The sequence below is a fragment of the Cornus florida genome, unplaced genomic scaffold, assembly GCF_030987335.1.
Source record: "Cornus florida cultivar Cherokee Brave unplaced genomic scaffold, ASM3098733v1 CherokeeBrave_3.0.0_Hap2_Chr08, whole genome shotgun sequence".
NCBI lineage: Eukaryota > Viridiplantae > Streptophyta > Magnoliopsida > Cornales > Cornaceae > Cornus > Cornus florida.
In genome coordinates, this window is record NW_026775578.1 from 31347840 (window position 1) to 31479990 (window position 132151).

A 132151-nucleotide genomic window follows, 5' to 3' on the forward strand; every position below is an offset into this window, starting at 1 on the left:
TTTGGACAACATTTTCAACACGCATGAGTGTTATTCACAGGAGATGATGGAACAATAATGACCCTCACAACTTTTATTTTCATATTAAAATCAAGTCTTTGTATTCACACTCACATAATCACATTCATAATCTTTTCACAGTCTACGACTATAATTGAACACGGATAAGTCTAGCAATTGATTGTTCAAGTTCAGAGTTGGATTGGTCAAAATAACTACCGTTCATAAGGGGCAAAATAACTAAGTAAGTCAAGTTGTGAGTTGCTTTAGTGTCATGAATCCTCGTCCCACGTCTGATTTTAATGATGAGAAGGGTTTTATACATATAAGATGGGGTGTTAACACAATTTAATAGTTGAATCATGAAATACCTAACTCGTATCAGATGTATTAGAGCAGACCCAATTCTTGATAGCTTAAGCTTTTGGGTCAGACTGTAAATCACTCAGTCTCGATAGTAGGGATGGCAATGGGACGGGTATGGAGCTGGTTTACCTAAATCTGTACTCGCCTGTTTAATTATGGTTGCCCTATAGCTATGACGGTTTTTAATTTTACAATTCATACCCGCTCCGTTAGAAGATAAATGTATCCGTGCCTGTCCTGCCCAACCCCGTTTACGTTTTTTATTTTATTTATTATTATCTATATAAATAAATTGATAAAATTTATAAATTCTACAAAATGTAAATATATATATATATGGTGCGACCGAGCGTGTGTACAAAATAATGCACAACATTTTAAGTTTAGAAATAATGTCAAGTGGGCACCATATTTTAAAATTTATAAAACCACTAAACACTTATACTATGAAGTATGAAGTAAGCAGGGATCGTGCCAAGAGATCTAAACAATTATAGGTATTCCAGAATTGAATTCTTCTTTAGTGCTTATGTGATTACTAAAAAGGTTTGGTTTTGTGATTAGTCTAATTTTAAACTAAATGATGCAAATAAATAGTAGAGTTTAAAAGATTGAAAAGAGACTTAGGGTGTAGGATTCACCATTAAGTACATTCCCTAACTCACTCACTTTCAACTAATCGGGAAAATAATAATGTGTAATCTAAATGTGGCTAACAACTGCAATGAAAAGTGTAAACCATCAATTTCAAGCATGAATCAACTACTTAACGACAATTAAACTAAGTGTAGTGCAATTCACCAATTCAAAGTATGATTTATCAATTCAAGTTGCAATTTCAACACACATTAATCTAAAAAATAATGCAATTGTGACAATAAGCATGGATTTCAAACACAGGCATGGATGATTTGTTGGGTTTTAATTAAATTAATCGATGTAAAAATCAAGAATACTTTAAAGAGTAATTTAGATATCGTACCTGATTGATAATTAAACCACATAGTACCTTTAGAATATCCATGTAATCCTCTGTGAGTTCCTACAAAACATTAGAGCGCTTTACCCCCTTCTGAGAGTTATCGATACGATAGGATTGAATAAGGGTTTTAAAACCCTTATATATAACAACAATAGGGGGGAACGACTTCTCTACAAACAAGCATATCTAAGTCTCCCTTCCTATCATGAAAACTTAGATATCAATGGTTAGAATTAAATCACACCAAATAAGTTGGAAAACCACAATCCAACGGTATAAAACCATACTCCCAATTAGACCACCAAATTAGAAAGTACAACCCAATCCATCAAGTATCAATAATTACATTGCAATCCTATTTTAGAAAACATAGTACATAGGACCATAAAATAATTTTTATTATTTAAATATATATATAAAAATTCCAACATAATTTACTTACCTAGGAATTAAATTGCAATTTAACTAATTAACCTTAAATTAAACTAACTAAAAATGAAATTAACTAATTAAACAAGAAATTAATCTAATTGTGTAGAGCAATCCATCTATTATAAGCAATATCCATCAAATTGATTCACAACTACAACTAAATATCACCAGGTATAGTCATCACAAGAATCAATTTACAAAGAATTCAACTGTAAAGCTTGTTTATTCATCAACCACACATAAGACAACACATGATTAACACAAATAAACATTTGAAAGAATTGATTCATATATTTCAAGCTTATACAATAACTACATACTAAATCCCCAAAAAGTATGAAAAGAGAGAGAATAGGTTACATGCTTAGGGTTTATCCAACCCTAAGTAGAAAAATCAGCCACTCATGATTGATGGAGTTGAAGACAGGACAATCTCCATCCTTGGATTCATCATCTCTGAGTTTTCTCTTCCTAACCCTAGCATGTTCTTCCTTTCTCCTCTTTTGCGTTTTCCAGAGAGAAAAATATATCGATACAGAATATAAAACTTCTTAATAAAAAAATAAAATAAAATTCTCTCCAAACTAATGAAAAACTAACTTTAAAAATAATGGGCTTGTTTCCCTTAAATAACAAATATTATTAAAGCTCATAAGTTGCAAACAAATAAGCCTAAAAGACAAAATCCCGTAATGCTGCCAGAGCCTGGGGGATTGATCCCACAGCCTTGGGGGTCGATCCCCAAGGGGCATTTTTAGTTCTGTGAATAGTGGGGGATCGATCCCCTACCCTGGGGGATCGATCCTCCAGAGTTGAAAATTTCCTTTAAGCCTTATTTAGCTCCGGGCTAATTGGTTTGCTTCTTCATCTTTGGGAACATCATCAAAGGCCCGAGATTGACCGCTTTTGAAGAATAAACACACTATACGAGCAATGGGCTGCGACCTCTTTTTGCCATTTTCTGAACTTTTTCTAAATGTCTTTGCTTGACTCCAAAAAGGCCTTAGTGAACCAAAATTAGTCCATTTGAACCTTATTGACCTGAAATTGACAAAAACATAAATTAGAACTAAAACATAAAAATAAGATAGATACAATGACTAAAATACCCTAGTTTAGGTGCTGAAATGTGTAACATTTAAGCACTTATCAATATATATATATATATATATATATATATATATATATATATATATATTATTAATAAAGTATAAAGAGAGGGGCGGATGCTTCTCAAAACCCGTACCCGCCCCGTTATACACAGCGGATTTAAAATCTAAATTCATACCCGTCCGTACTGTATATAAACGATTTCCATACCCGTGCCATTAGGGGTAGAACGGGGCAAATCTCCATCGGGGTGGTTCAAATTGCGATCCATATCCGAGAGTATTGATGTGATTCGAATGAAGAGTGTCTAATAACTTAAACTCTTGGGTCGGACCGCAAATCACACAGTCGGTGACATTAGAGTCGGGGTCATTAAGTCCAACCCTAATCCAAACTTTATTTTAGCAATTTGGTTTCTTTACCGTCACAATGTCTGTCAAGAAACTCATATTTGAACATCCGCACCTAACATAATTAGCATCGGTTCAATACCACATTAAAAAAATGTTTTAAAAATTTGCAACCTAACTAACCATTGGAATTAGGCACAATCTCTTTCAACATCCCCAAATAAGATGGGTATGTCTTGACATTAAACTGCTAAGAGAGAGATCTCAACAAACAGAGGCAAATAAAATCAAATACAGAATGTCAAAACTATTTATCACTATATTTAATCTAATAACAATAGCTTACATTTTGCTGGCACTCTGACCACACACACACACACACACACATATTGTGACATTTTGACCACATATATGTAATATGTATCTGTAGTATGTACAAGTTGTATCTATAGATGAATGCCTTTTCGATTAAACTACCCAACCAACGCTATTCTAATGGGTCGGCCTGACATTCGTGTGTGTGTGTTCGAATGTCTATACTTTGTTTTAAATTTACACATAATTGTTCACTTCTTTGTGCAGGAAAATGTATGTACATATTTTATTAGGCAGTTTAAAAAGTACTTTATGTTTTATAAGATTTAATTCATGCATAAATTTTTTATACATTAGTGAGAAAGTGAACAGTCATATATATATATATATTAAAAAATGAAAATATGTGTATAAATAATGATATCTAAACCGAAGAAACTTGCTAATTTCATCCCAAGTGTCCTTGGTGCATTGCGAAGTACCGTGTATTGCAGAGAATTTTGGTTCTAAATTATTCTGAGGCCTTTTTTAATATATAAGTTCTAATAGCTTAGATTTGAAAATATTTGCATTAAGTAATAATAAAAATAGCAGACGTCTCGATAGTCCAGTGAATTAGTATCTCCTATGAATCTTAGAGTGTCAGGCTTTTTAACCTTATTTATTTACTCATCAACTTCTAACACTTCTTGTCTTGAAAAAAAAAAATGGTATCTTGTAAAAATAACAAGGTAAAGTGTAAATAAAAAAATAAAAAAACTTACTTCTTATATATATATATAAAATGCAAATAAATAAACACTTTTGCTATTTAGCATGCGCATATAAATTCCTAACTTTTGAAAAAGTTTGCAACAAATTGCTCCCTCTAACCAATTTTGATGAAAAAGTTCTCTTAAAATCCCAAAATACCCTTTTAAATCATGGACTTTTTGCTTTTTCTTTTATTTTGTTGTAAGGGCATTTTAGATATTTCAATTACTAAATTGTAAATTGTACTTATTTGCTCAATTTGAAAAAATGCAGGAAGTTTTTTGAACACTAAAAGATATATTTGCACATAGGTATATAGAAGGTTTTTTGTTTTTTTTTTTGCAATTTACCCAAATAACAAAAGTACTAAAATCTAAGGCATTTTGACACAACTCTGGCATGACTATTAATCCTCTTCTGTGTGTGCCAAGTTCTATAGCATTGAAAAGCTTGGTGCTCTTGGGCATTGATTCAAGGAACATTGCTTCTAATGTCTGCTAAACATTTTTCCTAGTAACATTTCTTTTCTAAAGAGTTTTTAAGTTTTTTTTTTTTTTAAAATAAAAATAAAACTAAAAAAAGAAAAGAAATTGTCCCAACAAAGTATGAATGTCATTATCATGCTTGTGTTAAAACTAACTATAAATTAACTTTATTCAACCATTTAAAAAAAACCATAGTTACACCTCTTTGGATCTGTAGTCGCAGATGTGGTTTCACTATATTTCTTTGTGTGCAACTGTAATATTTAGACATAAATAAAGGCGGTTAATTCAGTTTACTCTTATTGATGAAGAACTTAGCTCCCTCTGTTTCCTTCTAAATCTCCAAAACATGAAAAATTCATTTAGCATTCTCTATGGTTACAGAACCTTTGCCATAGGTACTCCTAGTGCCTGCTTGACGATAAATAATTGGCTCTCTTTTAATATCCTGTCAACCCATAAAAGATAAGACCAGTTAGGGAGGGTAAATATAGCTTAACAAAATCCAAATAAATGCAGGATATTCAAAAAATAAAAGGGAAATTATTTGTGATTCGAGCACAAGCTCTATCGGAAAAGTTTGGACTATGTTCAACAGTTTAATGCTTATATCAATTTGAGTTTTTGAGCAATAACTTTGTGAAACTTCAAAAGTTGAGCTGATAGTACAACACCACATTGGACGGTATTTTTAAGGTCTGTTCAAGTTTGTGAAACATCAAAAGTTGAGTTGGCATCTTCAGGAGCACAGTGCTACAATGGACGACTAAGATTAATTCACAATACTAGCGTATGCTCAAGTTTTAGTGATTTTTTTGTGTTGAATTAACATTCTTTGTAGTACTACAACACTACATTAAACGGCTAAAATCAATTCACAATACTTTGAATCGATTTCAGTCGTCCAAGACAGTATAACACCTGCGTTGTATAGCTTGTACTATAGAGGAGTTGGGTTCTCAAGTTAAGTATGTCCCAAGTCCTCCCTCATTTTGTGAAACATCAAAAGTTGAGTTGATATCCTATGCAGTACAACACTATATTGGACGGTTATGATCAATTCACAATACTTTAAATCGATATCAGCCGTTCAAGACAGTACAACACTTGTGTTGTATAGCTTGTACTATATAATGTAAGGTTTTCAAAAGTTAGATCTGTCCTAGGCCCTCCCTCCTCGGACTTTACAACAGCCGACCACAATTGAATAATGTCCCTTTTATATATCTATCATTTTTTAAGAATATATATATCAAAAATTTTAAAAATGCAAAGAAGGAAGAAGCATACCATATGCTTGAGAGCCATATCCAAGGAACTCTTTGACATCATCCTTCCAAAACCAGAGCTCTCATTCACAGAACCATTCAACTTTGGCTTTGTTTCTCTATCTTCAGCACTCAACTTCCTAGCATTCATGAACTTGTCCAACATTCTACTGCCCAAAACTTGTGTTCCACTCCCTGCAGCTTGGACTCTACTTTCTTTTTGTGCACTCACATTTCCTTCACTCTCTTGCTTTTGTTCCACTCTGCGTCCCCTAGTCACACTTGGTGAGCATGACTGCCTCCTAGGGTTAGTAATCGGCTCGGGTTTCCAGACAATCGGCATAGCTTGGTTCCCTGGTCGACCCCTTGTGGCAGAAGATGCTCTATCTGTCCTTAAATTCGTCGGTGTTTGATCCGAAAATCCTGGAATTTGAGCTGGGATTGTTGATCTCACTAGGGGTGACACCCCTCTGCTTTTAGGTTTGGATTTTGAGTCTGTGCCAATGCTTTTTGAAAGGTTTGAAGTGAGAAAATTTGGATTGCTTTCTCTCTGCTTTGTGGGTTTTGGAGTAGTAGTTAGTATTACATTTGGTTTTTTCATGAGGTCAGTGGTGGATTGGTTCATTTTTTGGTTTGGTAATGGTTTGAATTTAGTGTTTTGTGATGAAATATTGGTAGGTCTCCCACTTGGGGTTACAGATTTGGGAGGGACTTTAGGCTTCGGCTTTGGATTTGGATTTGGATTAGGAGATTTGGGCCTTCCACTGCTTGCCATTGTTGCCTCTGAATTTCCTGAAAACTGAGTTTAAAGAATTCCTAATCAACTATTATGGAACATTTTAATGAATGGATCTGAAATGACTGGAATTTCAAATTTACACAGTGAGCTGTTATTCGTGTTCCATATATACCCTTTTAAATTTTACCTTTATTATCAGTTATTTTAAAAGAAATGTAAACTTGATGACACCTGACTAGTCGAATGTTTCACAATGATGTAATCCCTATCTATAAGTGTCTCACAATGATGTGGCCCTTATTTACAACTTCTGTAATGGGGCCCACAGCATTGTGAGACACACACAGTCAAATGTCATCAAGTGTACCATACTTCTTATTTTTAAGGTACACAAACACCCTTTTCTTTTTCAAAATTATTACTAATAAGTTCATAACTAATTATTCCAAATCCATATATAAAGTTTTCAAATCTCAACCTCTTCGAAAATTTATGCATAAGGTTATCAAATCAAACTATCATTTTATTGAAATTTAAATCTAAATTATTTAATTCGAGTAATATTCAAAAGATTAAATCTATATTAATCTCTTTAAAACCCCTCAATTCAAGTGTGTGTTCGTGTGTGACCATGCCTCCAATTCTTTAAATAAAAAGAGTGTAAGATAAAAGGTATACCCTTGAGAGAGGCTGCATGATTGGTATCTCCCTTTGAGCCACAAATTCCGGGGCATTTGCTTCCATTTCTAAAGATGGAAATAGAGGAGTCGCTGGTGGGGTTTTTAACCTATATATACATACATATATATATATATATATATATATATATCACAAATGTTACTATTCTTAGGATTGAGACTAGCATATAATTAAACATAATATATATATATTAATTGAATTTGATTAATTGTAACTTATAAGACTTTGGAGCAATTACAAATTTACAAAACTGAAATCATTAATTTTGAACAGTAGCAGGAGCTCTAGGAACTTTAAACAGTTGTTTGAACAACAATTTGAGTAATGAATGAGAGTCGGACAGCCAAACACATCCGACTAATTTTTTCATTATCCAACATTCAAACTCCAAGTTATTACCGTTTATACCATCATTGTTAATATATTGGAGGAGTGTTTGGGACTTTTTTTTTTTCGGGCTTTCAAACAAGACATAAGAGAAGTAGATAGGTTATGGGTAGGTTAATACCAGTCATAGTCATTTTTTTCAGCCTCACCCAGAAATTCATATCCTAATCCTTTTTTTGCAGATGGCACTGTGTAGAGTGGATAATTTCCTGTACATATATTGAGCTCAAACAAAATTAATGATATATATATATATATATATATATATATATATATAGAAGATGATGATACATGATTATTTTTTTAATGATGAATGATGAACATAAATGGGAAATATTGCATGAGGTGCATGGCCATACCATTTGACTCAAAGTCATCGGAGACAGGCTGAAGGAGGCTGACGACGCGATCTTTTTCGCGTTTATGCATCTCCCGGAATAGAAGAAGATCTTCATCTCTGTCTTTCCGGCCATTTGATGTCGGAATTTTCCTCCGTCCACCTCCACCACCACTCATACTTCTCTCTCTCTACTCCTTAATCTTATCTTCTGGTTTGATTGGGTCGGAGAAAACTATGATTGATTGCAAATGACTGAGCACTTGCAAGATTGTAGTGAGAAGGAGTGTGTGTGTGTGTGTGTGTGTATATATATATATGTTTGTCTAGTGTCCCAGAAAACATAGGCCGGCTGATTAATAATGTTAAGGTCTAAGCCAACAACAGGATCAAAGAAATATTCAAATGGAGATGGTATGAGACAAAAAAACAGATTCTTCTTTAAAGGATTACATTTGGCAATATTTGCATTGCATTGCATTGCACTTGCTCTATGTATATTATTATATGCCTTATAAACTAATGTATGTAAAAACATTAATACTATTGAAAAATAAATACATTATTAACAATTCTATGGTAGAGCTATTGAACGCATATGTTGGGTAAAGACACCAAAAAATAATTATTGGCAATTTTTAATATATTTTTATTACTCAAAACAACCCAAAAACAAATATTACCAAAAGAAATAGAAGAGCTCCCAATAACATAATAAATGCCTTTTTAATGCCTTAACATAATATTGTACATGCGTTGCGTTTACTATTGACAAACAAATATTTAGATTATCCAAAATGGTCGAAGCTTTGGTAAATTTATTAAAGACGAAAATGAAATCACCATTGATTTCATGATGGATCACTATGATTATACGCTATAGCCCTTTATAAATTTATCGAAGACGAAAAAAATTCATTTGATATTATGGATGACTGTTTATTTGAAATTGTGAATGACTGGTTGAGGAGAGACCGTTTTGTTTTTGTAAGTTGGTCCGGTTCATTGATCGAACATATATTTAGATTATCCCCAAAACTTTTTCTTTTGTTTGTCTCTAAATATTTTCATACCGATCATCTCATGATTATGAACAAGTCACGTCATCAATTTTATTTTAATTTACTTATTTATAAAAATCATAACACGGTGACTAGTTTAAATGTAGCTTATGCAAAACAATGGAAGAGAATCCAAATTTCTCCACTTGAAAGTACCACGTAGATGGAACGAGTAGAACAAAGTCTTACTTTGAAAATTCGTACATTAATATTTAATGAATAACTATACTTTATTTATTCATTTTATTTTTAAAAAGTTCAAACAAACATGAGCACACTCACTTAGGGCCCGTTTGGCATGCATTTTACTTTAGGCGTTTTGTGTTTGGCTAAAACAGAAATAGCGTTTTTACTATTGGAGTGTTTTGGCAAAAATCGGAAGCACGTTTGGGAACGATCTTTTACTATAGAAATGTCGGAAACAAAAACATGCAAAACATGTTTGGTAAGTCATGCGTTTCAAGAATTTTAAAAACAAAACATGTTTGATAGCTCCAACTGTTGTAAACAAAATAAAACAGAAACAAAAAACATGTTTGGTTATCATTGTTTTTTATTTATTTTTATAAATTTTAAATTTATTTATAAATTTATTTCTATATATATAGTCTATATATTTTTAATAAATATATTAAAATTTGAACACACAAACACACACACACACACACACACAGCATGTTGTCTTGATCTGAAACTACACTTTAAGTTATTTGAAATTTCCTGGTATAGTTTGTTCATTTGGTAATGATTGTCCATAGGTTTGTGTTTCATTCATTTTGCTCATTTTTCGCATTAGCGAAAGAAGAAAAAAAAAATACTACACAGCTCTGATAATAATTTTCGACTCTTCTAAGTCTGCATTGGTGGGAATTTAACTCCAAAATACAGATTCTTGCCTTCTCTTTTGTAAAAAAATGTAAACCCCCACCAAATTATATATATATTAATTTTTGTAATAACCTATTTACAAGTTATTTGTAATAACCTACTTCAATTTTATTATCATTATACATGTATAGTCCAACTCAATATTAAAAATAAATAATCTCTAGTCACATTTTACTATACTACATGAGAGTCAACATTTGTAAAAAAATTTGCAATAACCTATTTAAAAGTTCTTTACAATAACCTGCTTCAATTTTATTATGATTATACCTGTATAGTCCAACTCAACATTAAAAATAAATAATCTCTAGTCACATTTTACAATACTACATGAGAGTTAATATTTGTAAAAAAAATTTGCAATAACCTATTTACAAGTTCTTTGCAATAACCTATTTCAATTTTATTATCCTGATACCTGTATAGTCCAACACAACATTAAAATAAAAACAAACTCAATTGAAAGCATAATTGAAATAGAGTGTATAACATTTACAAGTCCTTAAATATTCAACCAACAAATTAAACAAGTTTAAGTTGTACATAAAATGTTTGGAACAAAGCATTAACAATACATAGTTGTCACTAAAAATTGATAGGAAGTTCATAAAGTGGATGACAATGGCAACGACACATCATCTTCATAACAACATATGTGGCCTTCAAGAGAGCATCAACACACTTCATATCTGCAATAATAGCATTTAAGTTGAATTATATATCTGTAAAAAAGATTTATATTACATATATATATTGCAAGCTCACAATAGCAACAAATATATTACATATAAAAGAAAAAATATACCATCACTTTCAGAAGGATCAAGAGTGCTGAAGAGAATTCCAAATTTGATCAGCAATAGTATTACGCAACTGATCCATTTCTCGAAGCTGAGCCGAAGGCACATGCTCAACAATCTCATCATCTTCACCATCACTTTGAGGAGGATCATTACCATCAAATATGTCATCAGGCTGATGCTGATTTTTGATGAAATTATGTAATGTGCAATAAGCCATTACAATCAATACTTGTGTTGAAAACTTATAAGGAGGCATTGCCCTCAAAATAGCGAATCTCATCTTCAATAACCCAAAGCATCACTCAATTATATTTCTCAAAGATGAATGCCTATGATTGAACACTTCCTCCTGACCACGAGGTTGTCTAGTCCTACGGTATTCCTGAAAGTGGTAAGTATGACCTCGAAATGGGGCCAAATAACCAGGCTTATTGGCATACCCTGAGTTCACCAAATAATACTTACCTGCCATGTTTAGAATACATAAAGATATATACAGTATGATAAACTAACCATATATTAAGTGAATTTGTAAAATAATATTACCTGCTGGTGGAGCTGGAAAGTTCATTGCCTCATTTTCAGTACACTCATTTAGGATTCTTGAATCATTAGCTGAGCCTTCCCACCCAGCTAGCACATATGTGAACCTCATGTCAAAGTCACATACAGCCATTACATTTTGTGTAGTATAACCCTTTCTACCACGAAATGGAAGTTGTGTACTTGCTGGCAGAGTTGCAGGAATGTGGGTTCCATCTATAGCTCCCACACAATGCTTGAAGTAAGGGTAAAACCTAGAAGACTCTCTAATCTTATTCGGAATCATAGAAAAATTAGAAGGGGCAATGATATGGGTGCCCAACTGACATACTGCATGCAACACAGCATGGAAGTGTCTAGAAATGGTTTCAGTGAAGTGTTGAAATCTCTCTGCTACAACACGATTCCTTTGATTATGAGATAAAGTGAGCAAAAAGATTGCCACTTGTTCATAAACAGTTAAAAATTTAGAATCCTTCAGCCCTATACCTTTCAGGGTACTACACAATGTTCTGAAAACTTCAGGGTACATCCTAAAATTTTCATAACATCTTTCTCTATGGTCGTTTAAAATCTCCATAACATATGTTTCCCCTTGTAAAATGGAATCCCTACAACGCCTCTTTTGATAGAAGTTCTACTCTTCTAAAAGAGCAGCAAATATTAAGACACTCTCATTGTCCTCCTCATCGTCATATAATTGAATTATTCTTCTTATATTATTCCACATATCCATTACCTTATTTAAAGATTTAATACAAGCAAAACATTTAAGTTAATAAGCAAATCAATTAAATAATAAACAAAACATTTAAATAATAAAACAAACATTTAAATAATGGTATTAAAGTATTTGAGTACTAACAGGCATCCAAGAAATAAAATTATTTAAGTTATTATAGCCATCCAAATGTGAGATAATAAAAGTATTTAAGTTATTACAGCAATCCAGATGTGAGATAATAAAAATATTTAAGTTATTACAGTAATCCAAATGTGAGATAATAAAAGTATTTAAGTTATTACAGTCATCCAGATGTGAGATAGTAAAAATATTTAAGTTATTACAGTCATCCAAATGTGAGATAATAAAAGTATTTAAGTTATTACAGTCATCCAAATGTGAGATAGTAATAAGTTAAACGATGACACAAAACACAATCATCCATAAAGAAAAACTCAAACATTCAATGCCCAACCAATTCTTACATCCTCAGGTGCCGAAAGAAAAAATTTCTGCCACTTCTCAGAATCATGTAATAACTTCGATACCTTAGCGAATTGGGCCATCTCAATTCCAGGTATTTTTTGTAAAAGGAGCATGGAGGCATCAAACATTTCATAATCTCTATCATTTTTTGAGGGAGAGAGAGCTTCATCATCTCCTTTCTCACATGAAGATACACGAGTAGAAGTAGAAGATGCTTTAGCTGCTTTCTCTATTGCAGCTTCCATTCTCTCAGCTCTCCTCTCAGAATTCTCATTCATGTTTAACAAGAGTGTAGCTATACCAGGAGATAAAGCATCTCTTTTGGCTTTCTTACCTTTACGTAAAGGTGGGGGACTGACCTCACAACCCTCTTCCTCATCATCGTCATCATTGGGAGTGGGCAAAATGATTGTGGGTGGTGTAATACCCCCTAATTTCGGAACACGGGTTGATCAAGTCCGCGCACAAAATCAGGGGATATCAAACCAATTAAAGTATTTAAACAAGCACGGATTACAAAATGAAATAAAGAATAAAATAAAACGCTGAAGAAATCCAATTAATAGTAAATCCATTAATAACTTCCAAATGGTTACAATTCGGGAATCCCGTAACTCAAGGACCCCTTAACCAAAAGTTACTATTTAGAATTTTCAACCAATTAAGTACTAATATCAACTGAAACAAAACTAATATCCTACTTTTAAGTAAATAGAAGGAATGGATAAGTCCTCCAGCTGCGGATCCTCAACCTTGAGACTTGACCTTCTACAACCTGAAAAATAAATCGCGGGTTAAACCCTACGAGCAAGTTCTCTCTACCAAGCCTCTGAAAACCAATAAACAGATCATCTTTACCAAAACCATCCCTAATTAAGCTTTAACTTTAATATATGATGCTACAAATATATATAAATACTTATATATATAGTACAAGAATCCTATTTGTTAATAGGGCATTAAATTGTCAAAACCCCACTTTTTATAATTTTCTCATAAAGTAACTGTGATACCCCCTAATTTTGGAACACGGATTGATCAAGTCCGCGCACAAAATCAAGGGATATCAAAACAATTTAAGTATTTAACAAGCACAGAATACAAAGATGAATAATAAAGAATAAATAAACCGCTGAAGAAAACTAATAAATAAATATTACTTAATGATTCTCCAACAATTACAATTCGGAAATCCCATAACTCAAGGACCCCTTAAAACATTATCCAATAATCCAATACTATTTAAAAGTACACAAGATGAATAGACGAGTGACAGTCTCCCAGCTGCGGATCCTCAACCTCGAGACTGGAACCTCTAATAACCTGAAAAATAAATCGTGGGTTAAACCCTACGAGCAAGTTCACTCTACCAGGCCTCTGAAAACCAATAAGCAGATCATCTCTGATCAAAACCAAACCTAATAAAGTTTTAACTTTAATAAAGCACGATATACATGTCTATATATAATTATATATACTATACTAATCACATCCATTAATAGGTTTATTAAATTTCCATACCTATTAAATAATTATTAAAATAATATTCATACCTAGACCAATCTACCATTTCATTTTATAAAAACTCCTTTGACCTTAATCCCATCCTAGTCAGTTGTCTAATCATTTAAACAACAAATTATAATAAAAGAAATACTCTATTTAATCCCAACCCGATAATGATTTTAATTGTTTAAATCACATATCCAAAATCCAAGTTTTGACAAATCATCCACGTCTTCCCCAATATTATTTTATTAATGGAAAATAATACACTAACCAGTAAGTACTAAACTATTCTCATTTAAGAATATCTAACCCTAATCCAATCCATACATACAACAACCATAGATGATATTTTAATCATCTAACACATAACAACGTAATTATGCTTTGGCAAATCAACCATGCCATTGTAAATATTTTTATTTATATATTGGCAATTTAACCATGCCTCCATAAGTATATTTATTTATACATTGGCAATTCAACCATGCCTCCGTGTATGTATATTTATACATTGGCAATTCAACCATGCCTCCACAGGTATATTTATTCATACATGTAATTAGCAATTCATCCATGCTTTCCATATATGTATTCTATTCATACAAATATTTAGGTAATATATTTAATCATTTGACAATTCATCCATGCCCACACTTTAACCATGAATTAACTTTAAAATTAACAATACGCTAAATCATACATAGCCATCACATGCATATTATACGCATATCATTAATTTAACAACCAGCCTATTAAGATATGCCAAATAAGAATGATAATATTAATCATCTTAAATGATTTATATATATATATACCTACACATATGTTATTTAATGTATATATGTGTTTAACACATTCTTTAATAATCCTTGATTATTTAAAATCAATATACATACATACATACATATATATATATATATATATATATATATATATATATATATATTCATCCTTCCATACAACTCATAGACAAATTAAACTATATATACACATATATAAATAATTATATATATATATATATATATATACACACTTCCTTCCATAACAAATTATTAATTTATTATATTTACCCAAATTAGTGCAACTAAATATGTCAGAAATAGTTTCCTTTAAATACTCCATACCGGTTTAAATAGTTTTCCGACACCGTCTCACTAAAACGTAAATATCTCTTATTAGGATAAGAATCTGATAATGAAATTGGTACCATTGGAAAGAGGACGAAAAATCCTTAAATTTGAGCTCAAGAATGACCCAATTTCGATTTAAGATGACTAAGTTATGACCGTTTTAATTTTATGTCACAAACAGACAAAATAATTGGCTAAGCTCAAACACTACTGTGAGCGCGCCCACACTTAATTAGCTCACTTGAGCTCACACAAACGCACCCACACCAGATTAGCTCACTTGAGCTCACATGTATGCACCCACACCAGATAAATCTTCTGTTGACCAAACTTAATCCATGGTCCAGATTCACATGCGCACTCTTTTATGTACACCGTAATGCACCGAATCATTCCACTTATATTTAAACTATTCCAATGGCCTAGATCAGTGAGGTAACCTTTTACTATGCATTCTACCACACTAGATCATACCTCGAATCACCCATCTCCTGATTTATGCGCCGATTCACACAGAGTGCATAGAATTAATCCAAACTTAATCCAGCACTCAATAAAATAAAATAAATCATTGAAAAATAAAATAAAATAATTAATCCTAATTAATAAATCTTTTAAAATTATCGGGGTATTACAGTAAACCCCACTCAACTTAACTCCATCCTAAACAGTAATTTAGTCATTTAAACAATAACTTACAATTTAAGGAAAAATTCCATAAATCCAAAACCCAATAATACTTTTGATCATTTAAATCACATATCTAGCATTTAAGCTTTGACAAATCATCCATGTCTCCACCATTATTATTTTATTATCATATATAAAATAATACACCAACCTGTATGTACTAGATTATTCTAGTCATAATCCAACCTATACAAACAATAACCTTAGATGAAAGTTTAGTCATCTAAGCACATAACAGTTTAATTATGCACTGACAAATCAACCATGCCATTTATAAATATATCTATTTATATATACTAGCAATTCAACCATGCTTTCTTAAGTATATTGACTTACACCATTACTTAGCAACTCAACCATGCTTCCCATATATGAAAATTTATTCATATTTAATAAGGTAGTATATTGAAGCCTTTGGCAACTCATCCATGCGTACAATTCAACCATGTACCAACCTTAAACGTAACAAGAAGTTAATTCATACGTAGATATCTTATGCATCTTACACGCATAACCTTAATTTAGTAATCAATCAATCCAGATACTCTTAAATAATATATATATATATATATATGTGTGTGTGTGTGTGTGTATATATAATCATATATTAATTAATCCATACGTTACATATATATATCAAATATATATGTACACCCTCAAACATATATATAACAAATATATCCAACCAAATTATTAATTAATTATAATCACGCCAAATAGATGCAATTAAATAGCGTAGTAGCATCCGACAACCCTCAAACATCTAAAATACATCATCTAATGATTAATTTCAAAATTAACCAGCTTGAAATCAATCCTGGAACATTACCGGACCCCACTGGAACCTTCCGGAACATCACACGCATCCCCACGCGCCCTCACGTGCCGCCCCAAGCACCTTCACTTGCTGCACGCGCCCCCACGCGCAAGAACCCACTGGCAGGCGCGTCCACGCGCCTGCACGCGCCCTCACGCGCCCTCCACACTCTCGGCGCGTGTTGGCAGCCCCTCATTGGCTGTCCTCCGTGTTTTGGTGAGCCGCGATGCACTGGATCAGCTCCCTTGGTTAAAGCCCCATCCATGGTGCTGATTCGCGGTACACCTTAATATAATGGACCGCGCCGCATTGGATCCTACCCCTTAGTACGCCAATTTACTGCTACCCTTCCAGTGTGTTTGATTGTTATTTTTATTTTCTTTTTTTCCTTTTCTTTTCCAAAATAATTCTAAACAATAATTAAAAAATAAAATAAACAAATTCACGAAATTCTAGAAAAAATCCTAAAAGCTTAATTTATCAATGTTGGGCATAAATGAACATATACAATTAAATTAAAATCCATTTAATTTAATTAATCGTGCTACACAAGGTTAACGCAAAATATAAAAATTTTAAAAAAATAAAAGTTAATTAACCTAACCTCATCTACAAGATCTAAATTATCAGAACAATACATACATATATTCACATGTTTAATTCTATAGTTTTGTAAAGAATAAATATGCTCCTCCAATCTGAATAATAATTTAATTTAATAAAATAAAATTATAATTTCGATAATCAAGGTGATAAGTTTATGAATTCTAAGAGGAGAAGTAGAGAAGAACTCGCCTTTTCTTTTCCAAATCCGGTCTCCTCTTACGTTCTTTGATCCGGCCTCCTCTTCGTTAGCCCTTCTTCTTCTCTCTCTAATTCTCTTATTTTTCTAACGTGGAAAAACTCCTAACCCTAGAGTCTTATGTGTCTATTTATATACATACAAAAACTAAATCCTTTTCCCATTAGGATTATCATATAAAATAAATAATATTTATCCTTTAAATAATATATGTACATACATATATTTTACTATAAACATATATATATTACCTTCCATATATAAATCCTTTTCCCATTAGGATTATCATATAAAATAAATAATATTTATCCTTTAAGTAATATATATACATACATATATTTTACTATAAACATATATATATTACCTTCCATATATAACCATTAGTTAAATAAATTATATATACCTATGTATATCAATATATAATTATATTGACATATATACCCCTCCACATGATTTAATAATGAATTAATATACACATGTAATTATATAGGTATAATTATGCAAAGATAATTATTAAATATCCTCACAACCACGGGCCTTTACCAATTAACCCAACAAGGCTTCCTTCAAGCCCAATACCACATCCGTTGGTCCAACTTCCTTTAATCCCAATACAAATAACTTAAATACCTAAAATAATGAAATTAAATAAAGTTACACCAACATAAAATCACGCAAATCAAATAAACAATTCACTAACTAGCATTCCACAAATCAAACACCGTATAAATTTAACAAATAAAATTACAAAATATAATTTAATTAAAACAATACAATTTACCTACACACTTAATTAAATAAAACAAATCACAACTATCAAGCACCTAAGTAAATAAAACAAATCATTTAAAAATAATAATAATAATAATATAATATAAATTAATTTAATTAATAAATCCTTTTTAATCCTTTTTAAAATATCGGGGTATTACATTCTTCCCCCCTAACAAAAGGAATTTCGTCCTCGGAATTCACGAATCCATGAAATGAAATTTCGATTATTTGTCCCAAATTTTCATTTTGCCCTTATTCCACTATTTGCCATGTAAGATATCTAATATGTAAATATCTATAATAACATGCTCACAATTGTGTAAATTACTTAAACACCTAGTGGTGTAATATACTAACAGTCAATGATTTGTATATATATGTATAAATATATATCACCATCATAAGCCAAAACCATCCAGATACTAATGAACATGATGCATTTATATCTACTAAGTCATTTCTACATCTACCTTAAAATAAAAAACATACCCTCAATTCTTCTGAGGTACCCATGCATTGCAGGGTGTGGCATTGTACACCATACCCTGATGCAACTGCTGTATAGGCTGTCCCTGCGGTGGCGGTGGTGCTGGTAAGGCTGGAAATGTCTGAGCCTGCACACGTGGAATCTGTGGAGTAGGTAATGGTTGCCACTGTCCCTGTTGCCCATGCTGTTTCTGAGCCAACCCAGGACACCGTTTGGCTGAATGCCCATAATCTCCACACTTATAGCAATGACCCCTAAATATACTTGACTGCCCCTCCTGGTGATTACCCTGTAGCTGTCCCAGTCCAGTCTGAGGTGCTTCAGTCTGCTGAGTGGAAACTCCCTCTCTCTGAACTTCTGAATTACCCTTGTGCTTCTTCCAAGGCTGCTGGCCCTGGAATCTGCCCTTGTCATTCTGTCGGTTCCCATTATCATTCACTTTCGCAGCTGGCTGATTAGCAAAGTCTTTGCCACCCCGCTTCTCAGCCCTAGTCTGTCTGAAATCCTCATTTAGCTGATAAAGCTGCAAAGCTGCGTCCACCACTTGAGCATAAGTAGTGTAGGCTGGACTACCAGTAATAGCTCTCTTGATAGACCACATCAGTCCTTTGACGAAACTGTTGCGCTTCTTCTCCTCTGTATCCACCTCCTCCGGTGCAAAGAGAGATAAGCGTGTGAACTGCTGTTCATACTCCGCCACTGTCATGGTCCCCTGCTGCAGATTAAGAAACTCAGTCTTCATGGCTGCCCTAACTGCATAAGGGAAATACTTTTCTTCAAAGCGTGCACTGAACTCATCATAAGTCAATGCCATCCTCTCCTCTATGGTGGTAACTGACTCCCACCACTGCAGTGCATCCCCAACTAGCTTGAAGGTAGCAAGCATCTGCTTCTGAACCTCCGTGCACTGAACCAAGCGAAGATGTCGCTCAATGTCCTGTTTCCACTGGTGAGCTGCTCTCGCATCGGTGGAGCCCGTGAACTCAGGTGGACTCCCTTTTGTGAAAGAACTCCTGGCCTTCTCCCAGGTATCAGTCTGAACAACCGGTGCTGGTAACGGTGCCGGCTGTACCTGAGGCTGATTCCGAAGTACAGCTGCTACCCCAGCTTCTATAACCCGAGCAATGAGGTCATTGATGTGAGGAGGATACTCTGGATCCCTGCCCTGAGCCGGAGCCTGAACTTCCTCTTGCTCCTCCTGAAGCTGACCCTCATCCTGAAACTCAAGTCGTTGCTGCTCTTCCTCCATTTGCCGACGTTGCAGGTGTTCTTGCTGCCTACGTGCAGCTCTCCTCTGTCGGCGGTTCAGATTCTGTCCTCTTCCAGTGTTAACCATGCTGTTAACATAGAACGACAGACATCAGTACGATTTTAACGGACCGTAAAGGAATACAATGTATCCTAAACTTAAGCTCTAAAGAAACGAGTACACAACGCGGAAGTCACATAACGAAAGACACCCTAAGTACACTTGAACCTGGAGTGCTCTGATACCAACTGTAATACCCCCTAATTTCGGAACACGGGTTGATCAAGTCCGCGCACAAAATCAGGGGATATCAAACCAATTAAAGTATTTAAACAAGCACGGATTACAAAATGAAATAAAGAATAAAATAAAACGCTGAAGAAATCCAATTAATAGTAAATCCATTAATAACTTCCAAATGGTTACAACTCGGGAATCCCGTAACTCAAGGACCCCTTAACCAAAAGTTACTATTTAGAATTTTCAACCAATTAAGTACTAATATCAACTGAAACAAAACTAATATCCTACTTTTAAGTAAATAGAAGGAATGGATAAGTCCTCCAGCTGCGGATCCTCAACCTTGAGACTTGACCTTCTACAACCTGAAAAATAAATCGCGGGTTAAACCCTACGAGCAAGTTCTCTCTACCAAGCCTCTGAAAACCAATAAACAGATCATCTTTACCAAAACCATCCCTAATTAAGCTTTAACTTTAATATATGATGCTACAAATATATATAAATACTTATATATATAGTACAAGAATCCTATCTGTTAATAGGGCATTAAATTGTCAAAACCCCACTTTTTATAATTTTCTCATAAAGTAAACCCCACTCAACTTAACTCCATCCTAAACAGTAATTTAGTCATTTAAACAATAACTTACAATTTAAGGAAAAATTCCATAAATCCAAAACCCAATAATACTTTTGATCATTTAAATCACATATCTAGCATTTAAGCTTTGACAAATCATCCATGTCTCCACCATTATTATTTTATTATCATATATAAAATAATACACCAACCTGTATGTACTAGATTATTCTAGTCATAATCCAACCTATACAAACAATAACCTTAGATGAAAGTTTAGTCATCTAAGCACATAACAGTTTAATTATGCACTGACAAATCAACCATGCCATTTATAAATATATCTATTTATATATACTAGCAATTCAACCATGCTTTCTTAAGTATATTGACTTACACCATTACTTAGCAACTCAACCATGCTTCCCATATATGAAAATTTATTCATATTTAATAAGGTAGTATATTGAAGCCTTTGGCAACTCATCCATGCGTACAATTCAACCATGTACCAACCTTAAACGTAACAAGAAGTTAATTCATACGTAGATATCTTATGCATCTTACACGCATAACCTTAATTTAGTAATCAATCAATCCAGATACTCTTAAATAATATATATATATATATATATGTGTGTGTGTGTGTGTGTATATATAATCATATATTAATTAATCCATACGTTACATATATATATCAAGTATATATGTACACCCTCAAACATATATATAACAAATATATCCAACCAAATTATTAATTAATTATAATCACGCCAAATAGATGCAATTAAATAGCGTAGTAGCATCCGACAACCCTCAAACATCTAAAATACATCATCTAATGATTAATTTCAAAATTAACCAGCTTGAAATCAATCCTGGAACATTACCGGACCCCACTGGAACCTTCCGGAACATCACACGCATCCCCACGCGCCCTCACGCGCCGCCCCAAGCACCTTCACTTGCTGCACGCGCCCCCACGCGCAAGAACCCACTGGCAGGCGCGTCCACGCGCCTGCACGCGCCCTCACGCGCCCTCCACACTCTCGGCGCGTGTTGGCAGCCCCTCATTGGCTGTCCTCCGTGTTTTGGTGAGCCGCGATGCACTGGATCAGCTCCCTTGGTTAAAGCCCCATCCATGGTGCTGATTCGCGGTACACCTTAATATAATGGACCGCGCCGCATTGGATCCTACCCCTTAGTACGCCGATTTACTGCTACCCTTCCAGTGTGTTTGATTGTTATTTTTATTTTCTTTTTTTCCTTTGTGATGACCCTGTGGGCGGGTGTGCCGTGGGCGGGTGCGAGAGACACTGTCAGGCTACCACACTGGCGAGCTACGGGTGCACAGTCCCACATCGCCTGGGTAGAGGAAAGGTGAAGTACTTATATGTAAGTGTGTCACCTCCAATTGGTATGAGGCCTTTTGGGGTGAAGCCCAAGAGCAAAACCGTGCGGGCTCAGGCAAAGCGGACAATATCATACCATGTGGTGGAGTGGGTCGTTACAAATGGTATCAGAGCCTGACCCAGCCGGAAGTGTGGCCAACGAGGACGTTGGGCCCCAAAGGGGGGGTGATTGTGATGACCCTGTGGGCGGGTGTGCCGTGGGCGGGTGCGAGAGACACTGTCAGGCTACCACACTGGCGAGCTACGGGTGCACAGTCCCACATCGCCTGGGTAGAGGAAAGGTGAAGTACTTATATGTAAGTGTGTCACCTCCAATTGGTATGAGGCCTTTTGGGGTGAAGCCCAAGAGCAAAACCGTGCGGGCTCAGGCAAAGCGGACAATATCATACCATGTGGTGGAGTGGGTCGTTACAGGTGGTGCTGTAGTGGATGGGTGGGCATGCATCCCTTTTGCATATGTGTCCCCAAATATAGTCGACATCTTGTCAAAATGCTTACATCCATACTTTTTATACTTATTTGCATTCCTAACAACCTACAAATTTTGTTATAATATTAACCACATAACCAATAATATACAAGATTTTATTATTTATTTAGGACTAATAATTAAATTACTAATCTTGCACAACCTGTCCCATCTCTCTTCCTCAACTATAACCATGCCTGTCTCATGGTATCCCACGCCAGTCTCCGATAATAATTTCTTAAACTCAGTATAAATTTTCCTCAAACCATTAAACTTATTCCGAAGTTGGGCTAAACCAAATTTTCTCCCCGTTTGAACATTCATTTGTTTGACTAAATTACTCCAACCACTTTTACTAAATGTTGTGCCACTACGATTATTAGCTTTAACTTCTTCCACCATAATATTCATGAATTTTTCAATGAGTGACTCATCCCATAACAATTTTCCATCGTTCGTAACTTCGACCACTTCTTCAATTGTGAGAGAATCACCGCATTGTTCCACATTCTCAACATTCATATCCATCTAACATATTAATAACAACACTATAATTAATAACAAAAAAATAATAATAATATTAAACTAGGAAAAACTATTGATGGTATTAAAGTTACTCTATCACAACTACTGATTCATGAATTTAATAAAGAATACTGAATGAAAATATAAAAAATAAAAAACAAGAAGAGAAAGGAGAAATTGGTGATAAATGTTACAATATTAGGTATTTTACTAAAGGGAAATATGGTCATTTCATTGTAATAGCAATTGTATATATATACACATACGTGAGAGGAGAAGGGAAGCACTCTTAGTCACAAAATTTCACTAATAATTGTGTTTTCTTATTCTAGAAATCCTAAATTCAATAAGAGTAAAAGATGCAGATATTCTTCTGAACTTATGCATATTTTACTTAAAAGTGCTCAATTCTTGATTAAATATGCCACAAACTTTACAAGAAAATGATTTGGAGAGTTTTGAGAAACTTTTGCTTCTAGATAAACTTTTAATTAAAAATCCATATCAATAACAGTATATTTTCGATTGTATGGAATATTTATCATTTAATATTGTAGCATACTTACATGTTATGCATCCACTTAATTATTCATATTTTTCTTATCCTTTTATAGATTTGTATAACCTTGAACCTAGTCATTTTATATTTGCGTATCGCCTAATCTAATTGGAAACTCTGTAACCATGTCACTCCCAAGCTCCCAAGCCAATTTTCTATACTACAACTGTGCAGCATGCCGTGGAGTCTCATTTTTTGATAAGTCATGCCACGGAGCCTCCTGTTGAAGAGAGTTTGAGTTTGCATACATGTCACATTTCCTGCAGACCAAAAGAATAAAAAATAGAAATAGCAGAACTTGGAACTTTCCAAAAGTTCCACACATATTTTCCATGGTTAAGAGGAAAATTAAGAGTCGACCTAAATGAATAAATATCTTCTGAAGGTCCAACTATGATCACCCAGTAAGGACAAGCCTAACTCACAAGGGCAGAATGGCTGTTCAGTAAACGGGTGTTAGATCTTTGGTTCTGACTGGCTCTACCTAAATCAACCACGCATGACATTCGTCAAGACTTTGCTGACCCAAAAGGTACCCAGAATCATATGTTAAAAGTAAAAGTTCAAAATATTTCCTAGAAGTTTAGTCACACATTCTACAGCATCTACCTCTTTCAAGCACGCTACACTTTACTATTAGTCTACAAGCTCCCAAGTAGGCGATTCCCATCTAATACTATTGCCACTGTCTCTTTTTAAGGACGATATTTATTTCAATAATTTCAGATAGCAAAGTCACTGTACAATAGAGCTACTTGCGCAAGGCAGTGATTTAAATGCTTGTGACAGTGTGACGTTCTATACATTCACATCCATCTTCCTGACTCTTTGCTGAAACTAGAATATGCTTACTTTAGTTGATTCTATGCTTCACAGATTGAATTAGAGATCTCATAATTCTACTTGCTACTTGTAAGCTACCAACAGCCGTCAAAGTTAGACGACGTCCATATATGAATAAACAATCATACCACCAGGTAAATTGATAGAAAGAAACTTAGAGAGCAAACATATATGCATATTGGGATGGATAATCTGATTGTATGGGACTAGCTAGGAAGAAAGGTGTAAGACCAAAATGATCCCGTAATTCATAAAATGCATACAATAAACAACTTTAAGCCTTTGATTGAGTGGATAAAGCATCTACTTAAAATTTCCAAACAATAATATCACCATTTGGGATTTGCTTATAAAAGAGTACATCTCAATTCATTAAGTTCTCTATATATCTGAATTTTGACAATCTTTTTGATAAGTCAAATTTAAATTTCAATATGCACTTATCTCTCTTCATCAACCAATTAAGTCTCCTATTGTGACAATCACACCTACTCACCTGGTAATCAATTACTTCTCAAGACCATTATCATACTTCTTTTCTGTTGGTATGTCAGAATCATAACCACATTAAGGAACCCTCAAGTCTTATATCTAAATTATTTGAGTTCATTATTAACTATATTTTGTATTAGGAGTTCAATATTTACTATATTTTGCATATCAGACCATTTAATTATAAACTAACAAGACACAACAAATTCCTCATCGCCATTGTCGATTTCTTGGAAAAATAAAAAAAGAAATTGAAAAGCTAGAGACTTTAACTGCATTAGATCAGAGAATTTTCCATAATACCATTTCTGAATTCAAAATCCAAATAATTGAACAGAGAGAAATAAAAATATGAAATTACTACTTTTATCTTTTTCTAAAATACTCCGTATAAAAGAAAAGAGAGCTCAACAAACCTAATTCATATGATTATTAGAATGGCTGTTGGGCTCACGAAAAGAGCTAAAACAGTTGAATTAGCAGTGGTAAATGCAGCCAGAGTACTAGCATTCCCAGTTGCTGTTGTCAACCAGTCCACGGCAAGCTTGAATAGAAACACCACAAACTTGCTCAGTAATCAATAGTCAATCACTACATTTACTTCCTCAGCAACAATTAATTACTGAAAATCACACTCTTGGTAGATGTAACCCAATAGCAATTACAGAGACTAGAGATACAAACTACCACCCACCTTAGCTTCAATCAGAAAAACACAAGGCAATAACCACCCACAAAAGAATACAAGACATAAGGAGCCCCAATTTATATATATACATACATGTATCAGCAAACACGCACATGTGAGTGTTTGTGTGTGTGGTGTAGAATTCGACATACAGGTTGTTGTGAAAGAAATCACCGGATTTGAAGAGAGGACAGCGGAGGAGAACAGGCTGCGAGAGGGAAGATCGGAGAGAAATATAAAGGCTCCGCCGTCCGGTTGGTTTGAAATCGATGGCGGAGCAGAAGAGCCTTCCATGGCGCCCAAAAGCACAAACCCTCGACAATTTTTATACTAGAGAGAGAAAGAGAGAGAGAGTCGAAAGAAATTCGTCTTTGTGACTATATGAGAGTATACGTATAGATTTTCTTTACAGATTTGGACTTCGTGCTTGCAGATTTGGAAACAACATCAAAGGAAACAACAAAGAAAGGGAAATAGAAGACAGTACTCACAGTATATCGCGATTCCTTTTTGTCGCCTCCCAAATCGCCTCCCAAATTGCTTCTCTAGGGTTTCAGAGGAGAGAGAAAACATCGGGCCAAAATGTTGCAAATCCGTTTTAAGGCTACTTCATCCGCTACAGTATTGGACCAACTTACTTCATCCGCTACAGTGTTTTTTATTGGGTTACAGTACTGAAACAACCAAAAACACCATTTTGGTGTTTCACTTTTGGACCCAAATTCAGCACTGTTTGAAACGATATTTTTGTACTGTTTAAAACAAAATAAGTGTCACCAAACATGTTTTTGGGCCTAAAATGAAGCCCTGCAACAAAAACACCAAAGTAAAACACATAACAAACAGGCCCTTATATTACATTACCGCTAAAAGAGCACTCCTTTTCATTTGGAAAGGAGAGATTATACAACCATCATTTATTATCTAAAATATAAAAGAAAAAGTATTGCCTACAAATATTGAGAATAAAGAGAAATACATGTCTTTCTCATTCCTTCCCTCTTCTTTTAAGTCAAGAATCTGAAAACAAAAATAAATGTTGATGTAAAACCATTTACATTTCTTGCTATATCTTTGGTCTTTGGTTCTCCCTTCCCAGTTACTGGCTTTCGATTTCTGTGAACTCAGCTCATGTCATATTCAAGCAGATTTCTGCCTGTAGTTGAAGTCAAAAGATTGTACACAAGATAAAATAGAAACATCTTGATGATGCACCCATTCAACTTAAAAGTACACACCCTATACAACACTTGTATGTGACAATTGGTAAGAGCAGTAGCATTTTATTTGTTAAAGAACAAACCTCTCTTCTTCCCTTTCCTTCACTCACCAGCCTGCAAGATGAGAGTTAAAATCTCGGTAAATAAATCTTTACCCGGTATGCTACATGGAATAATCTTTAACTGACACTTTTCGAAAATAAAAAATAGAAACTCTTTCAACTGGCATGCTAGACGTAAATAAATCTCCAACTGACATACTATATGTAGTAATCTTTAACTGGCATGAGTTTTCGTTTCATATATAAAGACTTTCCTTTAGTTGATGATGCAAGAGCTTTGTGTTTTATGCGAACTTCCACACTAATCCAAGCATCTTGATGGTTAGAATAATGCTTAAAGAAATAATTGGTAGAAATGCACAAATTAAATCTCACATGTCCAAACTCCGGATTACAGATGCTTTTCGTTTAAGCAGATAAATTGAGACGTATACAAATGGTTACCACAATAAATGGAAGCTTGGACTACCAAGTGTGAAAATACCGGTTCAAGTACAAGGAAATACTGACATTCTAACCCAACCTACCCTTCCCAGCAATTAGCATTGATAAGCCTTCTACAAATAGCGCATCCTAGACAACAATCGACGCCAAAACCTTGCATCCAGACTTCAAAACAATCCATGCCCCATCACCACTTTCATCATAGTTGTTCACCTTCACAGAATCCGGTTCAGGTTACTTATGGCATGAAACAGAGTAGTTCATTTCTCCTTCACATGATACCCAGACACCAACCCTACACGACTTAACAAAACATTTTTCCTAGCTACTTGGGGTCAGCTACATGAATTATATTTTTCCAATCTGTTCTATCCAATGCCACAATCTCAGTCAATCCACATGTTACCATATCCTTTGGTCTTCCCCTTCTCCTAGATTTACCCTCAATGTGGACCATGTCATTTATCCAAACTCATGCACTTTGTGGTCTTCTTTGTACATGTTCAAACCATAGCAATTGATTCTCTAACTTTATCTCCAATTAGTGCTACTTCCAACCATTACAAGAATTTGTTCAATTCTAATTCTATCATTTCTTGTCTTACCATACATCCATCTCACATTTGCATAAATTTGCATTTCCGTCACTCACTTTATGCATATGTTGTACACATTTTGTTATATAAAGAACAATTGGTGCACTTTGAGGTCCTCTTTGTACATGTTCAAACCATCGCAATTAATTCTTACTTTATCTCCAATCAGTGCTACTTCCAACCATTTTAAGAATTTGTTCATTTCTAATTCTATCCTTTTTTGTCTTACCACATCCACCTCACATTTGCATACATTTGCATTTCCATCACACTCATTTATGCAAATGTTGTTTCTCAGTTGCCCACATTTTGTAATTGTTAGCATATATGATACCATGATTTATGGAATGATTTACCGTATTAGAAGATATTTGATTATGTTATAGAATATGCCATAGAATATTCTGTGATTTGATTTAGATCTGATTTAATTTCCTTTCTTGTAATATGAGAGTGTGCTCTTTTTATCTATAAATACTAAAGTTATGAATGAGTGATTTATCTCATTCAAGCCTTTACATAATTCTCTCATTTTTTTTTTATATTTCTTCTTGGTATCAGAGCCAACACCTTTCCACACCTTTCAGCAACCTTGCTACTCGTGCGACAACCACCTTAGGCTGTTTGTGACATCGTGTGACGTTGCCAACGTATGCTTTTGTGTTCATGGTTTGTGATCGAAAATAGGTATTTTTAAATTTTACAATTTCTTTTTTACTCTTCTAGGGTTGGGTAAATTGGATTAATTGCTCTCCAACACCTAGAAGGGATTGGGTAAAAAAAATTTGAGTCTACATAGAGGTTCCGGATATTAAGGAGGAGGTTGTCTAGATATATGTAAGTAGGCAGCGCTCCTTAAAGAAGTATAAATTTGGATTTTTTGGGAATGGTCTGAGGAGACGTTGTTATTGTTTATGGTCTGAGGAGAACATTTGATTTACTAACAGAATTTGTGGTGTTTTTGAAGTTTTTTATTGTCGTGTGATAGATTATGGTAGATTCAGGGTCCTTGACTGTTACTTATATTGGCTCAAGTTCTGTTGGTGGCAGTGCCATTTTTCCCACCAACTCATCAAAAAATCCAAGACTTCAAATCATCACAGTGAAGTTGGATGGCTCCAACTATTTGATTTGGTCACAGTCTTGCCAAGAAATTCATTGGTGGCAAGGGCAAGATTGGCTATATTATTGGTTCTGAGAAGGCATATCCACAATGGTTTGTAGAGATAACGCTATGGTTATGCCTTGGCTAGTCAAGTCAATGCGATTAACATAGTCGTTGGCTATATATTTATGAAGACTGCTAAGTAGATTTGGGATTTAGTTTAACGCATTTATTCTCAGAGGCAGAGTAATGCACGGATTTTCCAGTAGGGGCGAGATATCACCAGGATTTCTCAGGGTGACTTGACAATTTCAGGTTATATCGCCAAGCTTTGTGCTATTTAGGAGGAGATGTCATATTATGATTCCTATCACCCTTGGAAGGATCCAGATGATGCAGTTTTATATGCAGGGATTATGGAGAAGAATCGAGTGTTTTAGTTTCTTGCCGGGTTAAATGATGAGTTTGAGTATGCTCGTGTTCATTTATTGGCCTTATCTTCATTCCCTACTCTTGAAGATGCATACTCCTATGTGTTGTCAGATGAGAGCCATCAGACTCATCTATTAGGTGTTACTTCTGCTGATCGTTCTGCTATAGCAGTTCGGGTTCCCAACCTTTTAGGAACTATACTATCCCATTCAGTTTAGAGTTCTACCACTGGTCCTCCTCTGGGACGACAACGTAAGCGGTGTGACCATTGCAAAAAATTTGGTCACATCAAATCTTATTGTTATGCTTTACATGGACGCCTACTACAATAGCCTCAATCCTCTGCACATCCTGTTACACAACCAATCTCGTTGTCAGCTCCTGACAACTCCGTCTTTACATCTTCCACCACTATTACCTTGACTCAAGCTGATTTAAACAAGTTCAAACAATTCTTCAACCAAATGGAGGCATCATCTCAGCCAACTTCCATTTATATCCACCTAGGTACTATTGCGTCTGCACATAGTGTATCTACATCTTCGACACCATGGATCATTGATTCTAGTGCTTCAGACAATATGACGGGTATATCCTCATTCTTCTAATATTACAGTATCTGTTCTGGCCATCATAAGCTACGCTTTGCAGATGGCTCTCCATCTTCCATTGCTAGGAAGGGTCACATCATGTTCCACAGTTGACTGTAAATCTTATTTATGTTAGTAGGGTTACTAAATAATTAAATTACAGTGTAACGTTCTTTCCCTCTCATTGTATTTTTCAGGATCTAGTGTCGAAACAAACGATTGGCAGTGGGTGTGAAGTAGACGGTCTATACCTATTGGATGTTCCTTTATCACCTCAAGCATATTCAGTTTCATTTTCTAATTCTGTTTCATCTAATAAAGCCCAGCTTATGCGTTGGCACATGCGTTTAGGACATATTTCTTTTAGTTATTTAAAACATTTATTTCCTTCCTTATTTTGTAACGTGATCCTGTGAGACGTGTCACCTAGCTAAACATGTTCGTTCCAATTATCCTACTAGTAGTAATAAATGTGCTTTAACATCTTTTGATCTTGTTCATTAAGATGTGTAATGTCTAATGTTAAAACCCCTCAACAGAATGGTCGTTCTGAGAGAAAGTGTGATACCCCTTGGATCCAAGACACGGGTTGATCAGGCCCAGGCCCAACCCGAGGGAATATCAAATAATTAATACTTTAATGAACACAAAATACAAATTGAACTAAGAAATAAAATTTAAGCTGAATGAAACTAAATATAAATCCTTTAAAAATAAATACCTAAATCCCAATAATATAATTGTTAGAATCCGATAGTCCAAACTCTATAAGTTTAACAACTCGGGAATCCATCTCTAGTGGACCCTTAATAAAAATTCAAACTAAATTAAAACAACTGAAAGAACATCCTGATAAGCTATGGAGAGAAATCCTACATCGTCGGTAGAGTGAGTAGAAACCTCTGCTCAGCATGAACACATCTAAGTCTGGATAGGACTGTCGTATACCTGAAAAATAGAAGTGGGTCAGGCCCACGCGCAAGTTCTATACTACTACAATCCAAACAGAGGCCCGATACGCATGTACACCCTAAACAATTCAATAATAACTAATAGTCCGTAATTATATATATTGTGATACCCCCGAATTCCCGAATGCGGGTTGGCCAGGCCCACGCCCGAATACCCGAGGATATCAAAAATAAATCGATAATAAAAGAACACAGAGTACAAAAGAATAAAGAAGAATAAATAAAATGCTGACAAGAAACTAAAATGATAATCTACTAATAAACCTCAAAATATATTTCCATTAATTAATAAACTCTTCTGATACAACTGATCCTCCAAAATATAACTCAGGAATCCATACTGTGTGGACCCCTAGAAAATCCAAACTAAACAAATGACAGCAATAACTACCTAAATAAGGAAACTGAATCATAAAGGAACTCCTATGTAACATTGGAAGAGTGAAGTAGATTGATCCCCGCTCAGCACGAACAACCTCTACTCCTGACGAACACCTGAAAAATAATGGTGGGTCAGGCTCACAAACAAGTTCTACCATACTACAGTCCAAGCAGAGATCCGATACACGTACACATCCTAGTCAATCCAAACAGTAACTAGTAATACGTATATATATATATATATATATATATATATATACACACACACTAAAGGAACCTCACTAGACTATAGGGTTGTCTCAACCTGAATAATAGGCAACATGCAAAACGCACATAGAGTGAGCATGAATACCTAGACCTACCAGGGTACACAACTGCACTATATCTAGCTACACATCCCTGGCGATATACGCGCTCTAACCACTGATCCTGAGACTCAAGCTCATATCATGGCATCATACTTATATATATATAATTTAGTAACCATCCTATCCAGTATAAATTAATCCTCCATAAGTCATTCAACTTGTTCAGCTGACCTGACTTAAATATAAGTAGGACTTAACATTTTAGTTAATTCATTCCCTTATATAATAAATTAATCCTCCATAAGTCATTCAACTTGTTCAGCTGACCTGACTTGAATATAAGTAGGACTTAACATTTTAGTTAATCCATTCACTTATATAAAATAGGTAGGACTTAACTGATAAGTTAATCCGTCCTTAGAATGCCACCGTCCCATACTGGTGCATTAAACCACACAATCCAATAATTGATGTAACGATTAAGGAAATACATCAAACAATCCAGAAATAACTATAATGATATGATATCAAGTTATCACAAAATAAGAATGACTTATTATTTATTTAAGCTTCCTATATCATATGTCCTACACAAACTGAATCTTATACATGATGATATTTTATTATACCGTCAAATAAACATTCTCCACATCCAATTCATCCTACACATTTAATCTCAATTGCTAAAACATTTTAAAAGATTAAATCCATTCGTTTGTTTAAAACATTCAAATAGCAAGCATCATTATGATTGAGTCTATTTAAATTTATTTAAACCCAAACCTAGTTCCTATTTAATGTTCAGGAATCCTAAGCATGTTTCTACGTTCCATCATTCCACATATATGAAAAATATATAATTTAAACATATAAAAATTCACACCAGAAATCAAATCAAAATCATGCATTTATCAATTCATAACACAAGAATAGATATGAACCAATTTCATAAAACCTATATTCTAATCCAATTAAACATACATAATTATTTAATTTTATGTGTTTAATAAATCTTGGAATTTCCTAGGCATGTACAGAAACACGAATCAAAGGGAAAGAGAGAAGAAGAACTTGCCTTAAACTTTCGGATCGAAAGTTAAACTTCTTCTTCCTTGATTTTCTCTCTACAGGGTTTTTCTCCTCCTTCTTTCCTTTTCCTCCTTCCCTCTCTAACTCTCTCTCTAGAATATATCACGTGAATATTTCTAACCCCCTTTTTTAACCTATAGCTATATATTTATAGGCTAAATAAAATAATCCTAACCCTTTTCCTAATCCAAATCAACTTAAAAAAATATAAATATAAATATAAAAAAGGTAAGTAAAATATGTTACGTTTATAATTTATGTGCATTTTTATTAAATAAATAAATTATACACATCCCATTATTTATTAATGGATTATCCAATAATACTTAAGTTACCATAATATTATAAAGTAACTTAAAACATAACACGTATCAAATCTATGTATATTTTTATTATTTAAATATAAAATATATACATCAGATTGAATATTACTATCCAAGTTACCATAAAAGTAATTAATAAATTACTTTCCCTTTTATATATATATTAAAAAGGTAAGTAAAATATGTTATGTATATACTTTATGTATATCTTTATTAAATAAATAAATTATACACATTCCATTATTTATTAATAGATTATCCAATAATACTTAAGTTACCATAATATTATAAAGTAACTTAAAACATAACACGTATCAAATCTATGTATATTTTTATTATTTAAATATAAAACATATACATCAGATTAAATATTACTACCCAAGTTACCATAAAAGTAATTAATAAATTATTTTCCCTTTTATATAAATTAAAAAGATAAGTAAAATATGTTACGTATATAATTTATGTATATCATTATTAAATAAATAAATTATACACATTCTATTATTTTTTAATGGATATCCAATAATACTTAAATTACCATAATGTTATAAAGTAACTTAAAACATAACACGTATCAAATCTGTGTATATTTTTATTATTTAAATATAAAACATATACATCAGATTAAATATTACTACCCAAGTTACTATAAAAGTAATTAATAAATTACTTTCCCTTTTATATATGTATATAATATATATTTATATATACATGCATAACTATCTATGGGTAATAATCCATACACATCCAACCTCCTATCCAAGTAATTCATGGGACTCAATTGGTTGGCCTATTACTACTAACTATAACCATAAAAGAAAAATAAAATAAAATAATAAAAGAAAAGAAAACATTTAATTTACAATTAATCAAAACACCATTTAAGCACATAATCTAATTAAATAATTAATATATAGACAAATACAAATAATACATAGACACATAATCAAATAATCAAGTAATACCTAATTCAATTAAACACATAAGCAATTAGTCAAATAATCAATTAAATAATTAAAAATACAATTAAAACAAATAAATAAATAACGAGACTATCCTTTTGAAATTAGGGGTATTACATATATAGTCACACTAAAGGACTCTCACTGGACTACAGGCTGGCCTCAACCTGAACAGAGGTAACATGCTAAAACGCATACGAAGTGGGTATGTGTACCTAAACCTAAATAGGGTATACCTCCAACCATCGTATCTAGCTATGCATCCCTATGCATATACGCTCCCTAACCGTCGATTTTGAGACTCAAGCTCATATCGAGGTACCATAACAATATATTTAAAAATCCATCCTGTATCCTAGTAGTGCCGCTCAACTAGTCATTGCCATGACACTACAATCAATAGGACTTAACTTTTAGTTAATCCAATTCTTAATCCAGAGTAGATAGGTTTTGGTATTTTGAAACCAAACCGTCCCTAGTATACCACCGTCCCATATCGGTGTATACTATCCAATCATCCAACAGTTGATAATACAGACGACTACAATAAATATCAACTAAATCCATATTTGCATTTATGATACTAACAGTCATATTGTAAGCATCACTAAACACAGTTAACCTTATACAACACTTAGCAATTGATTCTAACAGTAATAATGCAAACATCAAGACGGAATTACAATATTACAGACATTTAGAATAAATATCAACAAAGTCCATTCCTCCAGCAGTTGATACTAACAGTAATAGTGCAAGCATCAAGACAGAATTATAGTATGTATCTATATATGCTTAGTTTTGGTTGATTCACAAAATCCAGTTAGTGTTAAATCTAAAACTTAATATTGTTCAACACTAACACATCCTACACTTGTATAATTCAGATATATGATCATGGTGTATGGTGAAACATGTTCTAATTCAATTGTTCATCTCAGAAAAATGTTATTGCAGGGAACTAAAACACTGCAAGACTATCAACTCTAAACACAATGTAATTATTTGATCAAGTCCTCTACTGTCCAAGCTATTCCAAGTGGATAGATTAATTAACACACCTTCTGGAACCTTAACCCAGACATGGGCCTCTTCTAAACCTTCCACATTCAGTCCTAAACTCACCTGAAAAAAATTCCAAAACCATCCACTGCATGAAAAACTAACTGGAAACGAAGAAAAAAATAAAATAAAAAAAAATGCATCAAGGAGACGTCTCCAAATTGTGGAGCCTGCTCCCACACTTGGGAGCCACCTCCACATCAAAGGGAGCCAGCTCTCTCCCTCTCTGCCTCATCTTTTTGCCTTCCCTCTTCTTCAGACGTCTTCTGCAACTCCTCTACCCTACGCTATGGTTTCTAGAGGTTGTAACTCAATCCCAGTAGGTTCCCAGTCCATGTTTAAGTCATTAACACATTCCATATATAGGTTTAAACAGAGAATTAAGCAAGCAAGTAACATGTTTTAACAGGTTTTTTTTAAGCATTCAACACATATTGATATGTTTCAGTTTTAAGCACGAACAGAGAAAATTTATAATTGATTCAATTAATCCTAGAACTGTTTAAGAATGCAAAGAACACAAAGCCTAAGGGAGAGAGTAAGGATAAAACTTGCCTTACACCGACGTTCATTTCAAATTTCCGACGAATCCTCTGTTTGCTCTCTGTTCTTTCCCAGCCATCTCCAAAACTTCTCTCAACCTTACAATGTTGTAAGTTTATTCTAAAACCCTAGGTAGACATCCTAGGTGAGTATAGAGAAATCTAGGTTAATCAATGTCGGCTACTTATGACTGTGCATACCTAAGGGAACTATATAGCAGTCACGTGAAAACTAACTAAATTTAATTAAATAAATTCATACCATTAATCAATAATTAAAACAACTAATTAAAACAAAAATAATTAAATAATAATTAAGTAATTAATACAATTAAAGCAATAAATAAGACAATTAAATAAATTAACTACAATTAAATCAATAAAATAAACATATAACACTTAAATAATTTAAAATTAAAATTTAAACAATAAAATAAATACCAGGACTATCCTTTTGAAATTAGGAATATTACAGAAAGAATCGCCAAATCCTTGACTTAGCCAGAGCAATCTGCATTGGCATGAATGTTCCCCAGTCATTTTGGGGAGATATAGTTCTTATAGCTGTTTACATCATTAATAGGACTCCTTCTAGAGTTCTTAACTTTGTTGCCCTACTCTCAATCTTACATCCCAATTCATCTCTTTTTTTTATTCCTCCGCGAGTCTTCAAGTGTATGTGCTTTGTTCAGCAATTGGGGCAAACTCGTACAAATCTTGACCCCAAGGCTTTGAAGTGTGTGTTTTTGGGTTAGCCTCACTCTCAAAAAGGTTATAGGTGTTAACCATCCTCCTAGTCATCGACGGTTTATATCCATGGATGTTTCTTTCTTCGAGCATACACCATACTATAGTGGTTCAGTTAGTTCTCAAAGTGAATGGTTCCTATTGAATATAATTGATGATCACCTCCTTTTGTCTTCAACTCCTCTACCTTTACCTGTTTTGTCTTTTATGATTCCTCCTCGTGATACCCCTCCAGCAGGAGGAATTGTTCATTTTCCACAGGTTTATAGTCTTTTTTTTTTTTTTTGCATTTTACCAAAATTACAATTCGTCCCCATTAATTCTTCTTTTTTTTTCTCTTTTTTTTGGATTTTTACACATAAATGGGCTCAGTGGCCCATATTTACCCATACATTGAGTCAAAGCACCATAGTTTTTCTAAAATGGGTTTAACCCAAAAGCTGAGGTGGTAAATGAAAAATCACTGTTTATAATTTGTGTTATCTAAAATGTCATTCTTCCTATTTTATGTGTTGCCTAAAATACCCTTTTCTACAATGACCTAATTGTAAGCCTTAATGCCTCTTTCATATTCCATTCGTGCAGCCCTCTCTCTCCCCCCTTCTCTGTAAAACAGCGATCAACAAACCCCTAACCCTAACATTCCATTCATGCAAGCCCTCACCCTCAGCCCTCTCTCTCTCCCCCTCTCTATAAAACAGCGATCAGGCGATTCAAACCCTAGCCAGCAGTGATTCTGTGAAGCTCCCATGTTTGTTGGCCACCACTGATCGGCCATTTTTTTTCCCTGTTTCCTCCCTATCTCCCTCTCCCAATTATTTCCAGGTAACTTCATATTATAATTTATTTTTCGTATATGCATGTCTTTATGTCAAACTTCTTGAGTGTCATTGTTCTTTACCCAAAAATCTAATAAATTTATCAAATTGCATAGGTATCCAAACACTAGCAATTTTTTTTTGGTTATTTTTTTTTTGTTTTTTTTTTTATTATTTTTAAATCAGCTATTTATTCTGTTTTTTTTTTTTCTAAATTGAAACATATTATGGAATTTTTTATAATGGTTATATATGCACTAAAGATCTTTCTCTCAACCAGGAAAGATAAAATCTAGAAATAAAGAAACCACTGCCTCAAAATACACAGATAATATATGCAATTATATATGATAAAAACAAGAATAAATAGAAATAGAAAATATTAATATTAATAATATTAAAACACCTAGTATGATCTTATATTAAAATTCAATTAGAACCCACAAATATTCATTAAAATTGGAGAGAAAGGAAGAATCAATGAACCAGAATTAGATTAGCAGAGAGAGGAGAGAGTCCCAGAAGAGGTAGGAGAAAAGAGAGTGAAAAATTGACCCAGATCATTAAAAATCCAGCCCGACCCAAATGATTTGGTCCCAGATCATTAATAGTTGTATTTACCAACTATTTTATATATATATATATATATATACATACACATACATACATATATAAAGCCCAACCCACGTTGAAAAAAACCCAGCCCAACCCAAATGATTTGGTCCCTTATGTGTGTGCCTTTATATAACCCTATTCGAGCTTTTAGATTGCACAGATCAGGCTATTCAAACCCTAGCCGGCAGTGATTGTGTGAACCTCCCATCTTTGTTGGTTACAAGCGATCGGCCCTTTTTTTTCTTTCGGTTTATAGGTAACTTTAGATTACAATTTATTTTTTCTTTCATTCATTCAATAACCTTATTTGGGTTTTCATTCAAAGTGATTATTGGGCGTAATGATTTGTGATTGTGTAAACCAAATTTGATGTATATAGTATGTGAATTGAGATATTAAAGAACCGCATAATCACTTTGAATGATGTGATTTTGTAAACCTGATATACAAAATTGATGTATGTGAATGATACTTTCCTTATAATAGTTTTCCCAGTATGTGAATGATAGTTTTCCTAACATGGTTAGTTTTAAACTATTATATATATATACGTGTGTATTGGGGGGGGGGGGGGGTTAATAGTTACAAAAAAGGGGTATTAGTGACTTTTCATAGTTACAAGGGCACTGTGGTCATTAATTAAAATTATAATGTATGTCGTGTGACCGTCACATGGGGTAAGATCCAACCGGAACAGTGACGGATCGGGTCATCTGCAAAAAAATGTATAGTTTAGGGGGTTAGTTGCAATTTTGATTTTACTTTATCAGTTTGAGCATTGACAGAGTTTCTGAAATGTAGAGAGAGTCCACCAATAAGAATTACCTAACTTAGGACAAAATAAGCTCTTTGAGCGTCTTGACTAATATTGGCATGAGAAACTTCTACAAATATGGACTTGTAGAGAGAAAGATATAATATCTTAACCAGTTTTTTTTTTTTTTTTTAATATATCTTACATTCACATTACCCTTCTTTTTATATTGGAAAATTTCATTGGTATTAGGGGACAAATTACGAGTTTCTGAAAACTGCGCATGCAAACGTGGTGGGTATTTCTCATTTCATCTTGCGCCTTGCTTTTGTGGCTAAGGATAAGGATGATGCTGATGGTCAGCTTGAAATTTTTCGTGCTAATGTGTTCGAGGGAAACCAGCGACCAATCTATGTGACCAAGGCTAATGAGGTAAAATTAATTTATTAGTTAGATAGCAGTTTCGAGACTGTTCCACTTTTATGGAGATTTGATTATTATGTACGTTAGATTCTGTTATTAGTTGTTTGGGGAGAGGAAATTGTGGAGATTTTATTTTTTTGTGTATCTATCTAATAGTATGATTGAATGAATTTAAGAAAAAGCATTACAAGGGTTCCAATTACTTAAAAACTACTTCAAAAAGAAGTACTACAATATAATGAGAATAGAAAAGTAATAAATAAGAAAATTGAACCCCCAGGCTTCCGTTCATTTTTATTTTCAACTTTTTAAATTAATAATTAAAAATCATGTATTAGTATAAGATCGAACCACATCCGCCATTAGTGGAGAGCAACTAGTCATGGATGAGTAGGTAATTTATAGTTAGACTGGAGTATCATGGGACACGGTAAATTTGTTTTGCTTTGGTTGAATCAGTTTCGAGCTTGGGTAATTGGACCCAATACCAACCAATTAGCCCAACAATGTCAAACTGAGCTATTGTATTAAGTTGGTCTTACAAACTTTGGGCCAATTTCTAATGCTTTGCCTGAGGCTTGAACAAAGATTTGTCATCAAACTGAGCTTGAGTTAGGAGCAAATCTCATCCTGGCCTGTTCAGGCTGTTCTTGAATAACGGTTGTCACAAATTAGTAATAACATGTGAATCAACGAATTATAAGCAAAATTGAAATAAGATATGTTTTTTTGTAGCTATTTTTATTTCTATAGCAAAATTATTAATTTATTCATTAATTATGTCAAGAATTTTGCTTACTCATATATACAAATACCACTATATATCTCGAAATAGGTTATATTTTGTTACTTTGAATAGAGCTCATTATTACGTTCTAGAACTTGCTTTAGTTTGGTCTACTTTCAGAAGTTTTTATTTCACGAAAATTGACTTTTTGAGAAAAGGCTTAAAGCTTGACAAAATATATATAAATTGAAAGCTTGACAAATATGATAAATATAACCTTTTTTTTCTTTGAGTAGATCCCCACAATCCATTGTAAATAACATTTAAAATTAATAAAGATAAAATTTAAATACTTGCAATAGACGAGAAGAAAGGAGAGAGAAGAATTTAAAATTAATAGAGATGAAATTTAAAAACTTGCAATAGAAGAGAAGAAAGGAGAGAAAAAAATAATTGATAACTAGTCGAAACGAGTGGAATCGGAAATTTTTTTTCAATAAAATCTCTTTCCAACTCACTCATTCCGACTAACTTTCAAAAACTCTTTCTTTCATTTCCCTCTTATCTTTCATTTCCCTCTTATACAAATTGCTCTGTGGCCCAAACTGGAGAACAAAAAGGGACTGATATGTCAAATTCACCTGCCCACTGATTTTATAATCAACTTCTCTTTCCCACTTTTTCCCCCTTAATCGATGTGGGACAAAGTGGTTTCATGATAAGAGACTGGTTGGGCGCCTACTGGTGATCGATGCTACCCACCCTACCTGATACGATACGATACTCCTCCCTCCTTTTTCTACTGGAGCTGGCTCACTCTGGCCCCCAAGGCCTAGTGAAAATCATTCAAATAAGAATGCCACAAAAGCTTAGACAACTAAGAAAGATAAGAAGCGCTGTAGATAAATTACAGGCTTACAGAAAGAACGGCCGTAGGAGCAGCTGTTATAGTGGATGCGGAAGAAGAAGAAGCCTAAATCATAGACCCACTTCTATATATGCATTTTCCCTGTCGGCGGCACCAAAGCCGGGAAGGGGAACAACCCCACACAGAGCTGCTCAACCTAACAAAGACAGCAAACTCAAAACCAAAATCATGCTACACTAATCTTTTACGGCAATGGTTTACCACATATGGCAGGACCGTAACTCTCGGATCTTTAGGAGCAAGTGATCATCGCAGAATACAGTCCTCCACAAAATCTTCAAGGTAATCCGAGGAAATCTCCAATCAAAATCATTTTGAACATATATGGAAGGCTTTCCTTGCGTTGAAAGAGTGAGATGATAGATATGATTAAATGATATGATTAAATGGTTTGAGAATAATAAGAAAAATGGATTAATTATACTTAATCCATTTTTCTTATTATTTTTTTAATTGTTAAGGAAAGGAAAAAGCCCAAATGGAAATTTGGTTAGAGAATCAAAATTGAATTAACATAAAATTCTGATTCAGATTACCCAACAGGAAATTTAGAGAGAGATTTCATTTGAATCAGAAATTTCAGTTTCAAATGGAAATATTAAGGGCGCCCTAATGAAAAACAGAGATAGAATCAAGCACATAAAGATTTAGTTCAAACATCATTGCCATTATTGTCAATCCCAATCTTCTTGATCATCTTCATCATATTAATATATTTTGCACCCCATGCTTTCATATTAATATATGGTGAAGTCACTTAGTCCCACGTCGATTAAAAAAAAAAAAAAAAAAAAGTGAAAAATTGAAGTAAGCTATAAAAATAGTGTTAGGTGAATTTATTTAGCGTGTCTTTTTTTTAGTCTATAGTTTGGGCCGTAGCCCAATTTTATAAAAGAGAGACTTATTGAAAGTTAGTTGAACGAGTATAGTTGGAAAAAAATTCATTAAATTGTTTTTTTTCCGGAAACTACACATTTCATTAGTTTTTATTCACTCCTTTTTTTCCTTTCTTCTCTTTTAGAATTTAAATGTTATCAATCCTGATCTATAGTTAAATTGTACTTACCTTATCTAAGGTTTGTCAATTTCTACATATCATAATCTCATTTACCTTCCTCATCAGATGTATAAAAGGTCACTTTTGCCCTTTTAAAGCTTGAAAGAACAATAACATTTCATGGACAAAACGGTAAAATAATATACTAAGGGGAGATTAATGGAATTATGAAACGTAAATGGGGTCGGTCGGATATTGATAAACCTTAATGGAAGTAATTGAAATTTACCCTAAATGATGTTTACAATGGCTTGTGCGGCCTTGCAATATATACGCAAGTATGTATGTATGTATGTATTTACTCGTTTATGTTTATTGTAAAGAAAGAATTGGATTTGGAAGAAATAAAAAAAGAATGGAACCCTGTGCAATGTGTGTTCATTAATCAAGAATTCTAGAGAGAGATCATGGATGGAGATGGAGTTGGGAGATCCAATTGGAGCTTCGAATGAAATGAAAAGTGATTCAAGATTAATAGAGACACATGGTCAATTTGTTTGGTTCCATCGGAATTATTTGTATTTTTATACCCTATCATTCAAATTAATATATCATGGAGTCACTTAGACCCACATCAATTAAGGGTAAAAAGTAGAAAAGAGATTTTTTTATTTTAAGGTTAAGCAAGTAATATATATGAGTAAAATATTTATTGAGAGTTTGTGCTTGGGTTGGAATACAAGGCTCAAAGGTACAAAAGAAATGAAAATTACATGTTCAAGGCCCCAAAGCAACAAAAGAAGTCAAAAGAGAACTGGGCTAAATATTTCCTAAGTGTAAGAGTGCTGACTCTTGACTTGGGATTTTAGGCCATTCACCATAATTAGTGGATACCTTTGTCTGGCAACCATACACCATCAAGAATTTGACGGTTTTGGAGGGGAACGAAAGACAGAATATCCATCATTTCACCCTTTCAACGCAAGGAAAGCTTTCCATATGTGTTCAAAATAATTTTGATTGGAGATTTCCTCGGATTACCTTGAAGATTTGTGGAGGACTGTATTCTGCGATGATCACTTGCTCCTAAAGATTCGAGAAATATAGTCTTGCCATATGTGGTAAACCATTGCCGTAAAAGATTAGTGTAGCACGATTTTGGTTTTGAGTTTGCTTTCTTTGTTGGGTTGAGCAGGCTCTGTGTGGGGTTGTTCCCCTTCCCGGCTTTGGTGCCGCCGACAGGGAAAATGCATATATAGAATTGGGTCTATGATTTAGGCTTCTTCTTCTTCCGCATCCATTATAACAGCTATTCCCTACGGCCGTTCTTTCTGTAAGTTCCAACCCTGCAATTTATCCATAGCGCTTCTTATCTTTCTTAGTTGTCTAAGCTTTTGTCGCATTCTTATTTGAATGATTTTCACTAGGCCTTGGGACCAGAATGAGCCAGCTCCAATAGAAAAGGAAGAAGGAGTATCGTATCGGGTAAAGTAGGTAGAAGGATTGTGGGGATGTACTCAAAGAAAAAAAAGGTCATATTTATCATATTTGTCAAGCTTTCAATTTATTATCATATTTGTCAAGCTTTCAATTTATATATATTTTGTCAAGCTTTTAGTCTTTTCTCAAAAAGTCAATTTGCATGAAATAAAAACTTCTGAAACTAGACCAAACTAAAGCAAGTTCTAGAACGCAATAATGAGCTCTCTTCAAAGTAACAAAATCAGACATATTTTGAAGTATATAGTGGTATTTGTATATATGAGTAAGCAAAATTCTTGGCATAATTAATGAATAAATTAATAATTTTGCTAAAGAAATAAAAATAGCTACAAAAAAAACATACCTTATTTTAATTTTGCTTATAATTCATCGATTCACATGTTATTACTAATTTGTGAAAACCATTATTCAAGAACAGCCTGAACAATTCAGGATGAGATTTGCTCCTAACTCAAGCTCAGTTTGATGACAAATCTTTGTTCAAGCCTCAAGCAAAGTCTGATATTGCCAAGATATGGATTCTAAATTATATTAGGAATAATGTAACTATTATAATAGAATGTTCTGAAATCTAGGTATTTCCTCGAGGCGGTTACATGTTCTTTTATATAACTTTTCATTTTTATCTTTGTTGTTTTGGAGATTATTAGTGCCTAACATCCGTATGGCACTTCCTTAACCTTATAGGTGAAATCGGCATGATCTATTCATCTGTTCTTTGGAATTTTCCGTCTACATCTTTATTACCTGTCAGGTGAAGAAGATTGTGCAAAAACAGTTTGGTTTATTCCAAACAATGTATAAGCCATATCTAGAAGAACATGCAACCAATGACTTGTTGAGATTTTCATCATCTGGTGGTCACCAAGTAAATATATGTCAGGTCCGTTCAAATCCTTGAGTTCTCAATTCCTAGACCAGATTTAATCTTGTATCTTCTCTTTTTCTATCTTTTTCTATTGTTATGAAAGAGTCCAATATTTCCTTATCAATTATTCAGGCATTCAATTTTATTCGGGGACTTTAGTGACTCAGTGAGACCACACATATATTTGTAATTTCAGTGTTGAAACATGATACTCTTCCTACCTTTATCTAGTAGAATCATATAAAAGAAGTGTAGCTGGCATGAAAAGTTCATTATTGTACTCTTGTTTTGATATGTTCCTATTTGTCAACACCAGGATTCTAGTTTATCTGCACAGTTTCCTCCCTTGTTTCTATTCTTCCTACGACGGTCAAAAGCCAAATGAGGATGAGAGTAAGAGAAGATAAAAAAGTGGGTAAATTTGGTATGAAGTTCAACTCTGATGGTGTAGATTGATAGGAAAATGAAACCCAAATATTTCTAGCCTCCCATATGCTTCAAATCCTCTTTGTGTGGAAAAAGAAAAAGAAAAAGAAAAAAAAGTTGCTTAAATTCAATTACAGATTTCCAAATGGGTATCTAACTCAACAATTTTGTTTGGATTGCATTAACATTACATTGTCTTTGTAGGTTAAGTTATACGCGAGGTTGTGATTAATTCAAGGGAAGAGGTTGCTAAATGCATGCGGAAAGTTGTGAGGCAGGCTGTTTCTGGAATACTGACTGTTGGTGTTGTTCATGGAGTTAGATATCTTGCAAATAAGATGCACAAGGCTTAGAAAGCATGGACATGAACTTGAAATAGTGACTGTTGGTGCTGTTCAAGTGCAAGGCAGGCTGTCTCTCCTATTTCAGTTTATTTAAGGATTGACCTTTGGCGGCATTTGAGAATAGAGTGGCAAGAGGAAAAGGCGAATAAGGTATGATATGGCCACGTCTTTATTGCATCGTATTTTTATATGAATCCAGTTGTTGTTGCTGTTGCTGCTGACGGTGAAGGTGCTTCCTATCTTAGGCCTCCTGCGGTAACACGTCCCCCTGGACGACCTCATATTAAACGAATCGAATCACAATTTCAAAATGTAAGGCCGTTACACTGTTCGCGATGCGGCGAGAATGGTCATAATCGTCGAATGTGCAAGGCTCCTATACCAGGATAGAATAATTATATAATTGCTAATTCTAGTGGAGTTATTTTGTAATCATTGCTAAGGTCTTGAAAATGGAATTATTTTGTAATTACTATTAATTCCAATCTCACATGATCATGCAAAGATGTTTTAATGATGTTTTGTGATCTTGATTTTGTGTGTATTTGTTTATAATGTCTCTTATTTTTTAGTTTTTTCATTTAACTATCTTCACTTAGGGTGTATTTGGTGTTATATTTTCTTTAATTGATTTGCATGTATTTGAAATGTAGTATTTCAAAAGGGCTTTTTCTTGATGATGTGACCATACCTCTTTATTTGCCATGGTCTAACGCTGATTTACATAATTTGGCTTTTTGTTCAATCACATGGCTAGTCACAGAATAGGACTCTCTATAAAAAAAAATCAGCTCTAGCAGATACATAAAACCAACCCACTTTCTCATTATCTCTATAGACAAAATTATATGGCGAATACACAAACCAATGGAGCTGTTGAAGTAGTAGTCATTCATTAGTTCTCTTTGATGTATGGAGCGATGTATGGAGCAAAATTATTTGGCTTCCATTCATTATAGCATTATAAGTTATTCCATTTTTAACTCCTCATGACACTTCGTGAGGCCACGAGACCCCTCCGACGTAAAGGATTTTGCTACTTGCCATTGTCTTCAACCAGCAAATGTTCTTACTTCATATATAATAAAATACTAGGAAATCTCCTCACTATATATAATAAAATACTAGGAAATTTTCAAATTCTAGTGAATTGTCTTTTATAAATTCATTCCAACCCTTCTAAAAATATTTTTGTGTTATTAACCTCTCTCATTTCAACCCGCCACGATCTGCTTACATAACTCCTAATTATAGACTTGGAAGGTAAAACTCCATCAAATTGCTTAAGGAACGCTGGTGGAATATGCAGTCATTGAGAGCTCCGTTCCGAGAGAAAAACTTTGAAAAACTAAGGGCACTTATCAGGTAAAGAGAACTTTTTGCAAGGTAATATTCCATTATCAAAAACAGCTTCGTTACCTATCAAGTAGAGAATAATTGTGTTTAGGATATCTTGTAGAAATAAATAAAAAAAAAATTAGCAAAGAAACAATGTTCCAAGCGATGTTGGAGTATATTTTGTACTATTCATTCCCTCAAGTTAGCTAGATTGGAATAAAGTTTGTACTCTTTATGGCACTAATGGATTTATTTGTGGATGTAATATGCAACCTAAAGCGGTATGGGGTGTAATACTATTTTCAATTGCAAAAATAAGTCCTTTTTGCGAAGGTACCACTTTTTTTTCCAAAGGTACCACGTTTTTGAACTAAAGGTACCACTTTTTGGCGTCCAGGTACCATATTTTCTAAACACTCGCTTAGCTAGCTTGGAGAATATTTTGTATTATTTATGGCCCTAATAGAGCTGTTTATGGATGTAATGTGCAACTTAATTATCGGTGTGGGGTTTATTTTTTTTTTTCAATTACAAAATAAGTCCCTTTTTTGGCGTCCAGTTACCATATTGTCTAAACACTCGCTTAGCTAGCTTGGAGAATATTTTGTGTTATTCATAGCGCTAATGGAGCTGTTTATAGATGTAATGTGCAACTTAATTAGCGGTGTGGAGTGTGATACCATTTTCAATTGCAAAAATAAGTCCTTTTTTCGAATGTACCACTTTTTTTCCAAAGGTACCACGTTTTTAAACTAAAGGTACCACTTTTTGGCGTCCAGGTACCATATTTTCTAAACACTTGCTTAGCTAGCTTAGAGAATATTTTGTGTTATTTATGGCTCTAATGAAGCTGTTTATGGATGTAATTTGTAACTTAATTATCAGTGTGGGATTTTTTTTTTTTTTTTTCAATTGCAAAAATAAGTTCCTTTTTTGGTGTCTAGGTACTATATTTTCTAAACAGTTGCTTAGCTAGCTTGGAGAATATTTTGTATTATTCATGGCCCTAATGAAGCTGTTTATTGATCTAATGTGCTCCTTAATTAGCAATGTGGGGTGCAAAAATAAGTCCCTTTTGTGAAGGTACCACTTTTTTTTCTAAAGGTACCATGTTTTTGAACTGAAGATACTACTTTTTGGCCTCCAGGTACCATGTTATCTAAACACTCGCTTAGCTAGCTTGGAAAATATTTTGTGTTTTTCATAGCCCTAATGGACATGTTTATGGATGTAATGTGCAACCTAATTAGGGGTGTGGTGTTTAATACCATTTTCAATTGCAAAAATAAGTCCCTTTTTTTAGCGTCCAGGTACCATGTTTTTTAAACACTTGCTTAGCTAGTTTAAAGAATATTTTGTTATTCATGGCCCTAATGGAGCTGTTTATTGATCTAATGTGCAACTTATTTAGCGGTGTGGGGTTTAATACTATTTTCAATTGTAAAATAAGTCTATTTTGCAAAGGTACAACTTTTTTTCCAAAGGTACCACGTTTTTGAACTAAAGGTACAACTTTTTGGCATCCAGGTACCATATTTTCCAAACACTCGCTTAGCTACCTTGGAGAATATTTTGTATTGTTCATGGTGCTAATGGAGCTGTTTATGGATGTAATGTGCAACTTAATCATATTACACATATATATAATTAGGTTAATTCCACCCATACCCTTGACCTTTGACCATATCGCATCTGCACTCCCTCTAGGTTTCAATATTCCACGCATACCCCCTAACCTTTGACCATACGTATCAACTTACCCCCTGCCATTAAGTAACAGACGTTTAGTGCTGATGTTAGGATGGATTAATGGGTAGAAGGTCAATTTTGCCCTTTACAATGGCTGAAATGACATTTTTAACTTTATTGACTATTGCAGAGTTACAAAACTACCCTTATGTAATGTTTATTGAGAGAGTGGTATCTCTTTGACAACTATGTTTATTAAGAGTGTGTGGTATCTCTTTGACAACTATTGAGATTAAATTATCCATCTGTTCAACACCATAGAACCAAGGAAACAACAGGCCAATTTTCCATTCATTTAACTGCTTCAATTTTGGAATGAAATTTTTTTTATAGTACATTCATGTAATAGTCAAAGAAAATTCAGTAAGGCCCTAGTATAATAAGCCATACAATACTAATTCATGAAAACCGAAAAAAGCAACTTCATTTGATTTCATCCAAGGTAGATGCTAGTATAATAAGCCATACAATGATTGCAAAAACATACCAACCTAATCCACAATCAAAATTTGCAAAGCTACTCTTCTTTAAAACTTAAAAAATAGCTAACACTAACAGATTGTAAAATACCAACAAAAAAAAAAAATGACACTATTTAACATTACAAATGTCCTATATCCCACATCATTTCAAGTACTTTTTGGATTCGGAGGTCCTCCTATCCCACTTCTTCTAGCTCCCAATTGGGTAAATACCGGTATGTATTTCCTTGTTCTGTCGTAAACCAATTTGTGGCCCTTTTTTCTTTGTGTGGTCCTAGTGAGAGTCCTCTTATTTGTGTATTTGAAGGACATGCATTCTTTCTGTCTCTGTGTGTAATTAGAACAAAAGAACCACTTTGTCTCTGTGACTATCACACGCAATAAAAATTAAGGTATTAAGGCATTGTATAATAATAATAAGGAACAAAAGCAATATAAAAACAGACAATTCGAAACTTTAAATAATAATAATTTTAAAAAGAATCATCAAAATTAAAAAAGAATTTATAATTTGCCTAACACCTTGCAGGTGACCTTATTATCCAACTTAGCAGTACTATTATTTAAAACATGTTTGAACAATTACATAATACTTTTGAGTTTACTTAAGAGGTTGAATATTTCCATTGGAGCTCTTGAAAAATGCAATCTATTACTACATCAGAAAGGCACTTGGGAGTACTCATAACTTAAATTTACTAATTTGCATTTCTACACATTATATGTTGAAACTATTCAATCTCAAATCTGCTAGCTTACAAAGGCACTTGGGAGTACTCATATATTCCTAATTCATTAATTCAATACACATTCTTCGGAATTAATCCAAATAAGCACGTTAATGATAGGTAAAACACACTTATAAGAAGCATATATAAAGCATCACTTAACCCAATCGAACAAAATAAAAGGAAAAAAAACACTTAAAGTTTTTATTTTTATTTCTTTTATTGAAATTGTTCTAAAGTTCTTTTCCTTTGATGTTGATGGTCATAGGGTTTACCCAATAAGGGAAGGAGGAAGGATCCAATGTCCTTATACCATTTGTTATGGGAATGGAGGTTCTACCTGGTATTTTGAATTAGAGAATAACTCTAGGGGGTTTCAATTACCATTGGAAATGCTCAGCTCAGAGGATAAGTAATGGAGCTTCTTGTTGATGATCTTATGTTAATCACAACTGGGATGTTGAATCTGTTAAAATACTGACTGAATCAATAACTCAATTTAGTTCTAACTTCTATTTCTAGTTTGATTCCAAATAATGCAAAGAGGTGTCATATTATGATCTGGTATAGAGACTGCTACTCAAAACCTAATTCTCAGAAAGCTTAATTTCTCTAATAGGACCCTCCCAATTAGATATTTAGGAGTTTTATTATTGTCTAATAGACTGAATAAGGAGCACTGTGATCCTCTAATTGAGGAAATTGCTACAAAGGTCCAATTTTGGACTACCAACTATTCATCTTGTGCTGGAAGGTTACAACTTGTAAAGTCTATCCCATTCTCAGTGCAAGTTTATTTGGCTTCCACCTTTGAATCTAGGGCATTCAAAGTTCAAACACACAATCAATTACCAATTAAGCGCCTAAATTGAACTGGCCCACAAATATTAATAATATCAGTTTCTCGAGTCAAATAAATAAGTTAAGAATTATCCTTTTTCAAATAAAGTTTTATGACAACACCATGACAATGATGATTTTTATTTTTGGGAAGCACCGGAAGTGTTTTTATTGCTTCTACAACTAAATAACTACACAAATCTTCCAACCTTCAAACACAAAAACACACACACAAAAAATATATATATATAAATAAATAAAATGAAAATTTTGTTGTTTATATATTAATAAATTTTGTTACTTTATGTTATACTTTGTTTCATATACAATTGGGTGTCTGTCTTAATTGACAGATTTATGCTTCATGCAGTTAACATTTAATTTATTATTAGCATGAAAAAAACTGGAATAAAATATATATATATATATATATATATATATATATATATATATATTGAATAATTGAATATATGACTTACCAGTATGAAGTGATGAAAGCACTCTAAAATATGGTAGGACCGTAGGATGCTGTAATTGTAAAAATTATAATCCACAATAAGGGCCTTCAGCTTGTTCAAGACTCAAGTTCAACTCAAATTTACCAATTAGTCTTTCAAATCCAGCAAAGGGAGATCTTGTTTCAGTCATTATCTTCACAAATATTTATAACTAAAATTCATAAAATAAAATAAAAAATAAGTATATAAAAGAGATCATAAAAATTTTCACCAAATAAGATTTAGTTTGCAAAACAAGAATTACAGGTACAAATCCCAGAACAAGATAACCATAAACACGATAAGTTAGAATGAACACGAACAATCTTCTTAAGACACATACACCAACTTATTAACTATTAATAGAAAATCGAACATGACATAGATATTCAAATTTATATGTCAAGTTTTCATTTAAGCTGAGTCTTATGCAGTAGTTATGCTTCAAAATAGGAACTACATGCTTTAGCTTTTACGTTACTATAATTATAAATTAAGGAAGGCTATTCTAAGTATAAAGAAATAAGAAAGTGTGCATCAGAAACAAAGAATTAAAGAAAGAAAATGGAGTTAGCATGCTTAGGAATGCAAAGCTCTCTTCAAACTGGCAACTGTATGCTAAACTGAAAACTACTTCAACCCTTGTTTTCTTTGGATATACTCTTGTTGAAACTCAGAATTTATAATTTGGTGGTTTGACAAATCTCGCACATACATGTTACTTTCACAAAAATAAGTGTACATGAGTCCAGTTAACTGATGAGAGATATTCTAATGACGTTTTCGTGAGTCTCCATTCAAGTTTCAAGCTTAAATAATTTATCTTATCATGAATTTATAAATAGGGTCACATCAAATCCAACTTCTAAATATTAATTTTTTTGTCTTTCTTAAAGGGCGATAAGAAAATTGAAGACCCAATCAGGGTTATCTCTCCTTTCTGCATTTCGATCAGCAAAAGGAGAAAAGGTTCTTGAAGTGGAAGGGACAATCACCAGCCAGATGGTTCTTCAACACGTGGGAATTTCTACGTGGCCTGGTATATTTTTGTGATAGTTCAACTCTTTAGTATTCAAAATGCTACTTTATATATATATATATATATATAATTTGATGAAAAAAAGGGGTCAGGTGACATGGTGAAAGCTTAGACTGCTCACTGTAAGGAGACTTTTTTAAGTATGAGATCAGCCATTTCGTAGGCTGTAAACAAGCTGAGTCAAGCCAACTTTATAGAGCTTATACTCAGCTTGGCTGGTTATAAGCAGTGTCTGAGTTTAGTTTGAGCTTGGTTAATTTTTGAACAGTTATGATCAGACTTGACTCACTCAAATAAACCAATTACTCAGCTCGGCTTGCATAAATCAATTGAGTTCTTAAGAAGTTCTCAAGCATGGGAAATTTCGAGCCTTGTTATCATAATTGTTGGTCAAAATAAAATACACGCGTCATGCTTTGCAACTTCTCACTGTTGGAGCAAAAGATAGAAAAAGTGTGTCTGTGTGACTGTAGATTCTTAGTTTTAATTGTTGATTAATTTTGGACCATTGACTTCTTTTTCTGTAAACAAATGAATATCAAATCTAAAAGATAGGTGAAACGCATGAAAAACTTAAATTAATATGATAATCAGCCAAGGAATGCTCTACGATGTCTCTAAATGCTAGTTTAAAGTTTCAAATTATGTATCCACATAAGGTATGAAGGAAAAAACAGTCATGAGACTTGCTACATCAATAATATTCAAACATATATACAATAATAACAACGAAATAGTAAAAAAGGTTCAATAATTGCTGGTACTACTTTCACAAGTGATTGAAATTTGCAATAAACTGTACATTATGCATAAAAATGCTTCTTAATAGCTGTTGGAAAATCTGAAAATTTGGATACAAGTCCATTCAACCAATCTTTTCCTAAGTCCTTATACTTTATCCCATGTTTGGTTGCCAAGAAATTGGGAAAACAAGAAGAAATTAGGAAACATGGAATCTTGTAACAATTCTACTCCTTTATAGAAACAAAAACCTTAAAGTTTCTCTTCTTTCCTTATTTTCTCTACTACCAAACAATGGACTGGTCAAAATTGCTATGTTCTAGCCTACTTTAAGCTACATCTTAACTTAAAAAGTCCAAGCAATGACTTGAACTTTTACAAAAGATTAGGATGATCAATACCAAAGTCAATCCCTTCTAGCAAACAAATTTAATGACATAGCTAACCCTTTGTCCTACATTGTTAATTCTCAACATACACAAAAAAACATCATCCACATACTACAAAATGAAATTTTGCATATATTGCATTATTAGTAAGACAAATGCAACAAAATGAGATTAATAAATGAACAATAATCTACTAATTCTAAATTATTTTTTCAGTTAACTTGTTCATTCTATAGAGAAAAGGGCATCACCCAGTAGCTTAATTGATAGAGCGGCCAGCTTTCTGTGTTCGAGTCTTTTCTCTATCTAGTTTGCCAAGGAAAAAAAAAATAGAGAGAAAATACCATTTTCATGGTTGGGAAGAACATGCACTTTTACTGTTACGTTATTGGAAATAATTGTACTTTAGCTTGATGGAATGTCTGGAACAAAATTTTAGCAACTTGAGGTATAAAGCTCGAATAGCCAGATCCGTGCAATCTAAAAGCTCGAATAGGGTTATATATAGGCACACACACGAGGGACCAAATCATTTGGGTTGGGCTAGGTTTTTTCAACGTGGGTTGGGCTTCATATATGTATGTATGTATGTATGTATGTATGTATGTATATACATATATATATAATAGTTGGTAAATACAACTATTAATGATCTGGGACCAAATCATTTGGGTCGGGCTGGATTTTTAATGATCTGGGTCAATTTTTCACTCTCTCTTCTCCTACCTCTTCGGGGACTCTCTCCTCTCTCTGCTAATCTAATTCTGGTTCATTGGTTTTTCCTTTCTCTCCATTTTCATGAATATTTGTGGGTTCTAATTGAATTTTAATATAAGATCATAATAGGTGTTTTAATATTATTAATATTAATATTTTCTATATCTATTTCTATTTATTCTTGTTTTTATTATATATAATTGCATATATTATCCGTATATCTTGAGGCAGTGGTTTCTGTATTTCTAGATTTTACCTTTCCTGGTTGAGAGAAAGATCTCTAGTGCACATATAACCATTATAAAACATTCCATAATACGTTTCAATTTAAATTAAATAAAAAAATAAAAAAAAAAACAGAACAAATAGCTGTTTTTGCTAGTGTTTGGATACTATGCAATTTGATAAATTTATTAGATTTTTGGGTAAAGAACAATGACACTCGAGAAGTTTGACATAAAGACATGCATATACGAAAAATAAATTGTAATATGAAGTTACCTGGAAATAATTGGGAGAGGGAGATGGAGAGGAAACCGAAAAAAAAAAATGGCCGATCAGTGGTGGCCAACAAAGATGGGAGCTTCACAGAATCACCGCTGGCTAGGGTTTGAATCGCCTGATCGCTGTTTTACATAGAGGGGGAGAGAGAGGGCTGAGGGTGAGGGCGAGGGCTTGCACGAATGGAATGTTAGGGTTAGGGGTTTGTTGATCGCTGTTTTACAGAGAAGGGGGGAAAGAGAGGGCTGCAGGAATGGAATATGAAAGAGGCATTAGGGCTTGCAATTAGGTCAGTGTAGAAAAGGGCATTTTAGGCAACACATAAAATAGGAAGAAGGGCATTTTAGGTAACACAAATTATAAACAGTGATTTTTCATGTGCGGCCTCAGCTTTTGAGTCAAACCAATTTTAGAGAAACTATGGTGCTTTGACTCAATGTATGGGTAAATATGGAATGTAATAAAGCAGTAACTAAGCCCATTTATATGTAAAAATCTCTTCTTTTTTTTGCATTTTATACTTTAAATTTTTGAAAATTTGTGAAGCAAATTCATTAAAATTATAAAAATTGAGCCACCATATAAGTTTGCCTCTACAAATTAAAAGATCGTCCCCTCACAAAATTTTCTGAGTCCATCACAGTCCATAATATCTAAATATCTTGCTCATTGCTCACAAAGATGTTACCATTAATGATAGAGCATAAGAATATATTTGTATATATATATACTATATACATATTTTTTGAAGGGTAATAACGTGAATAATCTTTGGTTACTGCTTTTATAGTTAAAGGTGAAGAGAATTGCAGAAATTCTGTGAATAAAAATGCTTCAACTTTTCCGTACCATGGCATATTACTAATACCCTTGCCATACATGTGAACTTGTGAAGTAGACTTTTTAACTTATGCACTGCAACATTAATTTTTAATTTTCTATTCGACCTCTTCATTGACTTCCGTCCCTATGTGTCTCCTTTCCACTTCATTTTTTGTATTCTAGCCCTCATGAGAGTTTTTTTTTTTTTTTATTTTTTTTTTTTTTAAGATTTGTTAACAACAGTGGCCTAATCAATCTGGTGATTTAATTGGTCAAACTTTGAGCCCATTATTACACCTTAATTATTTTAGTCACTCACTTTCTTAGTTTTAGAAAACTAATTTAGAAATCTAAAATGTGGTTTATTTATATTGTAATTATATTATTTTAAGGAACATAAGTTTAAAAGAGTCTTTTCAGTTACCTTGTGACCAGTTCCATCGAGTTGGCTTTTCTTCTTTTTTTTTTCTCTCTATTCTATCTAGACGTCTCTCTCTTGCTAGTTTCTAACTTGTACAAAAAAAACTTGGCTAACTTGCGCTTTTTTTTTTTTTTTTTTTTGTTTACTTATCCTGATAGACTTTTTTTTCTTTTCTATACTAACATCCTTCCACATGAGGAAAAAAAATATATATCATCCAAGTTTTAACAGATTTATACTATTGAAACATGTTGACAGCAAATAAAAATTTCAACGGCCTTGCCATGATTCCTTGACATCAACTCACATCAAGTTTGTCTACATCTATGGTTAAAAGTCAAATGTAAATAAACCTGTTTCTTCTCAAATGCCCATCACATCCCAAAAGATTACTACCTATAGCAAAATAAACATGCTTCGTCATGGATGAAGCATAGCTCTTCCTCAACAAAAATAAAGTTTGTTTAATCAAACCTGAACATTTTCAAATTATTAAAAATCAAACACCATTTTCCATCCCTCTTATTAATATAAGCCACTATTTTTATTCTACACAAATAAGAAGAAAAGTACAATTAATAAATTAATATTGTACCTCAAAAATCTTGTGTAGGAGGTGGTGTTAACTCAGAGCTCCAATCTTGTTCGTTGGAAACAAACACACAATGATGATTTTCTTCCTATTACACATATCAAATATAAATACAAGTTTAAGATGCATCTTGTGTATTTCAAAAAGAAATTATAACATTTAAGACATAACAAACCTGAATTTCCAAAGGCTTTCTCCTCTTACCATTGGGTACTTCCATAGGCTTTTGAACCTAATATAATGCAAGTATTAATAATTAATAACTAAGAAATACATCATTAAATGAAATACACATGCAAAGTAACTAAAATTCTAACCTGTTTTGGTTTGCTTTTGCATCTTTTTTTACTAACATTCTCGATCCCATTTTTAATCCTTTTAGGAGCTCCTTTTGTAGTTGACACTTGTGGGTCGAATCCTAAGATATCAAACGTCACATTATTATCAACATTCTCTTTATCAGGATCATGAAAATTATAAGGACCTTCTAAGCCCATAAGAGAATTATGAACCATTGCACATTTTTTCATAGCTTCCTTTAGTGCATCATATGTAATGTTATAACTCTCAATGTATGTTGACCCCTCCTCACTCAATTTGGTGGCTTCTTGAAGCAGCTCATTAAAATGTTCCTTCTTCAAATGAACATCTTTTGGAATGTGTCTCGTGGTATTAACACATTTTGCATCTTTAGTCCATCTCTTTAAGATGTATTGAGCTGGGATGTTAAAAACACCAAATGATTGTAATACCGCCAACGCATGTCTACAAAGATACCCATTGTACTCAAATAGACAGCATAAACAAAAAATCTCTTCCTTACTTGCATCCCATTCTACCAAGAAGTTTTCCTTTTTTTCAAAATCTTGAACTTTTAAACTCTTAAATGTACCATATTCCGATGTTTTTTGAGGCCGGATAACATCCAAATGCTCCCAAAACCTCAACTTGAAATTTCTTAAAGACTTTTGGTGTGTAAACTTTTGACATTTGTTTCTCCCAATGTGAAGAAGACTTTAAAACGGGTTCTTGGTATATTGTACCAAAATTAGCATATGCCTCATTTTCTTCTCTATCTTGTAAAGTTACCATATATATTTCAACAAACTCCTTCAATGAAGTTTTCTTGTTCACATATTTATCAAAAAATGAGTCTATACTTTCAGATCTTTCAGTTGTAGACATTCCAGCAAAAAAAAGTACCTCGCATGTATATTGGAACCCAATGTTTACGATCCTCAAATAAAGTTTCAAGCCATTCATTCTCTATAAATTCAAATCTTTCAATCATATTCCTCTATTTCATCTCAAAGTCCCTTTAGTCCAAGAATTATAAATACATCTATTGAACATTCCCGTAAAGTTTTTCATATTTTCTTATAACATGACCAAGTTTTCCAGGAATCTTTCTCAATAGATGCCACAAACAAAACCGATGTCGTGTACTGGGGAATACCTTTGAAATAGTTGCAAGTAATGCACATCCAAGAAGTGTGGACTGAAAGTGATTATTCACACCAACAAATGGAGCAAACGGCATTTTGTATTTGTTTGTGATGTATGTTATATCAAAAGAAACATCTCCAAACGGCATTTTGTATTTGTTTGTGATATATGTTATATCAAAAGAAACAACATCTCCAAAAATCTTATAATCTTCTCGTCCTCTTGCACCAACTCAAAAAACATTTCTTAAACGTTGTTCTTCATCTAAATCCAAAACATAAAATAAAAAAAAAAATTAACATTATCTTCTTGTATATGCATAAAATGTTCTAACCTCACTTGAGCATCTCCTGATGCTAAATCCAAACGTTTTTCCTTATCAAAATGGTTTCAAATGTCTTTTTCTAAAAATCCCACATTCTCATATCCACCATTTTCTTTGGCCACTGCAGCAAAAATCTTACTTGTTTTCACCCCAACTGCATGTAAAGTATCAATGTTATGCTTGATGGAAGGAGATATGCTCCTATGACACGACAAATAATGTGTATGGTTAGAAAAAAGTTCATGATTATGTTCCTTGATGAACTCGTGAACAAACCATTTTCCATCTCGCCTTCTATTTACAAGTAAAATTGCCTTACAATCAATCTTCAAACAAGATCGTGGATTAAGTGCATTGGATTCTTGTTTAAACCAATACCTTGAACAAGCAAACTTTACATCAATAAATTCTCCATTTGCCTATTTTGACTTTGACCGCCAACTAGCTTTTATCGAGGCACCAAACCCCACAAACTTTGCATACTCTAGATAAAATGAAAATGCCTCGTCATGTGAATCAAATTCCATCCCATTGTAAAGTTCTAATTCTTTTCCCCTCCCCCAGTGTCTTTCACCATCCATCATATTTTTAGTTCCACATGAAACATTCTAGTTGTCACATTCCTCGTAGGCTAAATTCAAATCAATATTTAGACCCATGATTACCTAATATAAGAGAAACATTTAGAGATGTCTTCAACCATTATCTCCTAAGAAATTCTGCCGGCAATAAATTAAAAACTGATGCACTATTTTGCTTGCTAATAAAATTTTATATATAAAAAATTAACTAAACAGATTCTTCATTCTTTGCAAACTAATAAATCAACAACTGATGCACTGTATGATTTTTTTTCCTTTACAATAAATTTCTTAGCGTGTTGCACTTTATATAAAAAATTAAATTTTAAAAACTATATATAAATTATTTCTCTTTACCATAAATTTATTATATATATATATTATTTATGGAAAAATTATATTTGCGTCCCATTCTGTAGTATGCATTTCACTTTGTTTTATTTTCCCTATTTGGTCCAGTTTTTTCAAATAGCTTTGAGTAGAAATTCTTTTTTATTGAAGATATGTATTTATAGATTTAAAAATTTTACAAGGGAGTTCCTCCTCCGCACATGAATTACTATTTTGACATAAATTATTACATGAATTATTTTTACATAAATTTTTACCAAAACAACATTTAGACTCCGTGAAATGCAAACTGTTGATGTCAAAAATCTACATGCTCCGGAGTCTGTGACAATACCTGCAAGACAAGAGAAGTGATGACCGGCGTGGTGCCGGCCGGGTGCACTCCGACGGTCAAGTTAGTACTTGACGATTAAATATCCGATAAGGATTCAATATGAAATTTATGGCGTACCTTTTTAGGTTGACTGATCGTTTCTTTTATAGAAGCATTAATGGTAGTAGTTTTTCAAGCGAGATTCTCCCTGATCCAAGATGATATCGTTCCCTTCTTACAGGAATAGTAACTCTGGTTACATGTGGTATTATGATTCCATGGAGATTTTGGGTAAGATAAATCCCTTACCCTTATCTTATTTCTCTTTTGACTTTGAGCTGCCTATTATTTTTATCCTTATCACAAACAAACGACGCACAAAAATATTTTGACAAATACAGAGATGATAAGAAAAACAAAGAAGAAAAAAAAAAATGTACAGAACAAAAAAGAATACATACCTCTGAACAAAGCCGTTGAGTGAGGCATCGACGGATAAAATTAGCAAGTTTTTTCTAGTACAAGTTAGAAGCTAGCAAAAGAGAGAGACGTCTAGATAGAATAGACCCAAAAAAAAAAAAGGCAACATGATAGAACCCGTCACAAGGTAACTGACAAGACTCTTTTGAAAGTATGTTCCATAAAATAATATGATTAAAATATAATTAAGGAGACAATATCCGCACTCTACTTTTCTCCAATTGCACTACATTTATCTTTTTCTTTAAAAGAAATGACAAGAAGGCCTTGAATTCATTAATGCACTATCCCTTTTTCTTTTTTTTTCATAATTGTACTATCCCTTAATTTATAATGTCATAATTACCCTTTATACAACTTTAATATTTTTTTTACTTCTTTACTTTTTTTACTTTTTTTTTTCCTTTCTAATTTATTTTTTCAAAGGTCCTCTCAAAGAAAATAATTTATTCCATACTAATAATTTAATTTTTGACAATCAAAAGAAATAATTTATTCCAGAATGACTTTTATATATATATATATATATATATATATATATATACACACACACACACACAATTGAAAGGGATATTATTCAAATAAGTTAACTTTTTTTCTGTCAAAATATGTAATTTTTTTTTTTTTTTTTGATAAATTTTTATGAGTCATGTCAAAAGAAATAATTTATTAGATAAAAATAACTTCTTCTTTTTTTTGGTTTTATCAAAAGAGATAATTTATATATATATATATATATATATATATATATATATATAATTCCCTTCTTTTCATACTTTTTTTTTTTTCTTTTGGGGATGTTGACAAAAAATATAATTTCTTCAATAAATATTTTTTTTCGGGGTACTTTTTTTCCTATCAAAAGAAATAATTTTTTTAATGATTACTTTTTATTTTTTTGGTCCGGTCAAAAGAGTCAATTTATTCAACATAAATTTTTATTTCTTGGTCCCGTAAAAAAAAAAAAAAAAAAAAAAATTAAAAAATTATTCAATTTATTTTTGGATTAATTACACTGACACCTTCTCAGTTTTGGTTAAATATTACATTGAAATATCTTTTAAAAATTACTATCACTTAAATTCAATTTTACTTTTCCGTTACTAACACCGTTAAAATTATGCAAAAAGATAATTTTGCACCTAACCTTTTTAATACTTCATATTCCTAAATATCGACAATATAAAATGTCTGTTTTACCCTCATTCATTACTCTCACCCACCCAATCCCTCCTCTCTCTAACGCGCACAGCCTTTTCCTTCTTCTGCAACTTCTTCACCTCGGGTCATAATATCAACAATATAAAATGTTTATTTTACCCTCATTAATTACTCTCACGTACCCAATCCCGTCTCTCTAACGCGCACAGCCTTTTCCTTCTTCTGCAACTTCTTCACCTCGGGTCATCTTTAGCTGTCAAAGCAAGAGGTGCTGCTTTTCTAACCAGATCCACCACTCAAAAAGAAAGAAAAAGTGAGATGGAGCATTGAAGGGATTTCCTGGACAAATTCCTTGAGCACCATGTAGCTAACAGCGGTTGGATTCTTGAGAAGAGTAAGGCAGGGGCCAACTCATTGTCCTACCTCACAATGAGTTCAATGGTCCAGAGTTGAAGAAAAATACTGCAGATAGAGTTCCATTTGAGCACATCACCCGTATCTTCCCCATTCTTGGCTGACCTATTTGCTTGGAACTTGAAGCATTTTATTATATTTTCTGTGTTTCAGCATAAGGGAATATTAATAAATAAATAAATAAAAAATGATGGAGCAATACAGATCAAGAAATAACTGAAATGTGTCTCCATGTTACAACTCTCACAAATCTCACAATTATCACTCAAATGCCAATTCTTATCTTGTCTAAACTCAACCCTATTTCATGGAGTTGACAAAATGAAGGGGCATACACAAAGCATTGTATTCCTGCTCTAACATAGAATTTGTTGAAATTCACTTCAACTACAATCAATTTCTCATCAGAGTATTTCCTTAAACTAGTTTTTCAATTAAGAGTTGATGAGAATTAGGGGAATACATTCCCTAAGTTTATATAAGGAATTCAATTAATAATAAAGCAAAATTTAAAACATGTAATCCTATGTCAAAATCTTTGAATCATTTCTATAAATTGTTGTTTGAATCATTTTAAGTTTCTCCATGGTTAACTCTTTTGACATGATCCGGTTTCCTCTTGTCTCGCATAATCAATACTGGCAACAAATTCACCAACAACAACATCATGTGTTTATGGAGTTTTTGTGGCACTGGTGGTAGTGGGAGGGAGAAGAGGACAAGATATATAAGAAATAAAGATATATAATTTAATTTGTAAATTTACAAAATATTTAGGGATATTTTAGCCTTTTTTATCTAATTTTTTTTAGGTTAAAGAGTTCTTTTGACCAAGTGAAAGGGTATTTAAGTTATTTTACATCTCTGATACTATGGGCAGGTAACGGTTGGGCTGTGAGTAAAAGACAAAACAAACATTTCTAATATAAGTGATAGTAATTTTGGAAAGGTGTTTCAATGTGATATCTGACCAAACCTGAGAAGGTATCAGTGAACCTTTTATTTTTTGTGTTGTCAAAAGAGACCTAAAGTAATAATGATTAGAAATAAGAGAAGAAATTTAAAGGGATAGTTTTGTTATTTAAAAAATTATTGTTATTTACTTGTAAAGTTAGTGTTAGAATTGTCATCTCATTTAAAATTATAATGCAAACGTTGAAAAGTGAAATGTGAAAATCACCTCCTTATAAATAAACCACCAATAAAATCATGCGACTGATAGGGTGACTGTTGCTAGCAACCTCTTTCTTCTTCTTCTTCTTCCTTTTCTTTTTTTTTTTTTTTTTTTTATCTGGTCGTGAGTTGCGTGAAATTTAGGGAGAAATTCAACGAAAGAATTCGCAACATATTAATTGAAATACGACATATTTTTTATTTGGATGATAGTTAGTTCTCGTTAGTGAAGATGTATACCATTTTCATTTTTGATGTAGATCAATAAAAAATAAATATGTATTTTTTTATTTTCAAATTAGAGATAATATATGTACTTAACATTTTTTATTTAATAAATAAATATGTACTTTACCATATTTGATTTGATAATTAAAGGGGAACGTATTTACTTTTTATTAGTCCACATCAGTAATAAGATTGATGTACATCTTCACTGGTGAGGATCTAAGTATTGTACTGATTAAATTTTGCATTGTATTCTAATTATAGGGAAGTGTAGAAGTTTTTACATCAATTTATTTTGAAGTACAAATTTTTATTTTATTTTATTTTACTTCATTTGCAAGAGTTTGAATGTATATTTATTTGGGTAAACTGTATTTAATTCCCTTTAATTTATAACATTTTATAATAAACCTTCTTTTACTTCTGGCTTTTTCTCTAAAAAAAATTACCCCTCAACATTAGTTCACAATTTACTAAAAATTTCCATTAACATTCATTTAATAATTTAGCTATACATAATTTAAATTTTTTGTTTCTTTTCGAATCGTTGGATGTTTTAGAAGACATTTAAGGTTTAGATCATATTTTAGAAGAAGCCAACTAACTCATCTACTCGATATTAGTTGTCAATATTACGAATAAAATTATTGGATGTACCTAACCAAAATAAAAAATGTAAATGGTGATTATAGTTAGTTCTTAAGTTTCTCATCACTATGGTGGGAACAAATTATAATTTTAAAAATCATATTAAAAAAAAAAAAAATTAATTATGGTTTTCATCTTCTTGTAACTACAATATAACGATCTATGCTTGAAACTATAAATACCATTATTATAATAATTGTAACATTAATCTCGTCACTATAGTGGGAACAAATTATTATTTTAAATAGGTTTATCGTTTTCAGTATATTCAAAATTGCGTAATTAAATGTATTTAATTGGATAAGTGCTAAATTTATTCAGAATTAAGCACTAATTTAAATTATCAAACTATCACCTAATTGTTTCAATTTTCAAACATGAAAGAATTAATTTAAATAATTTCAAAACAATAACCATCTTAACTAAATAAAGTAAAACCACTAAAGTTCTATACAGCTATATAAATTGGTTGCAAACTTGCACAATATGCTATGTATATCATACCCACACGGTTAAAAAATTTCTCTAGGCCGGGTCTTAGGCAACGGCCTACTTACCGTAATATTACGCATAATTATGTGAAAGGTGTATGCTCAACCCTACACTTTTCACATAATTGCAACAATGTTTTAAATTTGGAAATCTGATTCTGAGATTTGAAAATAAAGTTTCTGTTAATCCTCTGATTATGGGATTTGAAAATAAAGTTTCTGTTAATCCTCTTAAATATAAATATCAAGGTAAGTGTAATGCTGAAGGTTTTTATTTATTTATTTGTTAGCGTTAAAACCATTTTTCAAAAAGCACTTTGGTAAGGTGGATTTTGAAATCCCTCTTCTGCCTCTGTTTTTTTTCTCTCCTCTTTCTCTTTCTCTTGATAAGGAATCGTCGCACACAGCGTCACCGGCATCAATCACTCCGCCAGCTAAACATATCTGCCGTTAGACACGTGATTACGTGCCGGACCCTGCAGCCATCATCACTCCCCGAGCAAGCGAATCTTCGGACCCTCATCGCTTCACTCCGGGCAGCTCTCGCCAAACAGGCAAAACGTCGCCGTTTGAATTTGCAAAACATCCTGCCGAACAGTGCCTTAAGGCACTGTTCCTGTCCGTTAAGAAATAGTAATAATAACACTTAGGCAAAACGTCGCCGTTTTTTAGAATACCGTCTCTCGATCTCTCCAAGATTTCTGCAAACTCGATCGTTCATGGCAATCGATTCAGCGACGCAGACGACATCGCTCGCTCCTGGGTTTCGGTTCCACCCAACCGATGAAGAACTGGTTCGGTACTACCTCAGGCGCAAGATATGCGGTAAATCTTTCCGGTTCGACGCCATCTCCGACACGGACATCTACAAATGCGAGCCTTGGGACCTCCCAGGTATCCCCTCTCTCTCTCTCTAACTCTAAATTTGGCATTCCCCAGGTCTCCTCTTTTCTCTTTACAACTCAATAAATTTGATTTCTTTTTTATTATTTGGTGAATCATAAGCTTCAATTCGCCTCTCTAAAACCCTAGCTCTAGCCCCTTTTGTCGTGTTGAGTTGCTTGGTCAATATGGGGTTTATGCTCATCTCTCTCTAATTTTATAAATATATATAATAACATGTGGATTGTCAGAGGTTATTACGTTAAATCACCTTCACATCAGAAGATCTGTACAGGGTGCAGATGCCTCACGATGAATGGAAACTTAGGATTCCAACCCCAATTAGTTGGCTATGAAAGAAGAAGACCAAAATTAGCATGATAGTATAGTAACATTTGATTGAGTTATGGCCTTAAATAGAGCACACAGGAAAATTAGGATTTATATAGCTGATTCCACTATGTATATATAAATAATATCTTTAGATATGTGACTAATTCGTGAATTGTGGGTTCTAGGTAAATCAAGGCTGAAGAGTAGGGATTTAGAATGGTACTTCTTCACTGTTTTGGACAAGAAACATGGCAATGGATCAAAGACGAATCGAGCAACGGACAGAGGGTATTGGAAGACTACAGGGAAGGACCGGGCAGTCCTGCATAGGTCGCGGACTGTTGGGATGAAAAAGACCCTTGTTTTTCATAGCGGTCGGGCTCCATGCGGTGAGAGGACCAACTGGGTGATGCACGAATATAGACTCACTGACGAGGAATTGGAGAAAGCTGGCATTGTCCAGGTGGGAATTGTGGTTGTATGTCAATGGTTATAAAAATCTGTTTTTGTCTTCCTTTTATATATGTTTTCAGTTTCTGACAAAAAAATATAAAAGAAATTGTTTGGTGCAATTGCATTTGTTAGCATGTGAGTTTTGCATAAGAAAATCTTACCAAAAACAAAAGTATTCTGAAAGCACAAAAAAAGTAATATGGGATTTTGATATAATATGGTTTTACTTTTGTTTTTGGTGGAGTAGGATGCATATGTGCTGTGTAGAATATTTCGAAAAAGTGGTTCAGGGCCAAAGAATGGAGAACAGTATGGAGCACCATTCATCGAGGAAGAATGGGAGAATGACAATGAGCCTGTTTTGGTACCTAGAGAAGGGGGTGCAGAAGAGCTTGTAGTTGGTGACGATGCTTTTCTTGATGAAAATGACGTTGAGCAGGTCTGTACTCCATTTCATTGTTGTATATTCATTAGTACCTCTCTCTCTCTCACTCATCCATGCTCACTACAGTGAGAATTGGAAGTAGGCTATCTGTTTTGTCAGATACTGATGCCCTATCTATGCATGATTATATGAATAAATGTTCCTGTAATATTTTATATTCAAATTCATAGGAGTGTAAATTTTTAGAGGGTATATATATATATATATATATTGCATGTGCATAGATAGATTTTGTGAACTGCTAGGAGTGAGGTACCTGTTAGGTGTGGAGTGTTGACAGGCCTAGTGTACTTGGAAAAGTATCCTACTTGTCCTTGGTTCCTCCTTCTTCTGATGGAATATATACCTAAAATTATAAGTGAAATTCTATGTTCATCAGAGGCACATATAAAATATTCACACATAATTAGTACATGTGACTTTGAGTGAAGCACACATTTTTGCGAGTTCAGCCAGCCCAAGTAGTTGACATTAAAAGTAAGCTTGGACATCTGTTAAAACCAACTGATATTGTTTATTGATTCTGTTACTTGTATCTCCTACATGATATATGTGAATTGCTTTATATTGCTTGCATGGTAGATTGGTCACAAACTTGTACAACATATATTGACTATTCCGAAATAAACTCTTCCAAATTGTTGTTGCATCATATTCTTCATCTTTCACTTCTTTTTAAGATACAATTTAGGTCAATTTAATTTTCTTACACCAGCAAATTCTTTTTTCTTCCACTTGTATTTCGGAAATGTCTTTTGCGCAATAGAGAAAGAGTTGCCAACCAAAATAGTCCCACCCTTCTCCACCTCCTCATCAGCAAGAAATATTGTTTATTATCTTATTTTCGTTTCTATTGTCGCATGTCTGTCTTTTTTTTTTTTTTTGTAAATATAAATAAATAATTGAAGCACGTCTGTCTTTGTTTGCGATGTTTTTACAAAATGCAAATTGTCGAGGCATTCCATTTCCAGACACACCCCAATATATGTAGGTTTGTGATTCTTGCAATTTAAAATGATTAGTTTTTGGCATTTTCCTAATTGTATCCTGTAGTTGTGTTGGGAACAGCATCTTTGGTCTGTCTGACTTAAAATTTAAGCCACATTACTTGTTTTTGTGATTTACCCCCTCCCCTGTTAGTTTAATTGTATGTGATGTGTTGAAACTCTGTACTTCCTTTTCCCAGATTTTAGCTGGCGTTCCATTAGAAACTGCTCCTGTTCCTTCGAATTATTATGTGGATTTTGACAACTACGTTGAGGAGTCAAAGACCGTTGTTAATGATGCTGAAAAGCTCTCAGTAGGGATAAGTGAAAATCATGGCTTAGAGCAGCTTGATGGCCAGAAGGTATTGGATTTGCCAGCACAAAACGATTTGGATGCCAAATCAGTCGAAAATGAATGTATTGGTGAATCAAGCAATCCCTGGAATCCGGAGCTTGCAGATTACTTACTTGATGAACCATTCTTTGATGCTATCAATGATCAACCATTTGATGGAGAATTCATTGAAACTGATGACCTTTCAAACACCATTGAGGCAGATCCCTCGGGCTCTGACATGCTTGAAGAGTACCTTACATTCTTTGATGCGGATGATGGCAGTTTAAAGTATATGGATTATGATTCTTCGAAGATGGTGGAAAGTGAGAATCCTGTATCTGACCAAGCTTCCTTGACTCAGATGGTAATTTTACAGTTCAAACTTAACTATATTTCCCATGTTGACTGCAATATTAAGAATTGGGATTTGTTATTTATTCAGTTCATTACTGTATACTATCAGGTGAATGGAGAAACCTACCAAGGGACTTGGGAAAGCCAACAGCTCCTAGAGGGATGTAATAATGCTTTTGTGGCTTCTTCAAATCAAGAGCCGGAAAAGTCTAAATCAGGTAACACTGAGAATTTTATTCTAGTTTGAACTAGCCCAGCTAGCATTAGAATTTCCTTTCTAGTTGCAGTATGAGTTGCATTTTACCTGCCAAATTCACCTACTTCTGTTAAACCTAATATCTTCTGATGGTGCAGCTACCAAGTATCTATTCAATCAGGCCAGTCGAATGTTGGGCAGCATCCCTGCTCCTCCTGCATATGCTTCAGAATTCCCTACGAAGAATGCAATTCTTCAGCTGAATGCTCCTTCTCAGTCTTCCAGTTCAGTCCATTTCACTGCTGGTATGATCCATTTAAGAAACTTGAATTTGAGTGGCATCGGGACAAACTTGACATTTGATAAGCTTGGGAACGTCAATGTCGTCCTCTCTCTTGGCCTGTCATACACTAATGTAAATTCAGCCAGTTTGGAACCGATGGCTAGCATATCGAACAAGGACAGATTGGCAATGTCACGGGGTTGGTTCTACCTTATTGTGTTCATGTGGGTCCTGATTCTTTTGATTAGTTTCAAAATTGGGTCCTATATTTATTCAGGTTGTGCTCATTGACTAGAACTAGCAAAAATTCGTGTCTCTGGATATTTACTCAGATACTCCCGATACACAACTTTACAGAATGTTTAGAATGTAATGAAATCATAGTGTTAATATATGACCTTGTTATTCCAATTTGACTACATTGGTGTGTTGTTTTTTACAATGATTCTTAGTGTGGACAAATAGTTAGTGTGGACATATTCATGTCTATAAAGTATAAACATGGCGGGTATATTCCCTGCAAGTATGGAGACATGATGAGTACAAAAAATCAGTAATTTTTTTTAATACCAAAGAGAACCAACAAAATGAGAGTATAAATAATTTGAGTGGCATCGGGACAAACTTGACATTTGATAAACAAATAACAATTACTATTACATGGGATCAAATAAAATATATATATATATATATATATTATACAAAGCAAATTACTTGGATTCTCCCAAAATGATACCCAGAAACACCTGAAAGAAATACTATAAATCATTGTCCCAATGTGGTCTCATGTTCTCACAAAATTCATATAATGATCAGTTTTCAGAAAATATTTCAAAATTCACTCTCAAGCATGTTCACCATATAAATACAGTGGCATCCCGCATGAGCTAAAGATTAGACCTATTGCTTGAGGCTACAATTGCGAGTAAACGTCACCTTTTTTTTCCTTCTTTTTGTTGGTAAGAATACAGCCGCCAAACTCAACAAACACATCTAAGTTCCAGTGGAAACTTGAACCATCGACCTCCCATATGGGAGGATGAGGAAATAGAACTTGACCTAGAGGCTTGGTGGTGGTCAGTTTTCCAGTGTTTAACCGTTCCAATTTTGAGGTACCGGCAACTTTAATGAGTCGCATTTACTCCTGTAATCCAGTTATCCACTTCCAAACACCACCAGAACTTTGGCTCTGAGCGGCTGTGGCAAGCTCCACCTCACGTTCCAACTCAGATTTCTGTCTCCGAAGTAGTTGAACCTCTTCCTCTATAGACTGCAGATTCTCCAGCATCTTCTGGAACTCTGTGATCTGTGCCTGGAGACACCATTATCAATGTTGATTACAAGTTTACAACCATTCTTATGAAAGAAGACAATAAATTTATGTTCGTAAAAAGTTAATATAAAAGAAAGGAAACCTCCAATTTAGTGCATCTTGATCTCTCAGCTCCCAGTTGACCTTTGAATGAACGGAATTCCTAAAGCAAATTGGTAAAAAGGATGAAAAACGATCATTGACTTATAAAACCTGTTAGCAATTTACACTAACGGGCATACCTTGAACAACTCGGCATGGGTACTTGAAGTTTCCTCAATCTTTTCCTTCAGACCAGAATTTTCTGCTTTAACTTCAGCAAGTAATGATTCCAACACCTTGTTTTCTTCTCTAATTGCGTTGATGTCAAGTGAAAGATCCTGTTGAGAGCCATTGTCCTCGACTAACTTAATGTCTGAATCTTCTGTTTTAATGAAGTCCAACTTTCCAGGTTGGTTTACGGCATATGCAGCAGTAACTGAGGCTGCCGTTGCTGCAGCTGCTGCCGACTGGAAAATCTTGGGATGTGAAGAGTCCCTTGGTTTGGGTCTCATAACAAATACCTAAAGTTTCAGGCAAGCACAGAAACCAAATAAAAAGATAAAACTGCAACGACATACCATACCAAGGCATCAGGAAAAGGAAATTGGTTCACGATGGAAAAAACTAGCATAGATTGAAGCACCGTTACCCAATAATTGGCTGAATAAATTCCAGTAATATAATGGAAACCTTAGTAAAGATGAACATCAGGAGAAACGTACATAAAAAGTGCTACATGATTTTAAGAAGATTTGGAAATGCAACAATGCCTCGAAGGGGACGAGTTATCTATTGCTTCAGTGGTAGGGCATAACATTAACATATTTCAGCAATACTATGATTGCTATTTCGAATCACTCAGATTCAGTTATGGACTGATTGTCTTGGGAAATACTTCAAAATCAAAGATAGCAAGATTGCAAAGTATATTTAAGGTGCAGAAGTTGCAAGGCTAGGAGAATTTAGAATAACCATGTAACAAGAGCCTACAAATACAACCTTGTAGGTGTAGACTGCAATTTTACGCACACGAACAACTCAGCTTGAAGAGCTGCAGTATCTCAATATTTCTCAAATCTATTCTTGGCAAAGAAGATCACACTGAGCATGACCAAAGAGAGATTCAAGCTTACTGATGCCAATAGGCATTCTTAGATACCAAAACCCTATCTAAAACAGGGTGCCTTGCTACCATTGGGAATTTGGTAGTGATCATGCCACTTCAAGTGAAAAGCAACCAACTTTTGCCATGTTCAATTACAAGGTTTCACTTTCTGGCACCGAGCATGTGAGATGCACTCAAATGTTCTACAAATAGAATCCAAGAACTTTGCTGCAACAGAAGGATTGTTACAAGCGTCACATTTTTTCTCCTCTTTTTTTTTTTCCTGGTAAAAGTGGGTGTACAAGCATCACAATATTGTTGCTGTAATAATATGGAACTGGAGCCAGAGATTGAGCCTCAAAAGAGTTTGGCATAGTTTTGTTATCATGATTAGCATGTAAGTGGGGCGCAACAAAAATCCTTATACCAATTTGTGGGGCCATGTGGTGAGCCATTTAAGCACGTTCTTTGTCCTCATCATTCCTTGGAATAAGATAAGACTTGGATTAGCATCATTTAAGCATCACTAGATGCATGCATCTTACCACCCACCATTGCTCTATCCAAGTATATTTATTTCCTCCAACGGAGATTATGGGCAGTAAGATACAACTTCTACGGTTCTACCCCCACCCCACCCACTTCTCCCAACTGCCATCACCATCTGATTTTAGGTTGGGATCAATTATTACCATGTTCAACCCACCCCGTTGTCATCCCTTGGTTGGATCCTTGTCTATGCACAGAATTGAATGAATAAGTAAAAAGTGCCAAATTCAGACACCATATAACAACAACAAAAACCAATTTTATGGTATCATTGTTCAGTCTAGTTCTTGTAAGTAAACTAAAGCATTATATGGGTTTAGGGAATACGTGAGCATACACTATTATCAATAATCTGCATTAAACAAGAGAAGAGAAGTAACAAACCAATGGGATAACTTAAGCAATGAATTTGATCAACAGGAAACTACCCAAGCCCTGTGATCGACCATGCCAGGCAGGCAATCGGCCAGATAGGTACATGCAGTCATGGAAAACATTACAAGTATTGCCACAAATAAAGGAACATAAAATTTCACTAATTTTAAATTGTCTTATGTAAAAACTACATGCTACAACCATGCCTTTGGGCAAGTTTTTTTATTTTTTTATTTTTTATTTTTATTGGTATCATGGGGTATCCCCACCCTCTTTGAAGGTGAAAAAATTGACTTGTCCCATTAATATAGGAGGTGGCTCACAAACCCAATGTATCAGATGTAGAAGGGGGTAGGAATTGAGTTTTGTACCTTTGGGTTCATGCCAGAGCCTCACACTATCTGGGTTACACCATGCTGGCAACTGCGACATGCGATATACATGGTCATACATGTAATACCACGACTTTTTCTTTCTTTTTCCCAACAAACAAAACATTTAAGTTAAATATATCAAAAAGTAACTGCTCAAGATACCTCATTATTATAATTCCCATTGTAGCCACCAAAGGCAACCAAAAGCTTCTCTCCGTTCAATACTGCCGAGGAAACACTGAGCCCCTGTTCCAATGTGCATATATAAATTATACCTATATAAAATGCATCCAAGTACACTTGTATGACATGGCAGTAATATAGAAAGCTCTTGGACAGAATCAAATAACAAAAATAAACATCTATTTTACAGTAAAATTGCACATGTACTTGCATTACTAATTCCTCACTCACCATAATAATTGAAGGTTAAAATCACACAAGAAGACATACAAAGATACACGATGCCAGAAATGAAGAAATACAGCTACTATCCTTAAAGAATAGGTAAACACACATCTCAAGATGCAATCAACGATTCAAATATTTCTGCAGAAAGTCCCTAAGATTAATTCAGATGACTTTTATATTGGGTTCAGTCAAGATGTTAAAAGATTATCAAAATTAGAATTTCAACAAAATATCAAAATTTGAACCTTTTTCCTTTTTCTGAGTCAGAATGTCAAATTTTGCAGATAGTGTGAAAATTATCAACAAATTTCTCTTATGATTTCAGAATCTCAGTGAAATTGTCCAAAATTCAAAATTTCCATCAAACTCAATGCATTCTTGCATATAGTTTAAAATTTTATAACTTTAAACCTTTCTGACTGGATCAAAGATGAGTGGGCACACACCTTGGAAGGAAATTTAATGGTGGTTTCCAGACTTTCAAACTAACAGTCACCTCACACAGTTTCTCAATAAGAAATTAAAAGCCTGCACCCAGCTCTAATAGAAATGTCAAGATACAAATGCACCAAAAATGAATTGGTGAAAGCCAAACAGTACAAAAATGGCAACAAAGCAATTATCGAAGAGGAAATGGAAAATTTTCAAGGCCACTTGCCAACATATAGAATGAGGAGCTGAATTTCTTCTTCAAGGGCACTTAATTGGTGCAATAAGAAAGTTCGGGCTATTAAGTGTGTGAATAATGGTTTGAGTATGACAGTAATTAATTTGTTCACATAGTTCCAAATGTTTTCTATGTTTATCTGAGTTCTTTTTTCTTTCTTTTTTTATTATAATTATTAGATGATGAAATTTGAACTCTGGCATCGACTTCAAAGTGCCCCAAGTTACAACTAGGCAAAGACACTAACTAAGTTTTCTATATAATTCTCTCTCTCAGGACCCCAAATTGGAGGGAAAATGTAGTGTAATGGCATTTTAGATGAATTTGTTCTTCAGAAACTACCTCTTTACAGAATGAATTCTTAGAGCCTCTCATGAAATTTAATGGAAATGTTCAAGTCTCTGGCAAAAGCAGACCACAAGGAACACACCTCTACAAGTCAAGCATGCAATGACACTTTTTATGTAGTGCAAAAGTATAATTACATGTTGTGATAATAAAGTAGCAGAGTACTAGCATATATAATACAATAATCTTTATGATACACGTAACTTCATCTTCTAAATTATGTAACTCATAGCACAAAAATAAAAAATTTATATTATTATAAATAAACACTAAAATTTATATGTAGCCATGTCCGTGTTCAATTCTTGTAGGATTCAAGATTACGTATAAGTGTCTTATCTTGTTGTGTCCTGTATCTGTGTTTGAGCTACTTAGACTAGAGGCCAATAAAATATTCAATGCCCAAAAAGGTCCATTAAGGTGTGTTAGAATGTTATATATATATATATGTGTTGGGCCATTATGTAATTACATTATATTAGTAGGCCCTTGTGTTATTAAGGAGACTTGTATCCCTTATATAAGCCTATATAGGCTTATTTGGTGCGTGTAGGTGAAATATATACAGATCTGTTCTCTCTGTTCTCTCTATCTCTCATGGTAAACAACATGGTATCAGAGCGGGTTGGAGTTGTGATTGCATCTGGGTTGGGTTGTTCTTCTACAAATCAAAATCAAGATCGAAGCCAACTCTGTTCTTCGCTGAAGATTTGTTCGTCGTTCTCAGATCTGACTCGCTGAAGATTTGTTCGTCGTTCTCAAATCTGACGCCTTTCGTTTTGCTGGTCGAGGCTTCCTTGGCTGTCGCAAGTTGCAGAAGCTCCATCATCGCGATCCCTCTCCGCTCCGTTGTTAGATCGCTGTTTTTTTTGTTGTTGTTGGGTTGTCGTCACCGCTGCAAGGGCTAGGGTGTGTACTAGCCTTGTTTTTCCATTGCGAATCTCGGGTGCTGAAATTTCTTGTCGGTGGCAGCGTTCTGGTTCTCGCCGGCGCTGATTGTGAAGGAGAAGGGTGGTGTTTGGCTGCAGGAGTGAGGCTATTCCAACCCTGGTTTACTAAACCTGGGATAGTTATTCCAACCCTGGTTTCGTAAACCCGGGATAGCCCAAATTCGGCCCGTTTGACCAGATCCGATCCGAGGTCCGATCCGTTTGTCCAGATCCGACCCGCTCGTACAGACCCGACTCGTTTGCCTAGATCCGACTTGTTCTCGGATCCGACCCGTTTGCCCAGGTTCGGCCCGAATACCAATTCTGCTTCATATTTTCTTCTCTGTTTTGCTGGGTAAGACATAGCCTCCACTTCAGATTTGTTTTCTCCCACTTCTGGTCTTCATTCTTCCATGACTTCTGTTAAACTCAATGGGAAGAACTATATACTGTGGGCTAAATCAGTTAAAATTTTTCTCAAAGGTAGAGGCCTTGGTAATCATCTGACTAAAGAGAAACTCAAGGAAACTGATGTTTCTTTTGATGCATGGGAAAAGGAAGATGCTCAGATCATTTCTGTGATGATAAACAGTATTGAACCCCAAATTAGTACAACTTTACTTTATTTAGATACTGCAAAGGAGATATGGGACAGATTGCAGCAACTGTATTCTGGGACAGGTAATATCACTCGTGTTTATGAGCTTTGTAAGCAGTATTTTCATCTTGAACAAGGTAGTCACAGTATAGAAGAGTATTATTCCAAAGTTATGGGCATTTGTGAGGAGCTGAATATGTATCAGCCCATTACTGCTGATGTTCGCAGTATGCAACAACAACGTGAGGACTTTAATGTTGTTCGTTTTCTTACTGGTTTGTCCTCAGTTTATGAGTCTTTTCGTTCACAGATTATGGGCAGTCCCACACTTCCATCTCTTGCTGATGTGTTTTCTAGACTTCAACGCGCTACACTTGTCAGTGATACCTCCACTTTGAATACTGGGCAGAGTGGTGAACGTTCAGCATTGATTGTTTCAAAGGGTGAAAATACTGTTTTCCGTGGAGGTCGTGGGGGACGCTCCACACGTGGCGGTCGTGATTCACGGGGAAGACGTGGCCATGGCAGGGAATCACGAAAATGTACTCATTGTGGTCTTTCTAATCATACTGTGAATTTTTGTTGGGACCTTCATGGAAAACCATCTAGTTATGCAAATCAAGTTTCCTCCTCTCCGAATGATGTTGCTTCTGGATCTCATAATGTAGTTGAATCAGATACAGTCCCTGTCTCACGTGATGAGTATACTCAGTTTTTGTCTTATAAGCAAGCATCTAATTCATCTTCCACGGCTACCTTTGCCCAGTCAGGTACCGCACCCACATGTCTATTGTCTTCCACTCGCAGTCCTTGGATCATAGACACTGGAGCATCCGATCATATGACTGGATGTTCTTCTCTTCTATCTGATTTTAATTCTGTACCTCCTTCTCAAAGAGTTACCCTTGCTAACGGTTCCTCCGCTAAGGTTTCAGGTTTGGGGACAACTCAACTTAGTGATTCCTTGTCTCTCTCATCTGTTTTATATGTTCCTCAGTTTCCCTTTAATTTAATGTCTGTCAGTAAGCTTACTAAATCTCTTCAGTGCTCTGTTACATTTTATCCTACTTTTTGTGTGTGTCAGGATCTCAAGACGAAGAAGACGATTGGTACGGGGAATGAAGCTAGTGGCTTATATTACTTTGATGTGGCACCTTATCCTGTGGCTCTTCAGTCTTCTCTGTCTCCATTCCAGTGGTACTGTCGTCTTGGACACCCGTCACTTCAAGTTTTGCAGCGTCAAGTTCCTAGTCTTAGTAATTTGAAATTCTTGTCATGTGAGGTTTGTCAACTTAGTAAGCACCATCGTGTGTCTTTCAAGTCTAGGGTTAATAATCGTGTCTCTAGTCCTTTTCATTTGGTTCATTCAGATGTATGGGGTCCAATAAAGCATTCTTCAATCAATAAATTTCATTATTTTGTGACATTTGTGGATGATTATTCTCGCCTGACTTGGTTGTTTTTAATGAAAGATCGTTCTGAATTATTTTTAATTTTTCAAAAATTTCGAAAAGAAATCAAAACTCAGTTTGGCTGTCCCATTCGTATTTTATGTTCCGATAATGCTAAGGAATATTCTGCAACCCCTTTTGATACCTATCTTAGTGATAAAGGAATTATTCATCAAAATTCATGTGTTTATACTCCTCAACAAAATGGAGTTGCAGAACGTAAGAATCGACACCTCTTAGAAGTAACCCGTGCTCTTTTGTTTCATATGCGCATGCCTAAACGGTTTTGGGGTGATGCTGTTCTTACTGCCTGTCATCTTATTAACCGTATGCCGTTATCTGTATTACATGGCAAATCTCCACATTCTATTTTATTTCCTGATTCTCCTTTGTTTTCTCTTACTCCTCGAGTTTTTGGCTGTGTCTGTTATGTCCACAATCTTGGTCCTGGTTTTGATAAACTTGACCCACGTGCCACAAAGTGTGTATTTCTTGGATACTCTCGTTCTCATAAAGGTTATCGTTGTTATAGTCCTGTTTCTCAACGGTACTTTATTAGCATGGATGTGACCTTTTGTGAGTCCGTCCCATATTTTTCAGATAGTGATTCAATTCTTGATATTACTTCTGAGTCGCTTCTTCCTGCGGTTCCACTTCCCTCACTTTCTCTTCAGCCTAGATCTCCTTTGCCTGCCCCGTTACAGGTGTACACTCGACGACCAAAGCCATCTGCTGTCGTGCCTCCTCCGTCGTCTTCAGAGTCTTTGGATCCAACACCTTCCACTGTGTCTGAATCCTTGCCTATTGCACTACGTAAGGCTCCTCGCTCCTGTGTTACTAAACATCCCATTGCTCAGTATGTCTCTTAGAATTCCTTATCGCCATCTTTCTCATGTTTTTCCTCTCAATTGTCTACTACATTTGTTCCTAAGACTGTGCAAGATGCTTTGTCTGATTCGGGCTGGAGGAAAGCCATGCAAGATGAAATTGATGCTTTGCATCAGAATGACACGTGGAATCTTGTTCCTTTATCTCCAGGTGTCAAACCAGTTGGTTGTCGCTGGGTCTACACCGTGAAGTATCTTCCAGATGGTTCCGTTGAGCGGTTAAAAGCTCGTCTTGTTGCCAAAGGTTATACCCAGACTTATGGTATTGACTATGATGAGACGTTTGCCCCTGTTGCTAAGATTTCTTCTATTCGTGTTTTGATTTCTCTTGCTGCTAATAGACATTGGCCTCTGTTTCAGTTAGACGTTAAAAATGCTTTTTTGCATGGTGACTTAGTCGAAGAGGTTTATATGGAGCAACCATCTGAGTTTGTTGCTCAAGGGGAGTCTCTTCACACTGTTTGTCGCCTTAAAAAGGCCCTATATGGATTGAAACAATCTCCACGGGCTTGGTTTGGAAAATTCTCTGAGGCAGCATTCAAATTTGGTCTTAACAGATGTCAGACTGACCATTCGGTATTTCACCAGCGCACTAAAGCTGGCTTCATCTTTCTTGTTGTATATGTAGATGATATTGTGATCACAGGTGATGATTCTGAAGGCATTGCTAAGTTGAAGTTGTTTCTGCAATATCGATTCCACACTAAAGACTTGGGTAAACTTAGGTATTTCTTGGGTATTGAAGTTGCTAGATCAAAGAAGGGTATAAGTTTATCACAACGAAAATATGTGTTGGATTTATTAGAAGAAACAGGTATGTTGGGTGGTCGCCCGGTTGATGCTCCTATGGATTCGAATACAAAACTTGTGTCTGATGAGGGTGATCTATTTAATGATCCGGGCAGATTTCGTCGTCTAGTTGGGAAATTAATTTATCTCACTATCACTCGACCTGATATTTCATATGCAGTTAGTGTTGTAAGTCAGTTTATGGGAGCTCCTAGAATGCCACATTGGATTGCTGTTCTTCGGATTATCCGATATCTCAAGCAAGCTCCAGGTGTTGGGTTACTATATAAATCAAATGGTCATCTCAGGGTGGAAGGTTTTACAGATGCCGATTGGGCTGGTTCTCCTTCAGATAGGAGATCTACTACAGGCTACTGCACATTTGTAGGAGGCAATCTTGTTACATGGCGAAGTAAAAAGCAAACGGTGGTAGCTCGATCTAGTGCTGAAGCTAAGTATAGGGCAATGGCTCATACTACTAGTGAGTTGACCTGGATACAATATTTTCTACAAGAACTTGGGTTGACAGTTGAAGTTCCTACTCCATTGTTCTGTGATAATCAAGCAGCAGTTCACATTGCCTCAAATCCTGTGTTTCATGAGAGGACCAAACATATTGAAGTTGATTGTCACTTCATTCGAGAAAAGATATTGCTTGGGAGCATCTCTACTCCATTCGTGAAGTCTGAAGATCAATTAGCTGATATGTTTACCAAAGCATTGGGTCATAACCGGTTAAGAACTATCTGTTCCAAGCTAGGATTATTTGATATATATTCTCCAGCTTGAGGGGGAGTGTTAGAATGTTATATATATATATATATGTTGGGCCATTATGTAATTACATTATATTAGTAGGCCCTTGTGTTATTAAGGAGACTTGTATCCCTTATATAAGCCTATATAGGCTTATTTGGTGCGTGTAGGTGAAATATATACAGATCTGTTCTCTCTGTTCTCTCTATCTCTCATGGTAAACAACGTTTATGAACAAAAATCATATATTATCCTTGTACTTTTGGAGGTTTAAAAATTATGGGGCAGGTCAAGACATATTATGTTATCTTGATGTAAATCTGACTTTTAGGATATCACTAAAGATGTTAACAGTCCACAATAATGTTAGGAGTTTATCATCTTCAGCGTGTGAATGTTGAGAAGCTGTAAAAGAACAAAAGAATAACTAAATGCTTACCAAAATATATATTTATGATTTTAAATTTATTCAAAAATAATATATGACCTAAAATTCTTACATAATTATGCCCTTAAAATTTCACTTGATGCTTCTGATATTACTTATTTAGAAACTATAGATGAAAGTCCAAAAAGACAATTCCAAATCAAGGCACGGAATATTAACCTCACTGGCCAGTGCATCTCTTTCCTTTACGCTTGTCAAAACTAACAAAACAAGCTTATGCATATTTAACTTGACAGTTTCTGGGGCACCTGTAAACAGAACCGATGGGAAATCCAAAGTCAAGAAGAATAAATAATCACATGCCAAAATAAAATTTAACCATCCAAGTTCGTACATACCATTTTTATTATCCCCACCACCAACAATATACCAGTTATCATCAATGGTGATACCTGCATGACCTGCCCTAGATGCCACCAAATCACCCTGAATTTGTGGTTGGGACCATTCCATCTGCAATACATGGGGACTTAACATACAAAAGAGTGATGTAAAAAAGCAAATAATTTAGAAATATTCCAGCATCTGTTAGAACTGGATAGTTTAGTTTCTTATACTTGTTCAGTCTACACAAGAAGAAAATTGTTCTAACATACAAAAGAGTGATTCTATTTATTTTGGTTGATAATTAGCAATCCAAGTTTGATAAAAGAATTAATACACATTAACAATTCAACATTAGGATCATATGCTCAGTTTCAATATGACTGCAAAATCAAAACAATATCCCAAAAGGACAAACACTTACAGTCTGCAAGTCCAGTACATGAAGATCGTTGAAAAAGATTGAATGAGAACAACCGCCAAAAATTAGAAGGTAGCGTTCTGCATGCACTGCAGCTGTGTGATCAAATCTGGGAGACGGAGGTGGCTGCCTGTCAAAGCACCACAAATTGACGCTAAATTCTACAAAAAGCAAGTAAGTTGCTGCCTGTAAAAGTAATGAAGATACCTACGTAGTCTCCAACACATCCCAATTCATTGTCTCTAGATTAAGAACATGGACATCATTCAGCAGCTGCCTGGTCTTGTCTTCTCCACCAAACATTATCAGTCTAGAACCAACCATTGTTACAGATTGCCCACTACGAGCTACCTGGAATATATCCCATAAGCAAACTAAGCAAAATTTCCTTTTAACTAAAAAATATAGCTTAACCTCCCGTAGCATAAATGAATCAAAGGAGAAAGAGTTGAGACACCTATTCCCTGGCTTATTTATTTCAGAAAACAGAAGACACAATAACATGAAATTCCCAAGACTAGAATATAAATTAGCAGTCACTGAAGTCAGTCAGTTACCGGAATTTTTCCAAAGGTCTCCATAACACCATAGTGATGTGATTCCAGATCAATGAACCGCACTACAAGAAGGTAGTAAATAAGAAATAAGGTTCAAAAGAAGATCAATTAGTTTCTTGCCAGTTTGAAAATTGATGTCAAGGAAAAAAAACCTGTCACACTGCCAGAATCATTCTTTGAAAGCCCACCAAGAAGAAGAAGTTTGCCCGCCCAATAAATCTGCCAACAGATGAATTCACATATACGTCAGTCAATTGATCAGTGAATACAGAGCGGAATCACCTTGTGAACGAATGAGATTCACATGAAACAGAACAGAAATTGAACAAGAAATTTCTGAATCAATATCTTACCATACTGTGACCCGAGGTAGGAGGAAGAACTTCCTGGGAGCTACTGTCTTTAGTTTTATCAGCATTTGGTTCCAATTGCAGTTTTAGAATACACCATTCTAAATTTATAAGATCAAAAACCTGCAGAAGTAGCCAATTATTTTAGGAACCAACTTCAAAAAGTAGAACTAGACGAGAATCAATACCTGAACATCAGATAGGTACCGACCGTTGCGACTTCCACCAGTAATGTACAGTTTTTCATCAATTACAGTTGCAGCATGCTACAGTGCGAGGAAAACTCACCGTGTCAAGTAAGTAACCCATAAAATACAAGTAAAAAAGATAAAGAAAATACCTTTTAAAAAAAAAAAATGACGCTAAATGGACTTGAAAACGGTTTTAGAGCATAAGCAATAAAATGACGCTGAACGAGAACTTGCTGAGCACAAAACTTAGGCTAATCTCTAGAACGAACATAACCTTGTAGCGAGCCGGTGGTCGTGGACCAGACACTGATAATGCTACCCACTGGTCATAGGTCATTGATAAGTGCCAATTACTACCATCTGTTCCCATACCAACTTTCTTGGAGGCCTCTCAAGTATTTCAATTCAGAGAGCTTAATGACTATCTGAAATAAGAATAACATAATGGATTAAATAATTATTCTTAGAACTTAAAAAGGAAAAAAAGAAAAGTGGAAACCAAAACTATACTGTAGAATGCACAAATCATGCTATGGAGAAATACATGATAGGTATAATAAACTCATCACAATTGGTAAGTAGGCATGAAAAATATATATTTGATAGATTGAGAATAATCCTTTAAATATGAATACATATGTGTATGGCATATGCATTCAAGTGTACGTGTTTGTATGCGTCTGTGGGGCCCAAGAAATGAATTATCCAATAACCAAAGATATAGAAATGAATTGAAGGTGATATCCAGAGGAGAAGATAATAGTCTAAGAAAATTGGTCATGTACAACAATAAAAAAAAAGAACCATTATGAGGTGATTTTGTTAGATTTAGAGGCTTCTCGAAATAAAATAAAAATAAAATAACGCTAAGAAAGACAAGACCTTTAATTTAACAGAAGTCTAGCTCTAAATAAAACCCAAAATGAGATAGGATTGGTGTACACAACCCAAATTATTAAGTCTTTGTTGAGTTGAGTTAAGCTGTAATATTACCATTGCCAGAACTAGGGTTTTTGGTAGGTTTAAGGTCTCTAACATCATCTAACTTATTGGAAATTGACGTAATCCAAGCATTTTTAAGTCAAGACAGAGTTGGGTCGGCAAGAAAAGGGAAGAAAGGAGAGGAAAATAAACTAATTCAACCACTACTCAGAATACTTAGAACTACGTTAATGAAAATAGTTCAATTCTTTTCTTTTCCACCATTTTCTTCACAACAAATCAAACTTAGGATTACAAGGATAGTGAAATTGTAACCCAATTCAACCATTTCAAGAATTCTTTAAAACTTCAAATAGTTCTGAATCGCACTAATACCTGTTTTGAATTCAATTGTTTTAGTTGAAATTAAACAATAGCAAGATCAAGAACATAGCATGAAATTGATCCAATTCAAATTCAGTTATTCACATGAACATCTTATATGAGTGTATGTAATGTGTATACATGTATCGATAATTCAACCATTTCTAGAAATCTTGAAAACTTCAAACAGTTCTTCTGATTTGCACTAACATCTGTTCTGGAACACTAATCACCACCATATCATCATTGAATTTAGTTGTTTAGTTGAAATTAAACAATAGCAAGATCAAGAACATAGCATGAAATTTAATCCATTTTAATTCAGTAATTGAATGAAACATATGATACGAGTTTGTGTAATGTGTATATATGCATCCCTAATTCAAATACTGGAAAAAAAAAAAAAAAAAAAAAAAAAAGCGGAGTATTGATGATACCTGAGTTGTTACAGATTTCTGGGCTGAGACTTGTAGCTGAAAGGTTGAGACTTGAGAGAGAACAATTGAAAGTGTCGGTTAAGATCAGACGGTGTGCGTTAAACGATTTCGGGGGTCAAATCGGTCTCAGTCAACGGTGATCTCTGCGTGACTGCGTGTTTGTGGGGTTGTGGAAATTCTGTAGTGCCCCCAGGTTTCGAACTTTCAACACACCATTGGCATTGGATGAATCGAGAGACCAACCTAGACAAGATTTGAAATTCACATATATATATATATATATATATCATATTTCATTTAACATGATATATAGAAAGTCTTACAACATCCACTGTGAAGATTGTTAAATTCATGTTTGATTAGCGTAATATACATAAATATGTGAAAAATAAATAAATAAAAATTGAGCCAATTGAAATTGACAACATGGATTTATTGATCACAGAGTCCGTTATTTAGTTGGCTTTAAATATTGAGTTTGTATGCCATTACTCTGCATATTTATGAAAAAATATATATAAATTAAAAACTGACTTTGACTTGAGTTCAAATAACTCTTAAGAATCTAAAAATTTATTCAATGAATCATATTTATTATGTCAATTATGATCGTAGATATTGAGAGGCCGAAGGCCCACCACAAATAAAGCTGTCAAAAAAGAGTTTGAAGCTAATCAAAAGTTCCGAATTATCAGTCCGCTTGACACAACTCTAGTAATGAATCTATAAGATCATGGAGATATTTTTAGGTGAGTTCCACCACTTTTCGTTAGAGAATTGATACAATTAAACTAAATCGACTTGTATTATTACATTTCGGGATTGATTGGTAGATGTATACAATCTTCCATCAAGAGTCGAAGTTTTCTTATTTAAAACCCGTGACCTCCAAACCATAATACAACCACCTTACCATAGCTTACCCTAAAAAAAGCAAACCTAGTACAGAGGCTTTCGCATTAATTGTTACATTGTTTTAGACAAATCTGTACTGATTTCTGTAGATCCATTTCTGTTTTCCAGCGCATAATGCTGTATGTTCTCCCATTCTTTTCCCAAACTGGAACATGGCTAAAAAATGGTACAATTTCTATCAGTGAAACAACAATTTTGTTACATATCTTGAAGTTTCTTCAACAAGATCCACATATGAGCCACTTCAATGGCTTACCTGATTTCAAAGATTGAAAATGAGAAGACTTGGTTTTATTATGGCAATCAGAGCAATCCCTTAAGTTGTATCAAAATACAAGCCATACAACATAGACCAAGTAAAAGTGAATAAATGCATAGGGATAAATCAATCCAAACATTTGCCCAAAAAGAAGCATGATATCAAAGGTGATAAACTATATCATGCACAAAAATTGTTTGATTTTGGAAAACGAATAATACGGATTCTGCCGTGATCTTGAAATCCGCAAATTCATTGCCATGCAAAATCCAGCATCTCGACGAAATAGTAAAACTCCATGCTAGTTTAGTTGAACTAAAAAAACATTTCACAGAGATGGCATCTGCTCAAGTGAGCATATTTTACATGATAGAGTTAGTGTATGCATCAAATAACCACCTACACTTCTGGAAGGGCATCCAACTGCCGAGGGTTTATAACAATAGATCCAAACAGAAACCAGAATTCTATTCAGAGGGCAATGACTAACTACTTAGTCTTGAGCAGCTTCCTCTATTTGTTCATCCTCCGGTACCCCGCGAAGATAAAGAACATTGTTACATCTGCCAATGAAAATACACAAATCAGACAAGTGCTAACCATTCATATAAAGGTAATTTATTGCTATAAAAATTCTTCTACAAAGTACATATATAATTGTGTATCAAATAGGCAGTATAGTTAATCAGCAAAATTTGGAGGTTTTTATGTGACGTTGAAGTGACACTTTGTACTCCAATGAGTACCTTGTTTCCAGTGAAATATTTTACTTACTATGTTTTACCCATGATGGAATACTATTTTTAATTTTTTCTGGAAGTTAAAGATAAACACACCAATACCCACAACATGGCCCTAATGGGGCTCGAACTCTCAATCTCCCCCTTGGGGAGGAGAGATCATACCATCCAGGTTAGAGGCCCCGTGGTGGGATAACTAATTTTAACGACAACTCTCAAAGCAACTCATTTAAAGGTTCGAGTATTTTAAGTCATGCCAGAAATATGCCTTGATCAAGAAAACATGATATTTAGTGTGGCCCTAAATTGTGCTGCTTGTCAGATCATCTTGGCAGCCAATTTGCTCTTCCTATCGGAGGATTCATCTCTGTGTGTGACTGTAAGCAGAGGGATTTAATTGCCCGTGATACTATAGTTTCAGATTCTCAGCTCAATATGTTTCATTGATGTCAAATGTTATTACGAGTAGCAACTTTTACTTCAGCTAAATGATCTGAAAGTAGAATGTCCAGTTCCATACGTAATAGATTAATTAGTTACAAGTTCCCTTAAAAGTTTCTATCCAGTACCAAGGTATCAATAATGCTCCAACAATCTGCAATTCTAAAATATTTAATCAATTGCTGAAGAAATCGGAAGCAACAAAAAGATTTAGCCACAAATAATGAGCTCAAAAGTGAAGCCAAGAAGATAGTGATTAAAGCTAAGCAAAACTCGCTAAATGACTTATATGAAAAACTAGGCAAGAAAGAGGGTGAAAAAGTTATTTTATATACTAGCAAAGAACCCAGATAGATCAACTAAAGACATGAATGAAGTAGATAATACAATTTTAGTCATAAGAAAATGAGGTATTAGTAAGAGGAAAAAATTACTTCTGAATTTATCAAGTGAGGGATACCTTAGAGAGGAAGTTGAAGTAAATAAAATTTAATATAGGAATGATAAACAAGATCACCAATAAAGAAGTAAAGGACACACTTAAGAAGATGGAGAGTAATAAAACAGTAGGTCCAGATAATATACCCAAACTTGGAGAACATTAGGGAAGGTAGGAATTGAGTGGCTAACAAAGTTGTTTAACAACATTCTAAAAGAAGGTACGGGCCCAAATGAGTGGAGGAAAAGTACAATAGTACCCAAAAAAAAGTGATATACAATAAAGTGGCAATTATAGAGGAATTAAATTAATCAGTCATACAATTAAATCAAGGATCGGTGCCAAGTCCATTCCTATTTGCAATAATTTTAGATGAAACAACAAAAGATATCCAAGAAGACATTCCATGGTGCATTATGTTTGCCGATGATATTGTGTTATAGTAGATACTTCTAAGGAAAACATAGCAATAAAATTAGAAATATGGAGAAATGCTTTTAGAATCAAAAGGATTGAGATTTAGTCGAACTAAAACGGAATATATGGAATGTAAATTTAATAAAGATTCAATTCATGATAATATAATGATAACATTCGATAACCGAAAGATTACTCAAAATAATCACTTTCACTATTTAGGATCAATAATACAAAAGGATGAAAAGATGGATAGTGATACAACTAGTAGAAATGGATCGGGGTGGACAAAATGGAGACAATCTAGTGGCATCTTACGTGATAAAAGAATAACAAATAGGTTAAAAGGAAAATTTTATAGGACCATTATTAGGCCAACTATACTTCATGGAGAGGAATGTTGGGTTTTAAAAAGGAAACAAAACAACGTCTTCATGTAGTGAAAATGAGAATTTTAAGATGGATAGTTGGAGTGACTAGAAGGTGTAGGGTCACAAATGAAAGTGTAAGAGAAAAATTAAGTGTCGCACCCATCAAAGAGAAAATAAGAGAGAGTAGACTTAGAGGGTTAGGGCACATAAACCTAAGAACTATAGATGCCCCGGTAGGTGGTAAGAAGAAGAAGTTCAATTTCCATAGAAGGTAAGAGACGGATGGGAGACCAAAAATAACATGGGATGTTGTTAGAAATACTTTAAAAAGTTAAAAATAACAGGTGATTTGGTGGGTGATAGATTGCAATGGATACAGAGAATTCATGTGGCCGACCTCATTCATATAGGAATAAAGCAAGGATGAAGATGATGATAGGCTGATCAAATCCATTGTAAGTAGCTCAGTAACAAAATTCCTTACACAATGCTTAATCAACCTCCCTCCCCCTTGACCTTCCTTTCAACTTAGCCTCAAAATTTCAGGCCACCATTGTACCCCTTCTTTTTATGAGTTTTGAGGAAAGAGGACTCATCACCACATGGCTTTACATAACCCATTTTACCATCCTAATCAATTAATAATACTGAAAAGAACTTCAATCTAATCCTATGATACAATTCAGGCCTATAATAGTGAAATCAACATGTTGAAAGTACTGTATAACATAACCCTTTCAACATCATGGTGGATTAGACACATCGCCCACGCATTTTGGAAATACCGTGTACAATACAACTTTTGTGGCACCTTCATAAACGGGAACTACAATTGATCAAAAACCTCGTCCATCAAGTTCAAACCGTTATGCTTCATTTGGCAGGAGCGAAGGATAGAAAAGAGGTGGGATGGAATAAGTCTCAATCATTTGGTAAGAGGGAGAATTGGAGGGAAGAGAAGGATGGAGGGATGAGCCATCCCTCATGGCCCACAATTTAAGGGTATATTAGTAAAACAACAACAGCATCTATTTCCATTTTACCAAATAAAAGGAGGGATGAATGCCATCCCTACCTAGAGATGTCTCATCCATCCCTCCTCCTTTCCCTTCTATCCATTTTTCCATCCCTACAACAACACATGGAGGAGAATAGAACATAAAATGACACCAAGGACTTAGCAGGAAAGACATTTCGAATTATCAACAAAGATGGTATTGGAAATTATGTGATTTACTACAAAACTGAAAACATCAATATCAATGGAGTTGGAAAACAATTAAAACACAAAATCGAGACCCAAATTTTTTCAAATTATGGTAATACAAATGGAAATTAGTCGCAGTTCAACCAGGTTTACTTGGAAAAATAAGAAAATGAAAGGAAGAAGGGGGGGCGGGGTGGAGGGGGGAGCGTCGTACCCAAATGGTTGCATAGTATGTGCAGAAACCAGTTTGATTTTTCCATATATCATTAAATCCACTTACACTCCTCTTCTTTCTCCCAAGAAGAAAAACCTCAAAAACTTTTAACATCTTATAGCTTTTGCTCTATCTGGTCATTGAAAATGTGGAGGAACTAAAAAAAAATTTCAAAATTACACAATAAAACCAGTGCAAACTACTAATATTTTCATTTTCATCTTCTTGGCAACTAGATAGAGCTTCAAGATCATTCACCTGTATGTGAAAGTTCTACAAAAATACATACGACTCAAACTTGAGAAACTTGCGTATCATGGTACTGTTAGGGTATTATGATTCAAGTGGAAAACTACAGCATTTGGGGAAGTTACCTGATTAGGATCTCTCCGAGATTTCCAGTGAATTGGCCCTCAATATATTCTTCAGTGTTAGCCAGCTGCAGATTAGATCACATAAATTATTAAAATGTATGTAATGCTGAGAAAGGTTAAAATAGCTCTAAAATACAGCAATTCCCTCACGCAACCATGGCAAAAAAATATAAATCACGTGTAAGAACATTATCATTTGGTCAGATTGCAAAGACAATCTTAAATTGCATAAGCTACTCAAAATGGTGCCTCAGGAACCACATATCAGGACTGTAACAAAAAGCATACATCATATACAAATAAGAGCAGATTCTGAAACACAGAGAGACAGAGACATGCACACACGCAAACAAGCATGCAAATACAAACATAATATCCGAATACAAATAAATTCATGATAGACTTTGTGGTGATACCTGCAAGTTCATGTACGAATCTACAGAGGCGAGATAACCTGAAAGGAAAACATATATTGTAAAAAGAAATTTAGATTGCAGGAAAATGAAGAAAAAAAAAAAAAAAAAAGACACAGAAAAAGGGGAGGGAAAAAATTGAAAGCAAGGTACCTTTGTATTCCATTCCCCATTTGAGTTTTACAATGACAGGCTTTCCAGTCAAATTGTTCAAGAACGGTTTTGGATTAACTGGTACAGTCTGCAATGTCCAGATAAATAATTAATGCAATTAAACAATCAAAGATAGCTCGTGAAGCATAAAATGTACTTTGACGAGAAGTCATAAACAATATTGCCAGCCAATGAAATGTAGCCCTTCGGTTCCGTATCACATAAACATACACCATCAATTACACATTGAAAAATTTATCCCAAAAAAAATAAAAAAGATTCACTCTAAACCAAAAATATAAACATTAGTAATTAATGTTCCATGGAAGGTAATCAACAAATCATCATTTTGGAGATGGTAAATAATTGATATGAGAAGCTTCAACCTTAGTCATGCTTAGTGAAAGTGTGATTCCCTTGTTCTTCTCTCTCTTTCTCATTTCTTCTAGTTATTGTTCTTATTTTCCTTATTATTTTTATTATTATACTTCTTTTTCTTAATTTCAAGCATTAAAAATCTACTGTCACTATGGTAGTTTTACTCGATACACACTTAACCCAATAAAACATACCTCATAAAACCTATTTTCCTTTTCAAAACCCTTTTAAGTGTAAACCGCCTGCAAGTTACTTCCTACAAAACCTAATTTAAAAAATCCAGTATCACAACCAGTCAATTAGATGAAAAAATCCAATTCACCAAGTCATATAAAAATTATAACCCTTTAAAAGGGATAAGATTAAAGAGCTAATATCTAATCTTCAAATCAGGAGAGCAAATGCCTCAGGGCTCAACCAAATGAAATGTAGATGGGCAGTTTGTGCAGGAATGAAATGCCTCAACCTAGGCCAGTTAGGTGTATATTTCTGTTCTCAAAAAAAATAAATAAATAAATAAATTTAATCATTGCTAGCATAATGAACTTACAACAACTATAACCCAAGTCGTAGTGTGTTCCCTAAGCCATTCCACAACAAACTTCAAAACCAATGAACCTCTAGCTAGATTGTTTACAGAATCCTTTTAAACTAATCCATGCAACCAAACCATTTATTCTTATTGATGACATTTCATCTCTAATTCACCTTTGAAAATTTCAAGGTTTACATGTGAAGTATAAATAACTTTATCCATACAACAAAAGCAAAAGCATCTTGCAATATATTTTGAAATTGATGTAAGATTGACAACATGAAAAACCTTCACAATTTATGACCTAAACAGGGTGGTCAAATTTGGTCCTACGAGCCTCTTGTCAACTGTTACAAGTAGAATATCTTAATAGTGCAATAGCCCCTTCCAATTCTATTAACTATCAAACTTCAAAATTATAAAATAAAAAATTACATACCAGCTAAAGAAAAAAAAAAAAAAAAATTAAACAAAGACTATAATTTTAACGTTTGAAAACTAAATTCATATATTACAACAACATATTGTTTGCATATCAGCCACGAATTAATACAGTGCATAAATTTTTATGACTTTGCAATGAGATTCAGCTCAATTGCAGTAAAGTTACTTTCCTGCGCATCACACAAACTGACACACGAACAAGTGTTTATCTGCTTTATTTTATAACTCCTTACACAAAATACATCAATTTAGACAATATCGAAAGCCTAAAATTATAAAAAATAAAGAAAGAGGAAAAAAAAAATCGGAATGCAACGCGATTTTGAACTAAAGCATAAGATCTCGGAAAATATTTTCTGGGAAAAGTAATAGAAGTATACAAAACCATATGAAAAGGTTGAAGTAAATCTTAGAATACTTACTGCCATTGAAGATGTTACGAGGATTCGGGAAGACTACTCCTCTTTGCGTCGCAGGCTAGGGTTAAGGTTAGGGTTTTGGAGTCGCAGGTTTATTTAGGATTTTACTACTCATAAAGTGTATATATATCATTATTAAAGTGCTTCAAAAATCAGACGGCTGCGTTAAACGACGTCGTGCGAGAGTTAATGTTACTATTCCCAAAAAAAGAAAAAAGAAATGAAAAAGACCCATATACCCACACAAAAAAAACATATTCCCTCCACCCTTTAAACTGCTTGAATGCCATTCTACCTCATATAGGCATGAAGTGAATGCATAGAACTAGCCTCCATATATAACCACTAACACGAATATTTTTAAGTGTAAAGATTCTAAAATTGAATTATAAAAAACATTTTTCTGCAGGCTATAGAAATACAGAGTATTTTATGCAAACCTACATAATTCCACACAAGTGTTAGATAATTTTAGAATGTCTGTCACATAAAGCATCAATATCATTATAGGTCCAGATTCTAACCATCGAACAACAACATATTTTTATATTATTTGTTTTAAAATGTTCGAACATGTAAAAAGGGAAACATAAAAGAAATTATATATTTTTCACGCATTTTTATTACGTTATTAATATAGTATATGTTAATATATAATGAATTTAATGTTTGAGAATTAAACTCTCGTAAGCAAAAAGTAACCTTCTAGTCCTTAACGTTAAAAAGTAGATGATTAATTACAATTTCTTGTAAGTTACTCTAAAAATTGTCATTGCTACAATTCACTATGCATACTAAGAAAAGCATTAAATGCATATGATTGAAGTAAAGAAATATACACTATCAGAATGGGATGAAATTCAAGTGAGAATGGAATAAAATGGTCATTCTCATTCTATTGTTTGGTTGTAAATATGAGATGTGTATGAATGGAATGATAATAACCATTACAGGGTTTGGTTAGACCAATTTAAATTTTAGAATGGAATAAATTTCTAATTGAATTCTCCAAAATATCCTCTTAGTAACAAATAAATTAAATAAAATTAACAAAATGATATTCTCTAATAATTTTTTAAAAATAAATTGTAGCAGTGGTGGTGGTAGATGGTGAAAAGCGATAATAGTGTAGGTGGTGGTGTTGGAAGGTGGCGGTGGTGGCAATGGTGGAAATTGGTGGCAGCAGTGGTAGTGGAAGGTGGCAGTGGTATTGATGGAAGGCGGTGACAGTATTGTGGTGGTTATGGTGTGACTATATTGGTGGTGGAAGGTAGTGGAAGTGGCGGTGGTGGTGAAAGGTGGTGACGATGGCGGTGGTGTTGGAAGGCGGCGGCGATGATGGAAGGTGGTGGTGATGGTGAAAGGTGGTGGCGGTGGCAGTGGTGGAAGGTAGTGGTGATGGTGGTTGTGATGGAAGGTGGTAGAAAGCGATGACAGTGGTGGAAAGTGATGGCGGTGTTGTTGGCGGTGGTGGAAGGCGGCGGCGGTGGTGATGGGCTATGGCGATGGCGGTGGTGGTGGCAGTGAAGGCAATAACAGGGGTGATGGTGGAAGGCGGTGGCAATGGTGAAAGGCGAAGGCGACGGTGGTGGTGGAATGTGGTGAAAGGCAATGGCAATGGTGGTGGTAGAAGGTGGTGAAAGGTAGCGGTCGTGAAAGGTGGCAGTGGTGGTTGTGGCAAACGGTGGCGGTAACGGTGGTGAAAGGTAGTGGCAGTAATGGTGGTGGTGGTGAAAGGTGGTGGTGGTGGTAGTGAAATGCAGTAGCAGTGGTGGTGGCGGCAGTGGTGAAAGACGATGGAGGCGGTGGTGGTGGAAAGTGATGGGCGATGGTGAAAGTTGGTGATAGTGGAAGGCAGTGGTAGTGGTGGTGGTGATGAAAGGTGGAGATGATTGTGGTGGAAGGTAATGGTGGTTTTTGGACTTGGAATATGAGGATGTTTTGAGAAGTTGATTTTTTAAAATAAATTACTTGGGAATGGAATGATCATTCTATAGGTTACTTTAAGTTGAATACCAAACAAATAAATGATTGGAATGAGCATTCCATTCCATTCCATTCCATTCCATTCCTCCGTACCAAACCGTAGTATTATGTTATTGAAAGTGTGTGCAAGGAATTAACCCGTACGACAATATGTAAGTTCAGGTATCTTGGTGCACGACCAGACTTGCTTGGACGTAAATGAATTATATCTATAGGGCAAGCCCGAGCAAGGCCGGTCATTGGATTGATCTATGTATTTCACATCTCGAATGGAATCGTGTGGCAAAACTCTAGTTCCAGAATGCAAGAGAGGTGGTGAGCCCCATCATTTCCCTCTCACTTTCAGAATTCGAGATTCTGAACGTGTGTCATTGTTCTTCAATATTTATAGTAACCGAAACTTCAACCTAACAATTTTGGAATCACTACTATCAATTCCATCAAAGAATCAAGAATATAAAAAGAAAACTAATCATTCTCAAATCAACAAAAATGGTAACAATCAACCATACAGTTCCAACAGCGACTGCCCTCCAGGAGAGCCCAACCCAATTTTTATACAAATCACTCCCTGAAGTCAAAATCCCTACCAAACAGCCCTTTATAATACCCCCATGGTTTTGACGTGAGGCATGAATGATCAAGAACAAAGAATACAACGGTCATAATGATGACTAACAACAATAAAGCTGATGATGAATATCAACTGAAGCCAATTAAGAGACCTCAGAATTGGAGGAGGGGAAAAATAATTTTTTAAAATTAATATTTCAACGAAACGATGATTCCTCAAAAAAAAAAAAAAAATTATCTCAGGCTTAGTATAACTTGCAATGCCACCTTCAACTCTCGGAAGCAGAAGCTACTTTGTGGAGTATCATGGCCTCTGCTAAATTAATTGCCTTCTGTGACCCTGTGATGGTCACTTTCCTGCCAAATAAGGTGTATTAAAATCAAATGAGTTCGAACATTCATTTTTCTGTAACTCACCGCCAATTAATCGATAGATGGCTTTAAAAAGATTATATACCTATTGGTTGTCCCGGACATGAAATCACCCCTATTTGATATTTTTATCCTAGCTCCACTATACTGCAAAATACAAAGAAAGCAGTTAGAGATGATGTAGGAAAGGAAGGAGCTAAAAGGAAACCCATTCGTGTACCTGACTGATCTCCATAAGATTTCTTCCACCACGTCCGACGACAATCCCAATATGCTCATCTGCAACACCAATAGTCACCGAGTTACCCCGAGGTTCCTGCAAAATCCCAGGAGGCTTCTGTTAATCAAACTCGATGAACTTATAAATGTTACAGAAAGAAAGTAATGCATGATAAAATCTATTACACTACTTGATGGACTACAGGAGATTTAATGCAGACTGAAGACAAATACACTTTATAATTGAATAACCCTAGAGAGAATGGAAGACATGAATGTCCACAAAATTCAAGTAGAAGGATAACACAGAGATGTTCTAAACAAGCTACAGAGCCCGTAAAAATCCACATTCGCCATTCTTAAGAAAATGTAAGCAATCATTCCCAGGAGACCACACCCGTAGTTGTGTTTTAGACATTTAAGTTGCAGTGATGACCACCAGCAGAGAAGGGTATATTACACTTTCGAACTTGAACTTAAGCTAATCCAGCATTGATCTATTATACAACATAAGAAAAAGTACCTAAACAACCACGACGGGCTTAGCCCAAGTCTAATATCCTCCTCATTCCAAATGGAAGGTAGAAGATTCGAGCACCCCCACCACCCCCCCAAAAAAATAAATAAATAAATAAATAATGTACCTAAACATCCCAACACTATTCAGGGATTTTCAGGCTAGGTTCCAATAAAGCATATAGAAGGATAGGATTCGGAAAACTCAGAGAGATACAGGATGGATACCAGTGGACCAATGTGTGTAAGAATGGGCGTCGCTTGTTCCTAGTGAAGCCCCACCTCATAGCACACCAATAAATAATTCTACATAGCCATCTTCTATGCCAAATCAAAATAGTAATATAGTCTACTGTAAATGCAATTACAAGTATTCTGAGAAAAATAAAGCATACATAGCAAAGAAAATATTTGAGGAGAATGAACCTTGCTATTCTGAGGTCTTCCTCTAGCTCCACTGGGGCCAAAGTTCATTGCATTGTATCCTGTTGTTGCAACAGTCGGAAGCATATATGGATTTGGAATACCAGGAAAACCAGCATATAGAACACCTAAAATTCAAATTTACGTAGACTAATTAGACATCATCTTTCGCTATTATACTTCCGAAATAAAACACTATCAGCAGCCACGGAGAAGCGTGTAATTCAAATCAACAGCAGTAAGTTCTTGTGTATCATAATTAACAATCAATGCTATAAAACAGAGCTGCATAATGACAAACTTTGTCAAAAAATTGTCCCCGCTATTTGTTAAACAGTAACAGGGAAAGCAGGAGGTTGAATAATAGATATCTAAAGAGCCTCTGATTTCCTATATACACAAATCTTCAAATTTCACATTGCCTGGCTTTTGCAGGGGAAGAATTCTCCCACTGGGGTTTAGGCATTTACAATTTTCACATATAAAGAAAACAAGCAGAATAATTTATGCAATGTATTCACCAAAGACCATATCAGAGTTCAAGATTCAGCAACATGCCAAGTTTCAAGGTGAAAGAAGCTCTCCAGCAACTCTTTACCAGGAGGAAGTAAAAAAAAAAAAAAAGATGAAGAACTAATCTCAGCTGGATCACTCAAATAATGAAAGATGATTACCTAATAACAAACTTAACTTATCAAGGTGAAAAAATTACATTGGTAAGGGAAGATAAATTTAAATCACAAACTTCCATTTCTAATTCCATATCATTAGAAAATTATATGAACCATTTTGCCAAAAAACATAACAAACACAGGTGGAGTTGATGTCCACTGTAAACAACATTCATTTTTTTAGACTTTTTTTGTGTGGAGAATATCAATAGAGAAATATTGTGCAAAGCTGGTATGCTTCCTATAGCACGTCATGAAAAGTGAAGCCACCCTTTTCCAGAAATATCTAGCATGAGCATGTAATATTTTGTCATTTAAATTGATAGAATCAATTGTTTTTCTCAAAAAGGATATGATACCATTGCAAAGAGATGAAGCAGATTGACCCCTAGAAAGCTTTGGGTAGATCTCACAAAGAGCATTGTTTAACCAAGTTACAAGATATACATTATCATATGACGTATAACGATGATAAGCTATATAGGATGCCCAATCCCACAGAAAAATTCCCTCTCAGATGCCCCTCCCCTCATTAACTGCCCTCACTAAATTTGATGCGTGAATAGATTGAATTGGATTTAGTAAACTAATCAAAGAAAACATACCTGCATATGTAAACGGTACACTAAAGGACTGCACATAATTAGGATCCTCCATCAATTTCAACAGAATCAATTCAATAGCCCTCATCAGTTCTTCTAGAGTACCAGTCAATGTTACTAGCCTATCATTCAACCCAATATAATTATTATTATTTGGGGATATCTTAATACGAGCTCGAGAGTCTTCGATAAATGACCTGTTCAAACAATACACAAACAAAACAGTTGTGAAAAAACACAAAACTTGTGAAAATAAAATAATAAATATTAGCTAGTCTCATGATAAACTAATTATTTACATATTGTTAGGTCAATCGGACTTAAGTTGGCATATTTTAGAGTCTGTAATTTTGTTTTTTTTTTTATTTGTTTAGCTAGAATTTTAGAAGTTAGTTAGTGCCAAGTTAGTTGCCTCTTGGTCAATGTCATTAACGAAACTCAATCTTCAATAAAGATAAAAGCATAATCTTCGAGACCAGCGGTATAAAGGTAAATTGGCATTACTATATACCCTCACCAAATTTAGGTCCGTGCATTCATGCATTAAGGTTTTGATAATTCATGATTTGATTTGGAAAAGCCTAATTGGTATGCATCAAAACTGTTTTGGAAACTTTCTTAAAATTTTATAACTTTTGGATTCCTAAGCACTTCATCGATCGAGCTATCAATCGAAGGATACTAAAGTCATGCCAATCGATTGACATGTCACTTGATCAATCAAGCCACACGGGAAAACAGGTGCTTTTTCAGATTTAAACACCAAAACCTTATTCTCTCTACAACAAGATAAATGCACAATCTCTCAAGTTTGTGTGACCAAAACAACTTAAAGCTTCCCCCCCCCCCCCCCCCCCCCCCCCCCCCCCAAACAAAAAAAAAATTATGTGAGGGTAAAAAATCAGTTTATAACATGCAAACAGCCTCTTTCTCCCAAATAATCAACCGTAGCAAACAGACGTGTTAGGAAAGACTGACAAATTAGGAGATGTTTACAGCTAAATCATTCAAGTAGAGACCGATATTTTAGGAAGTGTGGGCGATCAAAAATTTAAGGAAGCCCGAAAATGATAGATCTTGTTGTGATTGATACTTGAAGAGTGGTGCAAAATACTGGGTTTTCTAAGATGACATTTTAGGGAAAGTATTTGGTTCAGATAGGCTGATAGAATTTCCTGTGATTGGAGATACATGAAATATTTTCCCAAAATATTCGGTCTAGAATATAAGTTAATCAATAATAGGAGACTTCCAAGGAGTTCTATATCATGGATGGTCTCCTCAAAAGATGGGGAAGGGAGACGTTGTCCAACATTAGACATGGAAAAATTGTAAGGAGGATTTTTGAAGATGCACGGCTTCTTTCAAAAAGACTTTTAAGACAAGCAGCTCCTCCAAGGAATGTATGAAAGCCACTTGTCATAAGATGGTTAAAAGCAGTATTCTACTGCAAGTATAAAAGACAAAGACCACCCTTGAAGTCTCCCTACCAACATCAGCTCATTTATTATTCCACTATTCGTTTTACTAGTTCCTTATTTTGTGGTAAGATTTTTGCAAGTTTTTCATTTCGGCCTATATATTACTCATTATTTTTCAGTAACTTGGTAAAATTTGAAGTCTCTTCATTGAGGCATTATGAACTCAAGAGAAGGATCTACGCTGCCTTCTCACAGTCGCCTGGCCACTTTTCTAAACTCAGTCGAGCTGTCTACAGTCTACCCATGGGAATTCAGTTTGGCAGCGACCCCAAGTCCAGGACTATGGCACACGTGGGGGCCAGTACCAAACAAATGCTATTACATTTCCAAACCAAATCATAAAGAATACAATTGGAGGAAACAACTTTAAACATCTTCAGTGTCACCTAAAGGATCAGGTTGTTTATTATGACAGTCAAGACTAAGACTGAACTAACACTCATAAAAAAAATTATAACACAAAAAATTCAAAGTAAACAAAGGAATCATTTGCTTGATTAGAAAAAGAAAATAAAACAAATAGGAGAAACATGGCAAGCATGTAACTTTAACATCTCATGAATTACCATACTTAAGCTGACAGGTTCTTCTTCTAGTAGCATAATAAAAAATATGGTAACTAAGAAATGCTTTCAGCAATAAAAAACACAGCAAGGGGTGTTCATACTTGATGGTGGCACCTCCTTTCCCAATAATTCCACCACAAGAGCTATTTGGTGCAATTAGTCTCACTTTTGATCTTGGGTCAACATCATTACTACCGTCAACCAAAACCTAAGCAACAAATGGAAAATTCCTTTTAAAAAAATATTCAGAAGTCTATACTGATTAAAATATATGTCGATTAAATTACCTCACTTTCCAATTTAGCAAGAATTAAGTCCACTGCCATGAGTATCTCATCACCTGTTCCAGTAACCATAACAATCCTATCGGATGTTCCCGGATAAACTTCATGATTGAGTGACAACTGAATCCGTGCTCCAGTCTGAGCCTGAAAATCAGAAATTGCTGAACCGCCTTTTCCAATCACAGAGCCAGCTTTACCATTTGATACAAGGAACCTAAGGTATGTATTCTTCTTCGTATAATCTGGCAAATAGCAATTACGAAAAAAGACAAAAATTAGCAATAAGGACTAAGCTAGAATCCATTTACATGTTAGCCCACGCTTTGAGCAAGAAGAGAAAAACAGAATACAATGATTGGCAAAAACCATTAAAAAAAAAAAAAAAAAAAAATCACTTCAAATCTATAAAAGGAAAATTTCCTTTTTGGAAGTTATCTATAAAAGGAAAATTGATAGTTATCAATATCCAATTGCCAAATCAAAGCGACATCAGACCCACTGTGGATAAATTACCAAGGCTGACAATAGTAAAAAAAAATCATAGAAATGACACTCTTCCATCCATGCAATAATCCACAAACACAGTGAAGTGACTAAACTGTGAGAAGTTAACCCAAGCATCTTAACAGGTTTATAGTCAACAAGAAAACTGATGAGGGACAACTCAATTCTTAACTACCCTGATGCAGCAGAAAGTCATGAAACCGGCACAAATTTACTCTAAAAGTGAGAGCCAACTTCGCATGTGTCTCTGTACAAGCTTTGTTCAGAACAGTTGCCTCCATAAAATCATTGTATAAACATAATGATGATCAATCAACCAAAGCACTAAATAAGAAATTTTAATCAAGCAAAAAGTTTATTCGAGTTATCAATCAGGGAGCATTACAAAAATGATAAAACCAAAAGCCCCTTTCTACATACTAGGAAACTTTCAGATCACATGCGATGCTAAAATCCAATGAAAAGAAAATAATAGAGCAACAAATACATAGGGCAAACACATTTGCAACAACATTTATTTCCAAAATCTTCTATACATGCTATCAAGAAACCTAAATAATTGAATAAGTGGACCCTAATTACATGACCTTAACAAATTGAATGCAATTTATGCTATCCTACCATGATTTTCATGATTTCTTAGAAATGGCATTTGCTAAATACCAAGAATAAAACATTGTTTCAACCGAACTGAAATATGCATATATACTAAAATCTTTTTGTTCAATCTGCGGTCATCTAAGATTGAACCTCATACAGGTAATGTAAAAAATTATGGTAAGGTAAGAAACTGCTTCATAAGCTTTTAAAATTTATGTTCTTGTTATTTCAAGTAAAAATAAAACAAATTTTATTTCTAAAGCAAAAAAAAAGTATTTCCAGAATAAAATAGAATGTCAACAAATTATTCCTAAATTCTTGTGAAGTTAGTGAGCAACATTGTGGAACAAATGTCAGCTGCATTTATCAAGTAAAATGATTTTCTCAACAATCACTATCCATACACTAAACTTTCACTGGAAAAGCACAGCAAAAATAAAATTCAGAGCAGAAATAGCTCACATTTAAAATGTTGAATTTCAGAATAAAAATTGGAAAAGAATTCCGTCAAAAGGAGAAATAAAGCAAACTTCAAATAATCAACTTCATTCATCATGCAACCAATTAATTCGAGTCCAACTAATCAATTACAACAAAACACAATAATTCGACTATTTCTAGGGTTTTGATTCAGTTAAACAATTATCAAAAGCCACCAAATTCTGAAGAAGCTCACCTGTAGTCTTTCTAGAAGAAAAACAGAGTGATAAACAAATAAGAGTTCTGATATAATTTATAAGCGATAAACATTGAAGAAAATTCAAACACACGCAACGCTAAACGGAAAGCAGATTAGATACCATAGATCTCAATGTGTGTGTGAGAGAGAGAGAGACGCACTAGGAACCGATGAACTTGGAGCCGATGCACTTGGAACTGGTGATTTGAGCGGCGGAGAACGCTTTGGTGGAGCCTGAGTGGATGAAGCGTAACGAAATCCTGTTGATTCCATTTCTGATTATCTTCGTTGACGAGGGAAAGAGAGAGAGATATGTCTGTATGATGTATATGCATATAGAGAGAGAATGAGAAGAATGGCTAGAGAGAGAAAGTGAAGGTGTAGATGTGATTGAGGACGAGTTTTAGAGAGAGAGAGAGAAAGTGGTTGTGTAGGTGTCGATTGTGGCGCGAAATATGGGAATAGAGTCTGAGTTGGGAGGTTGTAATGGTCGAAGACTCGAAGCATGCGCTAAGCTGTAGGATTGTGCCAGTTTGCTCTCTGCGCTCTCTCTCTCACCTCTTTTCTGTTCGCGAACGTCAAAACCGCCTTTCATATGGTGTATTTTTTTCTCTTAATACAGAGCAACTAACTTCTTTGCCCTTTCTTTTAAAAATAATAATAATAATAATTATACTTCCCTATGCTTCATAGATTACTTAAATAATAATAACCTCTCTTATAATTTAAAAAATAAGACTGAAGGTGAAGTGTTTACGAGTTACCAAAATTTATTTATTTTATTTTTACTTTTTTTTTAGGTTATATGTACGAGTGTTTTCTTCAAATGGCATTAAACCTTTTTTTTTTTTTTTTAGTTGGGGCTCACCCGCACTGTCTCCAATGAGGTTCGAACCCCTGACCTCCCTTTAGGAGGTAGAAGCCTTGTACCGCTAGGTTACAGGCCTGTTGGTAAACCTTTTTATGTTGGTTTGGTGTGTATAAATGGAATGGGAATTCTCATTCTATTATTTGATTGTAAATATGAAATGTGTTAAAATAGAATGATAATAATCATTTTAGTGATTGATTGAATCAAATTAAAATTTAGAAAGAAATGAATTTCAAAATAAATTTTTGAAAATACCCCTAATTGACAAATAAATTAAATTAACAAAATAACATTTTTCTAATTTTTTTTTAAAAGAAATGGCGGCGATGGTGGAAAGCAGTAGTGGTGTTTGAAGGCAGCGGTAGTGGCGATAGTGGAAGGCAGCAGCAGTGGTAGTAATGTGATGGTGGTGGAAGGAAATAGTGGTGTGGGTAATGGTAGTGGAAGGTGGCGATGATGGAAGGCAGTAGAGGTAACGGTGGTGATGGTCGTGGTGGAAGGCAGTGAAGGTGGCGGTGGTGGAAAGCGGTGGCAGTGGTGAAAATCAATGGCGGCGATGGTGGTGAAATGTGGTGGTGGTGGTGGAAGTCGGTGGCATTGGTCAAAATAAATGGCAACGGTGGTGGTGGAAGGCGGTGGTGGTGGAGGAAGGCGGTTGCGGTGGTGAAAGTAGGTGGCGATGGTGGAAGGTGGTGACGGTGGAAGGCAGAGGTGGTGTTGAAGGTCTGTGGCGGTAGTGGTGGTGGAATGTGGAAGATGGTGGCGGTGGAAGTCGGAGGCACAGGCAATGTGGAAGGTTATGGTGGCGATGGCGACGATGAAAGGTTGTTGAGGCAACAACGGTGTGGTGGTGGTGGAAGGCGGTGTGGTGATGGTGGAAGGCAGCAACTATAACAACCCGAACCCATGAGTCAGGACCGTTAACCGGGCCCCTACCCAAACCCGAGGTCAACAAAGGTACAATCGTCATTTCCTATGTCCATAAGTAGTACTCAATTCATTCAAAAGTCCAAAGTATGCTCTAAACTACAACTCAGAAGAAAAAGTTAAGGTGCAGGTCGATGGGTAATGTCAGCCGGCTGATGGCCGTTCATCGGCCGGCTAAAAGTACATGGTTGGCTGGCTGGCTGAGATGGTCAGTCGACCGAAACGATTTCCAAAACTACTCACTCTCAGGACTTTAGGAAAGAGAGCTGTCGGCCAATCGATCATCCAACATCGGCCGATTAACAAAAGGGTTCGGTCAGCTGACAATGCTTATCAGGCGGCCAAAACAACATTATCACTAACACGACCTACTGGAATACCAAAAATTGCACTGTCAGCCGGCTGATGGTCCTTGTCAGCTGGCCGACAGGCCTGAAATGCTGCTATCTGTAGCTAAAACATCAGATAAACTAGGCCCATTGTGAGCTGACCTGTACAAAACCTGATATACAAACAATTTCTGAATTCACGGCAACATAAATAGCATTCCTGAGATAAATATATTAATCAACTTCCCAAATTACACATCATTTTCCATACAAAACACAATATTATACATAGTCCCGAACACATCAAAATACTATCAAAATTAAACTTACAAAATATGGTTATGCTTTACACAAAACAATTACATTCTTCCAAAGTGTTGTTTTACATAAAGGAATGGGGTCCTTTATACAAAAGAAGGTGAAATAACTTATAGTCCGCTAAACTTATGGTGGATTTTCTTCCACCACCTCCTTTCCCGAGCTTAAAAATATTGAGTTAAGGGGTGAGCATCAAACCCAGTAGAAGTCGCCTAAGACGTTAGTTTTGAACTCCCTTGAGTCACATAACACGTAAGGGAAACGAGATGAAGGAATCATGCTTTGGGGTATGTGGAACATTACAATAAGCAAAAAATATTCCCAGCATATAACACAAGTTCTACTAGTGCCGTGCATGATAATGAAATGTAATGCACTCCGTTTCCAACTTAGTCTAAATCGGTCAAACCTACAACTTTTGAAAACCCGCTAACTGACTTTACCGAGGCGAGATTGATGACTATCTTCGGTTCCAATTATGGCAATGCCTGGCAACCGTTATAGGGTCTAGTATCAACTTTTTCACGCCCAATACCGGGCCGTGCTCCCTCTAGATCAAGCTAGCCCTGAACTCGCGAAATCCGGTTTATTTAAAAAAAAAAAAAACAAAAACTTCCCTTCCATTATCAAAAACTTCGCTTTCAATATAAAGAAATTTTTTCCTTTTCAATCCATTTCCAAAACCCCTCTTTATGCCATGATATGCCATATATAACCATTCATTCTCAAAGTCATGAGTCCATCATTATACCAAGAACAACTCCATCATTGCATATTATAATAATTAAGGAAAGATTATGGCAAGATTTAGAAATCTCATACAACCAGATCAATCATCAACCAAGGTAAAACATGTGCAAATTCAACTATAAGCATGCTTATTACATAATCACATACACAATAACATAATTTATCATATCAAAGGCATTAATAAACCCTAATTTCATACTAAAGTTTAATAATTCTATAGACATGATAAAGAAAGAAGAAATTTACACAAATAGAACCAAAACTTAGGTATTAGGAGGACCCCTACTTCAATTAGAGTGCAATTCCACAAGAAGCCCCAATTTCCTTCCCCAAACCCTAGAATTTCGAATTCCCCAAAGGTGGCCAAACGGAGATTGGCTCCGATCAAATCGTAGATCTTGACAAGCTCTCCGACTTGCCGCAAACAGCACAAGCAAACTCCAAATGGTTGGAGAGAAATCAAGATTTGAAATTTTGAAGCAAAAAAGGAAAAGGAAAAGAAAAAGAAAATGAAAGAGGGAGAGAGAGAAAGAGAGAGAGAGACTTATGTAGAGAGAGAAAAAGAAAGAAAAGTAAGGCTAAAAAAAATGCCTCTAGGCCTTAAATGAAATAATAGTGGGTCTCATCTCCCAAAAGATTTTTCTTTTTCTTAAATATATAAATATACATACTGAATCACATCCACATAAATTTAAGCCACAATAATGCAAATATACAGAAATTAATTATGCATGAAATAAAATTGACCCATGACACCACTCCCGAACACAACAGTCTCAGTAGCAAGTCCTAGCCGGGACTTCCCGGTCTGAAAAACAGAAAAGTGCTGAAATGGCCACCGATACATTTCCAAGAGTTCTAAACCCAAAGAGATGTCACAAACCACTATCTGACGCATCCGGCACACCCCACGGTGTCTGGTTAGTAAAACGAGAAAAGACGAAAATACCCCCGAAAATCATAAAATTCCATAAATTGAAAAATGATAAAATTTAGGAACATTACAGCAACAATGTTGGCTGTGGCACTAACGATGGTAAATGTAGTGGAAGATCGCAATGGTGTATGTGGTGGTGGAGGAGGTAGCGGTAGTGATGACAATGGGGGCGGTAATAGTGACAGGGGTGGTGGCAATGACGGTGGTGGTGGTCGAAGGTGGTAGTGGTGGAAGGTGGTGGTGGCATTGGTAGTGGTGGTGAAAGGCAATGAAGGTGGCAGTAGTGAAATGCACAGGTGATTGTGATGGTGGTGGTGGTGGTGGAAGGAGGCGGCGGCAGTGTTTGTGGTGATGGTGGTGGTAGTTTTTAAACTTGGAACATGAGATTTTTTTGGGAAAATGATTTAAATTGCATACTAAACAAATGAATGGTTGGATTTGGCAATACAATCCGTTACATTTTATTCATGCACACCAAACGCAACATTAAGGTAAAACCAAATAACAAATTCGTGTGGGCATGAGCCCAAAACGAACAATATTATATTATGTGCTAGAGTAGGCTGTTACAGTATTAAGTTGAGAAAATGAAGTTAAAGATAATTTTAAAAAAATAATAAAATATTAATCACAAGAACCTAATTACTTAACTATAGGGAGATAATTGATTAAAATCTTTTGGATCTAAAAAAATCAGTGGGGCCAAGAGTATATAATGGAGTATTTTTCAAAAAGTTAAGTGAGGGCATTATTAAAATTTTAACAAAATATTTAGATAGTAATATAAATAAAAAATTTCCAGTGGGGGCATCTTTCCCCATTGGGCCTATGCTAGGTCTGTGGCTGTGGACAACCAAGGGATAGGGTTTCAAACACGAGAAAATGACTAATTGGTTGTAACTCGTGGTCAGACTAAATGGGCCGCAAGTTGATTTCGTTAGCACCAACTATTCCAAACACCCATGCAAAATATTTTGCACAGGTGCAACACTGGTTTATTTTTTTTCCTTTTCTTTCCCTTATTCTTTAAGGATGTGTTTCGGGACTTGCTTTGGGGTTTTAAATCAATGTTTTAGTGGTTGAATGAGAACATTTTAACTTGATTATTGAAATGGAATCTCACTTGCATTCAATATTTTATTTTTCATATCTTTTCAAACCAAAAACGGAACTTATCCAATTATTTGCATTCATTTGTCATCGCGATATGATGTTAAGGTGAGGTTAATGTTGGGTTGGCTAAAGATTGTATAAATTAGTTTTTTATTTTTATTTTTTATTTTATTTTATTTTTTTTTCATTTTGGACGACTATAATTTGTAAAAGAAATTGTGTCTCATTGTGTTTCTATTTTAGAATTGAGATTGATTTGGTAACTCTTTGTAGGCAAGTGGTATAATTCTTGTCTAACAACGAATTGAGTTTTGAAGACTTTATAAGTAGAGATGGGTTTGGGTAGAGAGGTAGAGAGAGAAAAGAAATAATTGTGGAGAGATAGAAAATGAGTTGAGTTTGTGATAAGAGAAAAACTGTGTAATAATTTTTGAAGTAAGGATAGTTATTTTTCGCTTGTAGATGTAAGCAATTTACCAAACCATATAAATCTCATTTTTATTTGTGTGCGCGCTTTTATCTAGGAATGCAATTCGAGATTCAAAATTTTATGTAATTTTTTGAATCATTATTTATTTTAATTACTATCTATACTCTCATATACATTTTGCTTTTAACCTAATCCATAGCTAAGAACCTTTCTAAACTTGAACTTTGGATCAATTTCTAGGTCAACGGTGTTTCCACATCAAATTGAAATATAGTACTTAGTTTCTCTTCTTTTTTTTTTTTTTTTTTTTTTTTTCATTTAATGCCTATTAGTGTTCCAAAAGTCCCTTTTCGAAGTCTTGGAGAGGAAGACACATCTTGGGTTGACGTATAACGCAACTTGTAACTATATATAGGCATGAGCCACCAGCTATTATATTCGCCAATTGTGAGTGTGAAATCATAACAAGTGGTATTAAAACCATGGCGGCAACTATTACAGAAAGAAAATACGTGTTCGAGAAATTTGATGGAAGAAGGAGCTTCAACCTTTGACAAGTTTGGATGCGGGATTTACTAATTCAGCAAGGTTTACTAGAAGCTTTGGGTAATTAAGAAACTGGAAAAGATAGAAGATGCAGGTTGGGAGAAGATTAATTCGAGGGCAACGAGTGCGATTTGATTGACGTTGGCGGATGATATTGTGTATGATGTGATAGAAGAAGATTCAGCAGCGGACATATGGAAGAAGTTAGAGAATTTTTATATAGGAAATAATCTCACCAATCGGTTAATCTTGAAGCAAGAATTGTATTCCTTTAGGAGAGAAAAAAAAATTAAAAAAGGGGTAAGCCTACAATATCATATTGGTAAGTTCAATAAAATTATTTGTGATTTATCTAATGTTAATGCCAAGTTAAGTAATGATAATAAAACAATTATTTTGTTAACATCAGTATACTCTACCCATAAATATTTATTCAATAATTTGCTTTATGGGAGAGATACCATCCCAGTAGAACAAGTTAAGAATGTTTTGTTTTCTACTGAAAAATTGAATAATGAGAGAGTTATGATGCTCAGGCTCAAGCTCTTATTGCTTAAGAGAATAAGAGATTTGGAGCTTCAAGAAATTTTATGCCATTGTCAGAGAAAATATGCTACAAATGTGGAAGTAAAAGGCATATTCAGTGGTATTGTTTGGAAATAAAACAAAGTGCATCCACTCATATTATGGTGTTTGAGAATACAAAAGAATGTAGTTATAATGATAAAGTACTATTAAACATTAATGACAAGGGAAAAGCTAGAGAGTGGATACTTGATTCTATTTGTTCCTTTCATGCATGTCCTTGTACAAAGTGGTTTGCTACATATAAATGTGTGAGTGGTAAGGTAATTATGGGGAATAATGCTTCTTGTATTGTTATTGGAATTGGAATAATCAAAATCAAGACAACGAATGGTTTTGCAAGAACTTTAATGAATGTGAGTCATATTACAAATGTTAGAAGGAATGTGATCTTTGTGGGAGCATTGGATTCCAAGGATTGTTGGTGCGAAGTGAATAATGGATTAATGAAGATTAGAAGAAGACCACATGTTATGCTTTTGAGAAGGAATGTCAATAATCTCTATATATTGTTGGGAAATACTATGCTAAGTGGAGCAATTGCAAAGACAGAATGGAAGCCTGTATCCAAATCTGCTAAATTGGAGGATTAAGAGAAGGAAAAAGTATTGGCAATTGCAAAAGCACCAACCTTTATTCCACAAGCAGGAAGAGTTCGATTTGGTGATGCGAAAGTAGATTCCATGTTTAATTATTTAAACTTGGAATTTGATAGGAATAGATGAGTGTGGCGGAACGACGAAAAACGACAACAAAAAATAAGATGTTAGATTCAAGATGGAGAGATCTTTAGTCAAGGTGGAGTTATGGAGGAGCATGTGAAGACGAATTTTGAGCCAGTGGAGATTGTTGGGTTTGTGGCTCAAAATTGCATAAATGAATTTATTTTTTTACTTTGGAAGACTGAAATTTGTGAAAGAAATTGTGTCTCATTGTGTTTATATTTTAGAGTTAATATTGATTTGATAACTGTTTGTAAGTAAGTGGTATAATTATTGTTCAACAAGGAATTGGGTTTTCAATACTTTATGGGTTTGGTTAGAGAGGTAGAGAGAGAAAATAGATATTGTAGAGAGAGAAAAAGTGAGTTGAGTTTGTAAGAAAAGAAAAAATGTGTGATAAAATTTTGAAATAAAAATAGTGGTTATTCGCCAATGGATGTAGGGAATTTGTCGAGTCACATAAATCTCGTTTTTACTTGTGTGTGCTTTTATTATACTATTTTGCCAATTGTGTGTGTAAAATCCAAACAATTAACATTGCATTGTTGATGTATCACTTGTGGTGTTGTTAACCGTAAGGATTAACGTGGTATCACTTTCGCATTTGGATTTCGGTTTCGGGTTAGATCTCCCTTCTTTCCTTATTTTCTTTTCATTTTCTTCTCATGGTTCGGGTCTTTAGAATTTGGGGCGAGACAATTTTGAGAATCTTTGATTGATAATTTTATGGGATAATTCCATAAAAATGGGGTTTTTGGGGAGTCAAAGGACAAAAAAATTAAGTAAAAATCAAATTTTCCAAATTAATGGAATTTTATGAAAGTCTGACATGGACATGGAAAATTATATATGTCATCTTTTTATTCCCAAAATATCCTTTTATTATTGTTATGAAATTATATGCTGCTAACCCTCTCATAGAGAGAGAAATTCATCTATGACAACCCTTCTTCTCAAACGAACAACCAACAATCCCATCTCCCATCTCTCTCTTTCACACACCTAACAAGGAAACCCATTTTTTTTATAAAAAAAAAAATAGCAAATCTTTTTTCTCCCCTTTATGTTCCCTCTAAAACATCTTTTCCTCCAAACCCGATTTAAACTCAAAATCTATATCAAGACAAAAGCAAAATCAAGATCCAAGCTAAGATTCAAAAACCCAACACGAAACATCTTGAAAAAACCAACACAATCCTTTGTAATGGTCGATCCACGACTCGACAATACAAAAGGTTGATGCAAATGCTTCTGGATCCACAAAAAATCTTCAACTGGGTCTGTGAAATCCAAAACACACCATAAAAATTGGAATATTCACAAATGAGAATTGGGCCTTTCTCCATTTTTCTTGAAGGTTTACAATATCAAAGTAACAAATATCTACCTTTCAAAAAAAAAAAGAAAAAAAAAAAGAGTAGCAAATATCTCTTAATTTCTTGGGTTTGGTTGGACATGGCGACGTTGGCGAGGGCTTGGGCGTAGCTTCCGACAGTGTTGTAGGCCATCCTGGCTTCGCTACGTCGTTTTCGGTGATTTTGACGACGTGTTTTGGGAGTTTGAGGAAACAGGAGATGCCAGAAAAGTAAAGTTTGAGAGGATTGGCAGATATGTGTTTCTCTTCTCTTTGTGTATATGAGAGGGGTAGTAACATAATTTTATAACAACAATACAAGGGTATTTTGGGAATAAAAAGGTGATAAACAGTAATTTTCCATATCTACGTCAGACTTTCATAAAATTTCATTAATTAGAAAATTTTGATTTTGACTTCATTTTTTTGTCCTTCGACCCCAAAACTTCATTTTTTATGGAATTATCCCTAATTTTATTCCTAAACTTAGATTCAAGTCAACTATCTAGTGTGTCTAGCCTTCTAGAATTAGACACTAAAAGCATGTATGGAGTTGCTTTTTACCAACTCAAATTAAAAGTGCTCATAGTTTAAAAAATATGTTTGAAATTTTGTTTTAAAACAAAATAATGACTCGTTTTGCATTGTTGTTGTAATAGTTTATCAGCAAAGTTGACATAAACTTGTTAGTAAAAATAATGTTAGGTATTTGGAATACATATCATGAAAAGTACTTTTTACAATTAAAGTACTTTTATATTTGTTTTGTAATAATTATTTTTTAAACAATTCTATAATTAATTTTACAGTATTGCACATTGAAAAAGTGTTATTGTATTTGATGGTAGTATAGCTTTATAAGAGAATGGAATAAAAAAAAATAAAATTTGATGAAATTGTCTAAGAAAAAACAAATACCTAAAATATAGACACTTTAGTTGGAACACAATTTTAAAAATTAAAATTTTAGGATTCATTCAAAGCTCAACTGAGTTAAAATATATACCATTTAAAATTATTTATTTATTTTCTTACCAACACTTAAAATCAAATTTTAAAAAAATAATAATGATTTTAAGTGGATCAACAAACAAAATGAGTTATGTGCTTAAATTTTGACAACCATTTCTTATAGTTAAAAGCTATTTTTTTTTTCTTCTTAACTCTTAAAAATGTTTTAGGCCAGTGTAACAACCCACTTCATCGCACATTTTTACATTGTTTGTTCTTGATTTTTATCACAAAAGGTTTCATACCATCTGAAAATATCATTAGCGCATATAAGTACTTAACCTTACTCTCGGCAATGTGAAATTGTATACCCATAATCTGACGACATGATAGTTTGCTAGTACTTTGCACCCACTCACGCACCGTCCGCCCATACGGTCACCACATACAAATGTTCTACAAATTTAAGTATTTTTTTTTAAAAGACAAGGTTATCCATTTTACTTTTCAAAAAAAATAAAAAAGCCCTCGTTTCATCAAATCAATAAAAGAATGCTATTGTAAAGTTAGTATTGGAAGTGTTTCAAACAACATTGTTTCTCAACGCTAAAATAAGCACATTTAACCAGGAAATTGGTTTAATATCGCCAAACACTATTCCTCTTTCTAACAAATAAACAATTAAACCTTAGTCATTGAATTTTGAGTGAATTGCCAATGAAGACAAAGCCCTTGTATATAGAGAGCTTGGTGTCTATTCGAGTAGACACGAATATATATGATTCCGAATGGTTCATTTTTAATTATTTTTAATCACAACCTTATAATCAAACGGTTATTTTCACGTAACTTTTTGAGAATTAATCGAAATTCAACTTTCAACGGTTTGTGTATTAAATTTATAGATTAGATTTAAAATTAAAGAAAAAATAGTTTAAAATTTAAACTAATATATTTTTTTAAAATTTCAGATTCAAAGCCCCTAATTCGTTGCACCTCATTAGTATTATTTTTGTTAAAATAAAATTTTGCCTGAAATCCAATTATCTCTGATACGTTGTTCAAAAATTCAATTTGTGCCGGAGTTTAATTCAACAAGTGGCTGACGGGGTGAAAAATTTCAAATTTGGGCTCGCAGAGTAAAAGGACAAAAAACCGCCAAATATGAAAAAAGCGTACGAAATTCAATTTCAAACCAAACAATCTCCACCGGCCATTCCATTTTCAAATCGACGGTTCACATCCACGATCCAAGTCCCTCGAAACCGACCAATTAGAGTCCACATCAAAACGCCTATATAAACAAATCCACATCTTGCTGCGTTTCATCAGCAATCACCAAAGCCAAAAGTTTATCAGCTTTTCAGTATTTCTGTTTCCACTTTCTTTCTCTTAACTTTCACTCACTCTCTCTCACATGGCGCCCAAGGCAGAGAAGAAGCCGGCGGAGAAAAAGCCCGCAGCGGAGAAAGCTCCGGCGGAGAAGAAACCCAAGGCGGAGAAGAAGCTGCCGAAGGAGGCGTCTTCAACCGACAAGAAGAAGAAGAGGTCGAAGAAGAATGTGGAGACCTACAAGATCTACATCTTCAAGGTCCTGAAGCAGGTCCACCCAGACATCGGCATTTCCAGCAAGGCCATGGGGATCATGAACAGCTTCATCAACGACATCTTCGAGAAGCTGGCTCAGGAGTCCTCCAAGCTCGCCAGGTACAACAAGAAGCCCACCATCACCTCCCGGGAGATCCAGACCGCCGTCCGGCTTGTGCTTCCCGGTGAATTGGCTAAGCATGCTGTGTCTGAAGGCACCAAGGCTGTCACCAAGTTCACCAGCTCTTGAAAATTAGGGTTTTTAGTTACGATTTGTGCTGAATCGGTTGTTATCTGTAGTTGAATTAGGGTTTCAGATGTAAAGCTTTTGCTGTTTTGGCTAAGTTTATTGTAACTTGTTATCAATGATGAATTGAATTTCGATTTCAGTAACCAAGTTTATTTGCCCCTTTCATTTGGTGCCCTAAATTTGCTACATTCGAAATTGTTGGAAAAGTGAACATAACAATGGCGCATTTTAGCAAGGTTTTATAAACGCCGAACATTGATCAGGGCACTGCTGCATTTTTTTTCATTTATTTAAACAGAAACAATATTTTTTTTTATGGTCTATTTGTGTGATTTGAATAATTGCGCGCTTTAGCCTTTTTGATTTAAACCAGTGGCGGATTTTAGTTAGAACTTGATCTTTTTGAAACATTAGAACCCCTGGCTTCGTTATGGATGATTTGAACCAGCGGCGCATCCGAGCAAGAACTAGTCTCTGAGAGGACGAACGAAGATTGTGTGCGTCATGCGCTTTCTAGATTTGGACATCTTGGGTCCCTCACTAAGTGGCCCCACATCTTGGCTCCCTCACTTGTCTGTCTCCGGTACAAGTTAGCGAAACTTTAGATGTCGACACTAAAGTACGCAACAGGGTCTTGGCACCCTTACTTACACGCGTGGCCTTATCCTTAACCGCACAAGTGCGCTCTCTTTCTGTTTCGAGTCCAAATCCACACACACAAACACACACTTTAAGCCGAAGCTTGTTACAGAGAAGACATGGCATTAGCCTCTTCTTCTTCCACACATTTGTCCTCTCTTTCATTTCAGTTCCAAAACCCTAGAGCTTCTCTCTCTGTCAAACATGTTTTCTTGAGTTTAACCTCCTCTCCTGACGAATCCTCCAAACCCTCGCTTCGCATTTCGGCCGATTCTGCCCCGAAAGCCCGATTCATCGGGCGACGGAGCGAGTCTGTGTCTGTGAGACAACAATTAGAACGGCCTCTAAGTAATGGTTATGGAGTTATCTGTTTTGAATCTATGGCTATTGTTGAATGATTGATTGGTATTTGCAACAATTTGACTGACCGTTGTGTTTGGTTGCAGGAGAGTATATGAGTTTACCTGCAAGTCAGTACTCTGTTCTGGATGCTGAAAGGATTGAGAGGGTTGATGACAACACCTTCAGGTGTTATGTGTATAGGTTGAAGTTCTTTGCTTTTGAAGTGTGCCCTGTTTTGTTGGTTAGAGTTGAAGAGCAACCAAATGGTTGTTGCATTAACCTCTTGTCCTGCAAGGTATGTGTGTGTGTTTTCATTTTGCTTAATTTGTTGTATTAGACTATCATTTTGTGACGATGCTTATTAGCATTATTATGTTGATCAATGGCAGCTTGAGGGCTCACCAATTGTGGTTGCACAGAACGAGAAGTTCGATGGTAAGGGATTCATTTAGTCTTATATTTTTTGTTGCAGTATGCTACATTCAGGAAAATGCATACTTATATTTGTATTACATGGCGAAATTGTACTATTATACCATAGAAACATTAGTTGGATGAATTTGGTACTCTATTGTTATGAGGAAGAGCTTTGATCTTTACGAGTCAAATAAGATGTATATAGTCAAATGTCTACCATTGTCCAGTGGAAGGCGTTGGGCAAATTGATTTCAAGAGCTCTTCGTTTGCAAGTAGTGTTCAATTGATTATGCTTACGGACTATCATTGTCATGGCAGTAGATCTCAGGGTTGATGGAACTATAATTTGGTTCTTTTTGAGATGGATGTTTATACACAATGAACTTGACTAGAACCGTGTCATGTATATATCATTAGTAGTTCTGATTATGTAGCTAACTGAATATATATATTTTTCCTGAATTAGTGAATGGAACTATAATTTGGTTCTTTTTGAGATGGATGTTTATATACAATGAACTTGACTAGAACCGTGTCATGTATATATCATTAGTAGTTCTGATTATGTATCTAACTGAATATATATATTTTTCCTGAATTAGTGAATTTTAATTAACTTCTGACTAAATCAAGTTGATCATTAGTGTATTTCGTTGCATTCAAAGTTTTACCTGGTTGTGGATACTATTTTTGAAGCTAAGGATTTACAATCTGCTTGATAAATTCCACCTCCTGGAAGATTCCTACTCTCTGGGTTTTTTGTGTGCCCTTTTTTTTCATTGGCTTGTTTATCCTCTCGCATTTACTTAGATTCTGAATTTTTTGACCTTTAGCCTTCAGGCACTGGCCTCTCTCTCTCTCTCTCTATATGTATATTTATATATATAAAATCCTAGTTTGACCAAGGAAGTAACCCAATATTTGCGATTCTCTGCTGTCTCTCTCTCTGAATCCTAGTTAAACAAAGGAAGTAAGCCTAACTTTGAGTCCTTGTTAAATAATTTATCTCTTTGCTGTAACTTAGAAACATCTGGTTGCTGTGATGCTACAATCATCACAATTGCCAATCTGCTGGGTGTGGCAGTGTGACACATCATGCGAGGAACTGAGAGGGGAGAAATCCTCTATAGTACTTGGCAATTGCAAAGTAGTTGAGGAGTTGGACTTTTGCTGTGTGCCATCACTTATAATGGACTTGTTTGTCAAAGTGAAAAACTTGACATAAGAGTTCCTGTAATGAACTAATGATCATTCCGTGTCATTTGGTTCTGAATTGAATATGTAATGCTTTTTCAGGAGTGCTTTGACATTGATTTGGTGTGGGCATGCAGCTTCTATGGTGAATATAATATCGTGCAATACGAATCGGAGCAACTCATTGACCCAGCAACTCACTTCAGATGCAGTAATTGAGGTGGTGATTGTTCATTATGTGGCACATTGCTTTATAAATGATTGTGGATTTTTCTCACGGTTGCTGTTGGCATTGTTATGTGAACTCCAGGTCAGCATTGAGGTTCCCTTTGCATTTCGAGCAATTCCAGTACAAGCCATTGAATCGACTGGCACCCAAGTCCTCGAACAAGTATTGAGGATTATGCTTCCTCGCTTTATGGCACAGGTTTGTAAAAACATCTTTTTTAATTTATTTCTCTGAAAGCAGAGTAACAACAAAGAACCTTGTAGGCTTGTACTAGGTAATTTAGTCTTGTAGCATTCGCAAACTCCGTTAATTTATTATATAGCTGTTATAATTCTGTCACATCTTCATAATAAGCTGATGTTGTGATTATTTTTGTGCTTTATAAATCTGAAATATCTGATTATTTAATTTAAATTTTAATATGTCCTGTGAAAATGGTGACATCAACAAAATTGAAATATATTTTTTGTCAGTTTATGGAGTTATAACTTAAGGTTCTTGGCATCTTGCTGATGGTGTTGGATTATTTTTGTGCTTTATAAATCTGAAATATTTGATTATCTAATTTAAATTTGAATATGTCCTGTAAAAATGGTGATATTGACAAAATTGAAATATATTTTTTGTCAGTTTATGGGGTTATAACATAAGATTCTTGCTGAATCATGAGAATTTACGTTTCACATGTGATAACCTGTCAAATCCTGTCTCCGCAACATTTTTTTACCTGATACCTACTGTATTTGCTCTAAAATTTCTCCTCCTACCTTTTACCTCCTCTCTCCTCAGGCCTCATTGTTTCCTGAAACTTTTTTTTTTTGTGGGTTTGGCAAATAAACTCACCCTATGGAGGAGAAAGTATTAAATACCCCGGGGGTATGGTACCCCCGAGTTGTCCCAACCTTGGATGTGGTGGGGCCCACCACCACATCCATGATCCAATGGCTCCCACTGCCCGGGGTACCATACCCCGGGGTATTTAATACTTTCTCCCTATGGAGAATTGAACCCTCAATCTTTGGGAGGTAGTGGTGAACTGATGCTGTTGCAATGATGTGGTTTTAAAATGTGAAGCTGAGTTCAACCAGGACAAAAACGTTGGTTGAGGCTGTGAGAAATGATATGATGGCATATGAATATATGATTTACTAGAAAAGGTGGTCTACTCTCCTAGATCTAGAATGAAAAAAAAAAAAATCCAACTTCAACCAGACCCCAAATGTTTAGGGTAACCTTGCATGATTCAATGCAGGTTGCAATAAATATGAAGCTCACACCTATCTGTGGAGAGAAAATCTCAATAAATGTTCTCCCAACCAGGGATTTAACCCAGAACTATGCTTGAATCGTTTATGCAAGAACATTACTAATTTATGTTCTCCTTAATTATATGTATGAACATGAAAATTTCGAATACAATTAGGGGGCAATTCTCAAAATGTTTAAGAAGGCACTTGCCTCTATGGAAAAGGTTTACCTTTCAAAAGTAGTTGAATGTAATTCCACCGCGTTATATAGTCTTTGATTTCCTCTTCTTATTTCCTCATTCCAAGATCTCTCTCTTTAACCTTGTAATTTTGAGGAGCATGAGTTTTGGAACAAAATAGTAAAGTCACGGTAGCATGGATGACGTGAAAGATGTTTTGCCTTTAAATTTTGACATAAGATGATGGAATTCTGTTGCTGTTTTTTTCTTTCTTTCTTTCTTTCCCCACTGCTCCTGCTGAGTTTTAGAACAAATTCTATTGCTCATATCAACAAAATGAGTACTTTGAAGTAAATAATAGGGTGAATTGCAAACCCACCCAACACCATGCCTGGGAACTATGCATTGACCAGCATCTAACCCCTTCAACCATTATTTTGACATTTAACCCCCTAAACTATCCCGTTTTGTAGCAAAATCCCCCTTGCCGTTATTCAGTTATTGTGCCGTTTAAAAGTGAATGGTACAATAGGCCAAACTTGTCACGTGACCAATAGTGAAAATGACAAAAATACCCTTCTGACCTTTAATACCAATTAAAAAGCCCTAATGTCATCTTCTTCCCCAAAACACCCTCTCTCTGTCTCTCTATTGCTCTCTCTCTATACATCACTCTCTCTTTATGCGCGCGCGCAGACATACATACATATATCTATAGCTCATGCTCTCTCTCTCTCTCTCTCTCTCTATGTATGTATATGTATGTGTATATATGTGTGTGTGTGTGTGTATGTATGTATGTATGTATGTATATACATGAAGTCAGTTGTGAGCTAAATTTCACAACCTAACTTGGAGAATATTCTATATTGGGTTTGCACCGTGAAGTGGGTTTGCAACCTATTGGGAGCACCGAGAGGTGGGTTTGCAATTGAAAAGATGGTGTCCGTCTTCAAATTCTTAATCTCTTTGAATCTATTGTTCAGACTATCTTCCTTATTCATTTCAAATTTCAATTCAGTTTGCTGGCCATGCCTAGAATTTGACAGCATGACGTGGTCTAGAAATTTGACAAAAGAATTTGATGGAGGATCAGCTTCCTCTTTCTCTCTGTCTACACACACACACATATATATATTGGCCATACTTGTGATTCTAAACCAAACCAACACACATTTCCCATACTTGTCGATTTGTTTTCAAATTTCCATTGCTGATTACTCTGATCAAGTTTAATTACGGGGCATGCACTATTCCTTATCTGTTCCCTTCGGACAATTCAGAAAGTCTACCCCCACTGAGGTCTCCTTGATCAACCTCTTCTTCAATTCTATTCCCTCTTACCATTTAACACCTTCTTTTACGTTTACATTTATTCTTTCAATTGCGCAAATAGCTGGTAGTATATTATTGTTAAGATTCTTATTTATAGCAGCATTTATGAGTAATATAAATGAATATTTAAGTTATTAATTAATTTTAAAACCATTACATTATTGATAAATTGGGTTTCACAGTTCATGCATGATATGTTTTGATTTTCGGTTGGTAAATTGCATTAAACCCCCCTCTAATTATGCATAGGTTGGGTGAATTGTCAATTTCTGATTGGCTGTTGAGATTGCTAGCTTCCACATAATCCGCTTAAGTGAATAATTTCCAAAATGTCAAGATTCAATTCATGGTCAGGGTAGGAATCTTCAACCAATCTGGTCAACCTCCGGAGGAAGACCTAAAGGAAAGAAGGGTCGGGAGAACCAGTCCCGGTTATTCCCTCCGCTGTTCAAGAGCTAGGGCCAGTAATGCTCTGATCAGAATCTTTACAGCGGAAGTGACTGGAGGGCTGACAAGATGGGTAAAATTGTCTTTTAACATTTCCGTTAACGGCAGCTGACAGTTATGTCCTTAAGTGTACATTTTTCTTAGTTCAGACTTAAGGGGGTTAGTTGCAAAACCCTAATAGTGTTTTTTTTTTTTTTTTTTTGAAATTAAAATATATTAAAAGATAGTGTTAGCAGTAATGTAACCAGACTTTACCGCGACTTGAGATTATCTGCTTATAGTTGTTGGGTGTGATAATTTGGTAAGGAGGCTGGAGTGCTGGACTGACATAGATGTCTAAAAGAACAAAAAGAATTGCCACAACTTAGGACAGTTTGTTCACTTTAACTGAAAAAATCATCCCACAAAAAATTTAGGACATTATGTAACTGGCAAGATTCGTAAGAGCTGTCTAAGAGAAAGATATCACTCTCTGGTTACATCATGAAATTGTTGAGCTTTGGTTTAATCAAGTACCTGAGTAAAAGAAACAAGCTGTAGCACTTCTGCTAATAATATTGCGTTGCATTAATGGTTTGATCATGAGGGTGCAATACTTAACATAGAACTTTTAGATTGTAAGCAATTTCTTTTAGCTTCATCAGTAAGATGGAAAGACCATTTTGCTGGGAAAGAGTCAATCAATGAATACTCTAAGAAGTTTTAGGAAGCAAAACTTAAACATCCTGACTAGTTAAAAATTGAAATTAAGGTTGAAAGGTGGTGATCCCACCCATTTATATCCTGCTTTTCCATGAATACTTGACACATTTTTGAGCAAAGGACTGCTTCTAGGTTGAATTCTGTTATGATATCTATTTCTTACCTTAAGAATCTTTTTATGCTCTATTTGGTTCACAGATTAATGAGGGAAATTAAAAGAAAATGCAAAGGAAATCATCATCTGTTTGGTTTCCATGGAAAACAGGGGGAAATGATATGCAAGGGGGAGAAACAGATAATTTCTGTAACTTTCCATGTCACTTTCCTTTTCTTTTTCCCGATTCCAATTCTATATAATCAGAAAACAAAGTATGTGGGATATTATTTTCACTTTCCTTTTCTTTGCCTTTTTTTCACTTGATCATCAAACCAACCAGAGTTTCTTAGAGTTGCTGATATCAAATTAGGATGGAAAAAGTTGGTGTACAAGTTCTGTTTGGAAGGGTCGTTTAATAAACACATCTAGGTCTTGTCTGGCATATGTGCGCGCGCGATTTTCTGTCAGGAAGTTTCTGCACTCAAGGGTTAGAAAAGCTCCGTTCAAGGCCTTCTAAGGAAAAAAGAGAGAATGCAAGATAGGCTAATGAAACATAACTAATACTCTAATCTGTGTGGATGGGATTTGTCATTTACAATGATAGATTTCTCCTAGTTCATTTGCTGAGTGTTCATTTGTTATAATATCTATATGCATGCCTTTGATACACCAGACTGTAAACATTCTTCTAGAAGATCTAGGAAATTTTGTTACTAGGTACGAAGTGGTTTTTTTTTTCTTCACTAGAGCACTGTTGTTTGTGCTTGAAGGGGCCTGACCTGCTTATGGGTTTTAAGTTCGGGAGCAAAACCTTATATTAAACTTTGCCTTTTTCTTTTTTTTGTTTTTCTCTCCTCTTCTCCAGTTCATACCATTTATTTACTTAAAATGTTTTGGCTAAGATTCTGTTGTGGTGGTTGATTTTGGTTGGCTTTCTATGAGGTTGTTTTGTGCTCATTTTGGATATTTCTGCTCTGGTAATATATATATTTTTTGTTTCCTTTTGTGGTTCTGCAGCTAGTAAAGGACTATCAAGCATGGGCTTCAGGCGATACCTCAAGGCAGGCTCTTGGAACAGGTGAGATTTGAGATTGCAGAAATGGGCTAGTCTGCCAATGTATTTGATTTATTGGCTTCTTCATTTATCTGTTTGTTTTGTACCATTGACACCGATGTACCGCTACTACGTACGTTCCCTGGCTTTCTTTCATTTAGAAGAAAAGCCAAGAAATCTTATTTAAAAAGCAAATATTTTCAAACTTGTTTGAATCAGTTTCTTTCATCATTGCTACCACTCCCTGACATATTTTCTGCCGGTCCACTCTGTTTGGTTCATTTCATCTAAATGCAGTTCATCAAATTTTTGGACTGATAAAACTTTGGCATGATTGATTGGTTAAAGGTCTCGGAAAACCTCAAGGCAGGATGTCTGCTTTCATTTATTATTTGATGTCGGACGAATTACAATTACTTGCTTGGATGCATCCATTGCTATTTTACAAGATTGCCTCTGCTGCCCAAATAATGTTCTTGTGACTTCAACTAAAATGATGGTTTCACAGAACAGCCAGCAATTAGACAATGAACCATTTCCAGCTACTTTACATTAAGGGTGGCACAAAATGTTGTAACTCAAAATTTTAGGGTATAACTCAGTTTAATTAGTACACCTAATAAGGAAATTATTTGAGATGTTTATTAGATATCTATTTGAGAGTGGTCACTAGTTTGCTTATCCTACTAAATTTTTCTATGATTCAGTAGACTAATGTACATGATGGGATTTAAATGAAGACAGGTAAAGTTTCTTATGTGGAGTATACAAAATTTTCAGCTGAAATACATGAAGGCTGCGTTCGGTTGTATGGAATTGAAGAAAATTTTAGTTCAATTTTGAGTTGCTTTTTTTCAATTTCACCAATTCTAATTTTTAAAGCTCCAATTCCATGCAACCTTGAAAACTGGAATTGGTGGAATTGGAAAACAGTTTAGTTTAAAGTTACACCAATTTTTTTTTTCCTATTCCACCGATTTTTTCCCTTTCCTCCTTTCCTTTTAGTTGGTGTATGCATTTTCACATGTAGGCATGCATATGCTTGTTTACATCTCTATTGTATTTTGTTTACATGCATCAGTCGGAGAGTATTAGAAAAATGGAAATATATAATTTCCAGGTTTGGAAAGCTATTATATTTTGCGAGCGCTGGAAAGCTTGAAAATATCAACAATTTTTTATTTTTTTTTTATTCTCAAAATATAGGAGTAATGAATATACATCCACCAAGGGCAATATTTTTTGCTTTTTAAAGTAGAAGGAGAGTTAAGTTCTCTTAGGATAAACAATGACTCTGAAACAACATGATTGGGGCTTGTTAGGGTTGTGAAGGTATCTCTTACCCAAGTGTCCATGCAACACTCAAAACCCAGACTCAACAGTGGAGTTTCTCAATCTATATTCCAAAGCCAAAAACTCTCAATGCAAGTATCTATGCATGTCAGAAAAAGACCCAAACAAATGGATTGGACCCTCAAGTCATATTAAGGGCAACCCAAAAGAAATTCACATGATCAAAACACAGATCCTAACCCAACAATAATCACTAACCAAGGATAAGTGTAGGCTTCAAGTCATGTTAAGGGCAAAATGTAGGGTTCAAGTCCCACTAGATCCTAACCCAACAATAAATTTTTTTCTTCTTCTCTGGCTTAGGACACATGCAAGATCTCTTATTAGCTCCTTAATTAGGAGAAAAATGTGGGTTCAAGTCCTAACAATGACGGTGGTGTTAAAAAAAAGAAAAAAAAAAGAAGAAGAAAGTTATGGGTAGAAGAGGGCTTGTACTGTTGGATAGAAAAAATAAAATAAAATGAAGCTCATTGTACTTAATTTAGGAGAAATTAGATATTAAAGATGGAGGAATGTAATCCACAAATTTTACTCAATTAACTTAAATCTCTCTCACACACACAGTAGTAACACTAAGAGACAAGAACTACACTAAATTCTGAATACGGTGATGGAAAAAGTAGTGATTTGCTCCACAATGTAGGGCATGGGTATCTTAGCAAATCTATGCATGTTCCCCTATTCATTCACTTAATGCCAAGACAGAAGAGAGCAAGACAGGAAGAAGAGGCCCCCAAGTGATCACCAAAAAAGTGGCATGTCAATGTGCCACTTATAACCTATTAAACCATTCCTATATATATATCTATATATATATTTTCTCCAAGGGGCAAATTAAACTACTTATGGCCACATTTTGATGTCTTCACTTTATTTCAAGTTTTTGCCTAGTAATCTTTCTTACTGGCAGAAAAAAAAAATGTGAGATGCCAGGGGTGAGATAAAGAAAAAAAATTAAAAACTTTTTCAATAATAATTAGTGAATGGAGTGAAATAGTTCTATAGAAATATCCAAGATTTGCGAGTAATTACACATATTCAGAGTTAATCTTCAAAGGGTATGCTTGGTTTGTAATTCTGAAAACAATTATCAAGAATCCGAAAAAAAAATAGTTTTTAAAGAACAATAAATTCATTAATTTTTTGAACATTATTTGTCCATTTTAACTATTTTGCCAACAATGATATTACATCTTATGACTGTTTTTTTCCTGGTTCACATGAATCTTTCAAACGCATATTTAATGCGCAGACAGCTAAAGCTTACTATTTTACCTACCATGAGAAATTTTGATACAAAGAATCTCAATCCTTTCATTACCAATCAAATTTCATTAGCATTTATAGTCGGTGATCATAAAGCAAGAGAATTAATAAGGTCACCACTACACTATCTCTTTCAAATATCACTTGTGGTCCCACCATAAAGTAATCAAAACTTTTTGTATCACCATTAACTACATGGAAAGGCCAAATGTTGAAAAATCTCAACATTAGATATGGAGAGCTCAATGCAAGAATTATTATATGAAATTTGAAAGAAATCGGAATAATAATAATAAATGAAGAAATGAAACAAAAAGAGATACAAGGCACAGAGATCAAACTTAGCCATTTTTATTATTTTTCAATCAAGTTATATAAGTTTGGATCACTCGCGTAACAACGGATCTAATGGTCTCTAGTTCAGATGGTATAAGCTCTTCCTCCCCTCCAAAAGGGAGGTTGAATGTTCGAGCCCAAATTGGATAAAATAAGAAAACTTTGAGTGTTCGAGTCCAAAGTGGGGACAAAATATGGGTGTGTACGCGTATTTGTTTACTATTAAATAAATAAATAATAAAAAAGAATACATGTGAGCTTGAGCTTGAGCTCTGCCTAAATTGGATCTCAACCCATGTCATATGTCGGGATCCACCACAAAATGTTACTCCTATTTCATTTTAAAAAAGGTTATGTTGTTAAGTACTGGGTTGAGCCCAACTTAGACATTGGGCTGGCCCATAATCGGAAACAAATATATACTTCCTCAGCAGTGTCTAGAAGAAGAGTTGGGTAGAGAGATTAGCTTAAACCTTCATCCATCTTTGCCAATTTGCACTCTACTTATTCATCTCTCTCTCTCTCTCTCTCTCTCACACACACACACACACACACACATTGATGACTTGCATATTATGAAATTAAATTTACAGATACAACTACTTTTGTTCATGTTGATAAAAAGAAGGGCTCATGTTTAAGAAATGTTGTCATCAAAGAGTAGTTTAGGGACAAACTTTCAATGGCTTTAAAAAAAATTTCCCCCAAAATTTTTAGAAAAAAAAAAAAAAAATGACATCGAGATTGAAATAAACCATCCCTCTTGATTCCAGAAGCAAAATAAAATGTTTTTACTTTTAAAGGATTATCTTCATAAACACTATGGACAACCTCAACAATTTAATTAATTAATCACCAGCCATGGTAATTATAGTCCAATGTCAAGTATTATATATTTTTTAATTTCAGATTTAGAAAATGACTCACAGACATATGGATATAATAAGAATTTTCATCTATCCATGATGATCATGTGACAATGACAATTTTGAGAGGACACTGATAGTCTTTGATTGTTTTAAAATGATTAGCAAACTAATTCATAAAGTCATTGTATGCATGAATCTTTTAGCTACAAGTTTTGTTTTTATAGAACTACTTGTAAAAATAATTAATTAATCTTTGATGACCCCCCAATTAATTATTGAATTCTTGGATCAAATTATTGAAATTAAATCTCCCATTCAATATATTTGGAAACAAAATTGACAAATTCCCTTCTACTTTTGTAGTGATTAGCACTCTTCTCAAACATGAACATGAATATATATATATATATATATATTTGGTTGGTAATGTCTCTCTTCATTAAAGATTTTGTATTGACTAGGCCTAGGCTAGGTATTAGTACAATGTTAGGTTAACTATTTTCATATATACCACTTAAGCATAACCTAACTTACATTAGGTCACTGTATGATGAGATAAAAAAAGGGAAGGAGAAAAGGTACATGTTTCATCAGGGAAGCAGATAACATGTGCATGATGTTTTTGTGACCAAAAGTGAAAATAGTAATGGACAAGAGGTTTAGGTCAACATGCGTTACGATGAAACGCTAAGCTACAAATTTATGTTGATGATATTATGTTCGTATTACTGGCCTATGTGCCTTCACGTACAACGGAACAAAGAAAAAATAACAAACATGATTGAAAGAAAATTATAGTTTTTTTTCCCCCCCGACATGGATTGGACTCATCAATACATGGACTACACATTTCTATCATTTTAATAGTATATTGAAAATCTATCAACAACTTAGGATTCTATCTCATGCCATCACTAGGCCACCACCCATGAAAAACCCTAGAAATCAAGCAATGATATAGAGAAGTGACAATGTGATTAATGTGTATCCCAAAGATGCCACCATTTCTGACCTAGTTATTCTATGTGGTAGACCTACCCCATGTAACTCCAAGAGTGCAGTGTTGTGATGGAAGAAATGATATTCTGGCTTCTTGGAGATGGAGTTTTGCAAAAACCCTAGAAAATGATATGGGGGAGAGAGGGGACAACATGCATGCAGGTGAAGGAATGAATGACAGATAACCTAACATAAACTATATATATAGTGTATACACTGTTTTTCAATCCCAATGCCTTTGTCTTGATGCTAATGTACTTATATATATAAATCTCATTGTGTTATGGCCATACACAAGTCATACCTAATCATGAATGTTCTATCACTTTTTTATTTTTATGTTTATACAGATAATTATGTCTATTAATTCAAGGATTTTCTTCTATATATATTTCTTTTTCTCACTAATGTCAAATCTTATCATACATAGTTCAATACTTCAATTATTGAGTAACCTTATAGACCTCTATTTTCAGTCTTGTACAATCACTAGCACTTTCCAAAATCTACACACTGTGGAGTGAGAATGACTGCAAACTTTGGAAGTAATGGAATTCTAAATTGTGCTAATGAAATTCTATCACAATTTATACAGAAATTACCTTTCAAACAAAAAAATTTATATAGGAAATAAATAAAAAGAAACCATGAGTAAAAATGACAGTTAATATATAAGAGTAATTGCTTAAACTTGGTTTTGAAATGAATTGAGGTAAAAAAATAATGGAGCTTTTTAAATCCAATGCTAATTATACAAGCATGTGTTCATGCATGTACTTAAGTTTTTTAGTGTACAAATTATTGTATTTTAGAGTATCTCTCAAGTTCTACCTCTTCTATCTACTAGTATGCAAGTTAATTGAATTAAGAAACAAATATCATAAAAGTACGGTCACATTAATTAGTTGGGCAAAGCCTCGGACATGTCGATTATAAAAAAAAAAAAAAAAAAAAACATGACAGCAAACTTAGTGCTGAAGAGAGAATTGCCTAAAATTTGTTTTGAGATGGATTGAGGTAAAAAATTATATATATATATATATATATATGCTGTTTTCTCATGAGCTTTTTAAATCCAATGCATGCTAATTATACAAGCATGTAATTTAAGAAATTTTATTATACAAGCATGTGTTAGTGTACTCATGTTTTTCACTGTGCAAATAATTGTATTGTAGAGTATCTCTCAAGTTCTAGCTCTACTATATACTAGTATGCAAGTTAGTTTCTTAGTGTTGCATTAGAAAGAAACATACATTATGAAAGCATTGATTCTAATTCTAAAAGCGGATTGGCATGCAGTTAATCAAGCTTCATAAAAAAATTAGAATCCTAGATCTTCTATTTGCAAGAAGAAGAAGTGACCACTTAGATTAAGCTTTGGTCATTTTTTTTTTTTTCAATTTTAATTTTTATACTAACTATTTATAGAAGGAAAAAAGAAAAGTTGATATATTAGTGATATGACCATAAGAATGTGCCACTCAACTTGGATTGAATCTAAATGCAATGATTGAGAGAGAGAGAGAGAGAGAATTAGACTCACATTTGGGCTAATTTAGGCAAAACTGTATGCAAGTCATGTCCTAGTGTCCTACATATATATTTTATTTTATTTTGTTGAAACAACAATTCATGCGAGGGGACACATTGTGTCCAAGTGTCCTACACATATATTTTATTATTTTGTTGAAACAACATTTCATGCGAGGGGACACATACATACTTTATTCTATAGTGTTCATACTACTCTCGTAAATTATGACTAGATTCTAACACGAGTTGATCTTAAATAAATTCGAGTCATAAATAGATTGATATTATTAATTTTTTTATAAACGTGTCGGGTTATAGTTAAGGGAGTTCAACATGTGTAACCCGTTTAACATGTCATAATCATAAATATGACCTATATAATATCTTGCCTGTTTAAATCTAATTATTATGGACAGTTAAGTCATTTTAACATAAACATTCATTACGTTTTATAATTTTTTTTCTTCTTATTTTGAATATTTGGGTTAATTGTGACAATTTTTTTCTAGTATTTATTATTTGATTGAATATTAAATGTCTCGTTTTAATAAATAAGTCATTAAACGGAATAACACGTTTAATAAACAGATCGGATTAGTATTGAGATTACTAACATGATTATTAAATGGATCGGGTTTGAGTTTACCTATTTAGTAGAATACCCATACAATACGATTATGACCCACAAACACGAATTGCTACTCAAACTGTAACCCTCCTAAAAGGAATGGTACTTTTTTTTTTTTTTTTTTTATATGTTTTGGATTGAAATTAAAATGTACTAATGCAAATGTTATATATATATATATATATATATAGAATATATCAACCAGGAGATTTACCAAAATAATAAATAATAATTAAAAAAAAATTGAAGCAGGAGAAAATAATGGACGTATGTCGCCATGTAAGGTGTTTTGGCACGTGGCTTCCCACGAGGAGAGGAAAATTCCTGGTGTTAATGCGACAGAACGTAGACCCATGCATTGCATGTGCCTACATTGGGACTCCAAAAATACCCTACGAACCATGATTGCCTTTGGTGGATTTTAGAATGTACTGCTACTTGTAGTATTTTACACATGCTTGGACATTCCTCCGAGTGTGTGTGTGTGTTTTTGTGTGTGAAAGAGGAAATATGAGTATAGTTGATTTTTTCAACACCCCAAACACGAATTTTATACAAACGCATTTCAAAGTTCTAGGTTATTTCTTTAATAGAAATTAACTTTAAACACATGCTTACAAGTGAAACACAAAATGATATATTTTCTTATAAAATAAAAACATAATTGTAATGATGATATAGTGTGTGTGTATATATATATATATAAAACAATCGTTATAGAAGCCCGAGGTTCATGGCAGGTATTAATCATCTGAACTATCAAGATAACTGCATCTTCTAAATAATATTGGAATAACTCTTAAATTAGAAATTAAAACTTAATAAAAATTCTATAATTGCCCTGTTTAATAAATTTTTTAATAAACAATATTTCATATTTATTTATAGTTGTGTCCATGCCGTATCGTGCCATACTTTTTGTAGTTGATCTCTACGATACTTAGGGCCAGTTTGGTACGGATGAATGAAATTAAATAGAATAGAATGAAGTTGGGAATGAAACGAGAATGTGAATGAAATGTAATGGTCATTCTCATTATATTGTCTGGTTGTAAATATGAAATGATGTTGGAATTAATTGATAATCACAATTCTAAGTGGTAGGGGTGGCAGAAAGCGGTGGTGATGAAGAAAGGCGGTGGTGGTGGCGAAAGGTAGTGGTGGAAGGTATTGGTAGTGATGGTGGAAGGCGGTTGTTGTGGTGGTGATGGGGGCAGGCGATGGTAGTGAAGGCCAATATTTTCATTCCTTCGAAGGAAATTTTATTCTATTCGTTTAATAGTGGAATTAATTTTTATTTCAATAAAATGATCATTCATATTCTAAATGTCATACTAAAGAAAGAAATGATTGAAATGAAATGTTCATTTCATTAATGCTTACCAAACTAGGTTTTAGAGTATAAGTTTCTATTTTATTTTTGGTATTCATGTTTTTATTTATTTTATTTTTTTACCATTTTATTTATTTATACAGAAACGGCAAATTATCACCATGCCAGAATAAGATAATCAATATTTGAATATTGCAACAAATACATAAATATGATGTTCCATGTATTATTGCATTGTCGCATCTTACAAGGGCCTTTACTCGATTTGACAAAGATGGTTGGACTGTTAGACTTAATTGGAACAAGAGTATGGTTGTAAACATTTTATACAAATTAATTATATCAAATTTTGGCTTATTTCCAATTTACCCCTGCACTAATTAAATAACTTGTAATATATTTCAATGACATACAGTAGGCAGATATTTTCATAACTTGAAAGCATTTGTTAGGGAATATAACAAATATCTCAGTCGCACCCATTCAATAGTTTAACTTGATAATGCATGCCTATTCCAATTTTATCTTTATTTTAATAATGATAATTAATGTGCGTTTTAAGGGAAAAAAAAAAAAAAAAAAACTCTGCAAAAAACTCACCCACTAGAAATCTTATGAATATTTAAGTTACATTCTTTTAATTACTTTAAACACTTAGGCTCTGTTATTTTTATTTTTTGATGTTTAGTAATCATCTAGGTCGAGTCCATTGAGTGAGATGTGTAAAATAATTTGTTTAAAATTGATGGATAAGTTATTTTTGTTATGTTTTATTTATTTTTTACAACCAACAAACACCAAAAAATAAAAAAAAAAATGTTTTACATCCAAACAAACGATTCTTAAAGTATAATGTTAGCTAATGTGAATACTGTTCTTACCAAAAAAAAAATGTGAAAATTTTTAGCCATTTGAATCATTTGATAGAAATAGGATAAATTACATTTACTTTTATTGTGTTTTGAATTATTACTGTACCTCCTTCTAGTTTAATGTGTGTCACAAATGAGTACGTTCTACCATTTGTATTACCGACGGTTAGATACTATCAACGCTGATGTCACAAGTTTTTTTAACTTCATATCACAAATATGTCCGTCAAATTAGGGGTGTAATTGTCTTTTCACAAAAAAAACATTGGACAAAAGTGTTGACCATCTTCGGCAGTTACTGAAATAACTCTAATAACATGGTTCATTTTGTTAGATATATGTAATTAGAAGGGAGACAACTCTAATAATTCGAAATAAAAGAGAGGTAAGTGCAATAATCCGAACTATAGAGGAGGCAAGTGTAATTTAACCATTAAAATGACTGTATAGTCTATGTATGGTTAATATTGTGGTTGGCTACAGGATTAGGTAGCTATCTTTTGATCCAAACAGTACATCATTTATCAGACAAGTAGAAGCAGTGTGTGGGTGGGGCATGTTGGCAAATAGCTACACACACACTACTATATATATATCAAAATGAGAAGGAAGCTAACAAGTTTAACAACACATCCTATGAAATAAAACACACACTATAATACAATGTTCATGGAAAAGATGGCCAATGAGAAGTAGTTTTAAGTATGGAACTTCCAATTATAACATTTTTATTTTTTTTAACTTTCTTGACTTTGAGGGAAAGCAAGTTTACAGAATCTTAAAAAGTTTCAATCATCATTGTTTAATTTGTTTGATACTCCCTTTACATGTTAAAGAGGAAAAGGAAACAAAATGGTATCAAATCATTTTAATTTAATGGAGTGGAATTGGACATTAATACAGTTAAATTTATGTAAGCACATGTCTGTTTCTGCGAGGTGAATTTGGAAGAACTTTCACCTATGTATTTTGTTATTCGTGTCATTAACTAATTGTGTTATGTCGCATAGTAAAAATACTTTATGGAGGATTAGAATTAGCAAATAAGAAAATAAAAGAACATAAAAAACATATATATATATAGCGAGGTGAATTTGGAAGAACTTTCACCTATGTATTTTGTTATTCGTGTCATTAACTAATTGTGTTATGTCGCATAGTAAAAATACTTTATGGAGGATTATAATTAGCAAATAAGAAAATAAAAGAACATAAAAAACATATATATATATATATATATATATATATATATATATCTTATATGTGCGTTAAATTTGAAAAAATGATTAGAGAAGGGTTTGAGGCCAGTGTTTGGTTACAAATTTAGTCACGTGCATACCATTTTTAAGATATAAAATTATGAAAATATCCCTTTTCTCTTCCAATAAAGCCCTTGTATATAAGAAGAAGAAGAAGACGAAAGAGAGAGATATTATCATTTCACTTTCTTTTTTTTTCCTTCTTCTCCTTCAGTTATAGAGGGACACTTTAATATTTTCAGTATTCAGTCCCTTATTTGTTCAAAAATTAAATGTTAATTTTTTTTTTTTCATAACGTATAAAAAATTATAGATTCTATATGCATACCATTATATGTTTTTCACTCAGCAACCCTAAAATCAAGTACTATTTTTCGATTTGTGTACATCTAATCATAACATAATAAACTCTCTGAAGTATCAATTTCTCCAACATTCTTCACTATCACAACCCCTTCCAAAAAATAAAAAGAACAGGAAAAAAAAGGAAAAATGAAAAGGAAGAGAGGGACATATGAACCTCAAGGGTCACCATCAATTTGCTGTAAATATGAATATATGATTAGACATAGAAAATTAGCACAATAAAATTGTTGTGATCATTGACCATTTTGACCCTGATAATTGATCTATTTGTACATGTAACTGAAGGTGGGCATACACATGAATGAGAATATAAATATCGTTACCAAACGAAATATCCTGCAAAAAGAAAACAAACAAGACATTATTATGGTAGTGTTCTTTTGTAAACTTCAGCAGAGGAACAATTATTCAAAAACAGAAGACCATTCATTTGCTTTATTGACTTCTAGTGATTTACAAGGTAATAAAGTCCAAAAAGAAATTATTAGATGGAAATATCAAAAAAAGAAAAGAAAAGAAATGAAAAATGAAAGAAAAATTAATTTTCTAGTAGGTAATTGGTTAGGATGAAAATTTATTTAAAAAATGGTAAAAAAATATCATATTATAGTTTAGATACCTAAATTATTCTTATTTTATAAAAATAGTAAAATAATAAAGAATTAAATAATAATAATGTATATAAAAACTATGGAGTTTTCAATTAATTTGGACCTTACAAACTATACTACTTATTTCATTTATATATGATGGAAAACAACTAAAAATGGAACTCAAGTTAATTAAAATCCTATCAATGATAAAGTTATTGTTGGATTGCAATTCTTTAAAATTCAGTATAAAAAACGTGTTGTTGGTCTCATCGATGAAATTGTTTGGTAAAATAGGAACATAAAATAAAATGTGCTGCTTTCATGTGAAAATGAAATTTTTCCGTATTTTGTGTAGAAAACATTTTGAGAAAAATAAGAAAAATTATTAGATGGTCTGGAGCATTTGATACTTGGTGGACCAATTTAATCTAGACCGTTGTTTAGATTTCTTTGTAATATAATAATATACTCTTGTGGGGTCATTTTTTCAATCGGGAAGTCTGAATTTAATTAGTCCACCAAATGTTAAAGGTGCAAGATAGTCGAATAATTTTTCGAAAAATAGAGGGTTACAAGAATTCTAATTATTAATTTTATTTATTTTTATTTATTTTTATTTTATATATATTCAAACTTCAAAAAAAATTTAATTTTTTTTTATTTCATTTCTTTTCCCGTTAATTATATTTAACCAGACAAACTGTTATATGAATAAATGGTTTAGAAGGCTAATCTCACATTCATGTAATTTTAAATGGATTAATTTTGATTTAGACATCATGACAAGACCCATTTATTACGTATAAGTAAATTACCATACCGACCTCACATATCTCATTTCTTGTTATTACCTTCGCTTCCCAACACATTCAAGTGTGGCACTTGGTATAACACCTAGTACCAATTGTTGTTGGCTGGACAGATACTTAACTGATTCAAAATTTTAAACTATTGATAGTAATACATACTTATTCATATATATCTATTTTATTTTTTATTAAAATTCGACGTGAAACACTTCTAACAAAAGTATCATACAACGTTAATAATAAAAAAATAAAAACTAACTGTTATTCATCAGAAATCATCGACCATTAGAGACAATCTTGATTTCGACTTCTAAAATCCTCTTTTTTTTTTTTTTTTTTTTTTTTTTTTTTTTTTTTTTTAAGTTCATTGTTATCCCAAAGAAATATTCGCCAAGAAGTTGGTAAAAAAGGGAAAGTAGGTATATTCTCCCAAAATAGTTGGTTGACCCCAAAAAAATGCAAAATCTTTGGAGTACAATATTCAACATCATGAAGGGCTTTGAAAGGGGCAGCCCAACACCCTCCACCCCTCAATTTGCGTAAGAGTAAGACAAGGCCCTGATTTCCCTCGTGCCCTAATCGAGAC

At 34.2% G+C, this 132151-nt stretch overlaps 8 protein-coding genes across 10 annotated transcripts; 3 read left to right on the top strand and 5 right to left on the bottom strand.

Moving 5' to 3' along the window:
• Window positions 1-5151: 5151 nt before the first annotated feature.
• Window positions 5152-8402, bottom strand: LOC132269989 (uncharacterized). The gene is made up of 3 exons (XM_059771216.1): window positions 8246-8402; window positions 6084-6853; window positions 5152-5241 (listed from the first exon to the last, which is right to left on the bottom strand). Exons 1-3 carry the CDS (start codon window positions 8400-8402, stop codon window positions 5152-5154), a joined length of 1017 nt encoding a protein of 338 aa, XP_059627199.1.
• Window positions 8403-10994: 2592 nt separating this feature from the next.
• LOC132269990 (protein ALP1-like) lies at window positions 10995-12050 on the bottom strand. Its single transcript, XM_059771217.1, has 3 exons — window positions 11522-12050; window positions 11319-11440; window positions 10995-11255 (listed from the first exon to the last, which is right to left on the bottom strand). The coding sequence occupies exons 1-3, from the start codon at window positions 12048-12050 to the stop codon at window positions 10995-10997; spliced, it is 912 nt and encodes a 303-aa protein (XP_059627200.1).
• A 51981-nt stretch (window positions 12051-64031) lies between these two features.
• Window positions 64032-68392, top strand: LOC132271118 (NAC domain-containing protein 78-like). Its single transcript, XM_059772394.1, has 6 exons — window positions 64032-64598; window positions 65105-65382; window positions 65620-65811; window positions 67004-67504; window positions 67604-67712; window positions 67849-68392. The coding sequence occupies exons 1-6, from the start codon at window positions 64424-64426 to the stop codon at window positions 68262-68264; spliced, it is 1671 nt and encodes a 556-aa protein (XP_059628377.1). The 5' UTR covers window positions 64032-64423; the 3' UTR covers window positions 68265-68392.
• A 311-nt stretch (window positions 68393-68703) lies between these two features.
• Window positions 68704-83126, bottom strand: LOC132271119 (acyl-CoA-binding domain-containing protein 4-like). Of its 2 annotated transcripts, XM_059772395.1 has the most exons (14): window positions 82600-83126; window positions 81132-81282; window positions 80855-80932; window positions 80670-80789; window positions 80469-80535; window positions 80317-80378; window positions 79971-80110; window positions 79763-79889; window positions 79353-79467; window positions 79174-79262; window positions 71893-71976; window positions 69528-69848; window positions 69389-69448; window positions 68704-69285 (listed from the first exon to the last, which is right to left on the bottom strand). In XM_059772395.1, the coding sequence occupies exons 2-14, from the start codon at window positions 81225-81227 to the stop codon at window positions 69112-69114; spliced, it is 1533 nt and encodes a 510-aa protein (XP_059628378.1). In that variant the 5' UTR covers window positions 81228-81282; window positions 82600-83126; the 3' UTR covers window positions 68704-69111. The 2 variants fall into 2 exon arrangements, with proteins under 2 accessions (XP_059628378.1, XP_059628379.1); XM_059772396.1 differs by lacking the exon at window positions 82600-83126 and having other exon boundaries at window positions 80878-80932; window positions 81132-81271.
• Window positions 83127-84078: 952 nt separating this feature from the next.
• Window positions 84079-90435, bottom strand: LOC132271120 (probable small nuclear ribonucleoprotein F). Its single transcript, XM_059772397.1, has 5 exons — window positions 90322-90435; window positions 88543-88630; window positions 88393-88430; window positions 87977-88041; window positions 84079-84336 (listed from the first exon to the last, which is right to left on the bottom strand). The coding sequence occupies exons 1-5, from the start codon at window positions 90325-90327 to the stop codon at window positions 84267-84269; spliced, it is 267 nt and encodes an 88-aa protein (XP_059628380.1). The 5' UTR covers window positions 90328-90435; the 3' UTR covers window positions 84079-84266.
• A 2326-nt stretch (window positions 90436-92761) lies between these two features.
• LOC132271121 (protein BTR1-like) lies at window positions 92762-100401 on the bottom strand. The gene is made up of 8 exons (XM_059772398.1): window positions 99956-100401; window positions 98015-98253; window positions 97829-97935; window positions 95684-95877; window positions 94411-94535; window positions 93470-93565; window positions 93335-93396; window positions 92762-93234 (listed from the first exon to the last, which is right to left on the bottom strand). Exons 1-8 carry the CDS (start codon window positions 100065-100067, stop codon window positions 93147-93149), a joined length of 1023 nt encoding a protein of 340 aa, XP_059628381.1. The 5' UTR covers window positions 100068-100401; the 3' UTR covers window positions 92762-93146.
• A 10559-nt stretch (window positions 100402-110960) lies between these two features.
• LOC132271122 (histone H2B.3-like) lies at window positions 110961-111611 on the top strand. Its single transcript, XM_059772399.1, has one exon. The coding sequence runs from the start codon at window positions 111045-111047 to the stop codon at window positions 111462-111464; it is 420 nt and encodes a 139-aa protein (XP_059628382.1). The 5' UTR covers window positions 110961-111044; the 3' UTR covers window positions 111465-111611.
• Window positions 111612-112141: 530 nt separating this feature from the next.
• On the top strand, window positions 112142-119551 carry LOC132271123 (uncharacterized). Of its 2 annotated transcripts, none has more exons than XM_059772400.1 (6): window positions 112142-112457; window positions 112550-112740; window positions 112835-112880; window positions 114194-114276; window positions 114367-114483; window positions 119310-119551. In XM_059772400.1, the coding sequence occupies exons 1-6, from the start codon at window positions 112223-112225 to the stop codon at window positions 119379-119381; spliced, it is 744 nt and encodes a 247-aa protein (XP_059628383.1). In that variant the 5' UTR covers window positions 112142-112222; the 3' UTR covers window positions 119382-119551. The 2 variants fall into 2 exon arrangements, with proteins under 2 accessions (XP_059628383.1, XP_059628384.1); XM_059772401.1 differs by having other exon boundaries at window positions 112143-112451.
• Window positions 119552-132151: the final 12600 nt, after the last annotated feature.

Excerpts from the sequence above, each read along its gene's own strand:
- LOC132269989 (XM_059771216.1), bottom strand. The coding sequence starts at position 8,402 with ATGAGTGGTGGTGGAGGTGGACGGAGGAAAATTCCGACATCAAATGGC. Across the intron at positions 6,854-8,245 it reads CGATGACTTTGAGTCAAATG|GAAATTCAGAGGCAACAATG; the intron begins GTATGGCCATGC and ends CTCAGTTTTCAG. Across the intron at positions 5,242-6,083 it reads ATATGGCTCTCAAGCATATG|GATATTAAAAGAGAGCCAAT; the intron begins GTATGCTTCTTC and ends ATGGGTTGACAG.
- LOC132269990 (XM_059771217.1), bottom strand. The coding sequence starts at position 12,050 with ATGTACCCTGAAGTTTTCAGAACATTGTGTAGTACCCTGAAAGGTATA. Across the intron at positions 11,441-11,521 it reads CTTTCCAGCTCCACCAGCAG|GTAAGTATTATTTGGTGAAC; the intron begins GTAATATTATTT and ends TAAACATGGCAG. Across the intron at positions 11,256-11,318 it reads AACCTCGTGGTCAGGAGGAA|ATGAGATTCGCTATTTTGAG; the intron begins GTGTTCAATCAT and ends GGGTTATTGAAG.
- LOC132271118 (XM_059772394.1), top strand. The coding sequence starts at position 64,424 with ATGGCAATCGATTCAGCGACGCAGACGACATCGCTCGCTCCTGGGTTT. Across the intron at positions 64,599-65,104 it reads CGAGCCTTGGGACCTCCCAG|GTAAATCAAGGCTGAAGAGT; the intron begins GTATCCCCTCTC and ends TGTGGGTTCTAG. Across the intron at positions 65,383-65,619 it reads AGAAAGCTGGCATTGTCCAG|GATGCATATGTGCTGTGTAG; the intron begins GTGGGAATTGTG and ends TTGGTGGAGTAG.
- LOC132271119 (XM_059772395.1), bottom strand. The coding sequence starts at position 81,227 with ATGGGAACAGATGGTAGTAATTGGCACTTATCAATGACCTATGACCAG. Across the intron at positions 80,536-80,669 it reads CTACCTCGGGTCACAGTATG|ATTTATTGGGCGGGCAAACT; the intron begins GTAAGATATTGA and ends ATCTGTTGGCAG. Across the intron at positions 71,977-79,173 it reads GAGATGCACTGGCCAGTGAG|GGGCTCAGTGTTTCCTCGGC; the intron begins GTTAATATTCCG and ends ACATTGGAACAG.
- LOC132271120 (XM_059772397.1), bottom strand. Across the intron at positions 88,042-88,392 it reads ATTCGTACATGAACTTGCAG|CTGGCTAACACTGAAGAATA; the intron begins GTATCACCACAA and ends TCTAATCTGCAG. Across the intron at positions 84,337-87,976 it reads CTCGGAGAGATCCTAATCAG|ATGTAACAATGTTCTTTATC; the intron begins GTAACTTCCCCA and ends TTTCATTGGCAG.
- LOC132271121 (XM_059772398.1), bottom strand. The coding sequence starts at position 100,067 with ATGGAATCAACAGGATTTCGTTACGCTTCATCCACTCAGGCTCCACCA. Across the intron at positions 97,936-98,014 it reads TTGCTAAATTGGAAAGTGAG|GTTTTGGTTGACGGTAGTAA; the intron begins GTAATTTAATCG and ends TTTGTTGCTTAG. Across the intron at positions 93,397-93,469 it reads ATCTTATGGAGATCAGTCAG|TATAGTGGAGCTAGGATAAA; the intron begins GTACACGAATGG and ends TGTATTTTGCAG.
- LOC132271122 (XM_059772399.1), top strand. The coding sequence starts at position 111,045 with ATGGCGCCCAAGGCAGAGAAGAAGCCGGCGGAGAAAAAGCCCGCAGCG.
- LOC132271123 (XM_059772400.1), top strand. The coding sequence starts at position 112,223 with ATGGCATTAGCCTCTTCTTCTTCCACACATTTGTCCTCTCTTTCATTT. Across the intron at positions 112,741-112,834 it reads TTAACCTCTTGTCCTGCAAG|CTTGAGGGCTCACCAATTGT; the intron begins GTATGTGTGTGT and ends GATCAATGGCAG. Across the intron at positions 114,484-119,309 it reads TTCCTCGCTTTATGGCACAG|CTAGTAAAGGACTATCAAGC; the intron begins GTTTGTAAAAAC and ends GTGGTTCTGCAG.